The following is a 137574-nucleotide window of genomic DNA, read 5'->3' as shown; positions in this document are numbered from 1 at the left end:
AATGCCAACGAGTTGTTGGGAAGAAGTCGTTTCCGTGATTTACACGCCAACGAAATTAGAAAATAAACAATGGATTTTAGTATTTCTGGCTGGCACGGTTGATGCGGATTTAAGGCTGAATTTGATTATTTGACTTTCGGCCTAAGACGAAGACGGTCCCGCGCACTTTGATAGTGCTGAATGTACGCAAAAAAAAGGGGAAAAAATCGGGGAAGAGGGGCTGCCTAATAAACTATTCGCAATTCTCGTTATTCCCCATTTTATTTATTTTCTTATGTCGCGTCAACTGGTTGGCAACTTCGGCGGCAGCATCAAATGGCCAAAAAAAAAATAAAAAAGAACATTCGAAGCCCGGCTGACGCATAAACATCGCCCCAAATCGCATCGATCTGAATCAAAATTGGAATCCGACTGATGATGATGATATAGCCGAAGTGACATCAAAGCCCAAAAAGCCTGATAAGCCAAATAAACCAAGCATCAGCATAGATAATCAACTCAGTCAAGCGATAACTTCATGCAGAAGGGGAAAAGGATCGGAGTTGTCTATTCAGCCATTTTATGGCCGTTTTCAGACATTTTTAGTTCAGAAAATAACAGAAAATTTCGAAGAATGCAATTAACCTTAATTCTATTTTTATATTTTTGCAAGTGAAAATACGAAGGAAAATTAATTCGGTATTTGTCTTCTCGCGCTAATGGATTTATTATGTGATAAAGATCGCCGTTCGCGTTTAATTTTAAATTGTAATTATAAGTAACTTTTGCATAACTAATAAATTGTTTTATAAAAGTTTAAGCTTGTTAGTTTTTAGGTGATGCACATATATACAATATATTAATGAAATTTTTAAGATTCTTAAATGAAACGTTTTTTCTCTATCGGCTTTGATAGTAAACTAAATGAGACTTTATATAATTACCTATTTTTGACAGAAAGTCTAGAGATGATCCCGGATCCTGGATCCCGATTCTAACATCCCATTTAATGGCTCCATGAGCACCTTTTTGCTGGCGTCGCCGGGCAGCATGACTGATCCATCGATCCACACCCATCAGAGATTGCAGATCAAAGCGTTCCAGGCACAACAGTCAATCAAAATTTCCCCCAGTTGCAAGTTGGTGTTGCAACCTAGACGGCCAATAAATTCTGCACTCCTCGCCGTCCAAAACACCCCCTTCGATTTTCCTTCCACGCGCTGGATGGATAATTTACTCAAATGTCGACGCCTGGCGCTGCTTTTCGCGATTTTTGTTTTGTGCTTCTCGTTTTTGCATAAATCGATCATAAATTTAATTTGAAAATTGCTGCCTAAGGCCGCCGTTGGCCAACTCGAAAGTCATTTCTGCGTATTTATAACTCAATAAAACTTCAAAAGTGTTCGAAAACATACGCTCTCAAAGTTTGTTTAATGCCATAAAAATGCAGTTGCTTTTCTTTTTGTTTTTGTCGTTGTTATTGTGTATTAGCAGCCATCGGACGGGCACTAAAACCAGGCTATAGCTTTATGGCCTTCACAGAGCCAAAGGGCAGAACGGGAAGCGGAAGTTTATTCTATGGGTCCGTGAAGTAAAAGGAGCGCCTATAAAGTTCAATTGATTTGCCGGAGAGTAAGCAATCAATCTGAATTTGATCGAGAAATACAGAGTCCAATTTCCGTGAAACCATTAAGCCATAAAATTTTCAAAATTTCCTTTTGGGCTTGGAAATAGAAACATTCAAGAGCTAACTCTTCTTCTTCTCACAATAATGACAAAGATTGTACGGAAAAACTAATATTATTAATATCCTTTTCTTTTTTTGGTATAACTGAGAAGGTTCCTTAAATCTGAAATCATTACACTTTTTAAGAAAAATCGAAAAAAATATTCGACAGTGGAGTCAAATACAAGAACTCTTATTTTTAATTTTTTGTTCTTAGTAAATTTAACGAATTTCTTTTTTTTTTTTGTTGTGCAATTTAATATTTTTCCATTTAACCTAAATTTGCTCGGGTCATATTTCCCATTGTGATTTCAGCTTTTTCACATTTATAAAAACGAACAAATTTGTGTTCATTAATTTACGAGAGTTTTTTTTCCCACACCCGTTTACAAATGTCATCCCGCCGACCTGCGGCAAGTGAGTGTGGTTATTAAACCAGCGATATGAATTTACTTTAGAGCCATTGTCTATTATGGCCTGGTTAATTGCAACGACAGCTGCCAAAACAACCGTGGCAAACCGTGCAAGAACAACAACACCGAAAAAGGCTTGTTGTTGTCACCGCTGTTCAGCGGCGACCACTGAATTTATTGTTATAACGGGGCAATGATAACAGGTCATCAACACAAATGGCCAGGTAAATAAATATCAGGATGGGGTCAGGGGTCAGGAGCGAAAAGCGCGAAAAATAAGCAGCGTTAATTACAAAGGATCTCCCGGGGGCCAAGTCATAGTCACAGAATAGATATAGATATATTCACAGCGTATCCGGTAGACACCGAAATCCTTGTGCAAGCGTTTGGCAGCTGGCCGGCTAATACTTGCATTTAATTAGGCTTGCAATAATATTTATGTAAATCGGGCTGGTTGCGCGATGAGCCACAGACAGCTGTCAATATTTGTGAGTGCCACAACCCATCCCGCCTGCCTTTCACCCGATTTGATTATTGGGCATTTGGCATTGTTGTCCTGCGCGTTTCCATGTGTGTGGGCGCGTCCTTATCGCTAAGCAAACAGTGCAACATTTTGTCGCCATCGCATTTGTTTTTCTTGTTCTCCGCCTGTGGAACAGAGGATTCTGGACTGTAAATTCTCTGGACCACTGGACCACTGGACCACCCGCGCAATCAGCGACGGCTGCACTCCAAGCAAACATGCACCCTGTACCGTACATATCCACTATCCATTACCCACCGTCCCTTCCCGACTCTTGTTGTTTTCGCATTTAATTTTGTTGCTTTTGACACCGAATGGAGTCGGGATGGCTTCGCGTTTTTGTTGTCAACGCGGCCGCCCAAAATGTTGGTCCCAAATGTGCTGAATTTGCATACCAAACTCGTTGCACACTGGCCAGCCAAATATCCAGAGTTAATCAAGCTGCAAAAGATACCAACAAAAATTACAGTTTGGATATTTACCGCTTCAAAATACATTTCGGAAAGAAAAATAACTCATTCTAACGATAATGAGGCTTAGTTGTTCTACCTATATAGGCCATAACATTAGAGAGTTACAAAATTGTATTAAATCAGGATTTAATATTGTTTAATAATAAACAAAACAGGATTCTACTTAAATATCTTCTATGAGAACTCCAATAAATATAAGTGCGAATAATAATACAAGTGCGAAATATTTTTAAGTTATTTCTAACTCTAAATTTCTAAATTTTGTGAAATGAATGTTTAAATCAGTATACTGCTCAACAAAAGGAGTAAATTCAAATACTTGCTTCTCAATTTAGATATTTTTCTCAAACTATTTTTAAAAATGTTAATTTGAGTAATTTCGGAATTGATTTTAATATCTGAATTTAAATAAATACAAATGTAAGAACAATATATTTCATATTAATTATAATAATTTAATATTAAATCATTCAATTTGATATGTATTGTATTTAATGTTATGATTTAATGTTTAGTTTTAATATTAAATATACAATTTTGTTTTGAACAGTCAGATATTTATTTTAACTACTCATTTTGTTAACAGTCTAATTAATTATTTGTTGTATTAAAATGTTGTTTTTTTTCAAGTAATTTAAATTAAAAAAAAAACATTCAAAGCAAATTAACAGTGTACGCTGCTCAGTGTAGACCCCAATTGAAGCTCACTTTCAGGCCTACAATCTTTGGCACACTTTTCGCTGGCACTCGAGCGCCATTCACATGCCACCCAGTCAGGTATTTCTTTGTTGTGGCTACGTCCAGATAGCCATAGCTATTGACTGGCTTTCAAGCCGTGTCCGCCATTGAAAACAACCGCTGACTCCCTCCGAAGACTCCGTGGGTTCAGCTGCGAAACACCTGAGCGGAGTTTAGCCCACAAATCGAGAGCCTCAGATTTTTTCGCCGAGTGCGATCTCAATGCCGCGGTGGCGCCAAACCAAGTTTATTCAAGTGACAATGGCGTCGTACAACCTTTATTAATAACTGAGTTTCAAGACGAGACCATGACAAGCTCCCCATCATCATTATTATTATCATCATCATCGTCGCTGAAATCAGCAGCATTTTCGGCCATCAATCAGTGGCGATCCATCTATCGATCTCCGGATTTTTTGGTCGATCGATCGATTTCGGTTGGGTAACTGGTTTTCTGGCTAATAAGCTGCCAATACTTTTTTCGCACTCGTCGTTCATGTTGCGCAGGTTGGTGTTTTACTTTCTACCAATTTGCTGCAATTGTTTGGCAATTAGGAGCAGGGACAAGGAAAAACTTTGGCTACAGCTTACTTAACTAAAGATTTGTAATTTGTTGGCCATTGTTAGACGGCAGTCTCAGTGAAAGCTAACATTTTAGTTTATAAATGACATATAAAGGTATAAATACAAACAGAGATTTTTCTCGTTTAACAAAATCTAATATATTTATAATATTTCTCTCTCAGCAATCTAACTAAAAGTGGTTCAAAGATATCTGTATTTAAAGTTTATATTTTAAATATATAAATAGCTCATGAAATTTACTTTTTCAGAAAGGCTTTTACCAACTATCTTTTTAAAATAATTAAATATAATTTTCTATTTAATATAAACAATTCAATTAAATAAACAAAATAAAAAAAGATGGCTATAGATAGATAGATAGATAGATAAATAGTTATTTTCAATGAAATTGTCTTCAAACCGATAACTCAAGATACAAGATACATGTAACTCCATTTGCAAGTCCAACAGAGCTGGAGCCACTTGATCGCCCAATTATGATATGATACGGCTACCGAGAAAGCCATCTTCCAGTGACAATTGGCCAGTTGAGTCACCCATTCACGCCTCGAAACGGACACGGCTTGAATAATTATTTATCTAGGAATTTTGCGTGTGTGCTATCCAGTTTCGGGGTAAAAAGTCTGTTTTGCCAGCGCCCAATGGCCAGATGGAATGGCCACTTCGGTTCGGAAAATCGAGGAAAGCTTGTAAGGTTGTTAAATAAAACACACAATTTGAGATATTTTAACATATTTTCAATACACTTTTTTGTTCGGCTCATATTGGTTGTGTACGCTAGTTTTGATAATAATGTTATAGCTACGATTTAGTTGTATAATTTATTATTGCTTACGTGGGCTAGGCTAGTGTACTAGGCGATAGATCCGATGCGGTAGTTTTAGTTATTGACAAAATGCGCTAGTTTAAGTTTATATTCTGTGTAGCAAAACGTCATCACAATTTGCATAGCAGACAATTGGGACTAAGCCTAAATTCGATAACAATATTACTGGCTACAGTTACAAATACAGTTAATACAATAATGCGGTTGCTTAACAACTAGATACCCCCCGTCATTCGTATACAGTACAATCGAAAACAAGATGGAAAACAAAAAGATCTGAGATACAAGATTCTGGACAGACAGCATCCTACAGAGCTGTGGCTCCTTCTTGGGTATTCGGTATATTGTATATGGTATATTTACAGGAATATACAAGAGAGCCCAGCCCAGTGCCTCGAAAGCGCTTAGACCCCGTACTTGATGCCGTACTCCTGGTAGTGGCCCACATGTGGTCGGTAGTGGCTCAGGTTGCTCAGCTGGCCTAGTTGGCCCAGGTTCCCGCTCAGCGCCGCATGGTGATGGTGATGGTGATGGTGGCTACTGATCACGGCCGCCGCCGCTGCCGCCGAGGCCGCTGCCACGGATGCGGAGGCGGGTGGACTGGCCGACTGGAGGCTGCCGGTGGGACTGCCGCTGTCCAGTTGGCAGGACTGGTTCTGTTCGAAGATCATGTCGCGGAAACCCAGTGCCGAGGTGGGACTGTTGGTCAGCACGGAGGAGGATCCGCCTCCTCCTCCTCCTCCGCCCACTCCATTGTGGTTGAGCACACTGCTGCTGTTGTTGTTGTTGTTATTATTGTGGCCCGGGTGCGTGGGTGTCCCCTGTTGGCCATTGTTGGGAATGGGCTCGGATGGCGGGGTTTCCGGTGTGTACCAGCCACCGTGCGCGGGTCCATGGGGCGTTGAGATCGTGGTGGGCGAGTGTCCCGAAGACTGACCTCCGGCCCCTTGACCTCCGGGGGTCAGGGGGTGGGCCACATGCGCCACATGGCGCTGCAATTGCTGGGCATGATGGGCGGCCGCTGCATGGTGGACATGGTGCATCTGACTGCTGGCCACCGTGGCCAGATTGTCCTCGTTCAAGTGATAGGGATAGGCGCTGTGATGGATTCGCGGGTTGTACACATTCATCAGCGAGTCCACGGTGAAGCCGGGATGCTCGACACCGCCGCCGGCCAAATGGTTCATCTGGGCCAGACTGTCGTGGCAGGAGTTGAGCATGGCGGCATGGGACACCTCCTTGCCACTCAGGCAGCCCAGGTCCATCAGGGGCTCCTTCTTGAAGTGGGCCGCATGGGCGGCCATGTGCTTGGCCTCCAGTATCCCATTGGTCATCAGCTTGAGCGGCTTCATCTCGGCCAGCTTCTCGTTCATCATGGCCTGCCGCTTGATGGCCTCCTCCTTCTCCCGCATCACGTCCTTCTTCTTGAAGCGCCGTCGCCGCCGCAGGAAGGAGCCGTTGTCGAACATGTTGTAGGAATCGGGATCCAAAGTCCAGTAGGAGCCCTTTCCCGGCTTCTTGTCATCCCGGGCCACCTTCACGAAGCACTCGTTGAGGCTGAGATTGTGCCGGATGGAGTTCTGCCAGCCCTGCTTGTTGTCCCGGTAGTAGGGAAACCGCTCCATGATATACTGGTAGATCCCGTTCAGGGTCACCTTCTTGTCTGCCGCATTCTGGATGGCCATGGCTATTAGGGCGATGTAGGAGTACGGCGGCTTCACGATCTCCTTGTTCTGGTGCGGGGCACCCAGGCCGTAGGCACTGGCCGAGTACGGGTAGCGGGAGTACTGGTCGTATGCGTAATGGGCCGCTGCCGCCGCCGAGGCGCTGCTGGCCGCCGCCACCGCCGATGCCGATCCGTAACCGGCGGCGGTCTGGGCATAGTGCCGCGAAAAGGAGTTCTGGTCGCTGAATAACGTATGCATTTCGGCGGATCCGGCGGATTTCTGCTCAACCTTCCACTGCCGCCTCAATTCAGTTATTTTCTTTTTCTTTGCTTTTATTTCGCTTTCAATTCAATCACTTCACCACGCTGCTTCTTATTATTTCTAGCGATAATATTTGCTTAAACAAGTTGGGCACATAAGTACGATCTATATATACATATACTTCTATCTATATATATATATATATGTTTGTTTGATGGGGGAAATCGGAGCGCAGAGCGAGCGCAGAACCGTTCGGTATAGTAACACGTCTGATACTGAATCTGTGTAACTGAAATAACACACAGCTCGCATCGAGCAGAAGCGCTGACGTCGGCAGCGACGCCCGCACCAAAAAGTATCTGCTTCCAAAAGTATCTGTGTGTGGCTGTAGCTGTAGCTGTGTCTGTATCCGTATCTGTATCTGCAGCCAACCAACGATGGCTGCCACTCGCAGTCAGTAAGTGAAGTGCTCGCACACACATACAGAATGTATCTGGCGAGAGAGAGAGAGAGCGGACGCCATTCATGCTTTTTTCACAGGGGAAAATAGTTAGTTAGCTCCGGTGAGTCCTTCCCTCTCCACGACTTTTCAACCCCGTGTTTTTGTTGTTCAAACTAATGCTTAAAATACGGCCTAGGCAAAAGGCTCTTTCTCTGTCTCTCTCTATCTCTATCGATCGCATTCATCAGATACAAGATACAAAACAAGTGAGAGCGAGCACACGCATAGTTGAGGCACCTGGGAAAGCCAACAGCACAAGTGGGTGATGGGTGGTGGGGGTGAAAATTGGGCGGAAAACTCCCAAGCAACCAACCATCAACCCACCACCCCTCCTTCGTTGGCATAAATTAGTGAGCAAAGTTTTTTCGATTTCAGCTTAAAGTTCAGCTTCTGGGGGCAGAGACCAAAAAGTTGTCTGCTAATTTGCAGTTTGATGGATCTTTTGTGCCAAGATGCCCAAGTTAAGGGCCACGTTTGTTTACGTTGAGGGTCAGGCATTAAGTATTTTACCATTTTTTGTCTTGGGGCGTTTAAATTAGAAATAACCTTTTGTTGGCGTACAAAAGGAAGAAATAGTACAGGCTGTACTTTAAAAAAATTTTAAGCCTTAATTTTAAGCAGTTTCTGTATTAAAATATATGAAAAATATATATGAATTGAAATGTTAATTGTTTTAAGACATTCTTACTGTTAAGATATACAATATTAAGTAATAAAGCTATCTTAGATGCATATGATTTCTTTAAATTTTGTATAAAATGGTTTAGAAGAGAATAGTAAAATAAATAAAAGCTACATTGTTTTTGTTTTAAAATTAACTCATAAAATGAAGTTCCTTTTCTATAGACATCCCAAAATTCAAAGTAATAGAAATATTAGAGTAGGAATGCTAGTCAAATTGATTTTACAATATTTAAAGCTTATTTAGTCTAGGCTTATGAGTTTTATCAAAATATTTAATTTACATTTTTGGTCGATTGACATAAATGCGTATTGACTTGATACTCATTCACACCTTTTTCCCAAACATTCGATGGGTTGCTAATCCAAATACAAAACAAATAAAGATACAGTCATATACCTATAAAAAAGTCCTTCCCCGCCTGTACCCCCTTCTACCCCCTCTCCTTGTTGCTCTTGCATTGCCGTTTTTTCGCCGACTTCGTTTCTTTTTTTCTGCTTATTGAAACAATATTTTTTATTGACTTTGTCAGCTTTAAAGTAAATTTTATATGTTTATTTGGGCAAGGGCAAGAGTGCGTGTATGAGTTTGTGCGTGAGCGGCAGAATGAGTTGGTCTGCGTGCTTGTCTGGTTATTAGACACAGGGAAAACAAACAAATGTATGTTTTATATTTGTATAATTTAAAAGTATGCTGACTATTTTGTATTATTATTTTCCTATGGTCGACTGCAAAAAACCGAACGCTTTACATGAGTGTGCTGTCTTTTTCGCACTTTAAAACCCCACTCGTCTGGGTAATTGATACAAGAATAATATTTGGCTCTATTAACGCAATCGCATTATTTTGACAAATATTTTTATTGTTTTAACATAATTTTTCGCATGCGATCTGTCGGGGGAGATGGGCAATGGATCATCGCCATGTGTGTGTCCAGTTATCCATGTCCTTCGACAGGATGCGAGGCGAGTCCTGCATTTGAAATTCGAATGAGGCGACTCTGGCTCCATCTGCTCCATTTTACGCATATTATTTGGATTCCTTGTGGCTTTTTTTCATTTTTTTTGTTTGAGTTTCAGGATGTCGCTGCTGATTTAACAAATTTTCGTCTTCGACATCGGCGCCGTGATTGCGATTGTATGGGTGACTGAGCGACTGTGTGGGTATGTGGGTGTAAGCCGTTTTTTGTGAGTAACTGTCTGAGTACGTCTGTGCAATTTTGCACAGTTCATGTTATTTTTACGTAGTTGCCATTGCCTGTCTGTCCGATTTACCCATACCATTCCATTCAATCCCACTCAACTGTCGATATCCGTACTGCTCTCCTGCATCTTTTGGATCTGACTATTCGCAGTCGTATCTGTATCTATATCTGCAGCCATCCCACTGCATTTGACCTATCCAAATATTGATTTAGTTTCCCAAAACTGCAACTTAACATTTTCTCCACAAATGCAGTGAAAGTTAAAGCAGCTGGATCGGAAATGTAAAAGGGGCTTAACACGTTTCGATAACGAGACTGTTTTAATGGATATGTCTAACAAAAAGGCTGCTCAATTCATAAAATTCAATTTATAGTGCAACAAATTAAAGAGGTTTTAATATATTGGTCATTAAACTTGTTTAAATAATTAACACGTTAATAATTAATAAAGCATATCATTTTTTAATAATGTTTATTTATACAAAAACATTTTTACAACCGTTTACATACATTTTATAAAGCTTAAAGATATTGTGCATTAATATTATCTCGCGGATTTGTGCTGTAAAATTTCTTTTTTATATTTTATGTTAAGTTATGAAAATATTCGATTATTTAAAACCAAGAATATAGTCGTCATGTTTATTAAATGTATATTTTTTTATTTAAATAAACCAGGATTCTAAAATATTTTAATTTGAAGTATTGTTTTGCGCGACAGCTCAATAAATCGTTTGGAAAGCGAATAAACTTAAGGCTTTCAAGTAATTTTGGTTGGTTGGTTTTGTTTCAAATTATAATGTCTGTTAAACCCTTAAATATACTTCGATTCTTTCATTATTAAAAATTATATAATCTACCATTAATTATCCAATAAAAAGTAACGTTAAATCACAGTTCTTTGAACTCGGGGCCTTGATGGGCGCCTATTTGAGACACGTTCTCCAAGCCTGTCAGTTTGGCAAACATATTCGCCATATTCAAATGACATCCCCCGCAATAATTTTGGAAAAGTGGCAAGCCGAGTTGGGGAGCTGTCTCGCCCATTTGCCACGCTCAATTTGATGCAGTCAACGGAACGTTGACACCGCCGTTGACAACGCTTGGCGGGGACTCCGAAAATGAGGAGCTGGTTGAGGGCCATCCAACATAACCGGCACATGGCGGTGGAACGGTAGTGAGTCCGAACATGTGGCTGCTCATTGCCCCTCATTAAATTTTGGCAATGCCCTTTTTGGGTGAGTAATCCAAGACAAATATTGATTTTAAAGTGCAGGGGAGTGCACCTAATCAGACACTTGAACCAAGGACTTAAGCGGCAAAAAAAATACGATTTTTTTTTTGGGTAAGCGAAAGGAAATGCAGGAAAAATGCTGATAAAGCAGTTTCAATCTTTCAAATATGCGCACTCGCACCCACACACAGGCCAAAGTAACTCACACAGATACACTCAAATACACACAGATACACGCACACTATCGCACGCTCGGCTGCTCTCTCATGAATATGCAACGTTTTCTCTGCCAATATGAGAAGGGAGACTCACACATACACTCGAAAAAACGACTGCGCAGCATTGAGAAGGGGGCGTGGTTATCCAGAGAAAGAGATGCAGCGATGGCTGACTGTATGACCCCATCTCCCTCGCACACTGCAGTTTCCAGTACCCAAAAAAAATTCGTAGATACTTTGCCCCCATCCACCGAAACATTTTTTTTTTTTTTTGGGTTATTCGACAGGGAGTTTCGGGGTGGTTCCGCAGTTATGGTTCGCATAAGGGAGTCCATATTGGCCACTCATTAAAATTTATGATTTGTATACAGTTGCGAGCTTATTATGCATATATTCTCGACTGTTTTTTTGCTGTTCTTCCTGCCCAGACAATTTAGCAGATTAGTTGCAGACAAACACACACACACGCCAACGATCCCGGGAAGGGGTTGGGAAATATCCGCCATTAGCTTAATCATAAGCGTAATCATGGCGAAAATCTTCCGGTCATAAGCAGCGGAAATTCAGCAGACGGCGCTAAGTCCGGAATCCGGAATCCAGAATTCAGAATTCAGAATACAGAATCGAGATTCCTACCTGGCCAACACCGGATGCTAATGCTAATCATCGATGCTTAGGCATTGATCGGCCAAAAGAGGGGAAACTTTTTAGGCATGTTTAGACTTTAATGCGCGCCACGGGAATTCTTAATGAAATCTCGAGTTTTCGTCGGGTTTTCCCCCAGATGCTTAAGATTTAGAGAACTCGAGATGCGGACTACCTGACCTCTGTTGCTCAATGTGTCCGGTTTTTCCCCCCGTTCCCGTAATGATGATTATGATGATGATGATTTCACGCGTGTCCTGCGGTTTTTGTGGCTTATTTGCGGTTTACGGTTTCCATTTTTATGGTTTACAAGCCGCAACCCGCTGGGAAGTGGGTGTTTCTGGCTACCGCTGCTGCTGGGTTTTTGATAGGCTGCTTCAGGATGAGTTGGGAGCGTGTCCGAGGTGTGGATCTTTTGCCTAAGTAATGAGCTGCTTGCTGACACTTCCAGGAAGTAACTTGTACAGAAAGTTAATTATAAAAGAATTTGACCGGCGATGGGATGTCCAAGTGTTAGTGTTGTTATTAAGGTGAACTAATAAAATTTAAGACGGAGTTAAACTTATGTTTAATTTTAACATAACTCAAATATTTATAAACCAGCATTAAATAAAATCAATAAAAGTTTGACAATGGTTTTTTGGTTGAAAAAATATATATTTCGAAAGCTGTAAAATCTCTTTCACAGGAATCATAACCACCAAGATCCAAAATAAAGGCATCCATTCGGTGGACATCTTACCTGGTAAACATTCTTAATTCTTTTTCCGTTATGTTATATCAACGTTAATTTAATGTAGATACAAATTAAAAAAAATACATATATAAAAACAAATGATTTGGAAAATTTTAAATTTTTCACAGGAATTGTCAATCCGGTGGACATCTTACCTCTTAAAATATTTTTTCCGTTGTGGAATCTCATAATTAATTTAACGAACAGAAAAAAATGAAACTAGGTTTTTTGATTTAGATTTTAAAAAATAAAAGAAATTTGCAGTAAAATATTTGCTGTTTTTCATTTGAAAAAAATTTTAAAATAAAAAAAAGGAAAATCATTCGTGTTAGAAGTAGGGGTTATCGTCTTTAATATGTGCTAACCATTATCAAAAAAGAACTATTCAAAGACAATTGTTTTTGGGACATTAAATATCCTTTCTGGAAAAATGCTTTTACTTTTAAAATTAAAGTTAAATAAAATGAAAAATCATTTTTAACATAAATTATCATGTTTAAAATTTACCAAGTTATTATAGTGATTAACTAAACTCTTCGGGAAGTCACATATGGCAGTCTTTATTCAATCAGGAGCAGAAACATCTGCACCACTTGCTCAATATACCCACCAATCTCGGCCAAGATAACGCAGCCCACATTTCGTTACCTGATTTGTCCATAACTCTTTTCTATTTAGCATTTGGTACACTACCCTTCGCAGGCAGCGCATGAATTCATTCATAAATCACCTTGCCATCCTCTTTTCCATACAAAGTTGTAACTGCCTCTCGGGCTGCTGGTCTAATGTTTATTTAATAAATATTCCATGCCATGTTATTGCAACAAGACTTTTGTTTATTTGTAAGAGAAATACGCGACATACTAGAGACGTTGGCGATGAAAAGAGGGGCAAGCGGATGGATTTTAGAGTGGAAGCAGAATATTCGCAATGAAAAACTCTTTGAGTGGCCCCAGTTTATGGGGAAATCTATATTTTTGTTCGCTCCGCTCGGGTGTCCGGACGATTTGGTACGGCTCGTCTATGAAAACATTCTGGCAGCTGGAAATCCTTGCGAAAAACGTTTTTAATTTTCGCATAAATTTAAAGTAAATAAGAGTGCAACAAACGGTTTTTAAAAAATTGTTTGTTTTAACGCAAAGAATAATGTTTCGTCTCTCTGTGTGTCTCTGTGTGCGAAAATAAAAATGTTCAAATCATTTTATTTATTTATTTATTTATGCAGGCTGTGCATCTTCGATTTGGTTTTTCATTCGTCCTGCGGGCTGTGCTCAATCGCATACTCGTATATCCTGGCCGGGACTGGGAAAGTCGGGCTCCTACTATTCGTGTGTTTACTTCACGCGCAAATCCTCTTACGACGGTTCGGCCTCAGAGCCCAGTGTCCTGCGTCCAGCGTCCTTCGTCCTTTTTGTGATTTTTCGGTTCGTTTTGCAGTTCGATTCGAGGCGGAACGAAACGGACAATTGCATGTTTTGATTGCCGCCTGCAATTGTCCTGTTCGCTCCGGTCCAGCCTCGTCCTGGCGATCCTTGCGCTCCTCTGCGCTGGCTGCTGTGCACTTGTGACAATATTTTCATAATTTTTGCATCTTTTTTTTCCGCTCATCGCCACCGGTAGGTGCGTGTGTAAACATTAACTTTTCAAGAAGATTTAATCCCGATTATCCTTTGACTGTGAAATTTTTCACTCAAAACTTCGCTTCGTTTCCAGCCTTGTGTTTGTCTTTGGCTTTTCCTTTTCGACTGAGTCTGAGTCGCAATCCCATTCCCTTCTTCCCTTGCCAGCTTTGTCTCTGCATATCCCTGGATTGTCCTGCGTCTCGTCCTGTGAGATAATGATCAGCGGCGACGACTTCTTGATGCGATTGCTGCTGCCTTTTCGCCTCGCAGGACAATAGCCGATGGCTTCGTCCTGCCCAGCGACTTGGGTCCATTTGACTCTGGGCAGGATTTTAATTTGCTCATAAAGGTGAGACAATTAACAGAATAATTGGATTGTTGATCTTGCTGACAATGCGGCCGTGCTTGTGCCCGAAATTTGAGGCACTTTGGTCATCCGATAAGCTGATTAGTTCCTGAACGGGTGCTGCTGGATTATCATCCAGTTTGTGGCTCAATTAACTTGTCGTTATCTGCAGTTTATTGCCAAATAAGGGAAGAAAGGCAAACGTGTTTTCTTTACAGAATTACCGCTCTTTTATAAAGACATTATTTTCTAATAACTAGTTTCATTGACGCAAAATTATCTATACTGAAAACGAATATTAAAAACCAAATGCCTTGTTCAAAGTTTCTGTTGTAAAACCAAAGCAGTCAAGACTGCGAACAATATTTAAATATTAAATATAAAGCAAACTGTTTCAAAGTTTTTTGCTATTTTTCATATATTAGTTAGGAATAATTATTGAAACAGTTTATTTTTCACCAGTTCCCGGCACTTTCATAAATTTTTCGGTCAACATTTTAAAAATATTGCGCGCAGTCGATAAGCGATTTTCGTCTTGCCTGTCGATGTTGTGGCGCCCCACAACGGATGTCATGTAAGTTCTTTCAGTTAACAGAATTCTGTTAGGTTTCTGTAAAATAACTGAAGTCATCAACATATGTTATGCGATAATGTGTATTAACAGGTTGATGCTGTTCGCAGCCTAGATGGCGCTACTTTAATTTAAAAAATGTTAACTTAAATAACGCCTAATTGCACGCAATGTTAAAAATAATGCATCTGCCCAACAGTATGCAGATTCATAGTTACAATAAAAAATTGGAAAAAACTATTTTTTATAGACTTTTAAAATGTAATTATTTAATCAACAGAAATGACGTTCTGAACGTTCTATTGCCTTTGTACAGTGAAGATCCTATAAAGTATTTATATTTGCGTAAAAACGGACAGACGGACATGGCTAGTGATTCTGATCAAAATTATATATACCTTAAAGGGTCTTCACTGCCCTGCAAAATTTTATCACTTACATTTAAAAAGTGGTTGACTCATCTAGTCGTTGACAGCGATAACAAACTCATTGCAGGAGGAATACTCCCTTTCTAAAATGGGATACTAAAGGCTTTCGGCAGCATATCATTTAGCTGCCAAAGGAACGATCGACAGCTTCACTGTTTTTAAGAATATACGCATAATAACGAAATTGGAATAGCTGCAAATGTGAATAAACTTCGGCCTGCGGAAGTATGCTTTCTTTCTTGTTTGGTTTTTTTCACTAGATTTTTACTTAGGCAGTTAAAATATTTTTTTAATGTCTTCAGCTTAAAATTCAGAAGAATGGTAAATATGTTTCAAACATTTGATTCTTGGAATTATATGTAGTGTATTGTGGTGTTGTGCATAGCAAAACTCAACGTAAATTTTAAAAACTTTAATTAATGCAATGACCACTTGGTAAAATTAAGTTCCCATAAGAATGTTACAAAATGCCATCAAAAAGCTTTCGAATCACATCAAAATTACACAAAAACGCAGCTGATTTTAAAAGTGTATATTCATTTAGGTGAACTTTCTCTGCGATGCATGTCTTGTTTATAAATAGTTTGATTTTATTGCTATGCGTACAAAATATTTATTTATGTGTAGATTCTCCTCTAAGCACTATTCAACTATCTTTTGTCTGCCGCTACTTAGGTCCTAATTAAACGTGATTATTGTATCCTTTGAGGTAATAATGATGAATTCCGGCCTAGCCCAGTTGAGGTGGCTAATTGGAGTACTTAAGGGCCTCATAATATCCACCGCCGCCATTCAGAGCCACCGAAGTTGGGGGCGGGGTGATGGGCGGCAAGTAAACCGGTTTGCGATCGATGGGCGAATGGTCGATCACATGATTGCCACCGGATTGCGATGGCGGCGGGGTCATGGACGCGTGGTTTTGGTGGATGGACCCATGGTTCTGGAGGTGATGCTGATGGTGGTGGTGATGGGCTTGAGCCTGGGCCTGCGCTTGTGCCTGCTGAATACTGGATAGTCCGGGAAGTTGCTGCAACGAAATTGAGCGGAGACCTGCGGAAAAACGTAAATAAAAAAAAAACCGATTAAAATTGCAGCTCTCGTTTTATGGACAAGCGCTAAAACTCACACTGCGCCGCTATGTCGGCGGCAACTATAAAAAAAGGGAGTCGATCGAGTGCGGCATAGATTACCATATGTTCTTGCCCCCGCCTTCGGTAATTCGAGATGTGAACCGTCAGCAATTAAATTACCCTGATTGACGCGAACACCCAGGATTATGATCCCCTTTTCAAAGATCTGCCCTGCACCCTTCAAGTGGCTACACTTAAAAAAAATCGTTTTTACTACGAGGTGTTGTGTAAGTTAAAATCACCAAGTCAATCTGTCATTTAAACTGAATATATTGAAATGGTGAAAAATTGCAACACAAATATTAAAATATTAAAAACATGGTATGATAAATAAGATTCAAAGTTTTATTTTAATATACATAAATGTTTAAGAAGGATACTTTAAACTAAATAAAATAAAGATTGGTACGCACGTGCTAAACCAAATCTGAATTTACAATTAGATAAACTTTTAGTAGTTTAATATTATTTCAAGTTAATAATTTGAAAATCTTGATCCCTCCTAAAACCACTTTAAAATCATCAGGTTGATATTGTTAATTTTGCAGCACTTTAACTGAGACTTTATAAAATATTAAATGTTATTAACTAAGTTGTTTTGGCAATTTAAACAATAAATATTTTTCTACATTCATTTTATAAAATTGCACATTTATTTTGAAGCTAATACTGACTAGACCGTTTCTCGCAGTGCCGTTCGACCCTCATTGCTTTCTGGGGCGTCTCACTTACCGTTGTCCAGGCTGCCGGCACTTGTTGCATAGGAATAGCCCGCGGCCACGAGACTCGCGGTTGGCGCATAATCGCTTTGAAGCACCGCCGCGGATCCCAGCGGAGAACTGGAGGATCCCGCCGCCGAGGGGGCCATTCCCAGGGCGGAGTGGGCCAGCGGGGGCGTGCAGGCGGACGCATTGGGGTTGCCGCCGGCTGCCAGGCAGGATATGTTCGAGTACTGCGGCAGGGGACCAACGCCCATGCCCACCGAGGAGGGGCCGCTGTGGGCGGCATGGGCGTTCCACGGATCCCCGAATCCTTGACCGCCAGCCGGTGAGACACCATTAGCTCCGGCTGATGTGTAATCATAGCTAGCGAAGGCGGGCGAGGCATAGAAGTTGGCATTGTCCTGGAGGGTAAACAATATAGATTAGAAAAGCAAAAAAATGGTAAATACTTTAAATTTTTGTATGTGTTTGCAATAAGAATGTTTTTTCGCATTAAAACGCTAATTCTAAAAATGTCTAAGCATCAACTTTGCCAATTTAAAATACAATTTAAATAAAAACTTAAATTGCAATATGTAACATTTTAGCACATTTTCAAAGATAGTTCTTGATTTATGAATGCTTTTTCCAAACTCACCATTCCGGCATCTCCATAACTGCCAGTGTAGTATCCATTGGCATGACCGGCGTATGGCTTGACCTTGATCTTGGACCGATATCCCCTTGGTCGACGTCTCAAGCTGCCCTCGTCCTCGAAGAGATGCGCCGAGTTCTCGTCGATGGTCCAGTAGTTGCCCTTTCCCGGCTTGCCCACGCCCATGCCTTTTGGCAGCTTCTTGAAGCACTCGTTTAAGCTGAGATTGTGGCGCACTGAGTTTTTCCAGCCCACATACGGTCCACGGAAGAATTCATAGCTGTACAGAGAAAAAATAGTCCAATTAAGCATAAATAAAGTATTTTAAATTATTTTATAACATGTTTTAATCAATTGACAAAGCTTGGCAACCTTTTTAAACTTATAATAGGTAACTGACTTAATAAAAAATTTAAATTTAATTAGATTTATCAAGAATTTGAAATGACTTTTTGAAAAAATGCATTTCTTTCCATTTATCTCAAAGGCAAGCGTCAAAAGTCGAAAATTGATAATCGAGCGTTTATTTATTCTACAGCTCTTGCGAAACTCAATTAAAACTTTTTTTTGAAACGATCGGAGTTCGGCGTCAAAAAAAAAAGAAAGAAACGATGTCAGCTTAAAAGCCTCTCACGCATGTGGAATTCCCTCCTTCCCCGGCTTCCCCCTTTTTTAAGCTCAAGTGGATCTCCGTCTCGTCGCCGAAATCGAAATCCAAACAAGCGGCGCGAAATATGAGCTATCTGAAGGATGCGCATGCGGCAAGCGGAGTTGGCTAAATAGAATCGGATGCAAGTAAATAAACCCAAGCGACACATTTTTGTTGTCGCCCGACATTGATCGCACGACTGGATCGGTATTAATATCCCACATTTGACCGCTGGCTATGCCGGAGTGTCGATATCGCCAATTGGCTCCGTCTGAGATGCCGCCACCAGTCTTCAATTCCAGTTCATTTTTACGGATTATTAATTTTGAATCATTTTTTTATAGTTTGCAAAACCTGCATTCTACTCCCACAACAATATCGTTTAATTAAGCGTTTTTTATATTATTTAGAAAAAAACACCCAGCTAATTAAAAACTATACACAATTGGTACAATAAAATATTGGTTAAATATTTACTTCGCCGAAAACTAATTAAATACCCTAAATTTTAATGAAATATGTTCACCAGAAACAGAGACAGTCCCATTTTTGTTTACCTTATTCTGCATTTTAACATATTTTGCAGCTAATTTATCGGACCTTTAGATAGAATAAATATTAAAAATTGTTTGCGTTAAAACTTGTGAAACCCTCGTCAAGTAATTTAGTTTATAGTTTAATACCTACATTAAGGTTATAGGTAGGATACAAATAAACAAGTTTTAGCCAATTTTTGTCACTTCGGAATTTCTTGGAAAAAAAAAATATTTTTGCAATCTCTTCATCTTGGTTAAGTTAGTAATTTTCCTGTTGCCATTTTTGTGGCATTTTTTCTTGGATAATATCAAAATGCACTTGTCAAAATCCCCTGTGAATCTCAATCCTGTATACCATCAACACACTGTAACAATTACCTCTTCTGCAAATAAGCGTAGATTTCGGAGAGAGTTAGCTTCCCAGTGGGCGACTCCTTGATCGCTTGGCCGATCATATTGATGTAGCTGAGGGCTGGTTTCTCTGGCCGTCGGGTGCCCGACTTCTTGGTGGTGTCCGGAGTGCTGGGCATATCCTGGTTGCTGGGGCCACCTCCTCCACCGCCTCCTCCCCCCGCCGATCCCTTGATCGCCTGAGGATTCTGACTGGGCGGCGAGGAATCGGACTCATTCAGTGACTTGGCAGGCGAGGAACTCGAACTTGAGTAGTTCAGAATTGGCATCCCGTGGGCATTGCTGATCACCTGACTCGGCGAGGCGGAGATGCGCGGCAGGTAGGCACCACCAGGCGAGTGCTGGAGCTGCTGCGGCTGCACCTGCTGCGACGGCTGTGGCTCCACCTCGTGACTGGTCAGCAGTTGGTAGTCGTTCGCACTCAGTATGGTGTTGTTCGAGCAGTACTTTATCGTGGATGTGTACTGATGGTTCATCGGCTGCAGCTGAACCGGCAATGGCTGCGCCTTGGGCGTGGAGCTCACGTACTGCAGATCCTGCGGCAGATCCGTGGGCGTCTTCGAATTGGATTGCGGGGAGGCGGATCCCGCCGAATGGGGCTGGGAATGGGCCTGGGAATGGGCCTGGGCCGTCATCAGGACCCCATACGGTGGTATGGGACTCGAGGAGGCCGGCGGAGTGCCCATGCTGTGCAGGGCACTCAGACTATAATGCTGGGCTGCCGAAACGGGCGTGGCGGTGGGCGCGACTTCCATATAGTGCTTGAGTTCCATATAACCGATATTTGGCTTCTCATCGACCATCTCCGTGGGTGATTCACCGCCACCCATTGTCTGGTAATTGCCTACAGTTAATAGATTCCCCGAGCGGTATAGATGCCCAGTTTGGGGGTGACTGTGGGAGTGACTGTGGGTGTGTGTGTGGGTGTGGACGTGGCCAAAAGGCGGGTGGGCACGGGGATCATGGTAGTAGCCCAGCTGATCCATTGTCATAACCGAGCGATCCGATACCTCCTCACTCTTGATCATTTTCACTTTAGTTTTTCTTATCAAACACTTGTTTTTTTAATATTTTTTAAAAATTTTCTTTTTGGATTGGCTTTCAAAAACTCAATTTCTAAAACTAAAACTAAAACGCGCGTTTTTCCGGCGGAGTTCTGGTTTTTCTAACCGCTGGAAGACCGCACCGCTTGGCAATTCTCGCTCGACTGATGGCAGATCGGTCCTGGAGCAAAGCTGAAACCACGATCCCATACGATGCGATCCACTTGAGTTGCCATCGGCCGGAAATCTTTTTTTAGTACGCCCACGCCTTACGCAAATCGCTCGATATTCTCTCTTTCTCTCGGCTTTTCCATGTGTACATATATGTTTGGATTGTTCTCTTCTTTTTTTTCTGGCCGCCAATTGGCTCATCCACAGGGTTTTCCGCTCCGAGAAAACGCAAATGAATTGGAATTCTCACTGCATCAGGTCTCTGACTTGGGGACTGCGGTTATTGGAGTACGTAAGGCTAGGGAACTTTGGTATGCCAGGTATCTCGGAGACTTAAATGGGAACATAGAGAAAGTCGAGCCTTAAACGACTTTAATTACTAGGGGTAAGATATAAAAGATAATAAGTTTATATGAAAGGAGATTCTGTTGCAAAACACAAGACAAGTATGGAAGAAAAACAAATCTAAGCTAAAGCAATCAACTGCCTTTCACTAAAGATTAAATGGTCTGAAAATATTGGTATATGCAAGTAGAATTTTAACAAATAAAGACAAATTTTTTTTTCAATTGTCTTAAAAACTTCTTTTTCCAGAATTAGGTAAAAAAAACAAAAAGGAAAGGGCTTAAGTATAATATTTAGATTTCTAAGTAAATATTAAGTATTGCATTTTAAGTTTAGAAATTGAAATTTTACTCAGTTAAATATTCAAAATGTTTACTTTATTATCATACTTCAAAGAAAGGAAACACTTTCCAGATTAAAGCGTTTAATTCAACCACATTTTTGCAATAATTAATTTTAGTCAGCATTTGGGCAGATAAATTTTAGCAGCTGAACCGCTTGTTTTGTAAACATGGCCTCTGTGTATAAATGCAATAATTGGTTCAAAGCGTTTTTAAATCTATCCTGCACTTGCACCCCCGTGACCCCAACGATCGCGATCGGAACCCACTCATTACTGACTCATTATGGTTATTATTTCCGACACGAATCGAATTCGGATTGAGTTAAACCATTGGCAACCTTTGTGCACCCACCTCCCCGCTGGGAGGCCTCCTTTCCCCGTGGCCAGTCAACAGTTAATAAATAGTCAAAAGCAGAAAGAGATCCTCGAAGATCGAACCCCGCGATTAGCGCGAATGAATTAACGTTTAGCGGTGCCAGCGGATTCGGTGGAAAAAAGGAAGCTGCCGTCGCTGGAGGCGGCATTCGAATTTCGAAACGAGCTGTTAATTGATTTAGTCGTTGCCACGCTGGCACGGATCCGGACCGGGTTCGAGATCGAGAGTGGGAATGGGAATGGAAGCGGTACTGGGAGCCGGAGGGGGGATGCTACGGCCGGAGAACGGGCCGTGCAGCAGCACCTCTGAGTGCCGCCATTGCTGTCAGCACTACGCCGCCTCGTTGGCAGCAGGGCGACCGTAACGAAGACGAAGACATGGGCTTGCAAGGGGGTCTTAAAAAAATTAACTTTTCAATTACAAAAATCAGCAGGTTAAAGTTTGTCCCATTCTAATAATTGAAGATCTCCTTCTAAAGAAATTCAACATTATTTTAAAACAAAAAAAATTCAAGAAAAAATTAAAAGCCATACTTCTCTCTTAAAGGATCCAAAAATCATTATTTGATAGCTAGATTAAATGAGCTCTTATTTCTTAAAGAATCACCCTAGGGTCAATTTCATTAAGAGATTAAAAAACAGAATTTTTTTTACAAATGACTATATTTTATAATAAAAAAAATATTAGGTCGGCGGTCCAGATCATTAATACTTTAATCAAATTTTTACAAACTTTAAAACTATTTTATAAACTATAAATTTAAAAAAAAATATTTTGCAACAATTATATTTAATTCGTCTATAGACTTATTCTCTACAATGATATATTAAATAAAATAATAATAATAATAGCATTTTCAGCGAAGCCCCCTCGACTACGCCCCTGAACCGAATCGATGGCGACGCCGCTCTCTATCGCTCCCTCTTGCTCTGAAGCTGTCGCTTTCTCGCTTTCTCCTTCGCTGTCGCCGTGGCAACGATTTAATTCCCCAAAGACGAGACGAGATACACAGGGGCGCTCACAAAGATACAGATACATTTTGTGGTGCCGGCGGTGGGAGGAACACACGGGGGCGGAGTTTTGTTTACATTTCACGAAATTCTATTTGTCGACGACGTCGGGCATTGATTGAGAAAATCGAAGGAGAGAAAATTCCGCTCGCTACTTTTATTTTCTGACTGTCTTGCGGACGCGGCCTGAAAGATATTTTAATTTCATCCGCCACTTTTTTTCCGCCCGTATATCAAGCCACTCGCCATTTTCTGTGAATTTCCTCGAAGCCCATTCGGGTTTTCCGAATTGTAGAATTCCTCCGACTTTAGTAATTTCCATCGGGCATTCAGATATTTTTCACTTTTGGCCATTTTTCTTGCCGCTTCTGCGGTTTGGAGGCCATAAATTAATTTTACTTTTGATTATTATTACTTCTCCTTTTTTCGTTGATTTTTTCTTATTTTTTTGTTTTGCCCGCTGTTTTTGTTTTGTGCACATTCAGGAATTTTTCTGCAAGTGAGGAATAAATTAAGCAGGCCACCAATAGCTCACAGACCCTGATATGGCGGGAAATTAATTAATTGCTCTGTTCGGCGATGGATTCCCAGAACCCGAGAAATTGTGTTCGATTAGCTTGGCAATAAATTACAAAAAGGTGTAGAAACCATTAACGATTTATTTTTTTCACATAAGGTTTATTGACTGAATGTAATGTGGCCACAAGAAAGGTTTATATTTTGTAATGTTTTTAAATATTTTAAAATATACACCTTAATAGCTCATTAATTATAGTTATGAAAATTAGTCAGGCTTTAATTAAACATTTTCATTTAGATCTTTGCTATTTTTTACAAACAGTAATAAGAGTTTTATATTTCAAAGATCTCCCAATAATAAATTATTCTCGTATCTATGGAATAGTTTCAAGGACAAATACATTGAATAGTAAAATTCCACGTTTTTCCTCGACATTTTGATTTATGGAGGAGGGATTACATTAACTGCCCACTGAATATTTACTGCAAAATTGATCAAAGATTTCCCGACCATATTTTGACAGTTTCCGTTTCAGAAAAATGTTTGCCAAGAATTTTCCAATATGGTTTTCCTCCGATGATTTTATTTTTGCATTTCCCGATACGACATCTTGTCTTTATAGCCGATTATTTATAGCCAGTGTCCGACCGAACTGCACTGGCCACCCAACGAGCGAATGCGTCATCTTAACTGGGTCAACAGTTCCGCCTGTGGATTCCAGCCATCTTGGACTTGGACCCCTCAACTCAGGAGACTTTCCATCTTGCTTGGCCCATGAGTGAGCTCTTCTTGTGGTCATAACAGATCCATAAACACAGACAAGGGAATTCCCAAACAATAGTCGTCATCGTTTCACATTGTTGTTCCATTTTCAAGTTCAGATAATCATAATAAAGATAAGTTGGCATAGACGGAAGGCGCGCTTCTTGTTTTGCTTTTAATTTTAATGTTAATGTTATTAAATGGCCGAAAATTGTTTACTACTATGGCTGTTTGTAAACAAAATTATGTATACGACGCGTTGAGCCGGCTGATCTTCGATTCTATCCCAGGCGATCCCATTGATGCCCGTTGGCTGCTCCTGGATGGGCATCGCATCTCAGGCATTGTTTAAACTGTAGTTTTAATAAACATTTAACAATTAAACGCTGTACTCTAAACACAACACCAGCATCCAGCAACCACCAACCATCAACCACCACCAACTTTTGTATACAAGAAGAAGCCGCATTGGGATTTGTTTTTGCACACTGACCTACAACAACTGGTGAAAGCAAACAATTGCACCTAAACCGATCCTCGATCGCCCGATCCACGCCCCCTGGCTTATTAAACAGTCTTCCAATAAATAATCAAACAGAAGAAGCAGAGAGCCTTAGGAAAAAATCCGACAAAATTTCAAAATATTTACACAGAGTTTTCGACCCGAAAATTATGCCGTCTAGTTAAACTTCACTGCCCCTCGCCCACCATCGGTTGGCCAAGACTTTGTTTAAATATTTACATTCTGCTGTGTGCAATTTGTTGCTTAGATCTCACTCTAAACGATTCCGATCTGATCCCATTCTGGGTGCCCCCAGATTTTGTTTATCACAGTCTTGATTAGGATCACGTGTTGTGGCCAAAAACCAAAATTCAAATATACAAACACCGCATTATTTGCCTTTTTTAACTAGCTACGATTTAAGTTGTTATTGCTCTTTCCCACGACTGTAATTATGTGTTTGTAAATATTTATGAATTTCCACGTTTTATTTCCCATTAAATGCGAACAGTTCTGTTTAAGTGGATTCGATCTTGTTTGGGCTAACGCGGTTGACAAACTTGAGTGGAATAAACACTAAAATGATGGCCCCAAAGTTCAAAAAGGTAAATTCAGGGGGATGGTGAAAACATATTAGCTGGGATTTATAAATAAGGAAACGACACAAGAAATTAAACAGAAAACGGAAGCGGAAAAAGGGTTAATAAGTTCATAGAAAGCTAGATAAAAGGGATGGGACTTATGATTCTAATAAAATTACTGGCATAATTAGTGGAGTAAGAAAATTTGGCAACCAAAATGATGTGATTTAGATAATAACAAATATCCCAAACAAGAAATAAGCTCTTAATTTTGCATATTAAAAATTGCACGAAACGTCGTTACAACTTAATAAATATAAATGCATTTAAGAAGAAGAACTGAATACATTTTTTAAAAGTTTAAGATAAGGTAAGTATGAAAACCAATTGCAAATGAAGACAGTCCGTCTTGAAAGAAATAGGGAAAAACTTAATATTTAAAAAAAAGTGCTTAAAACTTAAGTTAAGACACTGAATGAATGTTGGCATTGCCAGTAAATTTAAATTTATGCTAATAAAGGTATTCAAACATTTCCAGCAGACTAAAATGTGAATTAGTTTTGCCGCTTTCAATATGTGAAAATTCCTTTGTTCTTTTGGCTTTAACTGTGCTGTACTTGTTTCGGTTAATTGCATTTTCGGCCCTCGCCTCCTGTTGTGACCAGCGATTGCCACACTTTGGCAGTTCCACACTTTAGTTGGCCATAAACACCTTGGCCGCTGTGAAATGTACGGCTGTGTGTGTGTTTGCACGAATCCAAGATGGGCGCCTTGCGCAAGATGGCCAAGAATCTGCTGTCGGGCTGTCGGTGCCATTGCCAAACTATGCAAACTATGGGCAGACGCAGTAAAAGTTCAGAGACGCCTCCAAATCCTCCATCCCATATCCCCCATTCCCCATGATGCCCCTATTGGCGCTTTGCGCCATTCAACTGTCGAAGCTGGCGCAATAAAATCGAACAATTTATAGACTTGCGATCCATTTGGTGCGCAATAATTGCGCCAAATGTACAAAAATTAAGAAAAAAAAAAAAGAAACGGGTCAGAAGAAACGCAGAGAGCGATTCTACAAATTACTTTGAAAAAGACCCAAAAGAAACGCTGGCCACTTCGGAACCGATCCCCGAAAAACCGATCGCATCCGATTCTCCACTTTGGCTGTTGTTGTTTAGCTTTTAGTTTAATGGCCGGTACTTAAAATGCGTTGACTCACGGCCAACTGAAGAACGGGAAACCGAAACTGGAACTGGAACTGGGGATTTACACGCTTTTCATCGCCCAATCGATTCCGCAACGTTGGCAGTAATTAATCTTCCCGCTTAAGCACCCTTGCCAAAACGGCTGATCACACATAACGACCTACGATCTACAATATCCAGTCTTTCGGTGTCTCGGTCTTTCTCTTGCAATCCGCAATCGAAGATTTCGATCTTGTATCTTGTATCTTGTATCTCCGATCGCCTCCATGGGATGGCATCTGTTTCGTTTCAATTGACGCTCATTGTCGTCATTGGTCCTCCCCTCAGCGCTTGTCTTCTCCTCTCTCCAATTCTTCTGTGTCGTTCGCTTTGTTCTTCCAGGGCTTTTGTAGACGCGTTTTTTACGGGTCTCTGTCTTTGGCCTTCGAGGGCAGCGCACCTGTGTGGCCTAAAAATATCCGAATCCGGGGAAAAACGACTGCTTAGCATTGAAATGTCATAGGTTGTGTTCCACAGCTTGACAGTCGAATGCTGAGACTATTAGCTTAAATGTTTTCACGCTTCCCAAGGATACATGGTTGAAAGTAAAAGTTTTCCTCTTTTTTTATTTGCCTTGATCACGAAGTCCACGAATGATCAGTTCACATGGTTCAAGGGGGTTTGTGCACTATAAGAACCTTGGTTTTAGGAAAAAATGACTTAATTTTTGGAATAATTGCCATAAATTTGAACCTTGTATACAAAATTTTGGAAAACATGAAATTTAAGGCATTTATTCTGATTAAATTATCCCTAAAATTAAGACTAATTTTCCTATAATCAAGGAACTTAGTGAGTGTTGTTGGATAAAATAATAATATAAATATTCAGTAACATATAAATTATTATTATGAATAAGATTAATTGAAAACTACTTTTAAAATATTAAAAAAAAAAACTTTCTCATTTCCAGAAAAAAAGCAGCGCTGGTAAACATTTTAATCTTAATTTGTTTTATAGAAAAAATCTTGATTCTTAATTTAGAACACCTTTGACCCCCTCGAAACACAAGCAACCTAGTTTTTTGGACAAGCAATCATCACTAGATCATTAGTAAAAAGACAAAACAAGATCAGAGGCGCAAACCGATATCGTGTTCAAGTGGCTTGCTGCGGAGGAAGAAGCCCAGAAGTAAATGTAAATTTCATTTTTGGTTTAATCGACGGCGACATCCTGACGCAGCAGTCGTCGTCTAATTATCCGCACCCATAAATCGGACCAATTGAAGCGCTGATGACAAATATTTTGACGTGGCGCCGCCTCGACGATTTCCCCGCCATTCCAGCTCCCTTTTCCCAAATCACAGTCCGAGGCTAATGATGTGTGGTCGCCACTTGAGATCGATTTTGGAAGCGGTAGCCACGGGTGACTGAAAACTCGGTTTGTAATTTTGTTACTGAAACCGAAAACCAAAACTGGAAAATGCAAGGCAAGCAACCATTAAGAAGCGGATCACCCATATGTCACTTTCCGTACGGAATTCCTTCAGCACACAGCTCACAATTCTGGTTAACAACTCGTTTTGGCAGGACAAGATCAGGATGAATCGATTAGCTACTACAGCGTTTAGGACTGTATAAAATTTATTTCCAAACATACTTATTTTAAGTGCAAATAAATATTTTAATTATTATAACTCAAAATAATGGCAAAAATATTTTTTTGATCATTAATATTGATGAAAAACCTTAAAATTTTAAAACCTAATCAAAGCAACTTTTGATTTTAACATATCGAAATCATCTTTATTTATTTTTCCTGAATTTAGTTTTCAAAATTTGTAGTAGTATTGTTTTTAAGTGATTTTTCGGCGAACCCGTGCAAAAATGTATACCATGCGAACTATTGCGGTTTTAAAACTAAGCAAAGGTCTAATGAGCTCTCGCCTTCTGGCTGGTTCCTCAAATAAAGGCGATTCAAAGAAGGAATCTTGTAAAAGCGAAGAAACCAAAAAAAAAGAGAAGGCAAAGAAGGACTTTTGTGGAAAAGGTAGGTAACCACAATTACATATTAGCTTTGCTAACCCTATTTTTTTTTAAGTCATACAACCTACCGCGCCCCGCTGTAACAAAAAGTCCGGCGATAAAGATAAACCATCCGAAGATAAGTGTAAGAAAAATTGAGAGGGTTTTCTGAGTTTATGGCAACCACTAAAGCTAACCGGATAAATTTAAAAGAAATGGAAATTCTATAAACATAGTTTTTAAAGACGTAGATTGCTCTGAAAAAAAAGTTCAAAGCAAAATACATTCTTTCACACGTCAATCCTAAAACACAATTCGAAAATGTCCAGACTTTTGCTTCAGTGCCGCAGCACTTTGCTGGTCCTTCGCCATCAAACAGCAGTTGAGAATGAAAAGGGACTGTTCAGCAAGCTCGTGGAAAAGTATACATCCTTCCGGAAGGAGGAAAAGGATGTGCCACAGGAGGAGGAACCCAAGAGGTCCTAGGTACGTAACCTTTAATTACCAGATTTTGTGATTTTGAACTATTTCCAAAGATATGAAAAGAATTAAGCATTCTTCTTACAGGCTATGCAAGAAGTCGCCCCTTTCCACACAAGATCATATAATGGCCAACAAATTACCATATTGTTGCCGGGGGCCCAACATGAATCGGGTCCATTTTACGGGCAGATCATAAAACGGAACGTGCACAGACATTATAAAGCCATAAAGCATCAACTATAATCTGGGCAAAAATAGCTTTGGGAAAACAGGCAATGCGCAGATCTACACAAGTGATATAATATCGCATTTACGATGTCTAAGCCCATGGCGATACAAAAGTCGGACTATATGGACCAAACGTATCAAAATTTTAAGCGAAAACAATTGATAGATAAAAGAGAATGTTTTGAATGAATTCTGAGTATTGTTAATGGGGGGGAAAACTGCATAACATCAGGTGGCAGGTGCTTAAAAGCTCCCACGTAGTTGCAATTTTTGAACTGCGATTTTCGAATCCCAGATGCAGGACCAAGATTTGGTCGAAATCCAGAACCCCGGCGAACTAATAAATCCGACATCCGAGAGTGGGTGGGTACTAAATGGTTCTTTGTTACCCCGCCTTTTTCGGTTCTTCCCATTTTTATGGCAATTCAATTGCATTCCCAGCGACTTTTGTTTCCTGCCGCCGACCGATTTTCCTCTCTTCCACGGGCAGGTTGCAACCGTATGGCCGTTTAAGATCTATATTTTCGGGTTTTCCTTTGCCCGATGTAAACAAAAAGAGATATATATATACATAGAACTCACCCCCTCCATGGTCACACTTGTCGGCCCAAGACGACCCAATAGTTGAAATACTTTTTTCCCAGCTCAACTCTTTTATTTTTATATTTTTTGTTGCCTTGGGGTGCGATTGATCGAACGGATCGGTGTAATATATGTTCGTTGCTCTGCTGTTTTTTTTTTGGGGTAATTATTACTTTATCGCAGTGTAAACAAATCGAAGCGACTAATTTTAGTTGAAGAGATTATTCGCCCTGCTTTTACGATTCTGCGGCCTCATTTCATTGGCAAAACGTTGGAATTTATTGGCTTAATGGGGTTAGTCGGCGTCTGGGGTATCTTTAATGTGGGTTTTGCAAAGGCAACATCTATTAAGCATAAATCAATTTTATCACTTGATTCATCACAGGACAATTTATATGTTCGGAACTTTTAGGGGAAAGATACTGGGGAGAAATTTTTCTGTATCAAAGTTTCTTAGGCATAATTTGGAAATTCTTGGCATTTTATTAATGTCGTTTTATTTCATCGAATTTTTGTGTTAAAAATTATCTTTAGTTATTCCATTGATGCACCATTACAATTCCACGTTATTTTTTATTTTCTCAACTTGTCGGTCTCTTAAGCCTTTTGAAAAAGTGCCGAAAATCAATCGGAACATCCGACGATCGACGCCCGGAGAATCCATCAATACTCTTAAATGCTTCGCGTCTGCAGTCTGCAACTTCACTTGACTGCGACTGGAAATTGAAGGGGGAGTGTTAGATGGGTGATTTTGAAGGGAATTGAGGAGATTCCTGCCTGTCTGTTCCACCTTTCAACGGCCAGAAAAAGATTCCAACCAAAACTAAATTTTCCAGCTTCCCGAATTATCGAGGAAATTAATCTTCACAATCTTGAGTTTGCCCAGTGCCATAACACATGTGCCAAACTCTTTGTATAGACACTGAGAACATTTTTTTTAACCCTCTATACTTTTTTTTTTGATAACAATTTGTTACTTAATAACAAACTAAACGTTAGTTAAAGTAAACTAAGATTTTAAGCGCTTAAAATGTAACATAAGAAACTTAATTATTCAGGCTTAAAGTGCTAAAATTATAAATAAATAAAAAATCCTATAATGGAATACATAAGAAGAATAGGAGTTGGTAAGTTCCAAAACCAAACTATTAAATGTTCTATCTAAAAACTTTGTTTTTTTTTTCATTATGTTCATTCGTTCATTAAAGGTATTTTAAAATGTTTTTTGATTGGGAAAAGCGAAAAATTAGAACTCTACAATACCTAGATTTTTCGAATTCCATCCACATGCAAGTTCATAATATTTTCTCTAAGTGAATGGTTTGTGTGGGTTTGCTAACGGTATATATGTACATATCTATTTCAAGGCCTTGCCCATCCTTGTAATTGCTCCTTCATCTTCTTCTCGCTGCTGTTTGCTTGGCAGCTTGTTGTTGTTTTTGGTTTTGGTTTTGGTGCCTAGTCTTCGTATTCTTCTTCTTTATGCCGATTGAAGTTTTGGATGAAATGCCGACGTTCGTCAAATTTGTTGGCATCAGCAAACAGTTTGGGATTCATGGTGCAGCAACAACAATAACAATGAGGGCAGCATGCGCCTGATCTGCTGGCTTTGAGTGCAACTGAGATGGCAACAAAAGACCACCCAAAGTGCAGCATTGCTCCATACGCCCCATCCCCCATCCCCCTTGCACACCCATGGAAAAACCGCACAAATCCATATTTCTCTAGCCTGCGCTTTTTACGATAATTTACAGTGGGAGGTGGATGGCAAAGAAGCTGAAGCGATCATTCATTCATAAGGCAGTGGGTTCCAGATCCAGATCCAGATCCCGATTCCCTTATTCCCCCCTCTCCCCCTACTGCGCCCTTCGAAAAATGCCGCACATTTCGTGTAAACATGTGTAAATCATGACCCGTTGATGGCCCCTATTTACAGGGGCGCACGCGAGGGGATGCGGAGTGGGGGCCACATGTGACGTCCTCCGGCGGCGGTGAAACTTTTGCACTGCGACCCCATCCTCATCTTCCTGCCTCGGCTTTGAATCTTTTTGTTTAGATAAATTAGCTGCGGAAAGCCCTCCACGATCGACGAATTTCTTTTTATATCATCGATTTGGGAGCACAGGAAAGTATCTCAATCTAAAACTTGCAACTTCCTTTAAGAGTGGGTAAATTTACATTTCCTTTCATAAGTTATAATTATTTGTTCAAAAACCATATTTATCCGAAAATATTTATTTAATTTTAAATAGGAAAATATTTTGCTATATTGAAGTTTATAAAAATTGGTAATAATTAATAATATAATGGTTTCTAATCTAAAATTAAGAAGCTCATTATATAAAATTTTTTATTTTATAAAGCAACTCAAAATATCTGCGTTAGGGGATCTTGACTGTAGCAACACCAAATGCAACTGCAAGCATTTGGAATCCAATTGTATCAAATGGTATTGTCCCAACGGCAAATATTATTATTATTTATGCCAGGGCTCTGAGAACTTTTTTCGGTCGGCTTGCGTGCATATTGCAGAGGGAGAAAGAGAGCAAAGAGTGTGGGATGAAAGGGGCAGACGATCGCCTGCATTTCGGAGCAATAACATATTTTCGGTTATGTTTGTTTATACTTAACGCGCTATAACAACAAACAAAATCCGAAAGGCAAAGGGCAAGTTGGGCATAATGAAATTATGGCTAATGGCTGACCAGACGAAACAAGATCATTTGGGTTGGCTTAATAACTTGGACACACAAAGTTAAGGATATTAAAATGTTTGTTGATTAATTAATTCATTTTCAAATTGTCCGCCCAGGAAGAGGGTTAATAAGACGAGTTGGCAGGTCATCTCAACTGTTTGTGACGTAACCATTGCCCTATACGAAAATAGTGGAGTTCTACACCCAGCCAGTGCTGCCGTTCTTTTGTCTAGCAGAGTGGCCAATCCAGCCCGAGCTGCCACCCTTGCATTTAGTGGAGTTTGCCGTACAACCAACATTGCCAGATGTTCGCCCATACTCCGCAGTTAGTGAAGACATGCTCCCTATTTAGCGGAGACCCTGTAACGCCAGAAAAACAATATGCGATCGTTAGAACTGGATAAACATCGATAAGCCCTGCCAAACATCGATACGCCCATGAAAACACCGATGTTTTCACCGTTGGTTTCCCGCCTCTCAGAGAATGTTAGGAAAACGTCGAACTAAGAAGTTAACAGTGGCGAGAAAATATCGTCAGAGACGGATAAGCATCGATAAGCGCTACCGATAAAACAGTTATCGCCGATCGTCGATGACATCGATCTTTTCCCACCTCTAAAAAGCAAACGGTTACACTAAAATAATACGATCAAAAGTGAATCATTGCGCTAAATCGGCGGATAAGCGAAATTAAACGACAAAAGAAATAAAATCGGATCTGCCGCTGCAGCATTAACGTTAAGAAAAGCAGTGCATTTGGGTTACTTTTCAAAAGCCCAAAAAAAAAAAAACAGCGTCTGCAGATCCACTTTGCGTGCGTGTGTGTGTGTGTGTGCGTGCCCGTGCGCATGTGTGCTGTGTTTGTGTGAAAGGAGAAGAGGAGGAAACACAAAAAGAGGAGAAAAAGTGTACAGCCGACGACGCGCAGACGCATCTCGAAAATCGTCGAAAACTGCGAGTGAAAAGTGCGAAAATCGCGGAAAAGCCCTGTTGCCAAGCCTTCCGGACTCCAACGCGATAAAGACATACAGCGGCGAATATGGGTTGTGCCGTGAGTACAGCACGCGATAAAGAGGCCATCGAACGGTCCAAGAACATCGACAAGGCGCTCAGGGCGGAGCACGAACGCGCCGCCTCGGAGGTGAAACTGTTGTTGTTGGGTGCGTTTTCCTTCCCTACATACTTTACTTTTACCTTCATGCCTCATTTTATCCCGTATTCCGGTATTCCCCCTTTGCGAATTCAACTTTTTGGGAACAAAATTTGCTGAAATTCGCGCTGACCTCATTTTTTTTATCGCTTGGGCGGGGTGGGTTTTGTTTTATTTCTTGGATATGCCGAGTTGAGCGTAGGATTTTTGCCGGCTTTTCCGTTGGAAAATCCCTGTGAGGACGCTCTATAAACAGACAATTCTGTGTGCCTCTGTAAAACTAAAAGAACAAAATTTGTGTATTAAAGTTTCGTCGAAATAAAATTTGTATGTGTTTCTGAAAGTATTTTTCAACCAATATTAATAAATGAGCTTTCCTGTAACACATTTCGTTTTTTCATCGGAAGTCAATGATTAAAAAAACCAAATTAAATATTTCTTTAAAATTTCTCATTTCGACAACAAGAAGTTAATTTAAAATTAAAATAATTTTTTTTATGTACCATCACATAATTTTACATTTTATACAAAAATCGATTGAACTAAAAAAGGTTTCAGTTTAGCAATGCACATTTTAAATAAATTATTATAAATTACTACAATATTTTTTGTATCCTCGTTTTTCTACCAGTTTTTACACGAGCAGGGGAAGATTAGAACATATAAAGAACTTTTAATATCTGTTTTTAAAATTTATTAAAAGTTCATTTGAATAAAATAGTTATGGACTTAAATTCTGTGAAAAATGTTAAATACTTATGTTTTTATTTAACATTTTGTTTTTATGGCTCTTTCAAGCTAAAACAAACAGTGTGCATTATGCAATGTGTGTGTCCAATAATTCGTTGGCGATAAGGGAATTGAACGTAAATTGAAACCAAATGTCAGTTCTCGATTCTCGGTTCTCGTCTTCTGGCACGCACTTTTCAGATCTTTTGGATCGATCCGAACAAGTGGGGCGCCACAATGGAAACATGTTTGATATGGAGTCGGTGGTTCCGATAGTGCAGCGGTTTTAGCTTAGTAGGAAAAACCATTCAAGCGTCGAGGCGCCAACGTACAGTGGTCGATTTACCCAATCAAACAAGCAACAAATGACAAATAAATAAAATTTAGTTTATTTTTTGTTTTGATAAGCAAAGCACACGGTTTAAACTAGGAAAACGTATAGAACTTGTTAGTCTAATTTTAAGAGAGTTATAAGAAATATAACTTGAAATTTAGTCGTATTCGTGAAAAGTACTAACATTTTTTTTTGTAGATTTTTAATAAAATAAAAAAAAAAAACAAAAAAAAATGTTTCGAAATATATATATAAATATATATATATTGTTTTTGAGAATGTTATTATTCCGCTAATTAGTCTTTTTCGACCACTGTGCATCGTATCGCATTTGGAGTGACCCGACCTCTGCGGCAAACGCAGTGAAATTAAATGCCGCGTCGCGTTGCAACCTTCTGCAATTAAATTTCCATACACCAAATGGATGGTATACATATGTACGATATGGGAACGATAATATTTCACTGCCTGCGTGTGTACTTTTCATTTTCATTGCCATTCATTTTTGAAAACAATGCAGTTGAGGTTTTTCTCCAGCTTTTAGTTGGTAGCATTGCTGATTTGCTAATGAAGCGAGCCACAATGACTAAGGCAACAAGTGGCATGCCAAATAGTACAATGAGGACTGGCTATCAGCCATCCATGATTACAATCGCATTTTTTCTGAATTTTCTGAATTATTGACTTGATAAATGTTATCAAACAGGAACAATATTATTAAAACCGGTATATATATTTTTTTTATTTAATCTGATCATTGTCGTTTAAAACAAAAATCCTAAATCCCCTACTACACTACTTTGAAAATAACTACTGTTTTTATGAGCTCGATAATGAAAAAGAAAATTGGTTTGCCGACTTAAGTAAACCCCTGGAAACCGGTTTCGGAAATAACTTAAGAAAGGTGCAGGATATATCTAGAGTTTTCATCCCCGCATTGTGTACTTTCCGATTCTCCAGTATCGTATATTTTCCCAGCTGTTTGCGGCTCAAATTCCATGTTGACCAGTGAAAATGGTTCAGGTTTGGATAGACAAGAAGATAGACAAAAACACCTTGCACCAGTTGCATTTCAGACTAACTTTTTCCGTTGCTTGCTGCACTTGATTTAATTGTTGCTATTGTCGTTGTGGGCTGCGTTTGCACTTTGTGTGTGCCGTAATTTCTGTAGTTTCTGTAATTTCTGGATCATAAAGAAAACCGATCTCTGATCTCTGAGCTGTTTGTTGCGCCTGCGCTCTCTCGTTTCTCCCTCTCTTTAAGCTGAATAATTGGCCGTGTTTTTGTTGCTGCTTTGTTATTTGTTCGCTGACATTTCAAGTGGGGTGAACGATATTAGCGCAAATAAATGGCCCCGCCACCAAATGCAGCTGCCAAATGCACTGAAAATATATAATTAAACTTATTTTAAATAAAAAATACTCTTATTTGCCCAACAAGTCCTCTATTAGGCCTTTTATGTTATGGTAATTTTAAAAAAAAATTTCTACAGGATCTTTCGATTAAAAATTTACGAAAACATTTGATTTTGGTTGTTGATAAGCTTCACAAAAAAACTTGACTTAAATTTACATAACCTTTTAATAGAATTTTTAAAATTAAATTTTCTGAACAAAACTTTAAATTATTATTTTGTTTAATACATTTTAAAAAAGTAAATTTTTTCTGTGCATTGGGTCTGCTATTCAATTTGGAATCGGAATTGTCAGCCCCCAACGCTGGGCTTATTGTGTAGATTTAATAAAGCTCCTCCACTGACACTCAATTTATATTACGCTTCTCCCCTTCTTTCCCTTTTCTGCACGCCATTCAATTGAAAACTACAACTTTCAGTTGAATTTCTTTTTTTTACCCGTCTACAAGACCAAACATTTCGTGTTCAAGGGGAAAAGAATGTGTAGTATTGTTTTTTACGATATTTGCATCGAGAGAACTAAAGAGAGTTCCAAAGGCGCATTTGGGGCATGAGTAAGCAGCTCGTATATCTGTTTAAATATATAATATATAAACAAAATAATGTCATGCTTTCTGCCGCACCAATATGAAAATCGAAACCCCAGACTGTCAACACAGCAACTTAATCTACAATTTTTTTTTAAGAAGTCACATACAAACGCTCTTGAGCACTCTGAAAGTATAATTTGGCTTATCAAAATTATCGCTAAGTGACCTTATACGTCAATTTCGAACAGCCCTATGCTCTATATATACGGTTGAATAATTGATGGAACCGTAATTTATATAAGAAAGCGATGAAAATTTCATGATAAGACAGATTTGCGTGAAAGTCATTTGAGTATGGTGGTTGAGGATTTCCGTTTTAGGGCTTCATTTCATCTGATTTAATTGTTTATTTTTTTTAGAAGTACAGAATTTCACACTCGACGCTGATTAACACATTTCCCACTTCGATAACCGAGTTCAGGCGCCATTTAGCTCGCTTACTCATGGCGCAAACACTTTCTTACGATTCTCCTCTCGCTGTCTTTAGCTGTTGTTGTTTTTTTTAACTCATTGCATGTACATATGTATGTGTCTGGGAGGCTTTAGTCACCATTTCTAATGATGATTCTACTGACGCTCAATAATCACCCAACCAATTAGTTGGTGCATTACGTTGCACACGCCTTGGAAAGTTCCCCACCCACAGTGTAATACAGTAGAATTAGCTTAAATTATACTTTTTTAGAACATTTGTGGTTTCAAAAAAAACAAAATTATCTTAGGCTTAAATTGTAAACTAAATTCAAGTGCGCTAAATAAATATTTATAAAATTATAGATGTCGTAGGTTAGGATCGAGCTTCTAAATACAATATTTCGATAGTTTCTCACATAGCTAAGGATATTTAACAGAAGAATTAATTATCTGCAAATGTTGCAAAAAAGTGATACTATTGAAACGAAAACTTGTCTTAAAAAATATTGTAATAAAAATATTTCAATGTTTCTGTTTGTTGTAGGTAAAAATTAACTAAAAACAAGCGAAAAAGAAAATAAGAGCACGTCGTCTGCAAAGGTTCTCCAACTACTCTCCCTTCGCTGATATCCACTGCTTAATAATGTTAATTATAATACCGTTTGGGCAGGGGCACTTTGGTCATGACGATCGCGATGATAATGAGCTTGTAAACCCGGCTTTTCGGATCGCTTTGTGCGTACCGCCGTTGTTCTGACCCGTCTCGCTTTATCCCTATTGTTCGCCTCTCGCTCGCTCTCGCGGTTTTTGTCCCTTGTTATGGCACAGCTAACGGTGCATTGATAAATGAATGCCCAGACACAGAAACACACTCTTGCATATTTTGTTATTATTAAATTGACCTTTTTTCTGCCGTTCATTTGTGGATTTTGTTGCTAGTTTTTTTCCACACAGTGGCAAGTTTAAACATCGCCTAACGTCCATATTCGTATTCAGATCTGTCAATTTCATCATTATGTGGCGACCGTTGTTTGGCCATTATCTCTATGCGTCTCTTTCCCTCCTTCCCTTAATCCTCTCTAACGACTTTTTTTTATTGCAAATTAATACACATTGTGTGGATTGACTGGAATTAAAAATTGACTAAGTATGTATGAAAGTGTTTGATATATTTATAAAAACCTAAATCAATAGTAATTTAGTGCAAGTACAGTGAAGATAGAATATTTTGTGCCTGTTGATAAATCTGTGGGGACCTAAAATCTAGGACTTCAGCAGCGTATATTGGCAACTTTCAACTTTGTTTAAAAATTGAAGGAAAATTGTTATTGAGGAACATTGCATAGATGGTGTATAAAAGACCTATTGCCTTAACTTTCAATCTTACAACATGTTATATATACTTTTTAAATTTGTATCGATCGAATAAAAATAATTATAGTTATAAGTACCTACTTAAACAAAAACAAACTAATTTGTTAAAAGGTCACTTAAGTAAAACAAATGAATGATCAATATGACTGCTTAAGGGAACTATCCGCCAAAGGGAGATTTAAATATAGATGATTTATTTAGGAAAAGTTGCAACCATCTTAGTTTCAGTGCAAGTACCAAGCCCTGAAAGGAGAAAAAGTGAAAGTATAGTCACAAAGTATAGTCAGCTTCAGTCAGGGAGCTTCGGCAATTACCTAATCATCCGGTGGCTGGGAATGGACCCAACTGCAGCAAAAAGTCGGCTTAATGCGCCATTGTTGCAATTCCCCAACAACCCGTATAGCGCTTGATAACTGAAATAAAACTTAGACCGGCAGCTCGACGGCAAGAGTTGCCAATTTTTTATTTGCCCATCTTCTCTATTATTTCATTTCTGCCTTCATCGAAAAGGGAAACTGGTAAGCACGTAATGTGATTATATATTTTTTTTATTTTTATCATTCGAAACAGATAATAAACTTGTGTGGTCAGCCAAACCAGACGATTGTGTTTGTTTATTAACGATCGCGGGTCAGGTCTCATTTTACAATTGCAAGCTCTCAGCAAATAAAATTATGTCGATTTAATTTTCTCCGCCAGTTCCCTCGGCTTTTGATAGCTTTGGAGAACCGCTGGGTGGTTCAATGAACTTAAGGGCTTGACCATTTGATTTATAAGGGAAAGGGAAGCTGAGTTCTAAAGTAAAATATAAGAATTTTTTCAGATTGTTCAATTATACGAAAATTAAAACAATAACTTAAACGAGTATTTATTTGCATCTGATGCAAAATAATAAAACATGTCAATTACCTATTTGATTCAAATGTTTCGAAATATGTATTCACTATTAATTTAGTAATATTTTATATTTGTAGCTGATCGGACTTTTTTAGTTTTAATTTCCCATATAGTACATACATATAGTACATACATACGATATTCATTCATTTCTACTTGACCAGCGCAATTAAGCGTAAACCGGCAGCTTTTTGGCCTTTTGAACCCCCTGGCAATTGAGAAACTTTTGTGGCGTCTTGTTCATTCATTCATAAATTCCTCCTCCGTTCTCCAGTTTGTAATGTGTACCCCTTTCAATTCCGAATGTCGTAAACACATCGATTCATTCAGTTTTACGCCCTGAACTTGGAATTTCAAGATGTCACGCCCACAAAGAAATTATCATGAGTTAACTTCGCTTCAGTTGAAACAAAATGAGTAATTTCATAAGATAATATGTGTTCTTTTTAGAAGATTTGTGTAATTTTTTAGATCAATATATAGAAAAGAAGAATTTTTAAAAGAATTTAACAATTATATCATACCGTTCGAAACGACAAATTCACAATACGCCCTTTAACTTTAAAAAAGATCACTTTACTAATAATATTTCTCCGTATATATTTTAGGAGCCGGCGAGTCAGGCAAATCAACTATAGTGAAACAGATGAAAATCATCCACGACACCGGCTACTCGCAGGAGGAGTGCGAGGAGTACCGCCGCGTGGTCTTCAGCAACACGGTGCAGAGCCTGATGGTGATCATCCGTGCCATGGGCCGCCTAAAGATCGAATTTGCCGATCCCGGCAGGACGGACATAGCCCGCCAGTTCTTCACACACGCCTCCGCCGCAGACGAAGGCATCCTGCTGCCGGAAATTGTCCTTCTGATGAAGAAACTGTGGGCGGATGGAGGTGTACAGCAGAGCTTTGCCCGTTCCCGTGAATATCAGCTGAACGACTCGGCGGGCTACTACCTCAACTCGCTGGACCGCATCGCGCAGCCAAATTATATACCCACCCAGCAGGACGTGCTCCGAACCCGGGTCAAGACCACTGGCATTATCGAGACGCACTTCTCCTGCAAACAGCTGCACTTTAAGTGAGTTGTGAAATGCTAACCATATCTTGGTTTATTTGAATCTAATGGGCTATTATCTTTGCAGACTTTTTGATGTGGGCGGCCAGCGATCGGAACGCAAGAAGTGGATCCATTGCTTTGAGGGCGTTACGGCCATTATCTTCTGCGTAGCGCTATCAGGTTTGACTTATATGATTACCTATTGCTTAGCCTTTGTTTGATTTTTGCCTGTTAACAGTTGAAATAAATTGTGTTTTAATTAAATTCAAATTTATCTTCTTTGTATTATCCACTTCTAAGTAAATAAAACCCTCTAAAAAGTTTTAAAGATCATATATTTTTCAAAGCGCTATTTTTTCGAGCAGTAAATTCAAATTTCACAAATCTTTGTTTTAAATTTAACGTATTAAAATTATTAAAACAAAACCATTTAAAATACTATGCTATTTTTAAATTCATTAAAACTCTATATATAACTGTTTAGAGCATATGTATCGAAATTCAATTCATTAAATATAAGTTTGAAAATAAATAATTTTAAAACAAATTTTACTTTACAGGTTACGATTTGGTCTTGGCCGAGGACGAAGAGATGAATCGCATGATCGAGTCCCTAAAACTGTTTGACTCCATTTGTAACTCCAAGTGGTTTGTGGAAACCTCCATCATTCTTTTCCTCAACAAAAAGGATCTGTTTGAGGAGAAGATCAAGCGATCTCCCCTGACGATATGCTTTCCGGAGTATGCAGGTAAAATAATACGTTTATTGTAATTAAATGCAATTTATTCATTCATCCCGAACTCTTTTAGGTACCAATACCTTTGAGGAAGCGGCCAACTATATCCGCATGAAGTTTGAAAATCTCAACAAGCGGAAAGACCAAAAGGAGATCTACACGCATCTCACCTGCGCCACGGATACGAATAACGTGAAGTTTGTCTTCGACGCCGTCACCGATGTGATCATCAAGAACAATCTGAAACAAATTGGTTTATTTTAAGGGGCGGCGGATCACAGGATCATCATTATTTAGCTTGCGTCGTAGTATTAAAGGAAAACGCGCATCAACAATTCCATTACACGCTAAGAACTCGATACATTAACGCCCTACATATACGTAATCGTATTCTCCATATATGTTTTAAATGCTTTACATGCTTGACCCACGTAATTTTAATAACCGATTTGGTTGCCAGTAGTCGCGGAACAAATAACCAACTGCAATTTAGTTAACCGTGTCCAATAAATTGCACCTGTAAGTTAACTAATTTAAACATATTAGCCTAACACATGTAAAGTACGCAAATGACAGCCGATGGGTTTTGTATATCCTATCCCCCGAACTCGATCGGCTCTCTTTGGGATTAAGTTAAGTTTCGCGGGCTAATGGAGATTCCCAAAGGAGGCACACCGAGATCGTATCGTGCAGGGGTGCTTTTTTGGGCCTCACCATTTGTCGGACGTTTTGCAGCCCTGGCGCTGTTGCCTTTTATTTTTTTGCCAAGAGTTTGACAGCGTTATTTAAGGTGAACCTAGGCCTGGAGTTGTAAGCCCTACAATGTAACTAGTAAACTTACTAATATGTTTAGTAATAGCCTAAATAAAAGACCATTTATAAAAAACACAAGTCATTGTTTTTCTGTTTTACTTTTATCAGCGAAATATATTAGATTGCCTTAAATGAATTCTGAATGTTTTATTTTTTAAATGTATATAATTAAAATAATATTGTATATAAATTTTTATGATTACGTTTTCGAGCACTTTAAAAGCGTTCTAACCTCTAAAAAATAGAGGTTTCTTTGAAAAGAGATTCAACTCTGGCAACTCTGTTAGGATGCCTTCATTTTCTGTTTGAAAGCTGTCAGGCATTTTGGATTTTGTTCGTTTGGTGAAATTGTCATTGTTACGCCAGTGAATAACTTTAAATCTGCATTCGCCGCACAAAAAAACTTGGAAAATGATTCGCACAACATTTTTGGCCAAATGGAATCGGTCGGTGGCAGGATCACTGGCCAACAACAGGGGTAAGTCAAGAGCACGTGGATCTGAAAACAGGATTATGACTAAATTGCCCCCTTATGTCTTAAAGATTACTCCATTTTGAAGCTGTTGAACGGCGATGCAGCGTATCCGCGTGCTGTGATTGTAAGCCCAGCTCGCTGCTTTTCAGTTGGAGATGGCAATGGTGACAAACCCAAAACCACGTCCCCTGGCTTCGTGGCTCCCGGCTCCACTGGTATCCCCGGAAGCAGCTCCTTCGAAAATAACCCAAAAAACAGCACCCAGAAAGATGTAACCACATCGGTGGCTATGTCGCCGTCCGTTTCTATAGTCAGCTCTGATGGAAAAATGGGCAGGGCCGATCCCCTAGACAGCATCGTTCGCAGCAAGGGCACCGAACAGGGATCGGGATCCTCAAATGAGGACAAGAAGAGCGAGGCCCAGAAGAAGGCAGCGGAGGCCAAGGAAGCGGCAGCCAAGCAGCTGCAGGACATCATGTCCAATATGCCCAGCAAGCAGCAGGCGGAAAAATACTTCTTTCGCGTAGTGGCCTTCATTTATGACCTGACCTACCTCACCGGCACCTGGCTGCTGAACTTTGTCGAACACAACATCATTCGGAACGCCACGGTGCAGCACTACTGGAAGCGATTCCACGAGAAAATGGAGCAGGCCAAGAAGGATTAACTCCCAGCGGAGTAAAAAATTATATTAAATATATATTCATGCGAAAGCAAACAAATAAAACAAATCGCTGACGAATCCAAAATTTCAGCTGACTTTTCAGATTGGGGTTGAGGTGTAGCCTTCCAGCAGTTTGGCCAAGAATTTGAGGATCTTATTACGAGCGGCAACCAGTTGAGGTGGATCGGTTTTCACCGGCTCGTACATATTGGCGCAATGAGCAGTTCCTAGAGGGGGAAAAAATATTGTTTACGTTAGTAAGCTTAACAACAGGTGCAGAATAACAAAGGGTTTGATATTGCATTTATATTATATAGCAAACCATACCTTCTATGTAAATTGTGGGAAGTGAACGATTCGAAGTCTTCACCAATCCAAGAGCATGCCAGGGATCAATAGAACCGTGCACATACAGCACATTTGTAGTCTTTGGCTTGAGCGCACCATAATTCTCATTGGTGGCGGACACCACCAGATCCAAGAACTTTGCGTCCATGTTTTTGGAGAACACATCCATGCACTGGTGAATAAAGAAATCCACGCCAAAGCGACCACCAAAGGTGTCTGCCTGGTTGTCGGAGGTCTGATAGAAGCCGAACTCATGGCAGGTTTGGTAAGTCCACTGCCTCATTCCCTTGGCCGTCTCCGAATCCCAGGACACGTTCTTCATATCTGCTATCATCTTCTCGTATTTGTAGTCCAGGCAGGTGGTGTTTGATTCCTTTAATAGCATGTCATTCACTAAGCCTAAACGGGTCACAGGTGGTCCAACCGTGGTGTTAAGCATCACATCACAGACCTGTAAGTTTGAAATGAATAGTAGATAGATTACTAAAGTTAAGAAATGTTCGTATCGTGAAACACCCACGTCGTCAATGGTTATAGTGGCATGAGGACTATTGTCCTTATTGTATTGAACCACGCCGGCAAAGTTTCCAGCCAGGTTTTCAAAGAAATTGGCCATGTCCAAGTCGTTTTCAATGGAATCCTTGATGGGAGTGCAGGTCCTACAATTAGAGCAGTTTACACCAACTCAGTAAAGTTATCTTTCAAAGTTAAGAAGAGGAATACGGAGCTAAAAAAAACTCCATTTCCATTACTTACTTAAACTTCTCATCCAGACTGCGTTGCCCGATCATGTGCTTGAGAAGGATCTCCACCTGGGCAAAGCTGCGGGTCACCGCCTCCACGCATTCCGGTTTGTAGGCGGCCAGCGATGCTTTGACCACTTCGAAGTACTCCCGAAAGTCAACCTCGGCCAATAGGGGTCCACTGGAACTGATGGATCCGTAGATAAGCTGGGGATACTTCTCCCTGGCCCAGGCAGCCAGTGATCCCGGATAGGAGCCACCGAAGGCGATCCATTTCTGGCCATCGGCCAGATTGAACTTCACCTTCATGGCGGTCACAAAGCTGGCCAAATCCTCCAGTGCCTGCTCGGAGCTCAGATAGTGTAGATTTTCGGTGGACAGATCCGCTGTGGGATGGCTCTTTCCATAAAACCGGTGCTCCAGCTGCAGGCAGAGGGCTCCAAAGTGTTCGGCATAATGGACCCAGGCTCCTTCCCGCATCCACTTGGCGGATGCCTCTCCCTCGCCACCAATCATCAGGAAGATGGGTGCGGAGCTGTCATTCCGGTAGTAGTCGGCGTTCACAAAGTACCGCTGTTGCCAGGTGCGCCCATCGCTCGCCTTGAAGTGATCCAATTTCTGCTCGAACCAGAGATCCTCGGACTCCAGGGATCTCTGCAGTGTTGGTATCTTACTGGGCTCCCCCAGGAACCCCCTGTCCAGTTTTCCGCGTCGAAATCCAAGCCCCGAGATGGGCGCAATCAGTCCCAGGAGCAGCAGTCCCAGCCCCAGAGGCCTCGGAACGCCCCCAATAAAATGCATATTTGTCTCCTTTGTTTGCTCGGGTCAAGTGGAAGTTCCAGTAACTGTGGAATCTGATTAGATCGAATGCCGTTCACCGTTGAACTGTAAATAGCGACTAAAGAGTGGTGTGAGCTATTTATATAGGCACCGTTATGTGTGTCGCACTTGCCTGATTATTCAGTTCTCGCTATATTCGCAAAGCCGGCTAAAGCAAAACAAAAACATTAGGGGTGTTCTTTATGTTTATACGGACTGTTTTTAATGACCGCTTATCATTAATATTGATTGTTAGCAAGTGCATCAAAAATAATCTAAATGATTTTAATAAAGTGTAATAAATTAACATTTTTAATGTTAAGTAAACAAACTATTGTAGTCCATGTTCAAAAAATTAAAAAAAAATTTTAAATCAACTTTGACACTGATTTATTGACAATTTTTTTCAGTTTTTTGATTCTTTAAATTAAAGAGGTTACCTTCCCATCAAAAAAAGATTTTAAAGCTGAGCAGCTATTTCGGAATCTACAGTTCATAGAAATATTAATAGCTATTCAGAATAGTATTACTCGCGTGTCAAACAACTTAAAGTTATAATATATAAAGCTTTTTGTGAATAATGTAGGTTCAAAAAATATATGTAAGTGTAAGTACAGTTTGCAAAACATGCTCAAAGATTTGCTACTTTATCGAATTTTTAGCTTTTGTAATGAATCTTCATTTAGTAGCTAGATTTGGCAGCACTGTTGACGTGGTAACATCATTTTGCTTTCCAAGAACGGTTACTCTAATTGAATTTTGCGGTTGTTTATTTTTTTTTGTGCACTTTGCAAACAATTTTCCTTAAAAATTGCCATTACCCGGTAATTTCTTTATATAGACGAACACATTTTGCAGAAAAGGCATAATCCAGCAAAATTTTTGGAGGGTCAAAAGAAACCGTGGTGCGTCGTTTCCAAACATCCGCTTCCAAGCGCCTCAAAGGGCTTTCTAATTTTAAGGGACAGCTTTTAAAACAAAATATTGAAATAAAAGAGACTACAAAAGTAATTTTCTAGAGTATTAAATAGTGCAAATTCTATAGTTTATCCATCATAAGTAAGTGGCTTATGATTACGGAATCCTAATTTAACATGATCAACTGCGATTAAGTTTGCAGAAAAAAAGTTGAAATTTGATTTGCTTTATGTAACTCTTGTTGGTTTTATTGTTAAAATGATAAGTGATCTCAAATAATGGTATATCGAATTCATGTTTAACTTGTATTTTCCATTATTTAATTTCTCCAATCAACTGCGTTTGTAAACCTATCCAAATTATTTTTCAACACAAATCCACTATTATTAAATTTATGGCTGAACATTTCATACTTATAGGAGACGTTTAAATATGCTTTGTCAATGTCTTCTACCTGCAAATAAAAAAACATTTTTAATCGCCGGACGATGGGTCATCGCAATACTTACGTTGATGTTTGGGATAAAGTTTTCTTCAATAAGAGTAAGTTTTAACGGTCTCTGAAGTGCAGGATTCCTTACAGATTTTAAAATGGTGTAAATTTTAATGACCGTGCTTGTATCTACCTCCTCTCGACGAAATTTCAATGTGACGTAATCGAGCTTTTGACAAGATTCAAACATCGGCAACAGACTATTTATATATAAATGGGAAAAAAACAATTTATATATACACAATGATTTAAGTTTAATTAGTTTTCCCAGCTCTGATAAGTTGCTACATAAGCGTTTGTAGCTAATATCAACTTTTTGCAGTGACTTTATTTGCGATATTTCGTAGATTTCTTCATTACATGTAATTGGTGTATGAAGTTCTTGTAGAATTGAGTCACTTCTAAGAGCAAAAGCCCGGTAAAGTTCAGTGAGCGAGTCTTGTGCCTCACAGATTATTAGTCCTTTAAGATTTTTAATGTTTGCCAAAACTTCTAAACCAGGTTCTTTGCGTAAATTGCATTTTAAAGACTCCAATGTTTCAAGTTGGGTCAAATAATTACATTCATTGAATCCAATTAAGATATTATTCAAGTCCAATTTTTGAAGTGTTGCCGGCGATTTGTGTACTAAAACCCTTAATATATTTTCCAAAGGGTTCATATCAATAACAGTAGAATGTTCAAGTATCAAGTGCTGTAGATTGGGTAATCGATCTAACATTTGCGAACATTCTGAATTTAAGTATCCTGCACGTAACACTTTCAAACCTTTTATTCCAATAATTTCAGACATTTCTGCAATGTTTAGAGCTCTACGTGGTAATTTAAAATTACTTGGGTTGTGTTCAACTTCCAGGTGCTGCAATCTAGTTAAACTATTTGAAGAAAACGCTCCAAAAAATTTTTTTAGGGAATAGCTTGGACTTAGTATCAGTACAATTAATTCTTCAACATTCGAGTTAGCTAGCTCTGACAAGGATTGGTAGTCCTCCCAGTCCGAAAAACTGCACTCCAGTTTTTTTAGCGACTTTATTTGGGAAACCCTTATAACCTCTTCAGGAACGAGTTCTTCGGAATATCGAAATCGTTGAAGTATATTCTTCTCAGCCAGCTTTGTGAAAAGTGCGGTAAGGTTTCCTTTTCCGGATATATCCAAATCCTGGAGATTATTGAGCCCAGCCAATTTCTCAATTCCAGATAGCTCTGAGAGGGAGCACGACAGTTTCTTAATGGTTTGAATCTCTGCCACTTTTGAGATATCCTTAAAACATATATTTATCAGTCCACTTATATGAAATTCTTCGATCGTACTCAAATTGCTGGTGGCGAAAGCTTGGAAGAGTGGATTTAGTGTTTCATTAATTGGAAGGTCTCGTGTCTCGACGGTATTGACGTCGTTAATTTCTGCATACGATGGCCGCTTATAAATTTGCATCTTTTTTTCATTCTTTCTAAGGGTGAAATCTTTGCAAGCTATGGTAGCTTGCCCCTGGCCTGCAATTAGCAAGTCAAAAAGTTGCTCTGATGTATGGGAATTAATGGACTCGCGGACATTAATAACAAGGTGTTGCAGGTTTCTTAGCTGACTTAAAAACTTCATGGAATACCATTCGGACAAATGGCAAGCCAGAAATCGAATAGATTCTATTTTCGCAAGTTCTACGGCCTCTAATTGATCTATTGATATATAATTTATTAAAATATATTTCAAAGCGAATGACTTTTTTGGGATCATTGATTGGAGGAATTTTGCCAGTGGCTTGGGATCTTTAAAATTATTACGTTTGTTATATATAGTCAATCGGCTTAGGTTGGGCAGCTTTGATAAGGAACCCATTTCGCCAATGTCCGAATCATTATGTATATTTAACTTAAGTTTCGCTTTATTTCTGTTAAACTCAATTAAGGTTTGTTTACTTAAAGGTATGGTTGCTAGGGATTCCTCAATTAAATTACTTTCTTCCGTTGTTTCACAGAAATCGAACTGTGCTGTAACACATATATCATTTGATCGATCATCTTCCCTTATGTTGAAAGAATGCAAAGAGTCAAAAGTCGGTAACGTAATATACCGACCTTTATTGCTTAAGTGATCTGTGATAAACAGGGTCAAAGGTGGTAAACTTTTAGGTCTATGCAATTTTCTTAAATCATCAAAAAATAGCAATTGCGCTCCGCTTTCTTGGACTCCAGATATAGTAAAAAATTTTAAATTGGGCAACAATACCAGTGATGAATATTGGGCGGCCCCGCCTTCCGGGCTTAGATGAACTGCCAGCACCTGAAGATCTTTGCAATGGCGTCCGATATCAGCAAGTATTCCATGGATTTTAGTGCCTTCAACTTCTAAATTACTCAAGTTTGGGATCCTGGTGCAGATGTCATATAAATCTTTTGCAGCAACATCAACATCAAACTTGACGCACTCCATGATAAAATCCTGCTCTCTTGCCGCTTTAAATTAGAGGTAATATAATTTTTGATTTGGTTGAATAATTTTTGTTATTACAAATGTATTTTCAAATTAAGACTTACTTTTTTTATTAATACTGACGTAAACCATGCTTTTATCGTTCACATTATTTTTAAAATGTAGTTCAACATAGAAAGGATCTTTTTCTCTGATAGATTGTAGGTAGGATATCCAAAAAAATTCATTTCTTTTAGACGACTTATTAACTCGTAGATCTATTAGTAGCTTTGTTATCCTACACGTAAGAAACAAATCAAGAACCTCGTACAGACGTTTGTGATAAGTCTCAAGTAAATCCAGGAACATTTCATGGGCCAACACAAAGTTTATTAAATCATCATATTTCAACATTTTGTTCCAATGTTCTTTTAATTCGCAACCAGTAATTACGTATTTCATTATCTGCAAGAGGCAGTCGCGGTTCAAAACTAAATTAAATTCGCCACTTTCGTCCATTTCTTAGGTTGATTGGTTAATCACCAAGGACTCAGATGAGCTTTTTAAGGTAAGTAGAAGGTTATTTTCACCTAAATGAGTAAATTTAGAGCAAATAATTTCTTTGACTTTACTGCTATGCTTTTTTATGAAAACTGAAACATTTTAATTATGAGTTCGGTTCAAGCATTTCTCATATAAGGGTATGTATACCAAATTTTAATTATGAGTTCGGCTCAAGAATTTCACAGATAAGGGTATACCAAAATACAAATGTATAATCATGTTGTACGAGCTTTTTAAAGAAAATTGGGGGACGGGATAAACAGATGTGCACAGTGGAGTACGTCGGATCGTCACATCGACGGAAAAATACTAGAAATGTGCAGAGCGTTGCCAGACGTCTCGATGAATGTTTGTCAGACCCTGGCGAAAAGAATGGAAGTGGAGGGAAAAACGACAAAAACACGAAAAAATCAGCGTATCTGCCACCATTCCAATACCAAATTTTAACTCTGGTGTCGTTTGCTTTCTAAAATTAATTTGTTTGTCAGGATTTTGAACTATATATATATTCATTTTTTTCTGAATCAACAATATGTTGAGAATGTTCTGTACAAATTTCAAGTCAACCCGAGTAAAGCCAATAGCTATACAGAACAGGAGTTGCATATTATATAGCTCGAAGTTAAACCTCTAACAAGCTCTTAAATTGTGATTAACGAATTTAAATTTAATGTTATTTTTTAGCTTTTTTAATTAACTTTTTTTGTAGCTAGATTTGGCAGCACTGTTGAAGTGGTTCCATTATTTTGCTATCCTAGAACGGTAACACTTATCAAGTTGCGCGATTATTTGTTTATTGTTTGTACAGAATACAGTTTGAATATAATTTTCCTTAAATAAAAGTGTACCGTTCCCGCGCAATGGACTTTAATAGTAGTACCTACGACCAGAAGTATTTTAACTTCACAGCGGCACAACTTTCAGCAGAGCGTCCGTATTACTTATTTAGTATAATGGGTAGCGTTATGTATCATAATTGCATTTTATAGGCGAACACATTGTGCAGGACATCATTAAGAAGGGCATAGGACAGATCATAGACAGGATAAAAACCCCGGCAACAGCGGATCTATTGGAGGCCCAAAAGGAAACCGTTGAGCGTCGTTTCCAAGCATCCGCTTCCAAGGGACTCAAAGCCATCAGAGAGTTGGACAGGAAGGTGTTTCACGTGCCATCGCATGTTCTGCATCCGGAGCATATGTTTTTTGAAAATCAATTTACCAGCGAGGAGGAGGAGCAGAAATCAGCCAAACTGGAGGAGCTAAAGGCAAAATACCGGGAGGTAACTATTACACAAGGGATCGGAATCATCTTGTAGGCCTTGTCGCAATTGAACATAATGATTATAGTTGACACTACCAATTCGCTCGATCAGCAATAGCATTTACGTTACTTATAATTTAAGAAAGCCTCTTCAAATTTGATTACTCAATCATATCTTAACAGATAACTAATATTTTGGAGTGTCCTCGTCCCCCAAATTCTTAATATGAAGGTTAAAACAAAATGGTACAGTCATAAGGCTATTTTCTATAGTATAAAATTGTCTAAATACCAGAGCTAATGGACGATATGTAAGTAAAGGTAAAAAAAAAAAACTCATCGTGTTTACCTCAAAAAATTTATTGGCTTAAAAATGTTTTTTTCTGATAATCCGGTTTCGATTTATGAGTCTGCCTTATAATTGAAATTAATTTTTATTGCTCATTTCGATTTTGTTTAAACTATTTTAGAACATGGCAATGCTGGCGCATCTTAAAATCGAGGCAGACAAATACGCCGCCATGGAGGATCTCATTAAAAAGGAGATGGAAATGCAAGCTCGTGTCCACAGAAACTGCTTCTCGCTTAATGTGAGCAAGCTGAAACAATATTGTTCCCAAGCGACCACTCAAGTAAAGAAGCCCATTGGTGACTTACAAAACAAAATTTAAATATTAGTCGTTTTGATAAAACTTTTAATTGCGGTAACATTTTAAATTTGTTTTTAAATAGTTGACAACTAATCCAACCCCCATCCACTGATTTAACTTAAGCAATATAAATTCTTTCTTAAATTTGTAATCATATGTTTCTATGATAAATAAAATGCTATATATACATATTGGCTTAAATAACTTAACAAATAATATTATCCTTGGCTAGCAACAGCAACCAGGCAACGGTCGCTGAATAAAATTTGTAATATCTTGTTTTCAAACAGAAAACAAGCCGGCTTAAAACCTTCAAAGCATTTCGCACGAAACCGACACAACAACATCCCTTATATGTTACATTTGGAGTCATATATTTTACTATAATCCTGTGAAAATGGGAGATGCCCAGGAAACCAGACAACTGCTCCCGCGTGCAATCTTTGGGATCAACGGAAAAGTGGAGAATGGAGTGCGCCAGCATCCGGTGACGGGATCCATTATCTTTGCACTTGGAAACAAAATAGGTATCGCTGACTATAAGAAAAACACCCAGGAGTTTGTAGCGGGACATACAAATACAATATCATGTCTGGATCTCAGCAAGAGTGGCAAATACATGGCCTCCGGGCAGATAAACCACATGGGATTTCGGGGCTATGTGATCATCTGGGACTACGATCAGCGCAAGGAGATCTCCCGACATGATCTGCACAAGGTCTCCGTGCAGGCCATATGTTTTACGGCCCAGGATCGCTGCGTGGTGTCCATCGGAGGCGTGGATGATGGATCTGTCATCGTTTTCGACATGGAGGCATTGTGGGTGACTAAATCGTAAACGTTACCTTAATTATAATCATTCTTGTTTTTGTTCTAGCTCTCCCATTTGTCAAACACCCGCATCGAGGGCTATATCCGGAAATGCATTGACCGTCCGACCATTGCACAATAATCCGTACTTTTTTATAACTGCCGGAGATCGGCATCTGCGCCTGTGGAGCATTCTGCGCGAGGAGAAGAAGCTGTATGTCCAGGACGTTCTGATGGCCAGCAAGACAAGGGTTTTCTACTGTGCGCGCATTAATAAGACGGATGAGTTTGCCTATTTGGGCACTGGAACAGGTGACATCGTGAAGATCGTCCTTAACTGCTGCGATCGCGATCATGTGAGCAAGCAAGGCTCCACCAGCTGCATCCTGGGAGCCTTTGGCACCCACAATCCCCGGAAGCCATCTGGCAGGGACTGCAATCGCTATGTGAACGGCGTTCGAGCTTTGTATGTCCTGGAAGGAGGACGTTTGCTAATTGGAGCTGGAAATGGGGACATCGAGCTAGTGGAGGAGCGAACCGATGTGCCGCTAATTAACTTCAGGGACTATCCAGGTCCCACGTGGCCATATCTGCGCACCCTGAAGAAGACTCATGTGTCAGGAAGGATTTCATCCTTTGTGCGCTCCAAGCCGGAATCATTTTACATTTGCACCGACACGAACGAGATCTACGGACTTAATATCAAGACCTGGGTGCTGAAACTACTGCGAACATGCCACACCAAGTCGGTCTACAGCATCACATTTCCAAAGTAAGTACAGTATTTGCGAAATAGTTACTTTTTAAGATTTAAGAATAATGGTTTTAGTGATAACATGTAGCTCACATCTAGATCGTATATCTGCCGAAAGACCTTTTTACGCATTGTGATTTCAGAATATGTATAGAAAAAGCTGAGACAATCTGTCTTAAATTGACATTAATGTTAAATTAAAAAGGAAGTTACAATATTCTCCCTATAAATAGGAGCTAGTCAAATTGGATTATAAACTATTACATTTTTGCAACTTTATATATTAATATATTTTATCTTTTCCCTTAAAGAAATTACTCAGGAGTTTTTGCCACCTCTGGCAAGGAGTGCATCCGAATCTGGTCTTCGAGTCGCAAACAAGAGCTGCTCCGCATCATGGTCTACAACTTCAACTGCGCCTGCGTTCGGTTTACCCACGATGGCACCAGTATTGTCTCCGTATGGAACGATGGAATCATTCGAGCCTTTACTCCTATCACCGGAAGGCTCATCTATGCTATTCCCAATGCGCATAACAAAGGTAAGTATATATGGGTTTTGCATTTAAGACGTATCTACTTAGAACCTAATACTTAATACTAGGATGCAGTGCTTTAGCCGTGGCCTCCACGGGTCGTCTTATTATCACGGGCGGCATTGAGGGACAAGTGAGGGTTTGGAAGATAGACCCCTATCGCCAGGATCTCTTGGGTGTGCTGAAGGATCACTCGGGACCCATAACCTCGCTGGATATCAATTATCTAGACACTGAAGTGATATCCGCCTGCACCGATGGCTCTTGTGTGATCTGGGATATCAAGTAAGCTAAAACTAAAAACAATCATTATTATTTAAATTATTAATCTTATACATAATCCCCGACAGACGTATGACTCGCAAACAAGTGGTGACCGCCAACGCGCAATTTATGTCTGCTTTGTATTTTCCGACCGGAGTCCAAGTGATCACCTGCGGCTCGGACGGCAGGATCATCTACTGGATGGTGTACAATGGCGCTTTGATCCGGGAACTCACTGCCTCCAAGAAGTCATCGGTTAATTGCCTCGCCATCAACGAAACTGGCGACTACTTCATCAGCGTGGGCAGCGATCTGCAGGTCAAACTCTGGGACTACAACAGTGGTGCCGTGGTGGGATTGGGCTCCGAGCACGCCTCCTCGGTGATCAGCTGCGCATACAGTCCCTGCATGACCATGTTCGTCACTGGGAGCACGGACGGATCGCTGATCATCTGGGATGTGCCGCGGGACTTCTGGGGCAGACCCAATCCGCCAGATGCGGCCAAATACTCGCTGCCCAAGACGTCGTCCAAAACCAAGATGAATGAAGTGCCGGCCAGAGTGAATTCCGGCACAAATCTGAAGACGCCAAAGGGGGAGAACATCGACGGACTGCTGAAGGCCACTCCCAAGGACGATCTGTGCTGCGTGGAGTGCCCACCCTGCGCCAAAAAGGAGGCAAAGACCACCGATCCTTACGCCGAGTGTGGAATAGTGCCGGACGTCAGGAAGTGCTGAACTTTTATTCGTTTATCTTCGCTTTGAGTCGTAAAATAAAGACAGTTTTTCTTCTGTCAGCTGGCTTGTAGTTTTATATTTTTTATATACCCATATTAGCCTCGAATCCTTATATTATCTGCCTGTACAAACAAAAAATTTAAAAATAAAATACGTGTTTATAAAGCCATTACAATTGCAATTAATTTTGATCTATTAAACTATTCAAATCAATATATAAATTTATTTAATCTGACGGTTAAGTTCAAGTTTGAAACTCTGATATATTTAAAATAATTTTATTATAATCTTAAACCAAATGTATTTGATCTGTTTATTTATATCAAGTTTAACTTTAATTAAAAGCCCAAAAAGGTATTAAAACAAAATTATTATTCTGTTTCCAGTTAGTCTTTAAAATTAAGTAAACATTTTTTTTGCTTGCCAAATAAAAGTTGCAAAAATTCTAAGACCCTTGGGTAAAAGCACAATGAAATATTTACCAAAGTTTAAATTGAAAACACATTTAAATTTGGAGCCTCTCTTGAAAAAGTGTGACCGTTTCCGGCGCGGTATATTGGCGCAAGTGGCGCGGCGGTCACACGGCACAGCCATTGGTTGGCTCTTCCCCCGCTATTGTCGTTCGTAAACTTAGTTCGGGTGGGTGGTTAGTTATTGTTGTTCCGTAGTCGCGTAAAGTTGACTAATCCGACCGACCGGACCAGACCGCTCAAATCAAAAAGCACGCGACACTCGCCGGAAAAAAAGGGAAAACGGACAGTGGCAAAGGCAAAGGCAAAGGCAAAGGCAAAGGCAGAGGGACGGGAAGGAAAGCCGAATAGTAACAGCAAAACAAAACAAACGACGAAAAGCGGTGCGAAATGAAGGTCTGCTGCATTGGCGCTGGATATGTCGGCGGTCCAACCTGCGCTGTAATGGCGCTCAAGTGCCCCGATATCGTGATTACCCTGGTGGACAAGAGCTCCGAGCGGATTGCCCAGTGGAATTCGGATAAATTACCCATTTACGAGGTTGGTTTTTGACTCACGTTTGTATGTACATAGGAAGTGCCGTATGAATGTATGTGTGTGTGTGTGCCCGTGGGAGAGGGAGAGCAATAGGTTTACTCGCATGTGTTTGTTCTCGCCTTAGCCTTGCAGTTTTTTGTGTTTTTTTTTTGTTTCCACTAATCCTAAACAAACAAAACATCAATCAATACGGAGATCCATCGAGAAGAACTCAAGAAACGTCGATGACCGCTCATGCCCAAGTCGGTGAAGCCCTCGCCAACCCCTCCGAATGAAACCAGTTCCCAGTGCACAGAAAAAACTACAGATCTGTTCAGAAGTCAATCTATGAAATATTTGGATATGTTTTTTACTTGATAAAATCAACAAACTTAAGAAAAGACAACCTTAGTTTTACTTTTTTGCTTTAATGGAATTTCAATTTAAAAGATCAATCATCAGAAATGCATATATAAATTTCTTGTTAAATAACCAAGTAGTTTTAAGTTTTTGTGACAATGCTAAATCAATTAAAACAATCTTAAAGTATGTGACATTTTTCTGGAACCAATATTTGCCTTTTTATAAAAAATTAATTAAATTTTGAGGTCAAAAACTATACATTTCTCTCTCTGTAGTCGGTCTTCACTCGAACCTGGGTGCGTGTTTGGCATTTTACTAGACACTCAGGTGTTTAACGCACTTAGCCCACAACAAGGTCAATGGTCAGTCCTCGTGTTACGGCCATTAGTCATTCAAGACAAACTATAAAAACTCACAGAGCCAAATGATTGCTGAAATATGATTCGGCGCGGAAAACAAGCGTGGGAATCGATTTTACTTTCCAGACTGCGTGACCATAATGCCCAGGCCTCGATTCCAGATATTAAGTGCGCCACGAAGCCATAAGGTATAAGCGGGGATTTGCCGGCATATTCTGGCACGTCACATATGTGGTCTCTTTTCCACTTTTACTGTCGCATTTCCGTCCTGGCTTCCGCCTGCCCCCATTCTTTATACTCGGCTCCCCGCACTTCTTATCGGGTCTGCGCCAAAACAGCGACTCGGGTCGAGATAACCACGCTGGGCAGGGCGTTTAGGGGTTTTAGCGGGCGCACATTAGTTGGAAATTGTCCAATTACCCACGTTCTCGGCAAACACCCAGTATCTCTCGGGTAAAAACGCGAAAAAAATAATATACAAACACCCAAACACAGTCGAACCTTCTCATTTCTCGAACAACCACTATCTGTCCAAATTTTAGTTGTAGAGGCTTTGCTTTGAAGTAAACTTTATTTTTAGGTCTATTTAATTGCTCAGTAGTTCATTTTTCTTATCAATTACAACTCTTTTATTCTTTAGTCATTAAAAGATTAGTGTTTTGCTTTAATAAAGCTTATGCTTCTCTTACATTTTCAAGATTGTAATGGTTTTTTGTTACTTTAAATGATATGTGCACAAATTATTAAGTTCTACTTGTTTTTATTTTCCAAAGCCAAAACTTAAATCTTATTCTAATTAACGATAATCTTGTTAATATAAAGTTTCTAATAGATTAATCTGTCAAAGCCAAAACTTAAATCTTTTTCTAATGAGTCGCTAAAAAACCTTTTAAGAAAGGTTTCACATGAAGAAGTTTGACTGTAATAGATACTACATTTTGCACATTAAAAAGATGGGCAAAAACACGGCACTAAGTGCACCCGTACGAACGAACAGAGACTGTCTAGCACACATTCCACTCTTCATATTGATATTCACTTACCAAGATTGCATCATCGCCAGCAAACATCATGGCCATATCTTGGAGTACTCAAATGCAATTTGCTGGAAATATCAATGCGGCCTTGTCAACAACATCCTCTTGTTTTGCATTGGCACAATTGGCTATTGACACTTTTTGTTTGCCATCTGTTGCCAATATTTCCTAGTCAGTGTACTCATTATCGTTTTCTTCATTTTGCAATACAACGCAGAAACTTATCAGTCATAGATCATGTCTATGTCTAGCAGCCCAGACTATATATTTTTAGAAACTGTCCTTAAATAACATCTCTCTTTGGTTTTCTCTTGTCTTCGTAGATTAATCAAACTAAAAGATAGATCAGCATTAGTTTAAGTAGGTAAATGTGTTGTCAATAATTTTTAAAATTCAGTAGAAAAAACCAAAGATAGATCAGCTTATGTTTTAATAGCTTAAATCGTCGCCGACGATTCTCAGATTTCATAAGAAAAGAAAGAAATGCTAAAAGAAAGACAGTTATTAACACCTGCCTCCGAGAAATCCATATAAATACGTATGCAAATTTGCTCGCTCACATAACGAGTTCAATGAACATTCAAATCGTATCAGAAACGGAAATAAGTTGAACGAAAGGGGAAAAAAGAATTCGTGTGAATATTGCTTAAGCGTGAGTAGTCATGGGAAGACCCTATCCTCTAATTTATTAATTAATCACTAAACGCTTAAAAGTGGACCACTCAAAGTGGTATTTCAGCACGTAAACAGAGTCATACTGGGGTTAATTGAGAGATAGCTTTCATAGGAAACGGAATCGGATAAGGTCCACGTCCCAACACTAATAGAAGGGGTATAATCTTATCGGTAGACGTTCCTACGAACGTCACCAACTGCTCGGCTTTGGGAGTGGGTCGTGATTGGCATTACAAAAAACAAAAAAAAAAGAAAAGAAAACTAGGCCAACAAGTTGTACAATTTGTAAAATATTTTAATGAGCTATATCTGTCGTTTTAGCCCGGTCTGGATGAAGTGGTGAAGAAGTGCCGCAATGTGAACCTCTTCTTCTCCACGGACATCGAGACGGCCATTAAGGAGGCGGACCTCATCTTCATCTCGGTGAACACGCCCACAAAGACCTGCGGCAGTGGCAAGGGTAAGTACCAATTATGCAAATATTTACAAGATAAACGGAGTGAACACCTCTAAGTGAGGTCTTACTATATGCGTTATATTTTAAGTCTAGGTTTTGCAATTGCAATTCGAAGACTGAAACCTGTTGATTATAATAGCTACAAGTGTCGGAAGCGACACTAAGTAAAACCATGTTTACAACTAAATTTATATTACTACAACTATACTTAAATCATCATTATGATTGCCTTTTATCATTATATTAGCTATGTAATTTTATTATTACTGTATTTATATAGCTAAAATTTAACAGTAGAGTATTGCATTTCTTACTAAAATAATAAACTAAAATATTATGAAATGTCATCGGAATTTTCGTGAAATAAAATAATAGAAAGGAAATTATATTAATTATTATAAAGCAGAATATTTGATAAATATACTTTACTAAGAATTAACAGAATAAAAAAGCAATGACTACAATAAATAGTTAAATTTCAAGGAAATTTTTACATGAGCTTGATTGCTTTAAAATTAAGTAGAATAAAGATTTTGATTAATTGCTTAGGTCAGGAAATGCTCCCCTAAAGGACACTCACTCTTTCGATCGTGTGTTAGTAACTAAGCAGTAGTTAAGACCAATTATTCATTACTCTATTCTCTATTTCACAGGACGAGCGGCGGACCTCAAGTACGTGGAGAGTGCGGCCCGAATGATCGCAGAGATTGCGCAGTCCAACAAGATCGTGGTGGAGAAGAGCACGGTGCCCGTGCGGGCGGCGGAGAGCATCATGCACATACTGCGGGCGAACCAGAAGCCCGGCATCCACTACGACATCCTGTCCAACCCTGAGTTCCTGGCCGAGGGCACCGCCATCAATGATTTGCTGAATGCGGATCGCGTACTGATTGGCGGCGAGGAAACGCCCGAGGGCCATCAGGCGGTGGAGAAGCTGTCCTGGATCTACGAGCACTGGATACCGAAGCAGAACATCCTCACCACCAACACGTGGAGCAGTGAGCTTTCGAAGCTGGCGGCGAACGCTTTTCTGGCCCAGCGCATCTCCAGCATCAACTCGCTGTCGGCAGTGTGCGAAGCCACCGGGGCAGATGTCTCCGAGGTGGCGAGGGCCGTGGGTCTGGATTCCCGCATCGGTTCCAAGTTCCTGCAGGCCTCCGTGGGCTTCGGAGGCAGCTGCTTCCAGAAGGACATCCTCAACCTGATCTACATCTGCGAGAACCTCAACTTGCCCGAGGTGGCCGCCTACTGGCAGCAGGTGATCGATATGAACGATTACCAGAAGCGTCGATTCTCCCAGAAGATCATCGAGAGCTTGTTCAATACGGTGTCAGACAAAAGGATAGCCATCCTGGGATTTGCCTTCAAGAAGAACACTGGTGATACCCGCGAAACCGCTGCCATAACCGTATGCCAAACACTTCTGGAAGAAGGCGCCGCACTGGATATCTACGATCCCAAGGTGGAACCCGAGCAGATCATCGACGACCTCACGCATCCAAGTGTTACGGAATCCCCGGAGAAGGTGAAGAAAGCGGTGCAGATCCACAGTGATCCCTACAGTGCCGTTCGAGCCACCCATGCCCTGGTCATTTGCACTGAGTGGGATGAGTTTGTGGACCTGGACTTCAAGCGCATATACCAATCGATGATGAAGCCGGCGTACATCTTCGATGGCCGCAAGATCCTCGACCACGAGAGGCTGCAGCAGATCGGCTTCCATGTCCAGACCATTGGCAAGAAGTACCAGCGCGCTGGACTGCTCCGCTCCTGGGGCATTGTGCCGCAGCTTTAGGCGCGAAGGGCGACGGAGGTGGTGGCGTTTACACTTAAAGTTGGCGAAATTTCCAGTATTTGCGAGACTAAATTGTAAATATCCGTATCAGTTTCTGTAACTTAGTATATCTTAGAGTGGGTGGATTTAAAGGACGAAGAATATTTAGGACGAAAAGTAATCTGCAAATAATTCTAAGCTTAAATCTTGGATCTTATAACTACTATATCAGTTTGACCCTACTTAAGTTAATGTAAAACAATAATCTTTAACTCGGTCAATTCCTATTAAGTAAAATGTCAAGAAAACATCGATTCTTAGCTATAACTTGATTATCTTGTTTTAAAAATATTTTTTTTTGTATATAATTGCAATGCAAAATTCGAATTTGAAAATGAAAAAGGTCAAAATCATTTTAGCATTTTCTATAAATTTATATTTGATCCTCAAGTTATGAAGTTTTTCCTGCAATTGACCCAATCTAAAGTGTGTGTTTTTAAATAGTTCAAGTATTCAGCTAGGCACGCCCGAGGGAAAACCTCAAACCGTATTTGTATTCATATTCCTATTCCCGGGCCGATCCGTCACTCGAGGATCGGTAGTTGCAATATAAGCCGCAGCAGGACAGTCCTGGCGGTTTAATAAAAACCAGCATTTACACAAGAGCATGTAAATTTTATAAAAATAACAACAAAGCGTTTGATTTAAGGCCTTCTCAGAAAGGTATCCTTTTGACTATTTGTCTGTACCAGAGGAACGAAGTGGCCGCCGATAAGCTGAACCAGGTGACCAGGTACGACAGGTGATCGTTGCGCAGGGTGACGCGTGTCTGGCCCCCGATGGGACCATTTTTAGCCGCCTCGACATCGTAGGTGGCATCCAGGAACACGGGAGCAGCCCCTGTGGAAGCGCACATCCGTGGCAGGTCGCGATATAGGTAGATATTGCCTTTGTGATCGGGTGTGAACTGAGGACGGGCTTCTCCTTTGCGCACCACGGCTGTGAGTTCCACTTCCGTCTTCACTTGAGCCAACGGACGTGTTTCCGGCTCCACTTGCTTGCGGGACACCCATCCACGATTGACGAGCACTATGTCGCTGCAGGAATGGGTAGGTTTAAAGAGGATTTAACTAGTTTTTTCCTCTGGCTAACTTACTCCCTGTCTGCCAGCTGAAAAGGGGTCACTATTAGATATCCATTGCCCGAATCCCGCTGCGAAAAGAGTCCTCCTTGGGTCTCTACGCCATCGGGACGTATGAGTGATCTTGGACCCATGCGCATCTCTTTTTCGTGCAGAAAACGTCCACGAATCTTGACCATACGGTACTCCATGTGAGAAAGGTCGCTGAGACTAAAAGCAAAACGTATTTTAGTAAGGCAAAATATTAAGGCAATGGGTGGGAAACATACTCTTCTGGTAAATCCACAGGAGCTGTGTTTAGTTGCTTACTAAGATCCTTGATCAACTGCTCCTTCCAAATCTTTCGCTTTACTTGCCAGCAACCAAGTCCAAAAGTAGTAGCTGGGATGAGCTGGAGGAATGGATTTCGGGATTTATATTAGATATTTAAATAGACCGAGAAATAAGGGTTTACCCACCAGCAGAAACCATCCCAAAGGAGCAATCTTTTCCTTGTCCTTGGCCGCCTTAGTCGGAATACTTGTGGTCCAATCCACCGGCGTTCGCTGTTGTGTCATCTTCCTGGTGACCAATTTCTGGGTACTGCTGCTGCCTGGGATACGGCACCCAGTCTGGACATTCAGGGCCACTTGCCGGCACATTTGCGTGCCCAAACGCAACATTTTTTTGTATTATTGTATATTATTTTTTCCAAATATTTATTTATTTACATTTCCAATTGGAAGTTGTGAGTGCTGATGTGACCGTTGGTTGCTGAAGGGCGCAAAGCTACTGGTCACACTAAAATTGAGCTATACGCTTTCTTTATTTTATAAATGAAACTTGTAGCCAAAAATAGTACTGATCAATTAAAAACCAAATGTTTAAATGGAAATGATTATTTTCTTATTGTTTTTCTCTAAATGCTTTAACAGTGCTTCTGTAATAAATCTGGCAAGGCAATGTTAGCGGAGGCTGTTAATTTATATGTAAGATCGAGTTGGCAGCTCTGCTAAAAACAGCTGTTTGGGGACTGTTGTCGCGTGCAAATAATTTTTTTTAACGATTTTGTTTTAGTGAATTTATAAAGTAGTTAAATATGCAGTGCACTCGTGCAGTTGCAAGACTGGCCAGTGGCATAGTCAGACACACATGGGTGGGTACAAAATTATGCAAACACTTCATTAATCCGAAATACAAGTGTTTGAATGCAGTGCATGCAACTCTTATATAAATGGGCCTACAACATTTTCAATTTCCTTATTACAGGTAACACACCAACCCTTTAAACAGACTCCATCAATATTAGGAACCTTCGAGCAGTCATGTCGTTTATGCTCATCCACCGGCGTTGTAGATAGTCCCAATAAAACCAAACCCGGCACAGGAGCACCCACAGAAGGCGGCATTCTAAAGAGAGTGCTTACCAAAGTGGGATTCACACCCAATACAAAGGCGGTATGTGCAGCATTGTTCCTATTTTTTGGTTTATATTTATCAAGATTATCTTATTTCAGCGCCTCAAGGTAACCAGCCATCTGTTGTACGAGAGCGTGGCCGATAAGATCAACTATGTGGCCTTCTTCCGCGACTTCAATCTGCCAAATACGTTCAACTCCTGGTTTCTGGTCACCGAACTGCACGTCTGGCTCCTCCTGATGCGCTCCATGGCCGAGGGCTCCGAAACGGGCGAGGACGGACGCTTCCTGCGCAATTGCATTGTGGAGGCCATGTGGGGAGATGTCAACACTCGAGCGAAGAAGTTGGGAGTAGGTTTTCTGTCTTTAATCTACCTCTACTTTTTAAATATCTTTGATACTTGAGCTAACCTATGTTTGTGATTCCCAACAGGCCCACAATCCCTCACGCACACGTCAGCAGATCGAGACATTATCCGAACAGTTCCAAGCGGCTCTCATCGCCTACGACGAGGGCATTATGTCCGACGACCGGATTTTGGCCTGCGCCCTGTGGCGCCGCTTCTTCGAGATGAACTGCGATGATTACGCGCAGATCGAGCGATTGGTTAAGTACGTCCGCATGCAAGCCGCCATGCTGGACAGTTTGTCGCGCGATCAGTTTATAATTAAGCCCAAGGTGGCCTGGCTGGATCTGGACAAGGTGTAATTTTAGTTTTTATTTGTTTTTTAATAAAGTTGAGAGTGTGTAAAGTAAAAGCTATATGACCAGATCACTCGTGGACTGATTACTCAGAGCACACAATTGGCACTTGAGCAGAAATGCTGTGATCCTACGTTCCGCCCGGTTTCGCTGGGGCTCCTTGAGTTGGGCAAGGACCTGGTCCATCTGAAGGAAACTGCTTTTAGGAGACAGTATCTGCGCTGTTTCCTGCTCCTCATAGATGATTTCCTCCTGGATGATCTGCTCGCTGGGCTCCTCGATGATCTCCTCGATAAGGAAGGTGCTTGGCTGCTGGGTGACTTCACCATCTTCGTAGGTTTCCCACAGAAAGTGCACGGGGGTTTCCTGCTCAACGGAATCCTCCTGTTTGCCGGAGGAATCTCTAACCTTTTGTTTGCATTTGGTCTTCGCTGGTGGCTGACTCTCGCCCAGAAATCGGAGGCGCTCCAAATACGGCCAGGTCGAACCACTGGTATCCGCCCGACGGATCTCTTTGCGGAATTGGTAGTGCAGGTTATTCCAGCGCATCAGGCAGAAGTCCACTGGGGAAATAATTACTGTATAACCGTGAAGATATAGAGGAATATAGATTACTTACCATCACAGCCCATCATCTCAGCTATCCGCGCCCATATATCCGTTTTGGCCTTCATTGCATCGTAATTTGAAAGCCCAGATCTTTTATATAGCACTGGATTGGGTTCCACCAAATCTATCAGCTTGAAATCGAATGGTCGATTTTTCTTGTAGCTTGTCCGCATTGTTTTTAACTATTTCTTGGGCTTTAAGTTGTTCACTGTGCGCCTTAAATATATGCAATTTATTAATTAATAATGGCTAATACTTTATTACATTTGTTTACTCTTAATTTAATGTTATGTTTAATGTTAATTTAATGTTATTGATTCCTCGTTTAAGCCATGTTTGTTTACTTTACAAAGTACGGTAATTAGTCGAATGAGTGAACACAATTTATGGACTAGAGGGTAAGGCATAAACATAAAGTTTAAAATTAAAACTTGTTTGTTTAATTCCGTTTCACTTTAACATACTTGCTGTTATCCTAAAGTATTCCAATATTTGTAATTAATTGTCCTTGTACAATTAAAAAATTTTTATGTGAAATGCAAAATATCTTAAAATAAATATTAGCAAGTGTTTAATTCTTTTCTCATTATTCCCTTATAAAATAAAAATACATTTTAGAAATATATTCTTTAATACTGTGCACTCATTGAGGGATTCCTGTACTCACTACTTGCAGTGTGCCCATCGCTCAGCCCAAATCATCGTTTTGCAACACTGCCACCACAAGCAACCCCTTTGAACTTTTCATCACTTTTGGTGCAACTGCAGTGGCTTCACCTGGTAACACTGCTTTTAGTGACGACGTAGGAGCTGGAAAATTGCTAAGTGAAAAATTGTGAAAAGTGCCCGAAATACTATAATTTGGCCAGCTATATTACCACTTGCAGCACACCAGTAATGAATATGTAAGTTCGCAAACACTTTCCCATAAAATAAACCGCTTTTTTGTCCGAAATTCAAGTTGCCATGCGGCCGGGGGCCGAGTGTCGAAAATCAATAAATTCAAAATGGCAGTAAAAAATGAAAATTACATAAAAAAAGATCGCTTGAAGCAAATTGAAACATTTTGGCTACGCATCAACAGGCTCAAAATTCTAATTTCATGGCGCAAAACGCTCGTTGCAGGTACAACGGACAGGTGAACGCCTACGGCGGCGGCGGTGGCGGAGGAGGTGGAGCAGTTGGTGGACTAGCCGGTGGCGGCATGGTTCCAAATCGCATGGGCGGAGGTGCTCCTGGGGGCGGACCCGGTGGAGCGGGCATGTTCCAGCGCAATCGCTCTGCCCCGTATCCCGGTTTCAATGGACACGGACCCTCCAACGGGGGACAGCGACGCATGAATGGCGGAGGCATGGGAGGACCCGGCATGGGAGGACCCCGCCAGCAGGAAGGATTTGGTGGTCAGAACGGAGGACAGCGCTCTTCCAATCACGGCGCCCACTTGCCCAAGATCGTTTGGTCCGAGGTCAATCTTACGCCCTTCCGCAAGAACTTCTACAAGCCCTGCGATTCGGTGCTGGCCCGCACTCCTGTGGAAACAGAGACCTTCCTCACCAGCAATGAGATCACCATCAAGGGCGATCAGGTGCCCACACCCAGTATTGAGTTCGAGGAGGGCGGCTTCCCCGACTACGTGATGAATGAGATCCGCAAGCAGGGTTTCGCCAAGCCCACGGCCATTCAGGCCCAGGGCTGGCCCATTGCTTTGAGTGGACGGGATCTGGTGGGTGTGGCCCAGACCGGATCGGGCAAGACCCTGGCCTATGTCCTGCCGGCGGTGGTGCACATCAACAACCAGCCGCGCCTGGAGCGCGGCGATGGACCCATCGCCCTGGTGCTGGCTCCCACAAGGGAGCTGGCCCAGCAGATCCAGCAGGTGGCCATTGAGTTCGGCAGCAACACGCATGTGCGCAACACCTGCATCTTTGGGGGAGCGCCCAAGGGGCAGCAGGCAAGGGATCTGGAGCGCGGCGTGGAGATTGTGATTGCCACACCTGGTCGGCTGATTGATTTCCTTGAGCGGGGCACCACCTCGCTGAAGAGGTGCACCTACCTGGTGCTCGACGAAGCCGATCGTATGCTGGACATGGGCTTTGAGCCCCAGATCAGGAAGATCATGCAACAGATCCGCCCGGATCGTCAGGTCCTGATGTGGTCCGCCACCTGGCCGAAAGAGGTGCGCCAGCTGGCCGAGGAGTTCCTTAACAACTACATCCAGGTGAACATTGGGTCGTTGTCGCTGAGCGCCAACCACAACATCCTGCAGATCGTGGACGTGTGCGATGAGAACGAGAAGTTGATGAAGCTCATCAAGCTGCTGACGGACATCTCGGCGGAGAACGAGACCAAAACCATCATCTTCGTGGAGACCAAGAAGCGCGTGGACGAGATCACGCGCAACATCTCCCGTCAGGGCTGGCGCGCATGCGCCATCCACGGCGATAAGTCGCAGCAGGAGCGCGACTTTGTGCTCTCCAGCTTCCGCAATGGCCGGCACTCGATCCTGGTGGCCACCGATGTGGCTGCCCGCGGACTCGGTGAGTAAACGTAGCCTTTGTGGGCCTGCAATGGCCACCTTCCGTTTTTTCTCTCCGTAACCAAGCAATTGTTGCCTGTGGATCAATCAGCATCCCGTGGGGTTTCATTCATTATTTTGTGATTCGTCGTCGACGCCTTCCTGGTTCGTCTGGTCTCAGCGATCCGTCAGCGATGAATCGGCCAACACCGCTCAGCCTCTTCGCTCTTCCTTCCGCTCTGTTTCCAGAACTTTGGAGGTTTTTTGTTCGGGTCAGTTCCGGATTTCACATGTCATTTTCGATTTGAGCTCAAAACGAAATCGAACTATTCCTTGGTAGCGGTTTTATAAATGGAATCGTTCTTCCGGTAAAAATTGATTTTCAGAGTGTAAATATTCACAGTTGGGAGCATTTTTTTTTTTTTTTTTGTATCTATATTTACACCAGTGGTCGGCACACATACTGTAACATGCTCGCACTTCTTTGTATGAGTAATTTGCACGGCGAGTCTTGTCAGTGTGTGTGTGTGTGTGCGGTTTTATACCGTTCGTGTCGGCCTCTGCCGCCGTTCTGCTGCTGCTCTGCCCACAAGGCAGAGATAGGAGCGTGCCGACCACTGATTTAGACCAATAACTTTTAAATGTTTTGTAAAAAATATTATTCAGTACATTTCGCTGAGCTGTATTTGATCTTGACTTTGTTTATTTTCATTGATATTTAAATCTTATTTTAAGTCCAGGTTCGTTTTGTTAGAAAATGTTATATTTCATGGCGGGCAGCTAAGCGAATGTACTGAGCTTTCAACTGGCGAACATCTAACGAACTTTATTATTTAGTGAAAGTGAAAACCGGAAAAGGACCGACTGCTTTTCTTTTTGCATGTTCGAATCTTTACCAGCCGAAGATACCTACCCTATTTATAATTTCCGGGAAAGTTTGGGCTTTGGATAAATTAATTTCAAGTGGTTCAGTTCCTGGTGGACCGCTTAGTTTCCATCGATCCCTTTTGTTTCTGCTGAATGATTCTCCGAGTACGAAGAAATGGTGTGGGCTCAAATAATGAGGGGAATGTGTTTGTTCTCCATGCATTGCTGGTTATATGATGTTGTTTACTTTTAGTTTGTTTGTTGCTCTCTTGCTCATAGTTTTTAGTTGTGTCTCGTCAATCACATTTTGAGTAACCTTATCGTATAAAGCAACTTATTGTCAGTCAAGGAGTCAATGGCCCAGCAAAATACTATTGATAAAATCAAAAGTAAATAATCCCAGTGCACTATAAAAAAATAACCCCTTAATCCAAGGCAAACCAATAAAGCTATGCCTTAAAAGTATATACATTTTTTCTTTTTTTTGTTTAGTTTGTAGTATAAATAATACGGAGAAAATAATGTGTTAAGAAATTGTAACATTTTGCGGCCCACGAATTTTTTGACTGATGCTAATTTTCTGTAGATTATTTATGTATCATAAAGTATTCTATACTATATTACGTCGCTCCTTACTCTATGTATAAAACCGAAATTTGTGTGTGAACAAAAATATCATCAGCACTTTATGAAATGGACTTCGATTTTTCAAATGGCAAAACAACTTAAAAGTTTAAAGCTAAAAGTTAAAAAGTTATATACACAAAGCAGTTAAAGAGAAAAGCTATATATACAAGTTGAGGGTTGAGTTATAAGTTTCTAGCATTGCGGAGATCCGTGGGATCTCCCTCATCGCGACCCAGTTGCCAGGACAGGATCTGCAGTGACTCTTCCGCGTAAGCCTAACTCTTACCCATTCTAACCCTAGATCTACAGGGTAAGTACTAGGCTAATTTACTTCTTCCTAATCATAGCAATATGTCCGCACCCCTCCTCCCTTTGTCCCATCAAAGAATCTAACCATCTCCTCCCTATAAAAGCCCAGCACCCTCTATCATAAGCTTTGATCATTCATTTATTTTTATATTAGCTACTTATAATATTAATTTTAATCAAGCCGTCTCTTGTATGCATTAAGCTTAAACATTTATATTACGATTTGTGTATTGCAAAAAAAAAAAGATATGAAAGTATGATGAGAAGAAAAGGTCGAGGTCCACATTTCTGCAGTATAGAAAAAACATATATCTATTTGCCAAAGATGTATAGTTATTAATATACGCTAATAGTATTGATGGCGAAATTTTTGTTCAAAGTACAAAACATACCAAAAAAAAAAACATGTAAACCGAATTACCAACCGACAAAGTCCATTCAACGATTCGATCAAGTATCTTTTAAGTTCTATTAACAAAGTTAACAACACAAATGATCGCCCCGATCATAAACAAATACCATAACACGTACACACACACGCACACGAAGACAGAACCGGACACAATCACACAAACCACCAAACCACACACAAATAAGTTTTTGTTTTTGTTGAATAGTTTCTTGAGTATTGAGAAAGATTCCTATTTTCGACGCATTGGTTCGATTCGATATTTTTAACGCTTCTTTTCACACTTCTTCAATTTCCAAATTCGAAATGAAAAATATAAATGAAATCAAACAGACGTTGACGATGTCAAGTTTGTGATCAACTATGATTATCCTTCGAACTCGGAGGACTACGTGCATCGCATTGGACGTACCGGACGCTCTAATAACACGGGCACGGCCTACACCTTGTTCACGCACTCCAACGCCAACAAGGCCAATGACCTGATCCAAGTGCTGCGCGAGGCCAACCAGGTGAGTGTTCCTTGGAACTTTAAATCCTAGGGCTCGAAAGATTGAACTAGGTTAATAATATGTATTAAAAAATAATGCAGTTGAAAAAGTAATCAATATAAAGCAAATTTAAATATTCATCACACAGACAAATGTAAAAAAAAATGTTATAAAAGTTTATAGTTAAAAAATAAAAGTTACATCGAACTCATTAAACTAATTAGGTAATTTTTATTCTTATTTTTATAAAATAAAACCTTTCACAGTCTATCGTTTGGTACTTTACATTTAACATTTAACAAATTACATACATGAAACATTTTAAATGGCTTATAAATGTAATAAATTAATAAACATAAAGTTTTATGTAAGTAATTTTTAAAGAATATTAACGAATTTAATCAAATTTAATAAGATATGTAGGGAATTCTTATTCTTCAATCAGATCGTTTTAAAAACTGAGTTTAGCCCATATATACTCTGAATTTAGATTTAAATATTGCGTCAATAGGAATATATTTCATTTAATTAACTTATTTTTTTGGGTAGTTTGTTTTATTTACAATTTTCTTCTATACAATACACCCAAATTGGCAACATTTCTTTTAAATAAAATAAAAAACTTTAGCTACCCAAAAAAGAGATTTCCTTTTAGAAACTAACAAAAACCTGGTTGATTTTTTTGGACCTATTTCCTTATTAACTTGTTGGACAATCCAATGTACTTACTTATTTTTTTGGGACCCTTTGTAGACCATCAACCCGAAACTGATGAACATGGCCATGAGCGGGGGCTACAACAAGCGTGGAGGCGGCATGGGTGGAGGCTATCGCGGCGGCAACGGCTATCAGGGCCGCAACCAGCAGATGGGTGGTGGCTACAACGGCGGCAACAACTACCGCAACAACAACGGTCCCGGCGGTAACATGAATCGCAATGCCTTCAACGGCGGCGGCGCAGGAGGTCCACCACGATTCGACCAGAAACCACGCACCTCGCCGCCGAACCAGGGCGGACAGGGTGGATACCGTGGCCAGGGAGCTGGTGGCTACCAGGGCCAGCAGCAACAACAACAGGGCGGCGGAGTGCCGTTCTCCCGTTTTAATCCCAATGCCGCTTGCTTCGAGCCCAACAAGGCGCAGAATGCTCCGGGAGCCGTGCCACCACAGGCCCAGCACCAACAGCAGCAGCAGCAGCAGCAGCAGCAACAACAGCAGGCGGCACAAGCTGCCCAGCAGCAACACCTGATGCCCGATGCGTCCGTGCAGGCCGCGATGACAGCGGCCAACTACGGGATCGACCAGAAGCGCTCCCGCTTCTCGCCGTACAACATGAACTTTGCCAACATGCCCCCGCCACCGATGAACCAGCAGCAGGCGGCCCAGCAGCAACAGTTGCAGACACCCCAGCAACAGCAGCAGCAATTGCAGACGCCACAGGCCTATGGCCAGTACTCGTCGATGTCCTCCAGCATGGCTACCGTGTCGCTGAACGGAGGAGCAGCGGCGGTGGCCAACTCTTACCGCGCCCAGTATGCCGTGCCCACGCAGGCGGCTCCCTATATGATGGCAAACGGCGGCGATATCTTCGCATATCCGCCGCCTCCGCTGCCCGTGCAGAACTAGAGGCTCTATAGTTCGAAAGAGGCTACCAAATTGTAGATCCTGCTCTACTGTAATTTCCTTTCCCCACACGAACATTACACGCACATCCGTACACACCACCCGTATAATTGTACACACAAGTCACGATAACAAGTCTTGGGACTTCGTAGGGAAGATGTTTGATGAGCGTCGTTGATGTACGTTTCGTGTAGATCTCCTCCGCCCACGTCTTAGCTATATAATATGGTTTAATCTGGAATCAAATACGCTTTTAATTTGATAAATCTCTTTGTTTCCCCAAAAAAACCCAATTTAGTTGATAAGCTTTTGGTTTAGTCAAATTGTTAGGGCATTCGAGTGCCGATCATCGATGTTGTTGGCATTTATATTTCCACAGCCCTGGGCGTATTTGATTTCTATATACAATTCTCGAATATTGTACCTATCTATTCATATGCAATGCAAAGGAAATGTTTGCAATGCTCCAACCAAACCCAAGCCAAAAGAGATTAGATGCAATCGGATGATTAGGAAACACTAGCAGGGAAAACACTCCCGCACACCTTTCACACTATCGGACACACACATACACATAAGAAACAATGTCAATTTCTTAGAATCAAATGCGTATAATCATGTCATCTTAAACCATATTATGTGACTAGTCTAATGAATTGCTTAGCTGGATACTTTCAAACAAATACAAATACAAAATCAAACATACGAGAAACAAAACATATTAACACTTTCAGAATTATGAAATGCAATTCCATTTTATGTGAGCCCATAAGTATGAATTGATAACAAGATATAAATAAAGGAATTAATTAGAAGTTCAACTGCCTGTTATGATTTATAGCATTTAACAAATAAAAAAGACGGTAAGTGTTTAAACTTAATTGATTTGCTTTTATTTTCCATTTTTAATATATATATATATATATCCATATAAGAAAAACTATTATACATCCAAAATTATCATAATAATAAATAGAACTAAATTATACAAATATTACTAGACAGCTTCATCCGTTAATTGCATATCCAACGAACATTTTATCATCCTCATCATCATCTTCAACGTTACACCATTTCGAGAATTTGACGGAAAATATTTGTTAAAAAATTACACCATGAGATTTATGACTAACAAAATTGCGTGAGAATGTAAAAGTCATTTGTTTGTTACACTTTATATTATTTACTTTGTATGATTTGTGTTTGCTTTGTTTTGGCTCTATCCTTCTCATCCTCCTCCTCCGTATCCTCTTTGTGGCATTTGCATATATATCGCTTTATAACGTTATACTCGATTCCTAAATCTATGTACCTTGCGCTTTCTGATCCAACTCGCTATATCCCTATTCTACTCGTACTCTCTTTGGCTGCCTCTTGAATATTTTTTGTAGTTTAATGCTTTACTTGTTGCTGCGCATAGGTTTAGTTTAGTTGTTCATCTTGTTTGTTGTAAGTAGTACGCATATAGGGGCTCGATCTGCCCACCTGGGGGGTTCTGAAGGGTCTGAAACATTGAGTGCAGTTTTACAATTTCTTAATTGAATTTCTTCGATTTTCTTATTTTTTTTTTGTTGCTTTTCCTTGGTTTTTTTGTCATGGGGTTCGTTTATAGTTTTGGTTAATTTTAGTTTTCATCTTTGGCTACAGTTTTGTCTTGCAACTGTGTGGCTGAATGTGGCTGCATCCTCCGTCTGCTGGCTGTTTACATATATAGATATCACGAGAGTTCCTGCGAGAACTGCGTCTCCAGGGTGGGTCTAGTTCTAGTGGGGTTCCTGCTGGGATTGCGTATCGGTGGTCCTGGGCTGCCATAGCCCGCCGCATACAGCTGCGGGCACGAGTCTTTTATGAGTTCCTGCGTCTCGCGCAGCTGCCGCTGAACCTGCGGCGCCAATCGCTGCACGCTGATGGCCGGCGGGAACTTGTACTCCGCCGCCGGAGCGGGCTGCAAAAATTAAAAAAAAAAATTTTTTATGCCGGAAGAAATAAGTTTTCTAAGAACATATACACACTAAAACAAGTACCTAAATGTCGTAAATTTTAAAATATACATGTATGTATAATAAATGTTTATCTTCGTTTTAAAAAACAAACATTCTTTAATCCTTGTTAAGGATTAATAGTTTGTTAACTTTGTCAAAGTTTCATTTTTGAGAAAACGGAATAAAAATAATTCAAGTTCTCATGCGTGTATTTTTTAATGTCATTAAGGACTGTTTTAAATAATGAAACTATCTAAAACTTGTATAAAAAAATTGCTTCTAGTTTTTCCTTACTTTTTTGCAGCATTTAAAAATGTTTAAAAATACAGAAGATGTTAAAAAATGGCCAGTTAACCAAATTTTTAAATTAGAAAAAAATAAAAACATTACATTTTTATTCGCGATTTTATAGTACTTAGAAAAATATTAATACAAAGATTTTTTGTTTGAGCTAAGAGGTTAACTTTTTTTGATTCGCAAATAAAAATGATCAGTAAAAGAGTGAACTATAGAAGTACATATATTCAAGTATCAACTAACCCTGATTCAAAATATTTAAAATTAGTTGAGGCATTTTCTCAATGCTTATTAAGCTATATGCTTTTAAAAAGCTTGAATAATATTTGCTAACTGAAGTTTCATTGAGATCTGTCGAGGACTTCTACGGAATAATTACCTGTACGCCGTGCATCATCTCGCCGTAGTAGGCGCCCGGCGGAGGCGGCGGCGGCTGTTGCTGCTGACTTTGGCTGTGTGGAGCGGTTGGCGGTTCGTACGTTTCGGGGGCGTTGGGAGCGGCCGTCGCCGTCGGGGGGCAGTGCTCGGGGGGGCGGCACCGTAGTAGGCCAGCTGCAGGGGCCCTCGTCCCGCTGCGATTCCGGAGATGGCGCCGGCGCCATTGAGGAAACCGCCACTCGAGCCGGCGGCAATATACTGAACGGAAGGAGGCGGGGCCGGCGGTGGGCAGGCGGTACTGCCCGGCGGACCAGCTGCGACGGTACTGCCGTAGATCAGGCGCTTTGGACTCACGCTCTGCGGCTTGGTTCCGGCGGGAAGGGACAACAGATATTGCTGTTGCTGCTGGTAGAGTTGCTGCTGCTGTTGCTGCTGCTGCTGCTGCTGCTGCTGCTGATGTTGCTGCTGCAACTGGGCCAGTTGGGCCGCTGCTGCCGCCGTGGACGTGTTGACAACATTGGGATCCAACTGGGGCAGCAGGATTAGTTGTTGCTGCTGCTGCTGCTGTTGGTAGAGCACCGCTGCCTGTTGCTGCTGCTGCAGCTGCTGCTGCCGCCCCGCCAACACATGCTGAGGTAGATACTCCGTCGTGGGCAGCGTGACTATCGTTGAGGAGGAGGCGGTGACCGCCGCCGCACTGGAAGGCTGGAGCAGCAGGCCGGCGCCACGTGGTGGCTGCTTTAGCGGCACCTGCACCTGGCGGATGGGCGTCGTCTGCAGCGAGCGGCTGGCCGAGGAGCAGATGGAGGCCGTGATGCTAGCGGACTCCCAGTGCTGGCGCAGGGCGTTCAGTCGGGCCTCTTCCAAAGCGATCTCCGTCTCGCTGGCCGAGTCGTAGTCGGGACCCTGGAAAATCAGTGAGTTTAGCCAGATTCATAGAGCACAAGAATTTAATTTAATTTAAGGTCTAATGATCAAAACATTTTTCCAACACACTCCCAAAAATATTTTGATAAAAAAAGAAATTCAATTTAAATAGATTCGATTTTTTATATTAATTTGATTTGCTTGTGATTTATTTTAATTTTGGCTGAGCAAACCATACTATGTAATTTTTACAAATTTTTAAGAATTACATTTAAATATTTAAAAAATGTATAACTTTATTATCTCGGATCTGATTCCAAATCAAAATTTTAATCTTTATATAACACACGTTTTTTTTTCCGTGCATCTATTTGACTTCTCTTTGAAGTCTGATCACCAGGTAACAAGCGAATTTTAATGGTTTTCCACATGTTGTTGGCAAAAAAAAAACAAATTAGAGGCCATAAAGCCAATTGTTTTGCTGTTTCGATAGCGCAACCAAATATTTTGTATATTTCTATTCTGATCATTGGGCAGCAAGCCATTTGTTTATTATCACGAAACAGCCAATTACATATCAATATTATGACTATTAGAACCAAAACGTTGTCCAATTTAGTTCTTCAAGATATATTTAATGAAATGATTTTCTTTCCAAATGTCAACAAAGGCTTAGATGAGATTAAAATCAATTTATACTCTGTCAAAAAATATGTTTTGACGTGTAAATCAATATAATTTATGATTTTATAGCGGCGGGCGTGTAAAAAAGATTTAAATTGCATATTAAGTATACGTATTATTTAAATTTTTGATTTTCTTTTTATATAATTTTTGTGTTTAAGAATTTCTTGTTTTTCTAGCACTAAAACTTCTTAAAACACTAGTTTGATGCTTATCAACTGGTAGTTTTGAAAATACCCTAGATATTTTATATCATTAATCCCCAGCTATTTTGTAATTTTACGTGGCCTCTCACCTCATCGATCTTCTTGTCCAGCATCCGGAAGAAGTTCTGTTGGCTAGATGATATTTCCCTGGAAAAGTGAGGTGTTTATTTTCGGTTAGGCGGGCAAAGGGATGTCTTACTGGCTTTGGAGCAGCGACAGGTTCTTGGCACGCAGCAGGGAGACGGCCACGTCCTCGTCGCTGTCCTGGATGTCCTTATTGCTTAGCTCCTCGCTCTCGTCGTGCTTCTCGCGGTCGCGTTGTTGTGCCTTCTCGGCATCCTCGATGTGGCCTTCGTCCTCGTCCGTTTCGGCATCTGAGTCAGCTGCCAAACAAATGGATAATGCCAGGGAAGAGTTTCGAGCATTAGTCAAGATGAGTGGGCAATTTCGCGAGTGCCACGGAGTGGCAAAAGTTTTGCAATAAACCAAGTGGGGCAACTTCTGTGGGGGGCCATTCAAGTAAAAATGCTTAGAAAACAGTTGTCGAAATTATGCTAGGACATAGGAGGAAATGTGGACACTTAAAAAAACTAATGTCCCCATAAGATGATTTAAAAAAAAAATCGTAAAAAGTTTGAAAAGAGTTTTTCGAACAAACAGCCCATTTACTTTTTAGTTTTAAACATTCCTTTTTTACTTCTTCGCTCTCCTTTTGCTAATCCATCTTCCGTAACGTTCGGCTTGACCTGCGTATACTTAATATTTCCTGGGGCCATTCTTTGAAGTGGTTCTGCTACCCATAAATTTAATTAAAAACCGTTATGCATTTTAATGCAAATTCAAAGAGAGCCAAGTATTATGAATAATTAATCTAGAACCGAGACTAAAGCTTAGGCGTCTCCGAAAAATTTGGGTCGTTTATGGCACAATGGCGCCTTTGTGTATGCTATACTTTTTAGCTTTAACCCTTTTACACACAGACACACTTACAGAGGACCTAGCGGGTTGGCCACACCCCTCAAAGCGGCGCCCACTGCAACAACAAGTTGCCTTTTTAGCAGTTAATTATACATACACGAAAAAAAAAACAAGAAACACGCTCACTCACAGCCACAAAAGCCCCTTTCTTTTGGGCATAGTCAAAAGTTTGCCATGTAGGCTAGGTTTTTTACATTTTTATAAACTTAAGAGCAAACACACACACTCACGCACACACACACACACGGCAGCTAGTGTGTGTGTTTTTGGTTTATACTATATATAGACAATGCTCTGGGCTTTAAAATGTAGGCCTTTTTTATAACTGAATGCATGGCCTTAAAACTGGGCTTCTGCTTTCTCCCTCTCCCTCCCCCTCCACCACCGCTCTTCTTGCTGCTGGTGACATATTAATCAATGGTGTCCTCATTGTGTGTAAACAGGTGGCTCACATACACGTACACGCACAGACACATGCACAGCTGGAGGCAAATTGATGTCGTCATGCGTGTAAGCTTTGTTGTGCGAGGCAATACTTTTTTCCCCTCATTTCCCCCCATTTCCCTTTCTCTACACAGGAGAAGAAAATGTTAATATTTCTATAGATCTTTTTCATCTTTTTCTATCGAAATAATCAAAAGTATCAAAACAATATCCATTTTATTAGGCAAAATGATCAACAAGAATGTATAGGTATACAAAAATAGATGACTTTTAACTTTTCTCGAAAATATACAAATGTTTTTTTCCATTGATCGAATATTTTTTCTTAATAAAAATAAAACATATAATAGAATACGACATTTTATATAAAATAGTTGGTTTTGTAAATTTAATATCACTATGAAAATAATATTACTATGAAAAAGTATGAAAGTATTGCACAATTTTCTGTGTAGGTATTGCATTTGTTAAATAAAATTTATAATAAAGTTTATAGCTATTGGCTGTAGGTTTTTAGTTATTGGATCAGGTCAAGATCAGGTTCTTAAGCAATGATTGGGACATTTTTTTTGGTGCACAATAGATGGATCATATAATGTCAGGCACTAAAGGATATGCTCTTTTTTGTGTACTCACCATGCCCTCCTTTCTTGCCGTTCGCTTTACTCTTCGATTTCCTGGGATACAAGTGTATCTTACTCTGTCCACAGCCCATCTTTTGAATGTGCCGCTGCCTCTAGAAATCCAGAATCGCTGCTGCTTCGGCTTTTGTTGTTGTATTCAATTTGTGTTTCTTTTTCTTTATTATTAATTTGTTGCTCGACACGTTGCTCTCCCGCTCTGTCTGCCGCTCGTCACTCTGCACCTCTCGTTCTGGCTGTCTTTTATTTACGTTTGTCGTCTATTCTTCCTTCTGTTTTATTCAATTTCCACTAATTTAACTATGTGTGTAAATTTAATTTATTTGATTTGATGTTGTTGCTTTTGCCGCTGCTGCGTCTGTTGCCGTTGTCAATTTCGAAAGATTCAGGCAGCAGCAACAAACGCTCCTCGAGGGGAAATACATTTGTGCGTGAGTATTTCTCACGGAAAATACCACCCAAGCCACCCACTCGGCCAGCCACCTATTTCCAGTTCTAACCAAATACAGGCCAACTTGGCTAACTCAAGTAAATTATTAGGGTATTAAATAAACTGAAGACGTCTATCTAAAAGTTTTCTAAATAAGAAAACTCTCAATACGAATTGAGATTTAAAAATATAGTTCTACGATTTGATGAAATTACATTCCCTTTATAATACTTTTAGAATTTTCTTGTGAAAAAAATTAGTTTCTTGAAAGAATTTTTAACAAATTTATTTATGATTCTTATTATGTTTTGTAAATATGTGAATTATAGTGTTTTTGAGATCTCTATGTTGTTAAGATTGGAAAAGTCGATTTCTCAAGTTTTTTACTTAATAGTAAGCCCCACAAGTCAGATTAAGTTCACTAAAATGCTATTACTCAGTTCTACCTATAGATGTATTACTGTACTAACATTTCCCATATTTATTTGTCTTCGGTATTTTGGGGACTTTAGCGGAAATTAAGTGGGTCCCTTGGCTGGCACTCAACCACTTGTTTCAGCCGTGCTATAAATTCAATTTGCAGCGTCAATTTGTAAACAGGACAAACCCATAAAAGGGTTTTCTGGACCAGGGCTCCAGCACTACGCAACTCGCTCTCCTTGAGAGCTTGTGGACCTGTGGTTGTTGTTGACGTTTTTCGCTTTCTTGAAGGTGGATCAAAACCGCACGCCCTGTTGGTTATGTTGTTATTGGTAGTTTAAACAAATAATAACAATAATAAGCACAACAAATAGTGCAACCAAAACACTTGAATTATATTCAATTATTCGCAGAAAGAGTGAGAGTATTCGGCCACTCGCTCGCTCGCTCTTTTGCTCACTGGGATATTATAATAGACACCGACACGGGCACACGCACGCACACAAGCTCCACTTTCGGGGGAGGGCAAAAAAATGAGAGAGCACCGAAAAGAGAGAGCCCGTGTGTGTGTGTGTGTGTGTGTGTGTTGGTGAGAGCTTCGGCCCGCTCATCGCGTGCGAAATTGATTTTTCTATTTATAAAAAAAAAATCAAAATATATCCGCTTGGCTCGCATCGCTTTTTTTGATCATTTTATTTTTGTTGCCGCCAACTGGCAGCGAAACATAATTTATGTTTTATTTATGATTGCCGGATTTATATTAAATTTTCATATCCCTGGCGATTTTTGGCTGCCGCTGTTTGATTTCGACCCGAAAGAAACTTGTTTGATTTATCACATTGACCACTTGGGCACATTTGGCCCGAATGAAAACACAGACACAAATACACTATCAATTGCAGCATTTACCGCTAAACGAACATCATATTTATTTACACCAAACTTCTAATTACTAAGAGGAACTGTAGGCCATTTATCGTGGGATTTCAAATTATTTACACTGGCTTTTCCTGCGGAAAACTTTGCCGAAAAGTATCTGCGACGCGCTGCGAGTGTGTGGAATTTTGTATGCTGAAATTTATGCTGCCTGACACTCCTCTTTGTGTCACAAAGAGAGCGAGTTCTGCGGGAGAGGGCTCTCCGCGCGAGAGAGCGTCATTCCAGCACACACACAGCGACGAGGTGAGTGCCCAGTGAATTGGGGGTGGGTTTTCCGGCAGAGCTTTCGCACAGGGGTTCAAATGCTACCGCGGAGCTGGAGCTTTCGGGCAAGCTTTGGGGGGTGGCGGAGCCAAATCGCCAAATTGAATAAAAAGCTCTCCGAGCTCTCAAAAGCTACCCCTCTAAGAGGAGTAAGCTTTAAGCTTGGGACTGGAAACTTTTCGAGTTGGCAACGCGAAAGCTGCTCCACAAAGCTCCTCCAGAGGTTAGCCCTTGTTCTTAAACTTTAAAAAAGGCTGTATACAGTGAAAACAATATATTGTTTCAATCAACATCATTAGAAAGATCATCTTCATGTGCTTACTAACAAAACATCTACAAATTGACATTACCAGAAGAGAAATCGCCTAATGACCTTTCAAACTAAATAAATGTGGTGATCTTCCAAAAATATCTTTGTTATAAATATAAAGGGAGGGGTTAATGTTATTCTTTCTTCCATAATTACCTAGATATGACAGAGCCAGAAACACCCTGTATTGTCTGCAAAATAGGTTTCCTCAAGTTCCCCGAATTTCGCGAAATTTACATTTTTCTTAATGGAGTGAATAATATATAACAAGTTTTTATCACTTTAGTACCTTTTCATATTTATATAAGGATGTTTTTAAACTTTTATTAGGTTTTGAAAAAAGTGAAAAATAAAATGTTTATGACGTAAAATGTGTTGGCCTTTAAATGTTAACTGAAAGCTTAGTCAACCAAAAGCAGACGTCCATATTTAAATCTTCATATATTTCCTTATGTTACAAAGACTCGCAAAAAACTCGCGCCCTGTCATGTTAGGCCTCATTAATTTCCACAGCAGTGACTCCTGACCATCGCTCCGCTCCACTTCTGCTGGCCAAAAATCAGGACCAGCCAACAACCCCCTGCCAACCCTCCTTTCGGCATTACATGTAGATGGCATTATTTATTGCATAATAATGAAGTGAGAAACGTTACAAATCAAAACACTCGACAGCATCGAGATAAACTTTGGTCCGTTTCCATTCACTCGATTTTTTTTTATCATTATAATATATTTTTGGGGCAGAAACTTTCGCATTTTTTCCATGCATTTGTCAGCCGCAACGGAATTGAAACGTTTGCGCTTTTATTGCCACGGACGTGTGTCGTCAGGGGGCAGGAATTGCGACTATATCGTTCTCAAGGGGTGGACATCTCGGACTGGTGGGAAAAATATGAAATGTATATGGCCATGGTGGACAGGAAGTAATATACAACAAATGCCAAATGATATCTTCCCAATGATCTTTTGGATTGGTCTAAAACGGGGTGGCATTTGCCGTATTTTATTAATGGTTTTAGATGGAGTTAAAGAAAAAGCGTTCGTTAAAGATACCAAATAAAAGTTATAGGGAATATATATTAATTCCTTTTCCTTAAAAGTATAATGCAGACAGCTAAGAAACTTAGATTGTTCTAAATAATTATATTAGTTTTGCCATTCTTGACAGTTTCAATCCATATTTTCAATATTTTGTAATGGTTACATTTGTTTTTAAGGTATTTATTTTATTTTTGTTTTTTACCTCGAGTTTTGGTAAACCAAGCAAGGACTTTTTGTACTTGTAATACGACGATCTTCGTATAAGTTTTCGGTTTAAATTTATAAAAGTTTCTAAAATATAAGAGCGGAATACATGCATCGCTCCTTAAAAAGTTAACACATAAAAATTGAAATTAATGTCATCGTTTTTAGCCAAAGATATTTTATTTCATATTTCGTTTAATATTAAAGTAAGGTTTAATTGTGTAAAAGGTTTTGAGAAAATAGGAATTGTGAACATAATCTTCTGATTCCATTGGTTTAACTCTGCTCTTATAAACTGACCTCCCAACCACCCAACAGTTGCTACTCCAGAAAAGCTCCCCCGAATTCTGTTTATCCAGCGAAAGGATTGTCATTGTCCCTTTGGTTAACTGCTGATAATGGCAACATATGTTTCTGTCACATTGTTTGGCATTTTTCTCGCTGTCTGCAACAGTTTGAACCTGCTGGGGAGTCCTGCCAGCATTTAGGCAAATTTTCGCACTCCTTTCGATCTGCGCCCCCCAGAAAAACAATTTACATAATTTTCAGCGATTTTCCGCAGCTCTTTCCTGATTTCCCTGCCTTTTGGGACGGGCGCTACTGATGATTTTCGTTGTTTGGGGTAAAGGAGTTCGGCGGCAGTGAATGACGTTTGATGCGGTGGCGGCAGCGTTTTGTTTAAATCTCGGCCGTCGATTGTGACTATCATGAAAGTGGGCGTGTCCGCCAGCCACGTGACCGCACGCGTTGTGTTGAATTTAACACGGGACGGAGTTCTTCCGATCCGGAGACTTGGGTGCAATGCAAATGGGGTGCGGTGCCAGCCAGCCAAATATTTTTTAAACTTTTTGCCTTGGCGAACGCGTGCAGCCAATAAGTCCTTCATCACTTCCGCTTCAGTTCAGTTCCGTGATTTTGCACAAATAATGTTTTGATTGCGTGGCAGCGTGACGTGTAATTATTATCGCCGCACACAATCGCCAACAACAAAGACTAAACCCCGGATTCCGGGGGCTCTTGGGGGAGAATGCCCGAGTGCGGCAAAGCAATTAAAATGATTTGCCAGATTCAAACAAGCGAGAAGATCCTACGGACTGGTAATGGATCAATGACGACGGTATGGGAACTAATACTTCACACAAGAGGCTGCTAGATAAACACAATGATATTTTATAGAAGCACTCAGCAATAATGAGAATGACTAATCAAGACTTTATATATTTAACATTTAAACTGTACGCTTTTCATCTAAAAGAAAGGCAGAGATAATAAATGTTTCCAAGCCTTAAAGTCATAAATCACTTAAATTTATATGATAAGCCTTATCAAGAAGGAAAACTTGCTATAATACAAAAAATGTAAGTGACACTAAAGTTATCATGAACTATATTCTTTATCTCAGTGGTATTTTGTCTTACATTAAAAAAAAAAACAGAGTTTGTTCTTAGATAATTAAAAAAAAAAATATTTAAATATTTATACAACACTTCAAAGCCTAGATAAAACCATGAATTGAAGACCCAAAAGGTTCCAAATGTCTTTAATTAAAAGAGATCCCGAAAAAACCCAACATTTTCCTAGAAAAGTTCTTAAGGACACTCACTCGACTGCAACAAATCACAAATTAAAAATGGCTGACAAAAAATTATGCAAATTTCTGTGGCGCCCAATCCTTTACAGGACAGTGAAAAAATTTCATTAAAAACAGCAGCAGCGCAAGAAATCTTTTGATAAAAATTAAAAACTTTTCACTGAAGGACAATTGACAAGGCGAAAAAAAAGATGAGAAAAAGAACAAAAATAAAACAGCAGAAATTGTGAAATGATGAAACAAGGAATTAAAACAAGCAATAATAAAATATTATGACAGCGTGGAAATGAGGAAGGAGTCGCTGAAATATTTAAATTTCGCCAAGCTGCTTTTATATAATTTTAATGTCCTTTTTCCAGAGCCTCTTAAGGTCCAGCCAAGTGGAGTGCGACTTGCCGGCTGCTTTGCATAATTATATTCATTGAAAACTTATTTTCTTCAAGTTTTCCGCAGCAGGAAAATATTAAAAAAAAGGAAAAATCGCCGACGAAAAGAAATCCGAGAGCTGAATTGAGTTACAACGGGAGAAGGCGAGAAGAGAAACAGTTTTTGACATTTAATTGCTAGAGAACTGCATGGAGAAGGGTGCGGAGAATGGAGGTGGAGAATCGGAGAAGAGCTGCCCAAATGTCCACCACTTTACTTGGAGAAACTCGTTTCAATGGCCGGTCCTGAAGATGCTGGAACTGCTGCTGCAGAAGAAGAGGACCGAAAGCAGAGGAGCTCGTCCGAGAGAAAAAGAAAAAATGTAACATGATTTAATGACATGAATTATTTATGAGTTTCCTGTCAATCAAAAACCACGTCAAAGCATTTTGATGGCGATGTCAACGCGCCAGTGAGCAAAACACACGGTGCTGCCTTGCAGAGAAGCGGTGTTCAAGATGCGTAAAAAACAAAATACGAAAAAATAAAAATAAACAAACATCCAAGGTAGCGAAATATATAGTTGGGTAAAAGTTGGCAGGAGCCTCTGCGAAAGTTTAAGGTCCCAAATGAGTATGGTACAAAAGTAACTTACTTAGGAAATGGAAGAAAGAAAAATTAAGTTAATAAATAAATAAAAACAGAGGTTGCTATTTCCCTATGTAGACTAAAAAAAAAGTTAAAAAAATAATTTTAAAGGAAAACAAACTAAACACAATGAGTTTTATGAAACACAAGTTTTTAAAATATTGTATATATTTGGAAAAAACGTTAAAATCTCTTAAAATATCTTTCAAAAAAATTGGTATTTATAAATTAAATAAATTTGTAAGAAAAATTGACTTTAGTTATAGAAGATGCTGAATGCAAAAACCTGGAGAAAAGTAATTCTTTTCTCAAGCTCTATTTTATATATTTAAAGTTCTTGGGTCCTATGTTTTATTGTCCTAAATAAAAAAAGCAAATCATCCCCGTACAGCCAATCAATATTTTCTTAAATACCAACAAATAGCTGCACAAATGATATGCTAATTTCTAAGCTTTTTAATCAAGCCAAAACCGCCTGTGAATTTGCATTTTGTTTACTTTTTTCCCTATTGTTTTGTCAGTACAAAAGTGTGTTCCATTGAAGCCCTCCGAATGAAATCAATCATGTAATTTATGTTAGCATAATATGCCCACCAACAGACGATTCCAGCACGCCTGCCGCCGAAATGGACTGCCAAGAAATAAATATTTAACAATAATTGATTTAAAAGTCGCATGCAAATGTGCCACGACGAAGGACGAGTGGCGTCTTCCTCGGTTTAAGCCGCTTGGCACGTGGGTAAAGCAACGGCTGCTTTCGCAATGGGGTGTACCTTCTACTTTTTTCCATTTCCCTGGGCCGCTACGCAAACATCCTGGTTCCAGGATACTCGGACTGCGCCTTTTAAGCGTGAAATTATAGAGAATATCCTTTAAAAAGCTTTTGATTTCGCTGCCTGCGTGAGGTCTGCCGTCCCATTCGAGGCGTATATGCAAATGTCCTTCATCTGCTTAGCGCAAAAAGTTGTTTTCTTATTTTCCAAGGCGACCCAAGTGGCTCCAGTTTTTCCCCCTGCTTCCTTCCCATTTTCCCCCGGCTAAATCGCATTTGCATGTCTTTGTCTGAAGTTGACCTCGTCTTGTTGAAGTTGTCGCTGCGTCAGGTGTTGCCTACAGGATACTAATGTCCTCCCGTTAACGCCCTTAATGGCACAGACAAGCTGCCTGCATAATGGAGTTCTTTCCGTCCTGCAACTCCATCCAGATCCTCCCGTTTTTTTCCATCCCACAACTGTCTTCATCTGTCAGCTAGCTGCATTCATTCACCTGCTTCGTCTAATGTTAATGACATCTCCTGGGCCAATACATCAGTCCTTTTTCAGTCAGTATCTGGACCTTAGAAAAACTAGCTCAACGGCTAGTCAAAGCCAAAGGATTCGAGGAGGAAGCCCAACTAGAAATGGGAAAGGTTAACTTAGAGGTAAGTTTGCTTAGTTTGAAGAAGAGCGACGTAATGATACCCTGTCATTCACAAAATGTTTATATTATATAATATGTAAAAATAAAAAAAAAGCTTTTTAATATATTTTAACATAAACTTTACATTTCTAAATATTTTATTTATAATTGTTAACCCATAAACACAGTCATAAAATATTTTTAAAAACATTTTAAAGTTGTCTTACAAATGGTAGCATTTAAAACTTAATGATATTATGTTTACATTAGAACGCAGATAGCTTAAGTTTAGACAAATAAAAAAAGAAACACACATATTGAAATAATTGTAAGTTTAATGTTAAATTTTATTATGTTCGATCCTATGTTATAACATATTTATTTTAAGCATGCGAAACTGATATGCAAAAGCCAATATCATAAGTGATGTTTCCTCAATTTGATTTAAAATCCAATATTTAAAGAACAAGTTAAGTAATTCAAAGACATAGACCAACTTTAAGAGGGTAAGCAGCGATCACATATGGCCCACTGGGAACGAGCATTCCCACTCCTCCGGATTGTACCCTTGTACCCATTTGGGTAACCGGGTAGACAGCAGAAATTAGCATTACTTCCGAGTGATCGCAATCTGCGCATACTAATTGCTCGGCCCGGCGACTGCGGAGTCCAAGTCTTTCGGATCCATTCATTCATGGGGGCAATCATTGAGGGAAGGCCTCCGCTCCAAACTTGGCATTGCCTGAATGATTCTGATTCCGATTCTGCTGTGATTTTTTCCAGCCTGTCTAGACGTTGCATATAAGGCAGCAAAGGCGACTGAAGACTGAAGACTGGAGACTTAAGGCGACGCTATGCGATGCGATGTGATGCGGAGAGCCTTCTTGTCTCCTCGGTTTGATTCTCTGGAAACGGGAACCCTTGGCTTTCCTGCGAAACGGGCACAAAACACCAATCATCCAACATCATTGTCAACACGCCAGCGTCGTAGTCTTCGTCGTCGTCGTCGTCGTCTCTGTGTCGTCGGTCCATAAACGGAGGCTTCGCTGTGCCATTTAAGGATCGCGGCTACGCGGACTGTCATAACTCCTGGTAGTGGTAGGCGTACCGCACCGTACCGGGGATCTCCTCCATTCGAGCGCCATCGTAGCACTATGCGATCATCTCGACCCATTCCCATTCGATTCCGATGGCGATGGCGATGGCGATTCCAATGCGAATCCCATCCCATCCCATCGCATTGCCAAACGTCCAAAAAAGGCGCAGACGCCGCAGCTTCATGACGCGCGTTGGGAATATCCAAGCAACGTCGTCTTCGTCATACTTTCCCTGGCGATCCACAGATCCAAAGATCCAAAGACCCACAGTCCAGATCATATTTCCTTTCTTTTCCGAGAGCTAAAAGGCAGCAGCTGGTTGCTTGCTTGACCATTCTCAAGCGCTCAAAGTGTCAAGCGTCAATTGCCGTTGAAGTTTATTGCCTTGGCAGCAATTAAAGCCATTTTTTTTTTGGGGTTCGGCTCCATGTGACCAAAATCAATCCACTTTGATTTGATTTCTTGATTGGCTGTCGGGGGAATTGAAATGCATAATTGAATTATCAAATTAGAGGTGGTGTTTGGATAAATAATTGTTATTCAGAGGGGACTTAGTGGTCATAGTGAATGACTCACTGGGTGTTTCTGAGTTGAATTTATAGATTAATAATGCAATTAGGCCGGCCTGTAAGACTTCAATGAATAAGACTGCGTTTTTGCGAAAGAAGTTTTTGTAGGTGTTTTACTAATGAGTTTTAAAAGGGAATTAAATAAGTTAACAGTCATTTTTGAGCTTAACTCAACTCTGTAGCATTCTTTCTGTGTAACTCAAAGAGAAAAATTCATCACCGCAATATGCGCAACACACACCTAACGAAAAAAATGCAGAAAACTAAGGAAAAAAGAAGTGGCTGTGGCAGTGGCAGTGGCAGGAAAATTGTCATAAAGGTGCAACTGACAACAGCAGAAGAGGAGCCAGCGAGGTTAGTAAATTTCAATTTATATGCAGAGAGAACAGTGAGTGAAAAGGCAGACACAGGACATGGCACACAGGACATAGGACACAAGAGGATGAGAACGAGAACGACAGGCACACACAGGACGCACAGTCAAGGAGCCAGCCAACGCAAAAAGTGTCACCGTTATATTTTCTCGAATTTTCCAAGATTTTTCGTGCCATTTTATTTCCCCGTTCTTGCTGTCATTTTCATTTTATTTTTGGATGCCAGCGACGCAAGTGGAAAACGCAATTTCATTAGACAAATTGAAAAAAATAAGTGCAAGCGTACACAACAACCAGAGCGAAAGGACTCTGTGAGAGGTTCCCATATATCCCATATATCCTATATATACATCTTTTTTTATGTACTATATATGTACCCTATGTATTGAGAAGACTGACGCCATATTGCGGACAATCTGAAGATTTTTGCTGGTCGTTTGCCATTCGTTGCGATTGTTTTTCACGCGCACATACGTGTAGGAGCGGAATGGAGTGTATATACAGATGTGGATGGGCATCCAACGGTGGAGCAGCCTCGTCCTTGTCCAACAGGATGCTGCGCGCGCGTTGAAAAGAGGCGGAGACTCTCTGCCCAAACGGCAAAAAATAAAACAAGCCCAACACTTGGCGCTGCGAGGAGCACAGCGCGGAAAACACAGCCCGGAAAAAAAGCCAAAGAAAGCACTGAATGCAGCCGGGGCTCTTCCCTTTCAACACAGTGTTTTCTGTTCGGCAGCACTCGCTTGCCTCACTTTCCCAACTTTTCCGCTTTCCCCCAAAAACGATGCGACGTCGCTGATTGGAAGCTTCGGCAACCTGCTCGTTTTTGGGGCGGAGCAAAAGCTCTCGACGCAGTGGCGCCACCAAATGGGGGAGCATTTTACATTCAAAGGGGGTTCATTTGTCTAAAAATAAAAAGTTACGTTAACCTCTTTTTACAGGACACAGTACGTAAAATATGTTTTATTTCGAGTTCTCAAGATGTTACAATACGATGTTATTTTAGATGTTATTTTATTATTTTTTGAATAATTTATTTTAATTTTTTTTGGGGTTCAATTGATATCTAGATATTCAAAGACAGTATTCCAAATAACAAAGATTTTAAAAAGTAGTAAAATCAATTTTTTACATTCAGTTTGGCAATCGTTTTTTTGTTTATTAAAATGGGTTATACTTTACACTAATAAAAATAACAATTTGAGTTTTGGTTTATATTTTACATTGTAAGCTTACTATTGTCTTTAAATATAAATTAGTTTTACATTTTTTGATCGAAATAAGTAGCTCTTCTGTTATTAGCAACCTACAAAATATCAATTTCTCGGGCTGCGGCAATCATGCCAACAAATCCTTCGGTCACCTCGCGTGCCACTGGAATAATATCCTCGGGTGGAAGGAGAAAGCCAAGAGCGCCCTTATCGCGCAGTTCTATGGTATAGGGTATTTTGATGTTCTTCACCGCATAGGCCCATTCCTTGCCCGAACCAGAGACTTCATCTATAAAATTGAACATATAAATGATCGAAAATTTGAACTACAAGATGGGCAACCCACATAAAGTTGTAGCACTGGATCCGTAGGTGAATACGGTGCCATATCTCCTGTAAAGAGCATCCGAAAAGCCCTTGGCCACGTGCATCATTTGGGGATAGTGTTCGGGGAACTCAGCAGCGGTATGTCCCCAAGGTGAAAGCACGTACTGCCCATAAGAGTGAAGCGATATGTAGATCTTAATGCTGCCATCAGGTATGGAGTTGTTTATATAAGCAGTTAGCTGGCTGATTTCGGGATCTGATTCTGCCGAGGGTCCAGCATAGATCTCTGAGCAAGGATTCGATTCGGCACCAGTCACTTAATAATAAATGCATTAATTAACATAAGATAAAACTAGTTTACTTTTAAGTTAGTTAAGAGTGGTTTAGGAATCCTAAAACGGAATTCTGACCCATCCACTTATTATCTATGCTTAACTGACCTATGGATATGAATACAAAGTTATGTTTCTATTTTTAAAAAGTGTCATTAATTAATGTTCAGCTTATTAAAAAAGTTTTCTCGTAATGTTTATCTCAAAAATATAAGTTGTGTATTAATCTAATAGCCTTTTTCTGTGAGAATATTTTTAAAAAACTTACACATCCAAAGAAAATCGAAGTTGCGATTAAGGTCGGTTCCGATGCACTTTCCCGTTGGATCCGAGGGCAGACGGGACTTTCGCCAAAGGCGTTCCTACCAGTCATGGGAATAACGAAAATAGGTATTTTATAATTGGTTCCGATCAGTGATAAGATGACGGCGCTTTAATCGACACGTATTTAATCTGATCGCAAATATTTTTGCAACGAGTCGGCGGCACTTTCAATTGCGGTAATCACTCAATAACACTAGTATTATGATAGAGGGTATATTGCCATAGGAATATTGCAAATTGTTTTTGGAAACCAACATTGCTTCAATGCTTTTAAGCTTGCACTCAAAGCATCAATGTCGATTTATAAAAAATTGTTTTAACTTCTGCTTGCCAAAGTTTAATAAATAAACAACTTATACGGAGTGCAACTTACATGCTCATGGGAATAGGCAAAACCATCCACATTTAGGACGGGTATGATGTACCAGTCTACATTCTGGGCTATATCCCTAACCGCTGGATTCCGGGGTACCAGTAACTCATCGATGAAGTAGGTGATCGTCGATGAGGTAATCCATTCGCGGGCATGAATGTTGGACTCAATGAAAACAGCTGGATTTCCCTCTTTGTGTGAAAGTTTAACACCCCTAATGGGTCTTCCCTCGTAGGAGTTTCCGATGGCGAAGGGTGTGACTATATCGGGATAACGAGCCTCGATCACATCAAGCCATGAGTATATTTCTTCAAGAGTGTGAAACTGAGTCCACTCCATGGAAGTAATACGCTGTTTGGGTCTTTGGGCATCGATGTGGGTTTGAACATTCTCGATCTTTAGGCTATATGTAAAATTGTGGGTGGCCAATAGGCTTTCAAAGATCTCCTGAGATTCAGGAGGCAGCATTAAGTCAGAGGATTCACCCAGGTGACGAGCTTCACGCCAACTGCTCAGCTGTAGAAAAAGTTAGTTTTAATAAAGATATAAGGTTGTTAAGCTCTAACCTACCTTTAAGTCTTTTTCTTGAGCATTGAGCAACTTATACTGTTCCAGGTTATCAATCCTCACATTGTAGACTTTATAATTATCATATCGGACTTGCTCTACGCCAAAAACCAGACCAATGAGTCCTACGAATAGGAGAATTTGCACCGACATACCGCTCGAATGAAAGGCTACCGGGTAACTGTCGAAGCCCGAAGAATTGCAGTTTGATTAGACCAAACTTATCGCGACGACTGCCCAATGAGCCCACTAAATAGGCCAACTCGAAAAGTATTTTTTATCAGCTATAAAAACAAACTATTTTGGGCTGGGCGAAAAAAAACCACAAAAAGGGCGAAGACTCCAAACAGTTCGAGTTGTCTGGGCAGGCGAGCACTTGGTACTTAGGCTGTCTCTCAACTTTGCACATAAATTTTGTGCAACGGCAGCCCATTTCATTGTAGGTCATTGCATAATGAAGTTACCGCCCCGAGGCACATAAATTTCCCTCGAGCTGGAGGAGATTTCAGCCCGCTTTCTGTTCGCTGTCTTCTGTTTGACTTGCGGCGCTTAGTGTGGCGCATTTTGTGTAGGCCTGTTTCGAGTTGGAGTTTCAGTTTCAGTTCGTTTTTTATGTCCTGTGGCGAGTGCTTAAAGGACTTCGTCCTGGGCTTTGGTCATATTTTGCGCGGGTATTAGAGGAACACGACTTGGTCGTTGTCACCGCATGAGGTGCGTCAACGTGTGTCCTGTGCCGACAAAGGTATGAGGTTTTCTTAAGTGGCCTGGACATGAAAGGCGCATCAAAGTGGATTTGCAACAGGGGGGAAACGGGGAACGCAGAACTACAGGGGTGGCAGCAAAATATTTCGCAAAAATGTTAATGGCTGTGTGAAATATTGGTGGAAAATGCTAAACTTTTAGTAGCATTCAATCTGGTTAACTTCTGACTGCCCAACTGAGAAGGGTGAAGAATTTACAGCCTTTACATTAAATCAGGGATTTAACAGCACTTTACAAAGTCAACCATAAAGGATATCAATGCATTACAATTTTGTATGCCTCGAAGCTTTTAAGTTTGATGTATACAATGGAAGCCACTTAATGTTTTAAAGGCTATTAAGTACAATATATTTTTGTTGTTGTTTAAATTGTATTTTAAACGTTGGAACCAGTAAAATAATAAATTTAAAATTACACAAAATCTTCTTGAGCTATTACGATAAAAATGCGTTGTTTACATTCAGCAAGAATCAGTAAATCAATGAAATCAAATAATATTAGTTAAGCAAAAGCACAAATATTTTAGGCAAAAATTATTAACTGTAATTGGCCCTCTTATTTAAATTTATCTGTAAAATTTACCAATAATTTATTTTGATACAGAAAAATGTTTTGACATGTTGTTTTTGCTGTTGATACTTGATAATCAGACTTTCTTGTCACAGAAAAGAATACATAAATATTCGGATATTCAGAATTAAACTTATATTTAAATATTTAAGAAAAATGGGACCCTTTGGTACTTATATTGCATTAATGACTGCGGCGTGGGGAATGCAGCTTTGTCCTCGGCTATATATCGGCTCGGGTCAATCAATCTTAAGACTGCAGATTTCGAGCATTACAAGGGCCTTTATTGAGGCCAATCTATATACTCTGCTGACGATGCTGGTTGTACTTGTGCCCTTTAAAATGTTTACAAGCCAGCGGCAGCGCAACTTCAAGTTCATCTTTGCAATGCCCTATTTGCTGCAGTATATCAGCTGTTTTTGGATCACTACCCAGAATATTAATGAGCTTCTGACGTCACCTGCGATACTGGCGATGGAGGATTATGTCTTAATACACCTAAAAATGATCCTGATCTTTGGTCTGCAGCTGCTCGCATTGATAGAAATGGTTTTCGTTTTGTTTTACCTCCTGAAGAAGCAGTCTCAGGAGGTGGTTAAATATAAATAATCTGAGTCTCAAGAAGGAAAATGCAAAAGCAGGAGCCGTAAGATGAAATTAAAGCTCCTACCCTTGCGCCAACTCCTTTCAACAATTAGTAGCGGATTATTTGATTAGCCCGCTAATTGCCTTGTCCTTAACACCACACCAAATAAATTTTGAGAACACTTATTTCTTATCAGTGGCAATAATGGCGAGCCAAGCGGGATTAAAGCCAGCTCGCTGGCGCAGGATAACAAGTCCTGCGGCGAAAACTTGCGCCGAAACTTTCGACACCTTTTTGCCGACGACGCGGGGCGTGGAAATTGCGGAAAACTTTTTAACCAACGGCGAACACAACACTCGTCGTGGCGCGTGCGATAAGCCAGTGCCGCATTTTTAATTGCCAAAGTCCTTGGGAGTTGAGTCGGCTCAAAGGACTCGCTTAAAGCAGCCTTTAAAGTGTCATAAATATCGCGGAGTTAACATTTCCTGCAGGAGTTGTGTTAATTGTGTTATAGCGGATGGCGAAAAGTAAAAAAATCAGCCATAACATAAATCTCAGTGCTTGACCGGGAGGACATGTCGTATGCTTAATATTTTTCACTCAACTCGCGAAAAAATGTCAATGCCGGAAAGCGTTTAGCATTTGCTTTTTTCTCTGTTCGCCGTGGATTTAATTAGCCTCAAAACGTCCCCAGAAAATGGCAACCTGGCATGCCACATGGCAAGTGTCCTCACGTTTGTGGCGAAGGGTCACAGGATAAGCCAAGGAAGTGGCCCCGACCAAGGAAGGAAGTTGCATGTTCGGCCTCAAGTTCAATTTGCTGGTTTTAGCCACATTTTTGGACATTCAAAAGGAGCTTGTGTTGGGGTGGGCAAAGCGGTTGAGGAAAACATTAAGATGAGAGATGGGTGTGCTTTTATTGTGGAGGCAATGGTCATGAGCCGAAAGAATTTAAAAACTCTGTAGTCCTGATAAGATTCAAATGACTATCTGAAACATATATTAAATTTTTTTGAAAAACATCATAAAAATAAGAACAATTTAAAGTCATGTTCAAGGGGTCAAAAACTTATGATTTGAAAAAACCATCCAAAGCTTATATAAAAATAGTACTAGATAAAGAAAATGAACATATATAAAATATATTTTAAATTAAATATATAATTGCAAACGTCATAAGTATACATTTATGTACAAATGCTTGTATGTATTTGAAACTATGTTAAGGGCAGTTTTCTTATGTTTTAAAATTCAAATCAGGGATGATTTTTTCCATCTTTTAGCAGTACACTTAACACTGTGAATAACATTCTACACAAATTATAAAATTTTAACAAAATAAGCAAAGCTACTGTCTTTGCTGGAGATGATATCGACAGAAAGAGGAAGGTGTGTAATTGCTTGTTAAAAATGTAATTGCTTGTTAAATCCTGTTATAAAATCTTAAATATTCTATTTTGCACTATGAATATTACAATATGCTCGCACTCGTGAGTAAATAACAGCAGAAACCAAGCTTAATCTTAAATGAGGGTTTGAACGTATTAAGGGCCACTCCACCGAACCAAACCTTTATTTTGTGAAATAAAATCCACCCATTCTCACCTAAATCTATTATGCATGTTCTTGGACCATTACTGCAACATCTTTTACGTATGAACTGCTGATCGTTATCATGGCAATTATTATTTTCTACCTTAAGCAGGCCGCTCTGTTGTTAATTTGACTCCATTTCCCGCTGGAAAAGACCAGGAAGAATTGCGGCTAAGTGGTTCCATGCGTTGACACGCCCAACTGGAGCAGCAATTACCTGGGAATAATTAACGCTGATGCATTGCAATATAATTGCCGAATAGGCACGCTCGTGTGATCATCTCCTTTCCGATCCCTATAACTAGTCATCCTATGGTATAGAGTATATTCCATAACCCCCATGCCGACTGACGTGACAACGTCCGCAACAAGTGCCACCTGACTTGACTTTTCGCCAGGGGCGTGGCACATGCCGATGTGATGATGATGTGCCGTGTTCAGTAAGCGATTATTTTTTCAGTTGAGAATTTCTTCAGCGTCACTGGGGCATCGAATTGTTTTCATTTCGTGTGTTTGTTTTTTAAACGTCGTCGCTGGCAGCTATTTATTGTTAAATGAAGCGATTTGTTTGTTGTCATTATGCGTCGAAGCGTTAAAACATTTTCGCTTTATTTTTTCTACTCTCGAAAAATTGTTTTTTCCCTGCCGCAAAGCGAGAAAATTGGGAGTGGGTGTGCCGGTTAGAACGGTGGAATATGGCAGCAATAGCCTCAGGTTGAAGTGGTTGGGATTTTTTGGCACATCGTCGGTGGTTCAGGTGGCTGTGAGTTGTGGGGGTTAAGCGGTAAGTGGTTGGAGCGAATTCCTTCTAAGCGCCGTTGTCGATGTGTGAATTCCAAACAAGCTGCGGCAGCTGTTGAACATAAAGGCATCAAGATAAAAAAAATAATGTTAGATTTGTTCTAGGTTTTTTTGCCTTGGTGGGGCGGATAATGGGACTGTGCAAAATTGTGAGAAGTGCAGAGAGAGGCACTAATGTCCTTCTTTGCGCTTTTCAAAAAGGTTCGATCTTGTGATTTGACTTCAGTAATAAACATTTTTATTAAAGAAATATCCTATAATAAAAACTTGTTGTGTTTTAAAGTTAACTAGACAGTGATTTATCAAAATAATGTGAAAAAGGAATATTTTAATTTCACAAATTGTTAATGAAATTCAAATACTCAGAAGTTTACTTTGAGTTGAATGGTTACTAAGAGAATTATAATTAAAATGTTTACTAATTGTATTTATCTTATTTTATTTCCAACATTTTGTTTTGCCTAACACTATTTTAGAAGGATATTATTTTTTTAAAGCACCAACCCCTTTTGGCGCTTGGCAATTTAGTTTCCACCTGGGAACATTAATCATAGGCATCGGCACCCCAGCTCCATCCTGCTCACATCATTGACTTAATTCCACCTTGACATTCTTTTGGCTTGTAGCTGAGAACCCACATCAGCGATCTCAGACATGCTAACTAAGCCCTTCACCTCGATGTGGATGTAGACGTGGATATGCTGATGCTGATGCCACCGTGGGCGTTTGTCTCCGCCTAATCCGCTTTTAAAGTAAGTAACAAAGTAAAGAAAATAAAACGCAAACCGGAAATCACAAGTCAAGTTGATGAACTGTCGCTGCGGAGCTGTCCTCGGTTGAAAATCGGGCAGAGGCACACACAAAAGACATGGCAATGGCACCTGCAAAAAAGTTTGCAGACACATTTGGACCCTTTGCCCCATGCGTATCCCCTTGCCCGTTAGAGATTTACGCATTTATTTTGCATTTTTTATTTACCGCACAAAACATGCGCGCAGATTTAAGCAAAAATCGCAGGCTGAAAAGCAAAAGGCAACGAGTTGAGAGAGTTGGTTAGACACATTTTTCGGTTCGCTTGTCGATTTGCCTGCGTTGACATGACAAAAGGCGCAGATCTGCATACATTTGCATGTCATTGGACACTGGTGGATCGCATCATCAGGCAAGGACACTGAAATCCCCTTAAGACATTCGGGTATTGCCCCAGAACAAGCCGTTTGCCCACGTTAACAATATGTTAAGTTGGCCTAAGTCAGCCTCGAAACTCCAGATACATTTCCAGCCTCTTCCTCAACGAGTTAATCGCTTAATGTCGCTCCTTCTCGGCCATTCGAGTCATTTGTCAGCTGTCTGTTCTGACTTTTCAGAGTCTGGGTGAGGTTTTCCTTTTCGATGGGGGGGGAGCATAATTGTAATTTGTTTGAATTAACCAGCGAGATCTAGCCATTGACAGGCTGGCCCCCGAAGACCAATAGTCACCACTTGGAAATACCGAAATTTATGGCCGGACCCTGGACCATTAACAAAAGTAGCAAATTGCTTTCGGCTGGTCAGCACTCGAGGCTAATGTCCTCACTATTTACTGACCAGAGATCTCCGGCCCCTTTCGAAAGGTAATAAATATCAAAAGCACCCTGGAGGCAAATATTTACTTTAAAATTGAAACCCCCAAACCGTTCAGCTATCCCTGTTTGCTCAAGCTGCGTAAGTGCGTGAAAGGGTTGGCAGGCTCAAAAAAAATATATTTAAAAAAAAAGAAGCCTTTAATGGCATCGCTTTTTGATGTTTCCTCAGCCGTGGGTGTTGGCAGGCAATTGGCCAACTCCCCCAAGCCCACACATCAATAGCTTTCCTGCCATTTTTCTCTATCTTAACCCATCGATAAGAAACATTGCCATCATGCCATGCCGAAATTCAATTCGAAGCTATTTTGAGAATTTTTATTGCTCGCTAAATTGTTTTTATAGGCCTTTCCGAACCAGCCAGAAGCTCTTCTTCCGGGGCACTTTAATTTCTTTATTTCCACAGCTTTTTTTCTGGTCTTTTCCGTTCTGTCCGTTGTTATCTCGCTGCTCTTGTTGTTGCCGCAATTGCCAGACCATAAAAATTAACAATTAACAGAGCGCTTGAAATGAACAATCGCAAATCGCGGCTTACAAAATAGCCGTGGAAATGCCATGATATAAAATTGAAAAAATGGCGTGTCACAGGGGGGGGGAATGGGAGCACAGCTTTTAGAAATGAAGCCAGTGGACTTGGAAATACTCTATTTGTTTATTGAAACTATATAATAAATCTTTTAATTGTGACCACTAACATTTTTCGAGTTATTAAAGTATTTAAGTTATGAAAGATTGATTGTAATTAAATTGTTAAAAGAAAACAATCATGAGGTATAAAATTAATACTTTGTTTCTTACAGGTCCTAATATCGTAAGCTCTTTAATAGTTAATCTACCCTATTCCAATCTCATATTTGTATAAAGTGCATAATTATGAGACGGAAGACTGCCAACCGTGCCGACCAACGGACAGCGCGGACAAAAAGGGTTATGAATGTGAAATTGTCATGCAAGAATTAGCCGTGTTCTATGTTCTGGCCACGTCGCGAGTATTTCGTTACTTTTTATATTTATTTTTTACCAGTTTCACCCTCGGTTTTTTTTTTTTATTTTCGCTGGTTTTGTGGCTAACCGACACGTCAAGAACGGTGGCTTTTTATGGCTCCGTTCGGCCCGGAATGTCAGCAATTATTTCCGAAATGCTGGAAAAACATTGCTAAATGTTTGCCATGTTTGCTTGACGCTCAGGAAACGTAAACATTTAGTGTAGTCGGTGTAGTTTCGCCCACTCTATTTCCACCCCTTCCCTAACCATGCTGGCCAAGTCACCTCATATGCATTCATAACTAACCCGATGGAAAATGCATTTTAATGTGCGCAAAAATCCAATTTAAATTCAGAGCATTTTCTCCACTCAGCTTTTCTCGGCAGACGCAGCATGCAATCACAAAATTAGTTGGCGACGAGATAAGAATTTTAGTGCTCCTCTGCCACATAAAAATATCGCATATATACATATATATATTCGTGATATAGGGAGCAATGGGTATAAATCAACGAAATAGAGGGAGCAGCTGCAAACAAATTCCAAATAATTCCTGTGAGCGACGTGGAAAATTCATTTGACAAAATGCACAAAAAAGCAATTTCGAGCTGCAGACAAATTGAAATATACGCAAGGAGCAGGTGCTGCTGAAGAGGGGCGGCGGTGGGCGGTGGGCGTGGTACTGCAGTGACAGTTGAGGTAAATAAATACATATATATATATAGTATAGTGGGAGTATATAGGGAAAAGGCGAGGCGACATTCGGCCATGTATTTAGGGTACGAAGATGCAGCCACCACCTAAAAGTATGCTACGAAAACAGACGAAGCTGCTGCTTCTTCTTCTCCAACTGCCGTATGTGAGAGGCGCCTACGCTTGTGTGTGTGGGTGTGCCTGAGCTTTCTGTGTGCCAGTGTGTGTGTGTGTGTGTGTGTGTGTGTGAATGTTGTGCGATTCGCCATTCGCGCGCGTTGAAAATAGGAGGAGCTGAGAAAAACTTTCCATGCGCAGTTCGAAGTTCTATCAACAAAATATGAACGAGAAAACTGCGCTAAAATATTGGAAAGTAACTGAAAAACTACTTTGTCAAAAACGCTATGAAATAGTTGCGGGTTATTTAAAGAACTTTTGAATTGGTAAAACAGAAAAATTAGCATATAAGCCGAAACATTAATTACGAGAGGGAGAAGCCTCTCTGCAAAAAGATAAGCTCAAAACCAATTAAACTTGTTTAAAAAAATGTTTTTAAATAGCTATTTGTTGCTTTAAAAGACACAATTGACAATCATAAACAAATTTTGGAAAGGAATAATTTAAGAGTTATGCTTAGCAATTGATCATTTTTAAAGAGTAATTATTATATATGTAACTAACATAGAAAAAGTTAACTAACTTCAAGTCGAAAGCATAGTTATATATCTTTAAGAACAGTGGCTATGATAGAAATCAGACACTTTAATAAGTTTTAACTTTTTTTTTTAAAGCATCCCATGGATTTTACCCCATTCCTCTGTTTTCGAACTTTTTTTCGGCTTTTCCCAACTAATGCGGAAAAGGCGGAGCTCATTGCCTGTCATTTGGGTTTTTCCCGCCCCTTTTGGGGTTAACCACATGGCAGTCAGGTCCTGGAAAATGTAGTCAGGCTTCCCGCTGTGATAGAAATCTCTGGCTATTAGTACAAAAGTCAGGTTTGGGGGCCCAGAGAGTGAACTCCGAGGCAGCGATGGAATCGATGGCCCAACAGGCCGTTTAGCGCCATCAGACAATTCCCGCTGGCTCAGCGGCATTCACGCGTGCGCAAACGGGTTATAGGGGCTATATATGTACGATCCTACGGTTCGGTGGGGCTTCGGGGGAAGGACAGGGATCGGGGAAAACAGGATAAATGCAAGCTGGGAGCACCCAACAACAATCAGTCGATTGTCACAGATATTTGTCATGTTTCTCTGGCCGAACTTTCCCTGCTGTTCTGGCCTGCACAACGTTGTAAAAATGTCAATTGCATTTTCTGCCTTCCTTTTTTTTTGTATCTGCGTTTGCCCGGGTCTCTGTTTCTCTGTTCATCGATCGGATTTCATGTAATTACATTGTTTTCTGATTCATAATTAATTTGATCTGTTCTCAACTGGCGCAGCCCGCATTTTTCTGAGCACTCCGACTGATTTTTACATGAGCCTCGCTGGCAATCGAACATTGATAGTTACTGAGTGATGATTTAATGAGGCAAACGTGGCATGTTGTGAATGAAATCAATTTTGTGAATGTGCAGAATGGCAAAAACAATGCCAGCGCACGATGGAAACATCCCAGGAAGCGAAGGACAGACGGCGAACAAACATAGTTGTGTGTACGACTCCATAGTTGTGTGTATCTCCAGTTGGGTGTTGTAATGAGACTTATGAATCAATGCAATGTTGATTGAGTCGGACTGGTCCAGCGGCCAGAGCAGCTGCCAATGTGTTTCCCTTATTAGCCATATTGCTACAAGGCTCCGACAGACAGTCAGTCATGCTTTGAGATTGTTTTCGAAATCCGCAAGCAAATATCACTAAAATTAACAGCTGAATATTTTTTAAATTTAAGAAATAAAAAAAGAAGAAATCTCAATCAGAGATAGATTAAAAACATTCTTATACTAGGTATCTTTAACAAACTTACGCTAATGTTTTAAGTTATGTTCGCCATATTATTAAGATTAATTTTAAAATTAGCTTTATAAACTTTTGTAATATGAACAAAGTTAATTGAACATTAAAACTTATTGACATATTTTAATAATTTTGACTAACGGTTACTTTCAGATGTTATTGATTTAAATAAATAAATGATTTTATTTTATACTTAATAGCTCTCTATCAAAACGTTTCAGAAAAAAATAAACTTTGTTAAATCTAATCTAGGTATGGCTAGAAAACTTCACAGATAAATTGCTTTATTATATATTCATAATTTTTTGTTAGCTTTCTTTTCGGGAATCGATTCTCTTATCAAGAAACCGCAACCTTTTTTATCCGCAACGCACGACTTGTGATTGACAAATTAATGCGGATCACAAATCAACACCTCAACATGTTAATCATATCAAAAAAAGAGGGTTGGGTAAAATGGGAAAACCCCGAAAGTGAACCCTCTACGAGTTACGAGCCACAAACCCCTGGAAAACAAAAATTAATTAAAAACATCAACAGAACGCGTCGAGATTTACAAATGTCTCCTTTGGCTGGCGGAATTAGTTCAGATGATGATTTCCTCGTTGGGAAACGGGTTTGGTTTTTGGGTTTTGGATTTTGGATTTTCGAGTGGGGTTGTGGGTGGTAAATTTCCAGTCACACCTTTGTGCTGATGGCTTGATAAACGACGTCGACGACCGCAGATTCATTCATGGTTCACGAAACCGTGAACCGGGCTCTAATCAGCAACCCTTTTGTGCGAGAGCTTGCCCCGAAATTGGGTTGGTTTTATTTTATTTCTATCTTCATTTTTTTTTTGATATGCAGATTTCGAAAAAAAAAGACAGAAAGGGGACCGATGATGATGTCATTCGGTGGCTGACAAAACGCTTGACTGATTACACTTGTATCTGTTTTGTGTAGAGGACTCAATATGCTGAAGGATATGAAGGATTTTAAATTGTCGTTGACTCCCCTGCTCCTTTGTGCTCGGGTCCTGAATTTGGTTTATTGAAAGGCGTCAGTGCGTGAAATGATGTGTGTCAATTGCATGAATGCCACCGTATTTCCTCATCCTTTTTTGCTTCCTTTCCAACTACAACTCACTCCGGTGTCGAGGATTTTTGGTTTTGTTGTCGAGTTGACAGCGATTATGCAAATCGGCTGAGCTGGAGAGATAAAACTGCATTAATTTCTGAAAGGCTTTGTCCAGGTCTTAAGCTGCCTTTCGCCAGCTCTCTTTTTGCCGTCTCTAACTTAAAGTTCTTCTTTGGCCAAAAACTACACGAAAATTTGCATTGTTGGTGAAATTTTCAATTTATATGCTAAGCAAAATGCAGAGCTCTCCTCCGCTCGCAATGCAGTTTTAATAAGCAATTAAAACTTGATCGCTGATGGAGTGTAGCCCCCCGTCGCATGCCCTCTTTAAATCGCCCACATATGTAGCTGTCATTAGGGCCAACACCATTTAATTGCCCCGGCCAGCAAAATTTATTGTTTTCATTTGTCGTGTGTCCGAAAATCAACCGCAAATTGCCGAACAAATGGTACAAATTGTTTAAAATTGCATTGCCACCTCCACGCCTCATCGCACACCCCGATCGAAGAGTGACCCCTGTGCCGAGGGTGCATTCTAATGTGACCACTGGCCAGTGACCATCTCATCGACCCCGCCCCCGAAAATGCGTGTCATTAAAATAATTGAAACGCTTGTTCGAACAACGCCTTTACACCAATTTAATTGATAGCTGTCCCTTCGACGAGCGTGTGCGCGTGATTTAATTTTATTGCTCCCCCGTTTGTCCCTCTTAATTAGTTAATAGATTCGATTTTCTTTACTTTCGTGCGGGGGCTTTCTCTAAAATGTATACAGGGGTAGTTATTGTAGTTTATGGTCGCTCGTAAAATGCTTGCCAAATTTGTTGACAAGTCAGCAATTAATTTCAAGATTAATGACAAGAAAAAGCGGTGTGATTTGGGGGAATTGAAGAATAGACATTGATGCGCATGGTTGAGATAGGCGAACAAGTGGCGACTTATGGATGCACTTAAAGTCTAGGGGTATAATAAAAATCATACAAAAAATAGGATTTAAAAAAAATGTAACCCATATCTGTTATAAGTTTCTTTAAAAAATTAACGTCACAATGTTATTCCACAATCATTTTTCAAACTTTTACTGCGAGTATGAAAATAATGTTTTTGAAACATTTTTAATGAATGGACATTAAATTATATGTAAACCATATTTAGAAAACTTTCTTTCTTTGTACACGTTTTTTTTAATAAAAGTTCTATTTTTTAAGTCCTTGCAATCGGAAGTTAGTTAGAAAGTTTAATGTAAGATTTCATGGTAGTACCATTTAGTAAATTTGTTTTTTAATTGCAGTCATAAAGGTTACAATATAATTATTTTTTTCTTAGTTAAGTAAACTTTCTAAAGTAATGATTTTAGTTAAAAGCTTACCATTTTCACAATATTTTGTCCTCTGAATCAAAGTGTAAATGAAATTGTTATGATAGTCAGTTTGGCCATTTCTGGTTGGATAAATCTCAGATAATTTTTGCTGGCTAGCAAAGAGCATCAGTTTTATGTCGGCTCCGCTCGGGCGGAGCCATAAAACTTTTTCCCGCTTGGCTTTTTAATCTTCTCCAGCTGCTTATCAGTTGCGTGTGTAATTGTCGTATAGAAATTAACAAGGGCCGGAGGAAAATGGCTCTGCCAATGGGAAAAGGAAGAATGGAAAAAGGGAAGAAAAGCCGAGATGTTGAGAGGCTGCGATGCGCTCAAGTGGCGAGATAAAAGCCCTCGAGCTGAGTTAATGACTTCCAGGCGCTGCTGGGGGTTCGACTTAAGACGCCATTTTTATCGCAATTGTCCTTTGGCTTCTGCTGGCACTCGAAGGACTCTTATTCCACTCCTGGTTCGTAATCTGCTGCTCCTCTGGCTCTGTCCATGTTGCCAAGTGAGCGTGGCAAATGTTTTAATGGCGAACGGCGCGACACTCGAGTGCAGGCCATGTTGGAGGAGTTCCACTTCCATTCCCGTTCCCATTTGCAGGATTTGGATTTGATTTCGTCCTGCTAATGAAATCACGTCCAGATTCCATTTCGGCCACGCCCTGAATAAATATTTCTTACATTGCCTTTGATATTTCAAATCCATTTGAATTTTAATTGCCCACGAAATCGCTTTTTTCCCATGCAGGCACACACACACACATCAATCATAATCGATCAGCCGGGATTTGGCTGATGATGATTGTCCTCAATCCTTCGCCACCCCAGTAGATGCCTTTTTAAATGCATTCTAATGCGGCACGGCCCAAAAAAGTGAGCTATGGAATCGTTTGTGCGCCGGGTCTGCTAAGCATATCAAATGATGTGTCATGTGTCCTGCATGTCCTGTATGTCCTGCGAACGTCTTTGTCTGGTCCTTGAGAGCACTCAGCAACAGCACAGGCAGCAACTTGCAAATTATTTGCATTTCAAACTTTTGTTGATGACATTTTTCATGAAAATTTTAATGTGTTTTACTTTTTTTTCGCTTAGGACATCTCGTACCTGGTCTCGCACACACATTCGCACACATTTGGCATATTAATATATGCAGGGCCTGGCTTTTAACACTCATATTCCAAAAGGAGGCGGTGGGCGGGAAACTTTTTCCACACGAGGATACGTTTTGTAATGAAAGTTGTGCTGCGGGAAAAGTCGGGGAAACATTTTCAATATTCATGCGCCGCTGTGTGAGTGTGGGATGTAAATGTGGCTGGCAAACTTTTAACATTTGTATGAATATAATTTAGAATAAATACAAAAAATGTTGGCCAGCACTGTGTCCAGAAAAAGGCAACATAAATACATTATAATTCCATTAAAAAGGAGACCAAACGAAAATTTGCACACATATGACTAAGAAAGTACACAAACAAAAAATGGCTTCTTAAGGGGTATAAACAAGTTAAAGGTAATAAAGTATTTAAAAAAAAATAAAATAGTATAAATTTGTCAAATAAAATAGTATTTAAATTAACTTTATTACTTGGTTTGTGGCTATTTTAAATGTTCATTAATGTTCTTTACCGATTTAAAAGGACCAGATCAATTTTGTTAAAAGTCAATACATAGGATACATTGTTTAGCATACTTTGATTTCTCTGTTGTACATAGTAAATAGATATATAGAGCTGCACTAACTAAATATTTTACAGATCTTCCTTCGCTGGCCGTTGTCAGTCGCACTCGTTGTCCCTTTTTGAGTCGGCTTGGTCCTTGTCACAATTATTGTATAAATTAACGTCACAAACAAATGTTACAAAAGTCGCCAATGAAGTGGAATGATGCGTAGAGCGCTAAACTGCCACCCCGACACCCTCCCTTCGTCCACGGATCCACCCTCCCTCGGCTTGACCCCCAACCCTTAACCGCAAATGTGCCTAATTTTTCGTTGTTATCCTTTGTTGCCGCTGTCCTCGAACTGTCTGTCCTGCGGACTGAAGGTCTCCTAGTAATGCGTTAAATTTAATGCACCATCCTGAGGTTTGGCTACGCAAACAAGCGCTTCACTGTACTCCAATCGCGACAAGTGATTCCGAGATTTACGACTTTTGGGGATGGTCTCGTCCTTTGGCACGGGTGTCCTTTTTGTTGTGCTAATGTTTGGCGTTTTTATGGCTTGCAGCAAATTTGATTTATTGGCAGAACTTGAGCGTTGAGTTGCTCGCAAAGTTGTGTAAAGTTTTTGGAGGAGAGTTCATCATATAATTGATGCGATTTGCGGTTCATAAAGTGCAATTGCCTGTAAAGTGACAAAAGCGAGGCAAGACAAATGCTCTAACACATATGGGAGGATATTTTTGTGGCCTTTTACGAATGGCATTCACTGTGTGAACTTTATATCTGTTTCTTACTCTAATATTCCGAGTGATCACAAAGTGTGTGGGACAAATTATAGTTACGAAAATAATCGTTAATTTTAATTGGGTTTTTGTAGGAGACATAAAACTAATTTTTGTTTTTATTTCTATAATAAAAACAAGCCATGCTAAATAAACAAATTATGTTAAATCAAATACGAAAATCTTAAATATATCTTATATAGCAAACTATTTGAAGAGCCTGTTTATTTATATGTTGTTTTTGTAGGGCTCTTAGATTTGAAAACGTCAAATATATTGATATCTTTTGGCATTCACAAATGTACGTAAAGCCAGTTAAAACTAGATCAGATCACCTTTCGGATCTCCCTTCTCCAGTTCAAAATGTGTCAGTGCAAAACGTTGGACTGTTGTTTGTCTCCGCTGAAGATCTGCTCATTTCCCATGCCAAGCGCAGATACAGATACAAAGACCAGACGACGACGACGACGACGACGACGAGTCGGCCTCATTAGGTGACCCAAAGTGTCCGAAACTATGCAATTTACATGCACAGAAGCCCCTCGGAGATAGAAATAGAACCCACGAGGGCCAATAGACCGTGGAAGATAACAGCGGAACTGGAACTGAGACTGGAGAGTCGAAAAGCCGACCGACGACCAGACACTGCACCAAAAAAGCCAGTCCCGGGCGAATTCGAATTATGTTGTACTGGGGGTTTCTAGGGGTGAGGAGCTGACTATCCCACAGATCGTTGCGGGGCGATACATAAAATTTGAATGCGTTTTGCATACATTAACCCACTGTTGCCCAATGCGCCAAGGGAGTGAATGTGGTGGGTAACGGTCAGCAGTTGACCAGCGGCGACTAGAAAATGTGTTTATTAAATTTTATGATTATTGGCCAGCAATTGAGCAGCTTGCCTTGGGAATGTGTCGCCGGGCACCATTCGCTACCCGTTCTTCTTCAGCAATTTCGACTCCATTTCGATTGTGGAAATTGAAATTTTATGCGCACAATTCCAAGTCCCTTTAGAAAACCAGTCGAGAAATGGCCTGAAATTCTCACGCGTAACTGGAGCAGTTTTGGTGTGCCTGTCGACTGTGTTCTCGGTTACACTTTGCGTTGGTAATTCAATTTACGTTTCCGAAATGCTAATTAGCCCGGCCAAGAAGAAGGCTTATTTTTGGGTGTTACACATGTTCTGCTGTTGTTTTGGGATCTGCCTAATGTGCCACAAATTGAAAGTCATTAAGATTTAACGAGGTCCCTCTGTAAACATGTTCTGGCCCCCTTTTGACAGACATCAATCAGCGGTTCATTACGAATGCACAAGATGGCTTTAAGAAAGCGCCAACAAGGCCAAACGGATTTTGGTCTAGTTCTTAAAGATGAGGAAAACTAATTAGAGAAATATTGGAAAGACGATGGACGGTGGGCGTGGAGGTGGTACACATCGCTGGACAATTTCAACGCTCCTCAAATTGGCAACTAAGTAAACTTGAAAGCTGACGGAGCTGGTCCATCCAGTCAGGTCTACACGCCCACTTTTCAGGGGGACTGTTTGTTGTTGTGACTGCTTCGTTATGCAAATTTCTCACAGAGCCAAACAAAAAAAAAAAAAAAATTACAAAACCATCGTGAAAACAAAAGACAGAAATGAAAATTGTGAGCTCTATATAGTAAATATATAAAGCAAATGCAAATGGTATATAAAGAAATGCCAGAAAAGACAAATAACATGGTGGAACGACAACAAATTTAAACGACGGATTTCTTCAGCTTCCATCTTTGTTTTTTTCCCCCCCTTCTGTGGAATAAATAATAAACGTAAACGAATTAAAAACGCTGGCCGAAAAACGAGAGGAAGGACCTCGAACTGAAGCTGTCCTTTCGATATTTTCGTGGTTGCTGGTAGGCAGGGTGAAAGCATCAAAGTTCTTCACTGATTTGGCTTTGGCTTTTGTTTACTTAAACCAAGTTTATGCGGTTTTAATTGAAATTCCCATTCGCCAGAGAAAAGCAATTGGACTTTTGCGTTTAATCAAAGTTTTTCCATGCAATGTTGGTTGCGATTGAGTTGGCAAGAGTTAAGATGGAGTGATTATGCTGATTACTGCTTAAAAATTATGTATAATATTTTGTATGCTGGGAGAAAATAGATTTAAATATTGTTAACTTATTAATAAATAAGTAAGATTTATTATAATAGTAACATAGTATATATTTTACCAAGAACTAAAGAACTATTTTATATTGTCATTTTAATTTGCCCAGTAAATTGCCAATTTAAGGACTTTTTTATTTAAATTAAGCCATAGAACTAGTTGCAACTTTTGGCGATATCTGGCTAGAGTAATTGTCCCCCTTCAGCTAGCATTAAGAGAACATTTTATTCAATTGCGGCCAGCGGAGAAAAACAAATAAAATTTATTTTCCCCCTTTTGCTGGTCACATTTGGGAGAGAGCATAAAATAAAATGAAATGATGCGTTGAAAGCAAACGGAGAGCCCTTGGCTACTTTCCTCTGAAAAAAAAGTGGGCGGCGCCAATCCATGTGTGGTTGCCAAAGGATACGTGTTCCGGGGGTCCGGATTGGGATGGTATAACGTTTTTGGCTCAATAGATACATGGTCATGGGGTTCGGGGCCATTTGATGATTTTTGCGTCACCGTTGGTCAAAATCATTTCGAGCGCAAGCAACTGGAAACTGTATAAAAATAATGAAAAAGGGAGCGAGAAGAACGCAGCGTGGCAACGAAGGCAACTTGAAATAAATGGTCAAAAGAAATAAACAGTCCCATAAAGAATAATCATTCAGAATTCTGCTGAATTATGCATGAGGCAGACGATCCGTGGTCCACGGTCCATGGTCCAAGCTCGCCTTGGTCCACAGTCCATCGACCAGGAGCAGAAAACTGGACGCCACTCCAGAGGCAACGGCGGTCCAAGGAGCAGCAGGGGGTGTGGCACTCACATATGCGAAAAGCCCCCCTCCTGGAAACGCCAACCATCCCCCAACCCACACGCTGAAGCATCATTTTCCTCTTTATTATCTGTTTGCTTAGCTGTGAGTGTGTGCTGGATTTTTATCAGCCTTCTAAGCAGTTAGCTGGTTTCACAGAGAAAAATATTTGAAATCAAATATCAAATTTCAAATTCGAAATTTTTGAGATCAACAAAAAGATTTTATTTTAGACAAATTAAAAGCAAGTCAAAATATGTTGATTAAATACTACAACAAAAAAATATAAATAAAATTTGTATGTCTAAATCTAAAATTAATTGCAATTACTTTCCAACATTTAGGTTTTCTACAAATTTGTAAGTGTTTTAAAAATTACAACTTAAAAGTTTTTGTAACAGAATAAATAAAAAACTGTACAGGTCTTAATTTTAAAAACATGCATTTGCAGTTACACAAATTAAGACAATAAAGTTTTTGAAATAGGAATAGTAATAATTTTTAAAGTTGTACAGGTAAATGTATAGAGAAATAGGGAATGTTTGTTAAACCCAAAATTAATAAAGTTTGTGATACAGAAAAAATAATGTCTGTTAAAATTTTATAGGTTAAAGAATTGGTTTTTCTTATAACTTTTATGATAAGATTCCGGCAGATATATTTTAAAAGTAGCAATTTTTCTCAGTGCATATGATGAGCTCCGCTTCTATTTTTTCGGAGGAGGTACAGGGTATGAGAAGATGGCGCTAGGAGTGTCCCGCGGAGCTCTTCGGTCTGCATGGTGGCGCTTGGCCAAAAGTCAACCAACATTCGCATAATTTTCGATAAAGCTTTTCGCCAAATGAAATTCAAGTGGTTACACATGTCTCACAGCCACCCAACCCAGCGATTTTCGGTTTGGTCATTTTTCTTGGACACCCCCCAGCAATCTCACCTCATTCCAATCCATAAGCCCCACTTCTTCCCAAGTCATGCTCATTTCCACATTATGTGCCGCATCTGATTATCTACGTTCTGTTGTTTGTTTGCCTAGTTCCTTTTGTATTTTTCGTTTGTTTGTTTGATTGCTTGTTGTTTTTGCCGAAAAATACTGATAATAAAAGGTAATGATGGGGCTACCACCTATATGGGTTATCTCTTTGTTAAAGGGCAGCTATGACTAGTCCGAATTGGAAATGGAAACTTTAAGTTTTGATAAAGAAATAGTCCTAGAGATGCTTACAGTAATTTTTAAAAAAATATATAATTCTTTTCCAAATATCGGTTTTTGATGTAATTAAAAATAATGAAAATAAAAATGTCACAAATTATTTAAGAACAGGGTATTCACTTGAAACCTTTTCTCGAAATTTACTTATTTACCCGTTTTCCTCCATATATTTAAACTGATAGGTTTTTGTTAAATTAGGGTTCAACAATTATGATTTATTTTTGTCGTTTTCAAGGTGTAACATTTAGTTTGAATCATGCTTAGTCATTTAAAAATAAAATATTGATTTAATATCGGATAAAACTTGAGGTGTTAAGAGCTTGGAATATAACAAAATGAACAATTAATTAAAAACAACTTATTACTTTCACATCTCTTAAAAAAATGTACTGTTCTACACTCTATAGAGCTGTGTAATATTTTTCATTGTCCAAAATATTTATTTCAACTGCTAGACGAGCGGTAATTAAAACTTTTTAGGTCGCGTCGACCTTATACAACACGTTCATAAATACGGCGGTGTTCTGTCTGGACAACTCAGTTCGGCTCAGCACTTATTCGAATCGGTTTTGTGGACCCTGGTTATCAGGTAGACAACCGCATTAGACGCTTATGCCTGCGGTCGCGTCTATTGCATCAGATGAGGTGCGAAATCGCAATCGAAATCCCAATCGGAAGCTGGATCAGTGTTAAATCGAATATCAGTTGATCACTTGGCTCAGCTTTTCCGAACCTATAAACAAGTTGCATCTAAATAATAGATGAACAGGCGGCTATAATTAGCACAAGTGATTAGTCGGCGACTGGAGTGGAATTTGTTTATTGTTTACGATTGGCAATCGTGTGATCGCGAACGGATCGATCAACCCTCGCCTCGATTGCGCTCCACTGGGGGCCTGCAAATTGCCGTATTTTCGCGATAGCACAGCCCATTTAACTTGCAAAAGAAAAACATAATTTAATCTGTTATTGTTTACGCCGAATGTGTAAGGAAAACATTTCTAAAATACGTCAATGGACGCATTTTCCTTCAAGTTGACTCAGATAAGCCACAAAGTGACAATATAGGGGAGGAGGGTTGGTATGAATTTTTTCGCTGACACTGTCTCCAAGGGGGGCCCTTAAAAAATAATTAAACTATGATCTTGAAATGCATGTGCGAGCACATTAGCTGATAGCAAGTGTCGGGCCCGTTTAAAGGCGCATATGATTTGAGATCAATGCCGAAGTGGGATGCGTGATTTGAAGACTAGACGGACATAATGCGGTCATTGAATCTTCACTAAATCTTCGCTGTGATCAAAGCCAAACGTGAGAACGAAATGAAGTGTTTATTCGGCATATTTGGCATGAATCAAGGGGGGTATCAAATTCCGCCCGGCATGCGGTTGTGGAACCTTCCGCTCCGAATCGATCCGCTCTATCGCCGAGATTGCATTCCCAGCTCAACTGATAAGTACGAGTATATCAGCTGCCCGCCTTATACGTATCGCCCGACGATGATGATGGTGATGATCGGAGGTTTAATTAGGCGCGGCTGTAACATGAACATTCATAATTCCGCTGGCATTCAATCAATGCAGACGTGAACAATTCCAGTGATCAAGTGATCGACTTAACTAGCGATCTCGTGCAAAGTGTACAGTGTCTCAATCCCACTCAATACAATTCCCACAAAAGGGGCCAAACAAGAAAATCGATACTCAAAACATATACGTAATTAAAATCCAAGCAAACCATGGAGCAAAGTGGTTCGGAAAATTGCTGTTCCAAGCTCAGCAATGGTAAGATTAAATAATTAGTTATTTAGTGATTAAATTTATAAATTTTGTAATTTCTGCAACAGATGAGTTGTGCTGCCAGAAAGCAAAGGATGGCGTATTAAAGGATGCATCGCCAAAAATATTTCCCGACAAAATCTATAAGTCGGTTCAGCCAAAAGGAGTTGATGCCACGGGAATGACCTGTGAGTGTGGAGTTTTTGGAGCCATCGCATGCGGAGATTATCCAACACAGGTGGGCACAAAAACACTTTTTAAGATTGCAAATTGATAACTACTAGAAGTAAATGTTTAAAATTCTAGTTTATTTTATTTAAAAAATTCGATTTGCTTGCATTATTGAAAACTAAATACATTTTTAGCAACGCTTCTAGAAAATTTTAATATTTTACAACAGTTTTTAACAAATTGCCTATATATGATTATTTTGTGTGATTTTGAAAAGTTATTCGGGTTCTTATGATAAAATATTTTGTTTAATGTTATAATAAAAATATAGATGACTCTTTAAAATCTAAAAAACAAATGTTTACCAACAAATTATAAAAATCATCATACTGTTGGCATTACGTCTTGATTCGCAACCTTCTTGAGTAATCCCAGATTATTTAAGAAAGATTAATAATCAGTTAGCAGCTAACAAATAAATAATACTAGACAATAGAAGATAACGAAATCAATCGACAACGATCCCCACCTTTGTGTTCGAAAACCCCAAGAAATGCCGATCACGAGAGATCAGAGCAAGATCATTGAGCCTGTCAAACAAGCGGATCACTCGGCCTGCAAAATTCTATGCTGCATGGTCGCACGTCAGACCTACAAATGCAAATCGATGGCAAGTGGGTCAATGGTAAGCCTCTAACAGATCCACTAGATCCACCCCCTGTTGATCTTCAAACAGTTCTGGGTCTGTGGCCAATGCCCAGAGGCTGTGATGACGTCAATGAGATCGAACCGAATCCATACACGCGGCTTGCGGTTGTAATCTCTGTTGTTGATGTTTTTACGGCCGCCTGTAATGAAATGGAAAATAACAGAAAGTACCAGCGGATTCTGGGTCGGGAGCAAACATCCCGTTATCGGCTGTTTTTCTCATGTGATTTTAAGTCAAAAGAGCCTTGTTAAACTTTAATATAAATCTAAATTTGAAATGTTGTCTTAGGTTTGCTTATAATCAATCAGCTTTTAAAAAAATATGCTATTAATGTTTAAACCAGCCTAATGTTCATTTAAACATATTTAATACTATATTCTGCACATTACCCTATGAAGTAAAAAGCAAAATACTAATGGGATTTTTCTGCTTACAGCTGGACATTGCCCAGATGATCTGCTTGGGACTGGTGGCGCTGCAGCATCGAGGACAGGAGTCCGCGGGAATCGTGACCAGCCTGGGCAAGAGCTCCAAGAACTTCAGCGTGCACAAGGGCATGGGAATGATCAACAACCTGTTTAATGACGAAGCCATCAGGAAGTTGAAGGGCAACCTGGGCATAGGTCACACTCGCTATTCCACCTCAGCAGCCTCGGAAGTTGTGAACTGTCAGCCGTTTGTGGTACACACTGCCCATGGAGCTCTGGCCATTGCCCACAATGGAGAGCTGGTGAACTGTGAGTCCTTGAGGAGGGAGGTCCTGGAGCGAGGAGTGGGCCTGTCCACGCACAGTGACAGTGAGCTGATTGCCCAATCCCTGTGCTGTGCTCCCGAGGATGTCTCCGAGCACGATGGACCCAATTGGCCGGCCAGGATTCGCCACTTTATGACCCTCGCTCCGCTTTCCTATTCCCTGGTGGTGATGCACAAGGACAAGATCTATGCTGTCCGCGATTCGTACGGAAACAGGCCTCTTTGCTTGGGCAAAATAGTTCCTGTGGACGCGGGACACGCGAATATCAATGAACAACTGGCCGAAGGTTGGGTGGTCAGTAGCGAGAGCTGTGGCTTCCTGTCCATCGGAGCCAGATATGTCCGTGAAGTGGAGCCCGGCGAGATCATCGAGCTGTCGAGGAATGGCTACAGAACCGTGGATATCGTCGAGCGACCGGACTACAAGCGCATGGCATTCTGCATCTTTGAGTATGTGTACTTCGCCCGCAGCGACTCCATGTTCGAGGGTCAGATGGTGTACTCCGCCCGTCTGCAATGTGGTCGCCAACTGGCCAGGGAATCCCCCCTGGATGCGGACTTGGTCAGCTCTGTTCCGGAATCGGGCACGGCTGCTGCTCATGGCTATGCCAGGGAATCGGGCTTGCCCTTCGGTGAGGTTCTCTGCAAGAATCGCTATGTGGGCCGCACCTTCATCCAACCTTCGAACAGATTGCGCCAGTTGGGAGTGGCGAAGAAATTTGGAGCCTTGGCTCAAAACGTTGAGGGCAAGAGGATCGTACTGGTCGATGATTCCATAGTGAGGGGCAATACCATTGGACCGATCATCAAACTCCTGCGAGATGCTGGAGCCATCGAGGTGCACATCAGGATCGCCAGTCCGCCGCTGCAATATCCCTGTTATATGGGCATCAATATTCCCACTCGTGAGGAGCTAATAGCCAACAAATTGAACGCGGATCAGCTGGCGGATCATGTGGGGGCGGACAGTCTGGCCTATTTGAGTGTGGAGGGACTGGTGAAGGCCGTCCAGATGAACAAGGCCCATGTGAATCCGCTGAAGGCTGGCTACTGCACCGCCTGTCTAACGGGCGAGTATCCTGGCGGATTGCCCGAGGAACTCAGCTGGTAGGATCTCAGCATTTTTTAATCTTTTAGATATAATGTAGTTGTTAGCTCCAGTGTGTACATAAATATATATTGTTTACCTTGGGGTCTTTGACCCAACACAAAAAGTCGTCGTTATTAATTCAAGTGTCAGTGGGTTTTGTTTGTGGAGATAACAAAAAATACGCCAGACAAATCATGTTTTGGAAGCTCCACTAATCAAAACAAAAGCAAAACACATATATGAACTTGACCATTTTAAAATTGTGTCAAATTTTAATTGTTGGTAACAACAAAGCTTTTTAAATTATTTATTTATTAATGATTATTTATTTTTAATAACAGGATCAATTAACATTGTTTATTTTTATACCCTTGCAGAGGGTATTATAATTTCAGTCAGAAGTTTGCAACGCAGTGAAGGAGACATCTCCGACCCTATAAAGTATATATATTCTTGATCAGCATCACTAGGCGAGTCGATCTAGCCATGTCCGTCTGTCCGTCTGTCCGTCTGTCCGTCTGTCCGTCTGTCCGTCTGTCCGTCTGTCCGTCCGTTTATATGCAAACTAGTCTCTCAGTTTTAAAGCTATCTGCATGAAACTTTCCCAAAAGTTGTCTTTCTATTGCAGGTAGTATATAAGTCGGAACGAGCCGGATCGGACGACTATAGCATATAGCTCCCATAGGAACAATCGGAAAAATAAATGAAAAAAAATTATAACTTTGCTGTTTTTTAATTTTTTGTTTAGTTCTTCGACATATAGCAATGGTTAAATATTTCAGAATTATGTTTTAAATTTCATCAAAATCGGACGACTATAGCATATAGCTCCCATAGGAACAATCGGAAAAATAAATGAAAAAAAATTATAACTTTGCTGTTTTTTAATTTTTTGTTTAGTTCTTCGACATATAGCAATGGTTAAATATTTCAGAATTATGGTTTAAATTTCATCAATAGCGGACGACTATAGCATATAGCTCCCATAGGAACAATCGGAAAAATAATTGAAAAAACTTATAACTTTGCTGTTTTTTAATTTTTTGTTTTGTTCTTCGACATAAAGCAATGGTTAAATATTTCAGAATTATGGTAAAAATTTCATTAAAATCGGACGACTATAGCATATAGCTCCCATAGGAACAATCGGAAAAATAAATAAAAAAAAATTATAACCCTTCTGTTTTTTTATTTTTTGTTTAGTTCTTCGACATTTAGTAATGGTTAAATATTTTCGATTTACGGTTTAAATTTCATCAAAGTCGGACGACTATATCATATAGCTCCCATAGGAACAATAAAAATATATAAAATAACTATCAAATAATTGAGCTGCAAATCATCATAGCTTCAATGTTTTTAAACTTATACGCAAGTAAATTATAATTTTAATGTTTTCAAAAATGTTTAATTCTTGCAATAGCTGCAAGGGTATATGAACTTCGGCTTGCCGAAGTTTGCTTTCTTTCTTGTTGAAATTCTTTTCCTTATTAGATTTTCATATTTACTTAGTAGCTAAATATTCAGATAGATTTATTAAGAATTTTTTTTTCATGACTTTATATGGCTTTCTAGCACACAACACATACTCTAAATGCTAATGGGCCACATCAACGTCTGATTATTTCCAAAACTGTCTAATGCCATAACCTCAATTTATTTCAATTTAGATTTCCAGGCTTTGTTTGCCGAGGGGTAGGGAAATGTTGGGGTGGAGGAGGAAACAGAGTCGTCCGCTTCCGGTTATAGCCAAGCTCGATATAGCCTCATATCATACAATATGGTAATCGTGTTTGCTTTTTTCGTCCTGTCTCTTTCCGGCTGTGTCCTGCCCCCATATCGTTGTGTTCCTCTGTCTCTATCTCCCTCTAAAGTCACCCATTGGGGCGTTGCAATGTCTAAAGCGGGGCGTTTAGGGCGTTTAGGGCGTTTAATCCTGCGGAAGATGTCCTTGCGGTTATGCAGAGGGGATATGCGGATTCCGTAACCCCACTTCTCGTTTCTCTCATCGTATATAACTTTTTTTCTTTTTTTTATGACTCGCGCCGGGTACTGGAGTCAACAATGTCATCATTATTCTTGAATATTGTGTTGTATTTTCGCAAACAATTTCGCTAAGCTGCGCGCCATTGGCAAAGCCGGAAAAGGGGGTGGCAAATTTGGGGGTGGTAGGGGGTGTCCTGGCCTGAAGTGTGGCGAGGACACAAGAGAAGAAAATAATATGCACTGTCATTGTAACTCGCTTGATTAATTCTTGTGTAGGGCATTGTTTGGAGTTAAGTTCGTTGGGTCTTGGAAAAACCAGAATAAATAAATAAATTTTAAATAAGTTTTTAAAATTTAATTTAATTTAAATCTGAGTGGGTATATATTTTTTAACTAAATGAACTTATACTTATTTGTAGAAAAATTACTGTATAAATTTTTCAGTTTTTTTTTAAACTCATAAAAATTAATACATATTTTTATTTTATTATTGTTGTTAAATATAATAAACATTCTAAAGAATTCGTTTAAGGATAGATAACTATTAAAAGCATACTAAAGCCAAACACAACCTCCAAATTAAAGTGTAAACTATACATACTTAAAAAAAAAAATGTTAATTATTTTACAGTCAAGGTCAGCGCACTCACAGATTAATTTCTGTCCTTCTTTGGCTTAACCTTTAAAATGATTAAAGTAGTTTTAATTTTTTGACTATTTTCCCTAGACTTGTAGTGTATTTTCTTGGTCCTGTCAGCTTCCTTATTACGGCGTATCTCCGTCACCACTCCATTTGAGCGTTCACCAAGTGGCTACATAAAAGAAACGACTCCTGGCAACATTGAAAACAGACGCTGGCACTTCTCTCCAACACACCAGCGTCGTTCGCTACAACAAGGATACGAAAGAAGGACCAAGATACCCACGGAAAAAAATATATAGAGAGAAACGTTTGCTTATGTGCGCCGTCGTCGATCACAAACACAAACATCCTGGGCCCACTGCCGCAGACAGTGACAACTAAGCACGGCCATATTGCTGGGACCCAGCTATCCAGCTACCCAACTACGCCCCCTATAAACCCCATGAAAACCTTCGAGAAGAGCCCTGAAAAACCCCCCTTACATCTGCGCCGCAAAACATGCTTTAAATTTTTTAATAACGCCGGGCTACAAGAGCGCTGACGCCCACGTCCGGACTTGGGATCCGGTTTTCGTGCCCGATGACGACAGCCGGCCCCGCCCCTCCGTCCTAACCGCCCACCGTCGTCATTTGCACAGAAGTTATGTAAATTAATGTTTACTTAAGTTCCCCATGTTATTTCTTCTTCGCATTCTTTTTTTTTCGCCTTGCACTTTCACAATGTTTCCTACTTCAAAAACAAAAGCAGACAGTGGGTTTAAAAGTGGTGAGAGAAGGAGACTGAAAGGTTGGCAGAAAAAAATTGCAATAAATTTGGCAGCCGCTTCTGCAATTTAATAAAAAGCTTTCGGAGAGAGAAATGGGGAAAGTCATCTCTAGTATAAACAATCAAGCTTATTATTGTGCCAAATGGTTGAGTAAATATATGACGTTAAATTATGGCAATGGCATGCAAATGAAATGGACGGAGATGAAGATTATGAAGCCATTATCCAAACACTTCATGGAAATTGTCGCCGCAGAAATTTAATTTAAACATCACCGCCGGAGGCATCGAAGCCATATCCTTCTGCCACTCGACACATGCAACAAGTGAGTGGGAGCAAGGAGCAAGGGCAAACCACACGAACCGTCAAAAGGCAAACAAAAAGGACTCCTTGCCAGCTCGATGTCCTTCGCATTTCCCACTTTTCCTTCACTCGATAGGCACGCAAAACGTGCCCGGCATGCAAGACATGCGATGGCCAAAACGACACCGAATCAAATGTAATTTTCTGGCCAATAGAACACTTTGCGGGCTTCCAGGTTGGCAAAGGCTGACCCGAACATCCTTTCTCCAGTTCATTAGCAAATCAAACTTCCGTCTTTGGCCCCAAGACATCTCTGGCATGTGTCCGACGCAAAAAGGCACGAAATTCCTGTCCACCGAAAATTTGCATTCCTTGAACTGTTGATCCGAAGGACTTGAAAACTGCTTGTCAGCTGGTAATTTGATTTAAGGGCTTTGCCTCGGCTTGACCAGATAGGAACAAAGAGGTAAATAGTCCGCACGGATATGCAGCATATTATTTGGATAAATAAACAAGAGCCTATAAAACATTTTTGGTTTTATTTTTATCAATTTTTAAATTAATTTAAGTGTTTTGTATATTTGTTAATTAATACAAAAACATATTCATTTTTTAAAGAAATCTTTGAATATTTTGAAGAAAACTTAATATTTCCTCAATAAAGTATTGCTACTCAACTTGCCCAGCATTTATAAAAACCAGAGCTTGGCTGAGTTTAATGTCCTTTTAAAGTCGTAAATATATTCCCGGCTAATTTTCCATTCCCAAAATGGAATCTAATCAAATGTCGGTCCTCCCATTTCCGTCCAGCTTAGAGCATCAAAAAGAATTTGCATAATATTTTTAGAAGCAACTGAATAAAGTTTTGTGAGCGAGCGGACGAGCCAGACGACTCAACAACATTTCCACAACTTTGCGTTAATTTTCTAAATATTTTCTAAAATTTTCAAATTGCATTTGGAGCAGCAACGGATGGTGATGGCGATGGAAATGGAGATGGAGATGCCGCAGGGCAATTCCAAACCAGGTTGCCGTGCTCCGGCTCATTCAGTAAAAACCACTCCCCCATCACCCACGACATCCAACGAACAAGTTGAATTTTATAATTTAAAATTATGAACTAATATAATTTAATTTTAGTGGCTTGCACGCAGAGCTCCAACGAAAAATATGATGCCCCCTTCGGCGGAAAAGCGAACGGGGGTGGTGGGGTTTTCTGGGCGGACACAGGCAGGAAATTAAGTGCATTATACCTTTATATATGTATAATGTTGGTTATTGTGCACAACAGCAAATACAACAAAAGCGCGTTGAGGTAATAAATATGTATGAAGTTTTGTGTTTGTGCACCAAAGAATGCAATTTCCCTCGAAATAAAGGGGCCGAAGAGGGGGGGCATTTGACATCGCGTGCTTTGGGGCGATTTTCCCGCTGCATTGGCCAATTCTGAAGAGCCAGCAAAGATAATAACGATAATTAAGGCAAGCGGCAAACCAAATCTCTGATTTGAGTGACATGCAACAACAAAATAATTCACATCCAGTGCGTCACAAACAGTGAGAGAGATGTGTAAGTGTGTGAGTTTAAGCCAGAATGGAGTCGCCATTTTGGGGGCTGTTACACTTCCGGCCATCATTGTCACAGTGTGCGACAATGCATGATGAAAGCTGCCCGAGATTTTAATGCACTTCGAGAAATAAGACGCAAGAACACCTTGCAGATGAAGTGAAAATAAAGAAAATGTTAACTATGGTTAAAAAGAACTATTTAAATTTTTTTTTAAACAATAACCATTTACGCGGACTGGTAAATGTTTTAAGTTTTGTAAAATATCATAGGGAAATAAATGTTTCAAAGAGTATATAGAATAGAAAATCATTATAAAACCACTATACATAAATCAAAGAGAAAAAATTAAGTGATATAAAAAAAACATTTTTTCTGAAATCGACTAATTACATCATATCATGCGAATCTTTTGGAGATTTAATTCCGTAATTAACAAAGTTCTTAATTGATTCATTACACCTGTTTTCCCTCTCTGCATGGAATGTTCAATTGGCTTGATGGATTTTTCTGATGATTGTTGGGGTGTAGGCAGGTATTATTTTTTATTTGTGCTGCTGTTGATATGGTGGGGCACCAAACTGAGCACCTGGGCGACTGACTGCATCTGTTGTGCTTCCCATTGCGTGTAAGTTCATTATGTTGCCAAGAGTTGTTGTTGCTCTTGTTCATTGTGTGCCTGATACGCCCAACAACAACAGCGAAAACAATAAAAACAACAACCATAACAACAACCACACCGACAACAACAACATCCGCAGTCGCAGTTGTCTGGCCACCATTGCAAATTTCTACATGGCCGCTCAACTGAAAATTGTTTGTGCAGTTGTATTTTTTACACATTTTTTTACTCACATTGTTGATGGTGTTGTTGTTTTTGGTTGCCTGTTGTAAATTGCAGTTTCCCGTTGTATGAGCCCGTTGTTGCCTTTTGATTGTTGTTGTTAATGTAGCTGCTGCCAGATTATTTATTATTTTAATTAATTTATTTTAATCCATCACCCGAAGGCTTATCAACTGATGTGGCTAATTTAATTACAACTCATTAATTAATGTAAGCTTATTCAAGTGGTAATAAATGTTGAGATAACGAATGGTAATGTTGGGAAGGTAATATTTTTTGAGTAATTATTAAATCGAGTGTGAATAAAAGATACAATTTCCAATTAAAAATTTACTTACATTATGTAGTTAAAAATGATTTAAAAGTCACTCAACAAATGAAGGAAAGGTAAAATGGCAAGACGTTGTAACGATCACATGCCATTGAAACGTTAAATTTCTTTTTTCGGCATAATTTAAAAAAAATGAATTTATTCGAAATCAATAGAAAAATGTTGATGTAATTCGAAAATCTTTCTGAAATATGGCTAAGTTTGGCTATGGACCTAAAGCCAATTACTGTTAAAAAATCCTGAAAAAAATATTGTTTATCTAAAAGTGGTCAAATCCGAATAATGACATAATCATTTTTTTTTTCATTTAAAAAAAAATTATACAACAATGTAAAAAATTATTTTGCAATTTTTTTACATTTATTTTTGAATATATCCATTTCATATTTAATTTTAACTGCTTCGCTGCGTCCGCCCCCGGAAAGCAATCAAAGCAGACTAAATCCAAAAACTCCTCCAAACTCCACCAGTGCATCGATGATTTTTGTATGAGCCTGAACAAGGACATATCACGCATGTCCTTGGCGAATGGAGCCCCGGTTCCGAGTTGTTTTTGGGTTTGTGACCTCACTAAGACCTTGGGTGGCGCCCTCTGGCGGCCCGTTTGAAGTTCGTAACGCCCCAACTGATGAATTATAAAACAAGAAACTTAGGTGAAGTAGCACGAAAATGTGAACCGAGAAAGAAATCACGTAACTGTCAAATATCTCATCATATCTCATTTCATGTTGATCGACTGTGGGAAAACTTGGCGAGAGAGCTTTGAATTGGGCTCGTTGTGGGCGATCAGGGGTTTCGGGGGTGAGATGGAACCTCTGGCAAGAGATCTTGACTGTCTGATAGGGCGGCAAATTCACACATGTCTTGCGGATTATAATGTGAACTGGTATCATTTGGTCGGGCCTTTGCGGGTTTCCCTGCATTATTCCGCTCGTCGTGGGTGCGTTTTTCGGTTCGGAGGAGTCTTCTGTTTGGGGCTTCGAGATTTGTTTGCTTGCCACTTTTTGGCAGCCGCCGTCACGTCTTGCAGCTGGCTGCACTCGGGCGACAGATTGCGGATGGGAAATGAGTAATGGATTTGAGTGAATAATTCTTAGAAAATGAGATTTTGTCTGCGGAATTCATTATGATTTTTACTGTGCCCCCACTTTTTTCGCTGTTTGCCTGGGAAGTGAAATTGGGAATAGAATGGTTTTCAGGCCTCAAAAATTGTGCTTTCGTTCTCTCAGATGTGTGCCAGATAAATATTTTAAATTATACAATGCCAACTGATTTCTATTCCATCGAACATTTTTTTTGTTAAATATCTACTATTGCATTATTGGACCTTGAAATAACACATTAAATGCGACTTTATTGTGTTAAATGTTATGAATAAGGAAAATTTTTTTAAAAATATTATTTTTTTTTATTCATTATTTAATAAAATGTTTAAAAATAAGATTAGCAATGAAGTGGAATTCGGTAAAAACTAATGTTATTATAAGGCATTGTGTTAACTGGAATACATTTTCTTCAGAGTAAGTCGTTCAAGCTCTATTCACTTGGTAATACCTACCATTGTTTTATTTTTTCGGAATTTCGGGTCAAGCACCTTGCATGTCTAGAGATTGGCACAAATCCTCCCCGGCTTTAATTGGATAACTTTCCTTATCTGCGGGGTCTTGCCGTCGCCTACAACTATATCCATTAGCCGAGCTCTGGCTTTGTATTCTGGGCCATTTCGAGTGGCATCCATGGATGCACGCTGCACTGAACACCGAACAGAGGAGTTGGCCTGGGATTGGGAGTTGGGGTTGGAGTTGGAGTTGAAGTTGAAGTTACAAGTCGGGAATTGGATATGCAGAGGAGCGTATCATAACCGGATCGCTTTGGAGCGAAGAGCGTGAACCCCCGAGTGCAGTGTGCAGGTTTACTGGAGCGTTTTAAGGGACGTAGGGCAGTTTGCGGGGGTTGGGGGCTGTTTTATTAATGGACGAGTCCACGCTTAGAGCGGCAGATACCGAAATGACTCTAAGATCTCCATGGCGCGATAGCCACGGTCAAGTTCACAGTGTTTCATTAGCGTGTAACGTCGGCGAAATTGAAAATGTAACGGATCGCAGGGGCAGGATCTGCGATAAGGATCGCCCTCCACTATATCTCCCATCCCTCTGTCCCGCTAAGTGGTTTATTGATATGCCACGGCCAAAGGACACGGCCACAAAAAATGCACCTGCCTAGGATCCTTAACCCTCGTTGTACCAACTCCAGCTCCCGTTTCTCGTAATTATAGAATGACTGCGCGGTTTTTTCTCGTCTTCTCCAGACATGATCACCTTGAAAGTAAAAGTCGCTTAATGCATTTTTATGTTAATTGTCGGGCTTCTTTCCTTTTCTTCGCCGTAAACATTGCGCGCAAAAATGTATTAAATTAAAACAAACAAATAATGAATAATAAGCAGTGGTCGAGAGTGAAACACTCGCAATTTGCATAAGACGAGAGAGTGTTTTGGAGAGTAACTGCGATCGACAGCTGAGCGCTACAATGTAAAGAGCGCTACCAGCTGACTATTTTATGTGTAGTCGAGTCTTGAGTTATGCTTAGATAATTTTTCAATGGCATGCAAAGTGCTCATTAAAGCAGACACATGCTAATTAGATCGAGTCGGTTATGCCAGCGGATTAACCCATTTATAAGGGATTTTCTTGGAAAAAAAATTATCTGGAAATACTGTGACCAGAATTCTTTATTTTTTATTGGATCAAAAATTCTAGTTTTGTTGGATTTATAATATTTAAAATATTTTTGTATTCTATCAATTTTTGTGTCAATGAAAACGCCTGTGAATATTTTGTTTTGGCAACAATTTTAACTGAGTAACAAATAAATGTCTTTTTATGGCATGGATTTCACTAAGTATTGTTTTTTAAAGTTTAGTGTATTTTTTAAAATATTTTTGTCTTGTTTTCAACTAACAAATAATTTGTTTCCGTTTGTCTTTAGCGTTTGCTTAAATTAAAACGAAACGTTTATTTCAATTGAATTGATGGTAATTAGCAAGATTGAAACTCATTTCCTGAAAAGATTTTTGATATATTTCTTAAACTTTGTTTTTGGTTTAGCTTTGATAGCAATTTAAAGAAAGGCGGTTATATTCTTCTTTCCTTCCCGTTAATTTAGGTCCAGTTAAATGGTATTTTGCTTTTTAATGTTTCTCATAAGCTTACAATACATTTGTAGTATTTGGTAGAACATTTGTTTCAAATTTACGTTGGCGCTTCTTTCAAACGCCAAACCCCAACACATTCGCAAAAGCTTTGAAAATGTTGAAAATCGCAGAGCGAGCGGGAGAGCGAAAGGGAGACAGTGAGAGTCAGCATTCCAGCGCACTGGAAGCACCGGCACTGGCTATGGCCGTCTCCCTCGCACCGCCGTCCGTCCAGTGGGCGTTGCCTGACGCCTTCGCTCAGCGACTTCCACTGCGCACGCTCGCCTCTCTGAGAGTGGGCGTTACCAGAGCGCAACGCAGCCGCAACGAGCAGGTGGCTGGAATGAAGGGGACGGGGCTATATAAACATCTTTGGCCAGAGCGAGACAACACTAAACAAAATGGCTGCTATCATGCTCCGTTGACCGCTAGGTGGCGCCAGTTAGGGCTCCACCGGCTTTTGGGGCCGCTCTCCCACATTGCTCTCTCACTGCCTCAGTGTGCACAAAATGTTTGGCGCGCTTTGCAAAGCGATTTGATTTTTGGGTTAGTCGGTTTGTCGGAAGCTCCGCTCCGCAGGACTCGCTCTACCCAAAAACGTCGGAAAATCGGAAAAAACTCCTTGGGCACTCCGGCCTTGTAGGCGCATTTCCGTTTGGTAATTTTTCACTGCGAGAGCATGGCAAAAAAAATACAACAACAACGAGCACACAACAAACAACAGCAAAGGCAACAACAACGACGATAGGAGAAACTAAACGGAACGAACGGAACGAAAAGGCCGCCTTGACGATTTTCACGCTGACTGCGTTGCTTTTGGCCAATAAGTGCAGTTGCTTGGTACACAGAAAGAAAAAGCTAAATTATTTCAAAACTTTTATGCCGAATTCTTAAATCCATTTTTAATCACAAAATAACACAAACTAAAATGAAATCGTTATTTTTTACAAAAGTATGCAAATATGCAAAGTATTAAGTAAAAAATTAAATTTTTAAAAACGTAAGTTATTATTTTTACCAATATTTGTCATCAAATAAAAAGTTACTGTTACTGTAACTGTTTTTGAACATGTCAAAAATAATATACATTTTTTGAAAAATGTACTGGAATACGGTTATTCAATAATGATTTTGGGTTGGAGTACAGTTCCAAGTCATTTTTGAAAAATCGTATACTTGTATCAATAATAACCAAATTTGTAGAATGAAAAATTTGGATATATTTCTCAACATTTACGTTCAAAAAAAACAATGAAAAGAAGTTTGATAGTTAACTTAACATTTTGCATTCGATCACAAATATTATAATTGTTTATTCAAAACAAAAATATTACAAATGGATAAACTTAAAAAATGTTCAAAATGTTAAGGAGTTGTTATTACATTACACGTTGTGTTAATTCCAAAATGGGTGAGCATTATCTTTTCTGTGTATTGTGTGAAATATATTCTTTCCCCACACTTATTGGGCGTCTTGTGCCACTTCGTCTTCTCTCTGGCTTGTGCTCAATAATTTTAACATTGTTGCCCGTAATGAAAGCTTTGCTCTTCATTTAAAGGCAAAGAAAAAACGGGACCAGGCTTTGTTGTCCTTCCGCCGCAGGCCGCCCGACGCCCACCGCCCACCGCCCACCGCCAACTACCCACCCACCGTCCCCAGCCTTGATCCTGCAAATACGTCCTTTTCAACTCCGTGCTGTAGTGTCCTGCAATTGCTTATTGCATTCTGACTCTGGGTGTAAGGTCCTTTTTTGTGCGCCGTCCAACTGCGAGTGTAAGACAAGCTTCCTGCTGCAAGGACGAAGGATGAAGGGCGGGTGGTAAGGGGGGTAGCGACGGACTCAGCAGTTTGCGTAATAAAATTTGCATAATTTTAAATGTATGTGTGCGTGTGTTGTTGTTGGTGTCTGTCTCTCGGCTGTCTGTGCAAGTCTCGCATATCCTTTTTGGGCATCCTTACGCATTGTCTACTGCTTTGTTGCACATACAGAAGCACGAATACACTCATAAACACATATACACAGAAACAAATGAGACTCTGTCCGATGGCAAAATGCAGCAGGACGTGGCTGCTTTAAGGTCCTTTAAGCCATGTGCACTGAGCCATTTAAATTAGCTGGATATGTTCGTTTTTATTTCCTAAAAATAGTTTTTTTTAAGGACAACTTTAAAGTACATATGTACATTGAGCGAGTTATATACTTTTCTCTAAGACTGGGCTATAAAAGTATTGTAAGAAATCTTGCTTAATGTGTATTAATAGGTAGGTAAGTAGATTAGATAGACATACATTTATTTTGCATACACTTTGAAAACAAATATTTTCTATAAGTCGTAAATAAATCAAGTGACGTTTGTGGCATTGATTAAAGTATCTAATTATTGCAATATACAAAAAGACAGCAGGGGCTTTCCCTTTTCTGGACTTAGAACAAGGGTTTTGTTTACTTTTGTTTAACCAAACTATTTGCGTGTTTACGAGGAGCAGGGTAACCTGAGCTCGCCATATAAAAAACGTTGAATGTCAAATAATAAATAATAAAAATGTACGACTCGACTTAGCTAACACGCACCGCTGAAAACGAAGAAATATAAAAAGCGAAGCACACTCAACGTCAGTGGGAATATGTTCTGCGTGGCTTAATCCCTGCCGACAAGCCACTTGTTATGCTCATTAAGCTTCGGTTATTAGGGCCATCAAAGTGAATCAGGACACAACTATAAAAGTCAACCCTTGCCCGCAACTTTCCCCAATGAACTGGAAAGAAAGTTTTGCGTTTCCTCCTTTTTCCTTTATTTTTTTTGTTTTTTGTTCTCAAAGTTTTTGGGTTATATATACATATATTTGTTTGCTTGCTGTTGCTGTTATTGTTATCAGCATTAAATCAAATCACAAAGACAACAACAATTACAAAAAGGCTCTACCTCGGACTATGGACAAAAAAAAAGGAAAAGAAGCGAAAAAATACAAAAACCGAATAGGAATAACAGAATTTCTATAATGGTTCTCTACAAAACCGGGGGCAGAAAAAAAGAGTGCGGCCAAAGGAATGGAAAAAAAAGGCAACAGAAAATTTACAATGTCGCCGGTTTCCGTTCGACTGGGGGGCGTGGAAATGTGGGCGGCGGGGTGGTGGCGTTGCTTTGGTTTTGTTGTGGCAATAAAATACATCATAACGGTATCATAAGCGAGGCGAACAAAGCGATACACACAAAAAGATAAAGAACGCAAAGGAGAGTAGGGAAAAAAGGCATCGAAAATCTGTGGAAAAAAATCCATTTGCGGGGCGCACAAAACAGAAAAAAATATTCAAATTTGGTTACGATGCGCAAAAACAACAACGAACTGGGCAAAAACAAAAGCTACAAGAAACAACACACACACATACATATATACTAATACAAAGAGAAAAAAAGGAGGGAAACAAAGGCCCCGAAAAAGAACAAGAGCAACGACAATGGCGTCCACCGGAAATAGTCACACATACACATCCTCGCACACGAATAAATGAACATACGCATGCAAATACTTACCCACACATAAAGGGTTGCACATGCCGTTAGTTGGTGGCCTTCCACCGCCTACCGCCTCACGCCCCACGCCCACTTTACCGCCCACTCCTGCGTCCTGTGTGCGTGTTGCAACAAATAAAATATTAAAATTGGTTCAATGAATTTCAATAACAACAACAAACACGAAATCAAAACTAAATTTCACTTTATTGATAACGAAATACAAGGTAGCACGAAGGATGGAGGGTCCTGCGAGGCGGGGGTCCTGGAATTTTAGGGCATTCCGGGGGCTGGTGGCAAACGGTTATGGATTGCGTGTGTGCTGATGTGGTTATGCATGGCCGGCACTTGAAATATGCGAGTTTATAAGCGATTGGTTGAAGCCACGGGCGGAGAAATTATTGGGGGTTAGGAAAAAGTGAAATAGTTCTGGGTTCGATAAGATCGGAATGTCTTGAGGTTTGAGCTTAATAAGCTTGGTTCATATCTTAATTAATAAAAATTCAATTTACTTCAACAAGTTTACCTATCTATTACTTATTTTAAATTATCAGCTGCTTTACTTGGATAAATTTTGATTATATATTTGTTAAATTTTTACATATAAATATTTATTAGTTATTATTATTATGTAATGTTTGTTCCCATTCCTTTTGTGTTACATTCGATATGGGCGTTTCTTAATTTAGTGAGACATCAAAATATATTTGGTTCATTCAGGAGTTAACACATGACAAGACTAGAACTTTTCAGTGGCTTAAGTCTTAAGTAGATGACTACTTTTACCTCTAACTAATGCAATTTAACACAAACAATTTTTAGTACGTTTGTGTCCTATTTAAATATGAACATTTACCCCTGGAAAGCTCTAAACGCTTAATGTTTATTATCTTGTACTATTAAAGCTACTTTAAAAAAACTCTCCTATTTCATGCTCTTATCACTGGCTAAAAAGTCCCCCGTCTAGCAGCCTCTGTTTCTGTTCATTTGTGTCCTGCCGCACAACACACATTTGGCACACACTCACACACACACATGCACTGCATATGAATACATATGCAGATAGAAATCTGCAAACATTTCGGCCTATCCGTGTCCGTCTGTGTTTGCATGTGTTGCTCGCTGTCCGTGTGGAAATGCCGTCAATCCTAACCCTTTCGCAGGCATGGGGGTCGTTCATCTCCCCGGTGGCCTATCTATCGACTTATTTGCATGTTTTCGGATTCATTTTTTGCGCAAATCGATAAAAATGCGTGGCGAACGACGAACAAAAAAGAAATGATTTACAATTGCCAGATTGATGGGCGACGAAAACAAGAAATCAAATACTCTAATCAATGTAGCGGCAATTAATAGAAATTGCTTATGGAAAGGGGAATTGAAAAAGCCGATAAAAAGATATCTGTGCAACATAAACACAGGGAGAAAAAGCGTTCCTTATTGTTATAATGTAAGTCAAAATTAAATATTTGGAGTTGTATAATAAATTCGAACTTTTTTTTACTTTGTTTGTAGAACATTGAGACCTAAAAACAATCAAAAAAATTCTTTGAATTACAACGCAAAAAAATAAGATTAAAAAAAATGTTTACATAGAGAATTATATTGAAAAAACTAACTTATAACTTTAAATATTTTATCAAGTTAGTTAAAGCTTAATAACTGAAAAATACAAAAATAATTAAATTTTTTTTGTTAACAGTCCGTTAACTTTATATTTTTTATCATCAGTTTTATTCGAATCAAGATATAAACAAATATTGAATTTCCGTGTACTTATAATCAGTGCCAGTATATCCTTTACACGCACAGGCTTTTTTTCTATTTGGCGACAATGTCCAAGGAATCCAGCACAAAATGGCAACATCAGAACCACCTCACCAGGACTCTAACTATACCTTTATGGAGCGGGGTGATGGGGCTCAAGTGGGGCCCAGACGAACGTGCGTTGGCTGCTTGGGGGTTGAAAGGACATCAGCTCACACACACAAACGCACTCACATAGAGATACACGCACACTGTGGTAGTTAACGACAAATAACAAACAAATACAAACCGAAGTCCTGGCTGAAAAGGGAGCTCCCATCGCGTATTTGCCTGCTACCCCCACTTTCTTTTTAGTTTATGGTATGCGTGAATATTCAAATATTGCGTTGGGTGCCCTCGACATATATATATATATGTATATGTATATAGATAAAAGTGTGTGTCCATGTGGGGGTTGCCACAGCAACAGGAAATCGGACGCATGCGTACTGCTCGCCCCCTGGCCGCAGTTTTTCCTTTCCTTCTTGTTTGTGTTTAACCCCCTTGTCATTTCCACCCCCCCTTTGCCATCATCTCCATGGCACGTTCGGTTTTGGTGGAAACAAAAGCAACGCCGAAATAATAAATAATTGCTAGTTGGCATTGAGGTGCAGGGGCATGTAAAGCCACCCACCCCCCTCTCCATACACCTACCCCATTTACCTTTTCTTTTGATAATTTGCCTCTTCTTCTATTAGTTAATTAAAGCTTTCGGGCGACCACGGGGCGTATGCTTGATATGTCTTGCCTAGGCAAAATAGCTGAAAATTTAAACTGCCAATGATTTGCGTCTACTTTAAAGCCATCGAACGCCTGTCGCCATGTGAATGTGTGCTGGGGTTTTGTCATTTTGGGTGAATGGCGTGCCTGTCTGTCAGGATGTCTCCTTTTGACGCGGGAGGGGCTGTGGGGGCGTTGCAACCTGTCTACATAAATACTGTCTGCGATAAGGCCTTTGTTTTTGCCATAAATCTCATTTTATGATGAATTGATATGCGACATAAAGTGAGCGAAATGCAATCGAGTCAACCACACAAAAACAGCGAAAGGGGTACAACTGTAGTTAAATAAATAGGGATAATTATAAAACATTTAACTAAGCAAATGAAAGCTCATTCGGTTTACCTCACTGTGATAAGACTTAAAAGTTTTTTAATTATAAAATATATTTTTTAGGAAGGAATACTAATAAAGTACATTGAAGGACTTGAGAATTTACAATAATTTCGCTTCTTTATTTGTATTGTCTTTATAGGTTATTTACATTCACCTCTTTTTGTTAGACTCCTATTGGGTTTTAAACATGTTTTAATTACAACCCATTACTATTATTTTAACCATTATAGTATAAACATTTAGACGCCTACATTTGTGGCTTGCCTTGATTGAAATAGCTCTATATAAGAGGGAATGGGTAATAGATTCCTTTGATATGCGCAACGATTTGATAGCAGTTGATCCAATTCAAAGGGACTGAATGAATCAAACCGACGCCTTCTGATCTCTCCACAGTCAGTTGTACAAATCACACCGAAAGAGTTCTGGCAGACCTTGTCTGCAGTGAAAGTTATGCCAGGATAATGTCTGCCCGTTTGTCTATCTCTGTCTCCCTTGCTCTCCCTGTGTGTGCTTGCGCTTGCACCTAATTTGCATAAACGCTCTGGCAGCAGCGGCAAACTTTTGCCCACATTGCACAAAAAGAAGGCGGGCAAGGAAAAACGTTCCTTCCCCTGGATTTTCCTCCAGTTTGTGAGTTTGTGAGATGCGAGTCGAATCGCTGGCACTGAAACTGAAGTGCAAGAGCGGGGAAATCGAAGGAAAGGCGAGAAAAGCGGGGAAAAGCGAACCGAGTGAAAAATGCGCAAACTTGCTAACCAAGTTAGCGCGTTATTTTAACATTTTCCGCTTTGCTGCTGCCGCGGCTGTCTCCTTTTTCACGCTTTCTCTCTCTCGCTCGGCGATTCTTTCGCTCTGGTCTCTCCATCTTCGTTCAACGACTTGGTACAAATCACAGCCAGTTGGAAATTATGATCGATGAGGTCCTGCGAGCAGCAGTCGCTCCATAGTTGGCGAAAACTTATGCGGTGGTTTGTTGGAAAATTTGTTAAGTTTGCTGATTGCATTGCTTTGGTTTTTTCGGTTAGGGAGATAAAAAAATTAAAAGAAGCAAACGAGCCTCATACTGTGTTTACTATAACAATAAATAAAAATAAATATTTTAATTTACTTTGCTATAATTTTTCATTGAACAATAAAATATTCAAAAAATTCAATTGGTTCCGTTTGCAATTAAATCAAAACAGGATAAATGTTTCGTATAGTTTTTTTTATTAATTATCAGTAGCTTAATATAATTTTATCAATCAAATAATCATAACTTCTTAACAAGCTTGTTTAAAAAAGGGTTTAAAGCGTCTTATAGACATACCTATTTAAAAATAGTTAAGACTTTACAATGGAAAAAGCTTTCATAGTAATTCTAGGTAAATCTATTTAATTTTAATTGTATGCTATGCAGAATAGCTTCGAATTTTGCTTTAAATTCTCAATAAGTTGGTTTATTTAGATTTTCCATAAAACTTCCAGAAGCCAAGTTGATTTTGGCTACCCAATTAGTTCTGTCTATACATTTCTCGGACATTTCCAAGCTATTTTCATAAAATGGGAACTCTGCCTCTGAATTTTCCCACAGTAATGTCGAGCCTTCCTTCCCAGCCGCTCCTCATGCAAATATCTAAGGTCAAGAGCAAGGCTGCATATCCTCCGTCGCTCCACAACCGCCACTTCGTCGGCATCCTCATTCAGCAAAATGCATAAAAACTTTCAGTATCACTGGGTCACATGCTCGTCTGCATCACTGATGAGCTCGACTGGGGGAGACGGCGCCAGCAGACGAGCCTCCGCCGATGTTCCGATATTAACAACAAATTATGGCATTCAGCTCATAAAATTGTACAATAAACAAAAGCCAAGAAGCGTATGTGTGTGCATGGGGTGTGCGAAAAGAAAAAGTAACAAATGAGCCGAGGGAGAAAAAAAAGGAATAATTTGCTGTAATAAAAACTTTTTCGTGATCTACCTCAACGCAGGATAAAAGTCCCTTTCGGAGATGCGAAATGGAAAGTGGAGGCAACTCTTTTTCTCCCACTTGCCGAGGGCTCACTGTACGTCGGGAGCATAAAAAAATCAGCTCTCGTGTAATAATCATAAATTAGTTTATGAGCCGGAGGAGCAGCGTCATCGCGTGTCGCGTAACCTTGCCCTTCCGCCGCAAAACTTTTATCCCTGAATATGTGTGTGAGTGGAGTATTATTTTTATTTTTTTTTCAGCCAGTTTTCTTTGCCTTTTTATTTGCAAGCACCCTGTTGAATTTTTACGGGTGGTGCTGCTGCTGCATAAAAATGGCAATCCGCCGTGAAAGCGAGATACACATATCAAGTATCCGCCGCGTGCGCAACAGAGATGGGTTAGAAACAAATTTGAAATTCCGGCAACGACAGCCCCCTCACAAATCTGTTCGAAAACAAATTTTGAATTACAAATCGGCATCGGCATGACGTCACCGCGCAAGGATGTGCAGCAAGGACAACGCGAGCGAGTGGCACAGAATTTTCGCACGAGTTTTGCATTTGAATGTGAGTTACGAGCTCCTCACTCTCGGTGTGTGTGTGTGTCTGTGTGCCTGCACAACAGCTGACTTTTGTTTTGGCGCGAGCTTCGGGAGATCCATTCGCCCAGATAAGGCTCATAAAAGTCCTTTGGTCTGCGCAGACTCCACGCGGAAGACTTTAAGTGGAAGCCAGAAAAAGTACGAGCCGCACAAAATGGCCGTCTTGGCCATAAAGTAGCAAAACAAAGCAAAAGGCAAATAGAGAGAATGGGAGCAGAAAAAAAAGAAGCGATGAAACTTGGCGAAAGTCTTTTGGCTGTCAAAAGCAGGCAACGAGCTCTTTGGTTTTTAAGAAATATGACGCACATAACTGTTTTCAATTAGCTGTGGGTCCTCCGGGGCCAGGACTCTCTGTCTTTTTTCTCTCTTTTCTCTGCTCTTAGCCAAAACTCAACAGAGAAAACAAATGGATGCATTCTTAATATCTAAGGAATAAATAAATTATAAATCAAGAAACTTCAAAAAATTAGAGAAAACAATAAAGGACAACTAAATATTATAATCCCTTCTTGATTTACACAATTTATATCTGAAAATGCCTAAGCTCGATTTAAACTTAAAACTAAGTTTACTTAAATTTGTAAAACAAATTAAAAAAAAATATATTTTAAATAAATCAGTGTGGATAAAGAGTGAAATTTTTTTAAAGTTTAAGTTTTCCTTTCCCAAAAATGTAAGGTTATAAATTAGCATAAATTATAACCCAACGTTCATGTGACATTGAAGTACAGTTTTTTTGAGCTAGCTGATTTTGTTCACCTTTGTTTTCTGTGTATTTTTATTTTTCCCCCCAGCTGCCACTTAAAGCTGTTTTTAACCGAGACTTTAATTTTGTATACGAAAACAGGACTTTGCCGAGCATCGTCCTCTATATATCCGACCTACACACGCACACACCCACTCGCAGGGCACACCCACTTTCATCATCAACGAGGGGGGCTTTGGGGGTGGTGCTGGATTCGTTAGTATTCCGTGCTGCGCTCGCATTGCAACACGCGTCTGGAATACAAATGAGGATCGCTTTCGTCCTCGTTGCCGTTCACATTCTCATTCTCGTTCTCGTTTTCGTCCTGTTTCTCGTTTCTCGTCATCATCAGCGGTATTTGGTAGCCGGCAGTCGTCAGTCCACAGCATCCGCCATTGACAGCCAGTGTTGTAATGCACACATACACACACACACTCTCGCAAAAAAAGGAGCCACAAATATACACTCTCGGAAAAACACACAAGCACACACATGAATTGGCTGGCGGGCAGGACACAAAGTTCGCTTATTTTTAGTATTTGTTTTTACTCGTGCCTGCCTCGTGTCTCGGCTTTTTGTGCTGCCTGATTTCTGTGTCTGGTTTTGCTGGGGCAGGATTTTAAGAAGAACTAGTTCTAAAACACACATTAAAGTTTAATTAAAAGATTGAAATGTATTTTGATATTTCCATTCAATTTTAGCCAAAAATAATTTAACTAAGATATAACATTAGTATAAATTGCCTCAACTATTTGTTTTGGTTAAAAAAAAAATTAGGTAATAAAAATGTATATTTAAAAAATTATTCATCTTAACTTGTCTTAAACCTTATTAGGCTTTTTAACAAATTAAATGAATTATAAAATTTTGTAGATCCTATAAAAAGTTCTTTGTAATTTAAGAATTCTAAGTTTTAAAATTTATCCAAGCATTTTATTTTATTAATTTTTTTCCAAGAAGATTTTTTCCGAGAAGACTTACCAAAATGTAGTTAGACAGTTTTTTTTTTAGCTGAAAGTAACTTAAATTCACATTTAATGCCCACATTTTTTTCGCGAACTAGCTCACTGTCTGCAAATGTCACCTTCTTTACCATTTCAATGAAAACAACTTGTTCCACTAAATTACACACAGAGTCCTCTTTTGTGCTAGGCTGCCCCAACGTTTGCGTTGGTCCTCCGCAAAAAACTCCCACTCGATGGCCAGCTTGGTTGGCTTCCGCTTCCTGTGTGTGTGTGTCCCTTTTTTTGCAGGACACCCAGCAAGCCTCTTGATTTGCAGTCAGGGAAATTCTCTTTTGTTTGCTTATATCCTTCAGATGAAAAGATGATCCAGCCTGATTTTTGAATAGCCAGAACAGTCCGAGTTAAATACCCTTCATCTTCTAATGAGCGGTGAGCGCTGACAGTTGTGCTTGATAAGCGTAAAACCGTAACGAATGTTCGGCCAGAAAAGCGGAGCAGGGGTAATTAAACAGTCCCGGTAACAGTCGAAGCGTATTAATCATTTAATTTACTCCTTTTCACGGCGCAGACATTGCAGGGCCGCAGGACTTTTCGCTCCCGGGGGCACTTGTCGGCGAGGGCATTAACACCGCTGTCCTGCTCCTTCCCGGTGAATCCCATTCACGTGTCCTTGCAACCCTTTCGTGTCTTTGCCGCATTTAATTCGTTCGGGCATGAAATTTCCGCGTGCGTAGCCCCCACGCAAAATGGAGCTCGAGCCCCTCCTTGTCTGTTGTTGCTTCATTAAAATACATTTAAATAAACTACGCTGATTATGAAAGTGCCATAAACCGGGAAACTTTGCCTTAAGCAGCTCAACACGAAAGGACCTCTTCAAGGTCGCTGGCGGAAAAGTTTGGAAGACAATTTCAACATTTGCTTAAATGTTTCGACCCGCTACTCATTTTGATAATAAGTATAATTTGAAAATGGTTCTCTTGTATTTTGCATTGGAACGTGGCTATTCAAGATCTCAGTTGAATAAGTATTTGAAATAATTAAATATTTTGTCAATATAAATATATATCGGTTTATAAAAGCCTTAAAAGGTGAACCCCATTTTCACCAGTAACAAAATAAATATAAATATGATTTAGTCTTAAAATTCTGTCAAAAAGTAATATTGAAATCAAAAAGAATATTGTACAAGATTAAATAACCTATGTAGGCTATGAAATAGCAAAAACACAAAGGACTTCTTTAAAAAGACGCGATCCCAAAAGTTGTTGAAATAATTTCACCATTTGTTCTAAATGATTTGACTGGCAAGTCAATTTATTAATTAGTATAATTTAAACATTTGCCTCCCGCCAATGCCAACAACCCCCTGTTGCAGAAAAGAAGTGAAACGCCTAAAATGCGGCAATACAAAATCGATGACAAATTGCGGACACGTTACGCGTAGTTGAGCCCAAGACGAGTTGAGCTCGTTGCGGATCCCCGGGTTTCGGTTTGAGTTTGGGTTTGGCGTGACTGCTAAATACGCTGACAATGCTGCACCCTCACCCTCACCCTTACCCTCACCAGAGACAAAGGCAAAGGCAACAACAAAGTCCGCCACCAGCCGTAGCCACCCCACAAAGGGCAAAGTCAGGCAGGCTATATCAATGGGCAAATTAAAATAACAACCTAATCATCGTTTTAAGACCGCGAGAAAAAGGCGACACGAGAATCCAAGCACGAGGGTGGCATATCCGTCGCTCTGACTGCCGCACTTTTGGGTGGCTGCACTGCAATGCTGCTAAATGAAACGCAAAGGCCTTTTTGTCAACGCTGCACTTGGAGAAATAAACATTCATTAGCAGATAAGAAATGGTAGAGATAAATAAAAAAAAAAATAATACTATTTTAGACACCGTGAGCAAGGCTGTTTATTATATATTATTTTATTTTAATATATATCCCAGCGCAGCTTATAATTGTAGCGCTAATCAGTGTTTACTTTTTCTAATTTTTTGTTTATTTTTCTTAGAGTTTTTTTTTGTACTTCTGTCAATAGCATAACATATTTATAAAGAGTAAACTTATTTTCTTAATTGTTTTATTCAGCTACATTGAAGAAAATTTAAAAATTGGAATGCTAAAGAAAAGTGTCCGGACTTAGATCCTTTTATTTTTTTTTTCGGTGTAGATCTCTCCCACCCCTTTGCGTTGCCGGCGTTTTTGAGCATCCCTTTTTCCTCTTCTGTCATTTTTATGTTCCGGCGTTGGTTCCGCCTTCTGTTCCTGTTTCACTTCCCGTTCTCGTCTGGGCGAGACAATTGCCCAAAAGTGTTGGAAGTCAAACGCAACCGACCCGCCACTAATGCGTCCGCTCCAGCCAGCTTCTTTGCCATCCTCGGATTTGGCATCTGAATCGGAATCGGAATCGCATTGCAGTGTAAGGATCAACGGCGGTAGAAGGAGCATCAGAGCAGTGGAATTGCTCCCTTGTGACAGGCCAATATAATGCGCCACGGGGTGATGGTGATGGTGAAGGTGATGGGCTGTCCAAAGGGGGAGGCACTTCTACAGGGGGTGGCAGTGGGTGGACGTGGGTGATGGGGTGCTGTAAGGCCCGGCGATTGCACAACAGATTGCCGCACTCATATCAGGTTGCAACCGTAGTGAGGTCGCACTCCCTGCTTGTCTCTCACTGATACGTATGATGGATCGCCTTAAATACCTTTAAATTAAAACGACGCTCAAAGCGAAATGAGTTGTGGGAGTTCTTGGCCAGACGATTGCCGCAGGGGTGGCGCAGCTCAGCGGGTGTCCTTCGGGGGGGGGGGGTGGCTGTGGCTGAGCCAAGGTGGAACCAATGCCCGATTTAAATGCCTTTTAATTGAACGCAGCGTGAGGCTTCTTATCAATCGCAATTACAAGTTGCAGTCAGGTTGGATTTGGATTTTATTTTAGTTTACAAAATTTGCATTCTATGTTCTACTATTTAGATACAGAAAAAAATATATCAAATTTGTTTTGTACCAACAAGATTTTATTCAAATAAGTGCAATTTTTCTTACATACAAGCTCTTATCAGGCAATACATATAGTTAAAAATTGCATATAATATATACAAATCCGAAACTATTAAACATATATTCCAAAAAGCCTTGTAAAACAAATTTTTCTTGAATTTTTTTCTTCATCTTCTCCAGAAGATAAAGGTTAAAGGGAAGGTTTATTTTTATTTTTTTAGACTTCGAACTATCTTATATTTAAAAAAAATATCTAAAGAAGTTCCTCTTAAATTACGTATCAATTTCTGTAACCGCTGTTGATATAGCTTAATTCCTTACAACTCCTGTCGCCCTCGCAATCGCTGCGAACTAGTTCTGCAAATTTATGTACCATTCAGTGACAGCTACCAGAGCAACTCTATCGCTCATAAATATATATCCGACTGGCCTAAGCCTGTCAATGCCTGTTCCGTCTGCAAGTTTTCTCTTTTTTCCGTTCTGACACTAATCAGATTAGTATCGCCAACGCCAATGGCATTATGCATACGTACTCGTATAATTCTTGTGTTCCGTACCTCTATTCTTGTTGCATCAAATTGCAAGCCACCCACCCACACGGTTACACTCAGAAAAAGGGGTGGGGAATTGTGGGGTCGAACGGGTCGGGGGAGAAAGGAAAAGCTGGCAGAAAAGCCACAGCCCACAGTCAAACTTGACATGCACACTTCGGTATGTAACGGACGTTGTAGTTTGGGCTGCGGATTCAAGTTTTGGCATGGGTTTCGACTGGGTTTCGGCCTGGGTTCGGTGGGTATTGAATGACTGCTCTCTGACTGACTGTTTGACAGACACTGATGTTGATGAATATCAAGTGAATCCTTTTGTGACATCAGGAAAAAGGCCTCCCCGCTGGGCCAGCTCTGGGGTCACTCTTCTCTCTCCTTTTCTACATTTTCAGCTTTGCGTTCTGAAGTCTCTACACAGAGAAGAATAAAAAAGTTTGAAATTAAACAATAGTTTTTAAAGTTATTTCTTTTAATATAGTGATTTGAATAAATAAGTTTATGGAAAACATTTGTTTTTAATTAAAACAATTTCTGTATTGTAAGTTTTAAAAGAAAGAAATGTATTTTTCAGCTCAAACGGTAAGCAATTCTAAAAATATAACCGAAAACAAAAATTTATGATTTTAAATAATAGTAAATAAAAATAGACAAAATACAAATAGCAAATCAACAAAAATTTGTTAAA

The 137574-nt window shown here is 39.9% G+C and overlaps 19 protein-coding genes across 23 annotated transcripts; 11 read left to right on the top strand and 8 right to left on the bottom strand.

Moving 5' to 3' along the window:
* Window positions 1-5152: 5152 nt before the first annotated feature.
* Window positions 5153-7441, bottom strand: LOC108142230 (fork head domain-containing protein crocodile). The gene has a single exon (XM_017265948.2). The coding sequence runs from the start codon at window positions 7186-7188 to the stop codon at window positions 5668-5670; it is 1521 nt and encodes a 506-aa protein (XP_017121437.1). The 5' UTR covers window positions 7189-7441; the 3' UTR covers window positions 5153-5667.
* Window positions 7442-15946: 8505 nt separating this feature from the next.
* On the bottom strand, window positions 15947-20660 carry LOC108142221 (forkhead box protein biniou). The gene is made up of 4 exons (XM_017265936.1): window positions 19429-20660; window positions 17869-18145; window positions 17242-17632; window positions 15947-16429 (listed from the first exon to the last, which is right to left on the bottom strand). The coding sequence occupies exons 1-4, from the start codon at window positions 20487-20489 to the stop codon at window positions 16128-16130; spliced, it is 2031 nt and encodes a 676-aa protein (XP_017121425.1). The 5' UTR covers window positions 20490-20660; the 3' UTR covers window positions 15947-16127.
* A 7418-nt stretch (window positions 20661-28078) lies between these two features.
* Window positions 28079-28508, top strand: LOC108142297. Its single transcript, XM_017266048.2, has 2 exons — window positions 28079-28341; window positions 28393-28508. Exons 1-2 carry the CDS (start codon window positions 28179-28181, stop codon window positions 28473-28475), a joined length of 246 nt encoding a protein of 81 aa, XP_017121537.1. The 5' UTR covers window positions 28079-28178; the 3' UTR covers window positions 28476-28508.
* Window positions 28509-28603: 95 nt separating this feature from the next.
* LOC108142298 lies at window positions 28604-29217 on the top strand. Of its 3 annotated transcripts, none has more exons than XM_017266049.2 (2): window positions 28604-28802; window positions 28884-29217. In XM_017266049.2, exon 1 carries the CDS (start codon window positions 28638-28640, stop codon window positions 28800-28802), a length of 165 nt encoding a protein of 54 aa, XP_017121538.1. In that variant the 5' UTR covers window positions 28604-28637; the 3' UTR covers window positions 28884-29217. The 3 variants fall into 3 exon arrangements, with proteins under 3 accessions (XP_017121538.1, XP_017121539.1, XP_017121540.1); XM_017266050.2 differs by having other exon boundaries at window positions 28624-28802; window positions 28870-29217; XM_017266051.2 differs by having other exon boundaries at window positions 28624-28802; window positions 28863-29217.
* Window positions 29218-32922: 3705 nt separating this feature from the next.
* LOC108142734 (G protein alpha i subunit) lies at window positions 32923-41894 on the top strand. The gene is made up of 5 exons (XM_017266759.2): window positions 32923-33465; window positions 39816-40287; window positions 40352-40446; window positions 40827-41015; window positions 41077-41894. Exons 1-5 carry the CDS (start codon window positions 33345-33347, stop codon window positions 41265-41267), a joined length of 1068 nt encoding a protein of 355 aa, XP_017122248.1. The 5' UTR covers window positions 32923-33344; the 3' UTR covers window positions 41268-41894.
* A 265-nt stretch (window positions 41895-42159) lies between these two features.
* On the top strand, window positions 42160-43040 carry LOC108142707. The gene is made up of 2 exons (XM_017266724.2): window positions 42160-42294; window positions 42360-43040. Exons 1-2 carry the CDS (start codon window positions 42228-42230, stop codon window positions 42956-42958), a joined length of 666 nt encoding a protein of 221 aa, XP_017122213.1. The 5' UTR covers window positions 42160-42227; the 3' UTR covers window positions 42959-43040.
* Window positions 42950-44960, bottom strand: LOC108142706 (putative serine protease K12H4.7). Its single transcript, XM_017266722.2, has 4 exons — window positions 44060-44960; window positions 43824-43962; window positions 43283-43754; window positions 42950-43182 (listed from the first exon to the last, which is right to left on the bottom strand). The coding sequence occupies exons 1-4, from the start codon at window positions 44845-44847 to the stop codon at window positions 43055-43057; spliced, it is 1527 nt and encodes a 508-aa protein (XP_017122211.1). The 5' UTR covers window positions 44848-44960; the 3' UTR covers window positions 42950-43054.
* An 80-nt stretch (window positions 44961-45040) lies between these two features.
* LOC108142705 lies at window positions 45041-49536 on the bottom strand. Its single transcript, XM_017266720.2, has 3 exons — window positions 48812-49536; window positions 46293-48730; window positions 45041-46237 (listed from the first exon to the last, which is right to left on the bottom strand). The coding sequence occupies exons 1-3, from the start codon at window positions 49203-49205 to the stop codon at window positions 46103-46105; spliced, it is 2967 nt and encodes a 988-aa protein (XP_017122209.1). The 5' UTR covers window positions 49206-49536; the 3' UTR covers window positions 45041-46102.
* Window positions 49537-50012: 476 nt separating this feature from the next.
* LOC108142301 lies at window positions 50013-51342 on the top strand. The gene is made up of 3 exons (XM_017266053.2): window positions 50013-50180; window positions 50240-50532; window positions 50984-51342. The coding sequence occupies exons 1-3, from the start codon at window positions 50111-50113 to the stop codon at window positions 51182-51184; spliced, it is 564 nt and encodes a 187-aa protein (XP_017121542.1). The 5' UTR covers window positions 50013-50110; the 3' UTR covers window positions 51185-51342.
* A 101-nt stretch (window positions 51343-51443) lies between these two features.
* LOC108142880 (cilia- and flagella-associated protein 52) lies at window positions 51444-54323 on the top strand. Its single transcript, XM_017266956.2, has 5 exons — window positions 51444-51982; window positions 52041-52745; window positions 53039-53268; window positions 53331-53547; window positions 53613-54323. The coding sequence occupies exons 1-5, from the start codon at window positions 51561-51563 to the stop codon at window positions 54262-54264; spliced, it is 2226 nt and encodes a 741-aa protein (XP_017122445.1). The 5' UTR covers window positions 51444-51560; the 3' UTR covers window positions 54265-54323.
* Window positions 54324-54881: 558 nt separating this feature from the next.
* LOC108142675 (UDP-glucose 6-dehydrogenase) lies at window positions 54882-60580 on the top strand. The gene is made up of 3 exons (XM_017266680.2): window positions 54882-55274; window positions 58006-58144; window positions 58795-60580. The coding sequence occupies exons 1-3, from the start codon at window positions 55125-55127 to the stop codon at window positions 59934-59936; spliced, it is 1431 nt and encodes a 476-aa protein (XP_017122169.1). The 5' UTR covers window positions 54882-55124; the 3' UTR covers window positions 59937-60580.
* Window positions 60570-61909, bottom strand: LOC108142676 (SURF1-like protein). Its single transcript, XM_017266681.2, has 4 exons — window positions 61515-61909; window positions 61326-61447; window positions 61072-61266; window positions 60570-61012 (listed from the first exon to the last, which is right to left on the bottom strand). Exons 1-4 carry the CDS (start codon window positions 61716-61718, stop codon window positions 60631-60633), a joined length of 903 nt encoding a protein of 300 aa, XP_017122170.1. The 5' UTR covers window positions 61719-61909; the 3' UTR covers window positions 60570-60630.
* A 134-nt stretch (window positions 61910-62043) lies between these two features.
* On the top strand, window positions 62044-63212 carry LOC108142435 (ubiquinol-cytochrome-c reductase complex assembly factor 1). The gene is made up of 4 exons (XM_017266297.2): window positions 62044-62191; window positions 62305-62493; window positions 62553-62804; window positions 62887-63212. Exons 1-4 carry the CDS (start codon window positions 62135-62137, stop codon window positions 63160-63162), a joined length of 774 nt encoding a protein of 257 aa, XP_017121786.1. The 5' UTR covers window positions 62044-62134; the 3' UTR covers window positions 63163-63212.
* Window positions 63149-64359, bottom strand: LOC108142436 (transcription factor Adf-1). 2 transcript variants are annotated; one of them, XM_017266298.2, is made up of 3 exons: window positions 64230-64359; window positions 63776-63981; window positions 63149-63719 (listed from the first exon to the last, which is right to left on the bottom strand). In XM_017266298.2, exons 2-3 carry the CDS (start codon window positions 63936-63938, stop codon window positions 63214-63216), a joined length of 669 nt encoding a protein of 222 aa, XP_017121787.1. In that variant the 5' UTR covers window positions 63939-63981; window positions 64230-64359; the 3' UTR covers window positions 63149-63213. The 2 variants fall into 2 exon arrangements, with proteins under 2 accessions (XP_017121787.1, XP_017121788.1); XM_017266299.2 differs by lacking the exon at window positions 64230-64359 and adding an exon at window positions 64040-64115.
* A 165-nt stretch (window positions 64360-64524) lies between these two features.
* Window positions 64525-71421, top strand: LOC108142433 (ATP-dependent RNA helicase dbp2). Its single transcript, XM_017266294.2, has 4 exons — window positions 64525-64670; window positions 64891-66302; window positions 68826-69004; window positions 69737-71421. The coding sequence occupies exons 1-4, from the start codon at window positions 64663-64665 to the stop codon at window positions 70607-70609; spliced, it is 2472 nt and encodes an 823-aa protein (XP_017121783.1). The 5' UTR covers window positions 64525-64662; the 3' UTR covers window positions 70610-71421.
* Window positions 71422-71476: 55 nt separating this feature from the next.
* Window positions 71477-79012, bottom strand: LOC108142434 (putative uncharacterized protein DDB_G0271606). Of its 2 annotated transcripts, XM_017266296.2 has the most exons (7): window positions 78843-79009; window positions 77079-77383; window positions 75220-75403; window positions 75110-75167; window positions 73563-74169; window positions 73265-73437; window positions 71477-72551 (listed from the first exon to the last, which is right to left on the bottom strand). In XM_017266296.2, exons 2-7 carry the CDS (start codon window positions 77155-77157, stop codon window positions 72324-72326), a joined length of 1329 nt encoding a protein of 442 aa, XP_017121785.1. In that variant the 5' UTR covers window positions 77158-77383; window positions 78843-79009; the 3' UTR covers window positions 71477-72323. The 2 variants fall into 2 exon arrangements, with proteins under 2 accessions (XP_017121785.1, XP_017121784.1); XM_017266295.2 differs by having other exon boundaries at window positions 72465-72551; window positions 73265-74169; window positions 78933-79012.
* Window positions 79013-87983: 8971 nt separating this feature from the next.
* On the bottom strand, window positions 87984-90221 carry LOC108142248 (zinc carboxypeptidase). Its single transcript, XM_017265968.2, has 5 exons — window positions 89872-90221; window positions 89302-89817; window positions 88873-88966; window positions 88292-88588; window positions 87984-88234 (listed from the first exon to the last, which is right to left on the bottom strand). Exons 1-5 carry the CDS (start codon window positions 90019-90021, stop codon window positions 88041-88043), a joined length of 1251 nt encoding a protein of 416 aa, XP_017121457.1. The 5' UTR covers window positions 90022-90221; the 3' UTR covers window positions 87984-88040.
* A 1062-nt stretch (window positions 90222-91283) lies between these two features.
* Window positions 91284-91967, top strand: LOC108142308. The gene has a single exon (XM_017266060.2). It carries the CDS (start codon window positions 91357-91359, stop codon window positions 91807-91809), a length of 453 nt encoding a protein of 150 aa, XP_017121549.1. The 5' UTR covers window positions 91284-91356; the 3' UTR covers window positions 91810-91967.
* Window positions 91968-109497: 17530 nt separating this feature from the next.
* LOC108142777 (amidophosphoribosyltransferase) lies at window positions 109498-113136 on the top strand. Its single transcript, XM_017266820.2, has 3 exons — window positions 109498-110295; window positions 110358-110527; window positions 111606-113136. The coding sequence occupies exons 1-3, from the start codon at window positions 110250-110252 to the stop codon at window positions 113031-113033; spliced, it is 1644 nt and encodes a 547-aa protein (XP_017122309.1). The 5' UTR covers window positions 109498-110249; the 3' UTR covers window positions 113034-113136.
* Window positions 113137-137574: the final 24438 nt, after the last annotated feature.

The sequence above is a fragment of the Drosophila elegans genome, unplaced genomic scaffold, assembly GCF_018152505.1.
Source record: "Drosophila elegans isolate 14027-0461.03 unplaced genomic scaffold, ASM1815250v1 contig_208, whole genome shotgun sequence".
NCBI classification, from domain to species: domain Eukaryota; kingdom Metazoa; phylum Arthropoda; class Insecta; order Diptera; family Drosophilidae; genus Drosophila; species Drosophila elegans.
Note: the sequence above shows the minus strand (reverse complement) of the source record. Positions and strands in the feature narration are given on the sequence as shown.

What these genes read in the sequence shown, in the direction of transcription:
- LOC108142308 (XM_017266060.2), top strand. Translation starts at nt 91,357, where the DNA reads ATGGGACCCTTTGGTACTTATATTGCATTAATGACTGCGGCGTGGGGA.
- LOC108142298 (XM_017266049.2), top strand. Translation starts at nt 28,638, where the DNA reads ATGTCCAGACTTTTGCTTCAGTGCCGCAGCACTTTGCTGGTCCTTCGC.
- LOC108142705 (XM_017266720.2), bottom strand. Translation starts at nt 49,205, where the DNA reads ATGGACGAAAGTGGCGAATTTAATTTAGTTTTGAACCGCGACTGCCTC. An exon ending in CGTCAGTATTAATAAAAAAA is followed by an intron (nt 48,731 to 48,811) that starts GTAAGTCTTAAT and finishes TCTAATTTAAAG; the next exon opens with CGGCAAGAGAGCAGGATTTT. An exon ending in ACTTTATCCCAAACATCAAC is followed by an intron (nt 46,238 to 46,292) that starts GTAAGTATTGCG and finishes TTTTATTTGCAG; the next exon opens with GTAGAAGACATTGACAAAGC.
- LOC108142297 (XM_017266048.2), top strand. Translation starts at nt 28,179, where the DNA reads ATGTATACCATGCGAACTATTGCGGTTTTAAAACTAAGCAAAGGTCTA. An exon ending in GAAGGACTTTTGTGGAAAAG is followed by an intron (nt 28,342 to 28,392) that starts GTAGGTAACCAC and finishes TTTTTTTTTAAG; the next exon opens with TCATACAACCTACCGCGCCC.
- LOC108142880 (XM_017266956.2), top strand. Translation starts at nt 51,561, where the DNA reads ATGGGAGATGCCCAGGAAACCAGACAACTGCTCCCGCGTGCAATCTTT. An exon ending in TACAGCATCACATTTCCAAA is followed by an intron (nt 52,746 to 53,038) that starts GTAAGTACAGTA and finishes TTTCCCTTAAAG; the next exon opens with AAATTACTCAGGAGTTTTTG. An exon ending in TGTGTGATCTGGGATATCAA is followed by an intron (nt 53,548 to 53,612) that starts GTAAGCTAAAAC and finishes AATCCCCGACAG; the next exon opens with ACGTATGACTCGCAAACAAG.
- LOC108142433 (XM_017266294.2), top strand. An exon ending in TGTGGCTGCCCGCGGACTCG is followed by an intron (nt 66,303 to 68,825) that starts GTGAGTAAACGT and finishes GAAATCAAACAG; the next exon opens with ACGTTGACGATGTCAAGTTT. An exon ending in TGCTGCGCGAGGCCAACCAG is followed by an intron (nt 69,005 to 69,736) that starts GTGAGTGTTCCT and finishes GACCCTTTGTAG; the next exon opens with ACCATCAACCCGAAACTGAT.
- LOC108142707 (XM_017266724.2), top strand. Translation starts at nt 42,228, where the DNA reads ATGATTCGCACAACATTTTTGGCCAAATGGAATCGGTCGGTGGCAGGA. An exon ending in ATCACTGGCCAACAACAGGG is followed by an intron (nt 42,295 to 42,359) that starts GTAAGTCAAGAG and finishes TATGTCTTAAAG; the next exon opens with ATTACTCCATTTTGAAGCTG.
- LOC108142777 (XM_017266820.2), top strand. Translation starts at nt 110,250, where the DNA reads ATGGAGCAAAGTGGTTCGGAAAATTGCTGTTCCAAGCTCAGCAATG. An exon ending in CTGTTCCAAGCTCAGCAATG is followed by an intron (nt 110,296 to 110,357) that starts GTAAGATTAAAT and finishes TTTCTGCAACAG; the next exon opens with ATGAGTTGTGCTGCCAGAAA. An exon ending in GCGGAGATTATCCAACACAG is followed by an intron (nt 110,528 to 111,605) that starts GTGGGCACAAAA and finishes TTCTGCTTACAG; the next exon opens with CTGGACATTGCCCAGATGAT.
- LOC108142230 (XM_017265948.2), bottom strand. Translation starts at nt 7,188, where the DNA reads ATGCATACGTTATTCAGCGACCAGAACTCCTTTTCGCGGCACTATGCC.
- LOC108142434 (XM_017266296.2), bottom strand. Translation starts at nt 77,157, where the DNA reads ATGGGCTGTGGACAGAGTAAGATACACTTGTATCCCAGGAAATCGAAG. An exon ending in CGGCAAGAAAGGAGGGCATG is followed by an intron (nt 75,404 to 77,078) that starts GTGAGTACACAA and finishes TTTGTTTGGCAG; the next exon opens with CTGACTCAGATGCCGAAACG. An exon ending in CGCAGCTGGTCCGCCGGGCA is followed by an intron (nt 73,438 to 73,562) that starts GTACCGCCTGCC and finishes GGGCCCCTGCAG; the next exon opens with CTGGCCTACTACGGTGCCGC.
- LOC108142435 (XM_017266297.2), top strand. Translation starts at nt 62,135, where the DNA reads ATGCAGTGCACTCGTGCAGTTGCAAGACTGGCCAGTGGCATAGTCAGA. An exon ending in GCATAGTCAGACACACATGG is followed by an intron (nt 62,192 to 62,304) that starts GTGGGTACAAAA and finishes TCCTTATTACAG; the next exon opens with GTAACACACCAACCCTTTAA. An exon ending in CTCGAGCGAAGAAGTTGGGA is followed by an intron (nt 62,805 to 62,886) that starts GTAGGTTTTCTG and finishes GATTCCCAACAG; the next exon opens with GCCCACAATCCCTCACGCAC.
- LOC108142676 (XM_017266681.2), bottom strand. Translation starts at nt 61,718, where the DNA reads ATGTTGCGTTTGGGCACGCAAATGTGCCGGCAAGTGGCCCTGAATGTC. An exon ending in CCTGTGGATTTACCAGAAGA is followed by an intron (nt 61,267 to 61,325) that starts GTATGTTTCCCA and finishes TTTTGCTTTTAG; the next exon opens with TCTCAGCGACCTTTCTCACA. An exon ending in TTTCAGCTGGCAGACAGGGA is followed by an intron (nt 61,013 to 61,071) that starts GTAAGTTAGCCA and finishes CCATTCCTGCAG; the next exon opens with CGACATAGTGCTCGTCAATC.
- LOC108142675 (XM_017266680.2), top strand. Translation starts at nt 55,125, where the DNA reads ATGAAGGTCTGCTGCATTGGCGCTGGATATGTCGGCGGTCCAACCTGC. An exon ending in ATAAATTACCCATTTACGAG is followed by an intron (nt 55,275 to 58,005) that starts GTTGGTTTTTGA and finishes CTGTCGTTTTAG; the next exon opens with CCCGGTCTGGATGAAGTGGT. An exon ending in GACCTGCGGCAGTGGCAAGG is followed by an intron (nt 58,145 to 58,794) that starts GTAAGTACCAAT and finishes TCTATTTCACAG; the next exon opens with GACGAGCGGCGGACCTCAAG.
- LOC108142221 (XM_017265936.1), bottom strand. Translation starts at nt 20,489, where the DNA reads ATGATCAAGAGTGAGGAGGTATCGGATCGCTCGGTTATGACAATGGAT. An exon ending in TACGCTTATTTGCAGAAGAG is followed by an intron (nt 18,146 to 19,428) that starts GTAATTGTTACA and finishes TTCTCTGTACAG; the next exon opens with CTATGAATTCTTCCGTGGAC. An exon ending in TGCCGGCAGCCTGGACAACG is followed by an intron (nt 16,430 to 17,241) that starts GTAAGTGAGACG and finishes GTTTTTCCGCAG; the next exon opens with GTCTCCGCTCAATTTCGTTG.
- LOC108142436 (XM_017266298.2), bottom strand. Translation starts at nt 63,938, where the DNA reads ATGCGGACAAGCTACAAGAAAAATCGACCATTCGATTTCAAGCTGATA. An exon ending in TGAGATGATGGGCTGTGATG is followed by an intron (nt 63,720 to 63,775) that starts GTAAGTAATCTA and finishes TTATTTCCCCAG; the next exon opens with TGGACTTCTGCCTGATGCGC.
- LOC108142706 (XM_017266722.2), bottom strand. Translation starts at nt 44,847, where the DNA reads ATGCATTTTATTGGGGGCGTTCCGAGGCCTCTGGGGCTGGGACTGCTG. An exon ending in AGTCTGGATGAGAAGTTTAA is followed by an intron (nt 43,963 to 44,059) that starts GTAAGTAATGGA and finishes CTCTAATTGTAG; the next exon opens with GACCTGCACTCCCATCAAGG. An exon ending in TCCCACAATTTACATAGAAG is followed by an intron (nt 43,183 to 43,282) that starts GTATGGTTTGCT and finishes TTCCCCCTCTAG; the next exon opens with GAACTGCTCATTGCGCCAAT.
- LOC108142734 (XM_017266759.2), top strand. Translation starts at nt 33,345, where the DNA reads ATGGGTTGTGCCGTGAGTACAGCACGCGATAAAGAGGCCATCGAACGG. An exon ending in TGCAAACAGCTGCACTTTAA is followed by an intron (nt 40,288 to 40,351) that starts GTGAGTTGTGAA and finishes TTATCTTTGCAG; the next exon opens with ACTTTTTGATGTGGGCGGCC. An exon ending in CTTCTGCGTAGCGCTATCAG is followed by an intron (nt 40,447 to 40,826) that starts GTTTGACTTATA and finishes TTTACTTTACAG; the next exon opens with GTTACGATTTGGTCTTGGCC.
- LOC108142301 (XM_017266053.2), top strand. Translation starts at nt 50,111, where the DNA reads ATGGACTTTAATAGTAGTACCTACGACCAGAAGTATTTTAACTTCACA. An exon ending in GGCACAACTTTCAGCAGAGC is followed by an intron (nt 50,181 to 50,239) that starts GTCCGTATTACT and finishes TGCATTTTATAG; the next exon opens with GCGAACACATTGTGCAGGAC. An exon ending in TAAAGGCAAAATACCGGGAG is followed by an intron (nt 50,533 to 50,983) that starts GTAACTATTACA and finishes AAACTATTTTAG; the next exon opens with AACATGGCAATGCTGGCGCA.
- LOC108142248 (XM_017265968.2), bottom strand. Translation starts at nt 90,021, where the DNA reads ATGTCGGTGCAAATTCTCCTATTCGTAGGACTCATTGGTCTGGTTTTT. An exon ending in CTCAAGAAAAAGACTTAAAG is followed by an intron (nt 89,818 to 89,871) that starts GTAGGTTAGAGC and finishes CTTTTTCTACAG; the next exon opens with CTGAGCAGTTGGCGTGAAGC. An exon ending in ATCCAGTGCTACAACTTTAT is followed by an intron (nt 88,235 to 88,291) that starts GTGGGTTGCCCA and finishes TCAATTTTATAG; the next exon opens with ATGAAGTCTCTGGTTCGGGC.